Below are 144179 nucleotides of genomic sequence, written 5' to 3' on the forward strand. Positions count from 1 at the left end.
GCCTCCTTTGGCTCCCGATGCCAAAGGCCGTGGGGAAAGGTAACACGCATCCTGTAAAGACCACGTCGTTACACACATCCATAGGGGCCTGACTAAGCCTTAATTCTGGCTTTTCTCAACCTCCGAGTGCCCGAGCTTGCCGCCTCAGTGCTGTTCTCACAGGCTGCCTGGGCAAGCTCCTGGGTTTCGGAAAGCACATGCACCGGTGAGATTTGTCCCACTGCGTGGCTGGGCTGGGGTACGTCAGCACCACGCAGCAGGATCGGTGTTTTCCATGAATCGAGCCACCAGCTCTGCTGGCCGTGGCACTGCTGCCAGGAGCAGCCTGTCACCTGTTATGGAGACTAGCACGGGCGGGTGGAGAGCCCCCACCCTCTTTCTCTCCATCCTTGTTACCTTTCTCATCCTCTTCTTCCCTGCGCTCAGCCCCATCCTCTTGCCTTCTCGATGAGCGTCTCTGGGGCTCCCGGCTCCCTGCCGGTGCTGCCAGCCCTGCCAGCACGCCAGCCATGGGGGAAGGTGGCCACCGGCTTCTTCAGTCTCCCCAGAGGAAGACTTCCTGGTGGAGGGAAGCAGTGAAACGCTGCCTTTTCTTTGGAAAACCCGGTGCCTCCTAAGCGAGGGGACCCACGCAACTAAGGGCAAGGGTGAGATGAACCACTAAGAGAAAAAAAAAAAAAGGAAGAATGTCTTTTCACAGTCCGAAGATGCAAAGTGAAACTATTTTGGTAGATTCATCTCTCCCACGTTGAAAGGCCCAGAGTTTCTCATCTCTGACTTTACTCTGAGGCATGAAATTTCACCCATGACTTGACAAACTATAACATCCACAATGCTTTGTGGCTCCTCAGAAGCCTGCTGCCACCCTGCCAAAGCTCACCTTCAGTGTTTTGCTGGGTTGATATTGCCAAATTACTCCCTTTTTTAGGGTTTTCCTAATTTTGATGCATTTTACTTTGCTAATACTTCTCCCTGGAGCTGAAAACCCAGTGGTGTGGAGCTGGTGTTCTTGTTAGCACACTGACATCTCCATGGCTGGGTACAGGCAGCCAGGGAAGAAAATAACTGGGCCCGCACTAGCAAAGTGTCCCCTTTACCGGCAAGCAGTAATCACCAGCTTTCCCATGAATGCTGAGAAAATTACTAAGCTGCTAATGTAAGGAAGAGCCATTTGCCTTCAGCCTCCTCACAGGGATTCACATAGCTCAGCAGAGCTCAGATCCAGCTTGGCAGCCTGACTTTGGACAGTCTTCATCTATAGCCCACGTAGTGGACATTTAAATTAAGATTGGTTTATGCAGAAGCATTTTAAATGAAGAGAACTGTGTTTAAGCCTGAGCTTATGAAAGCTCAGCCATGTGCTTGGCTTACCAAAGTTAGCTCAAAGGGAGAATAATTCTATATACTACCTTTGAAAAGATGCACTGGTTTTGCTCTATTCTGTTTTAGTAAAAGAATGATCTAGCCACAGAGATGAAGAAAACGGTATATGTTTCAGTCCGGACCGAGCACCTTTCAAAAGGAAATGGTCCATCTCAATGAAGTTGCAGAGGGGTTCAAAGGGGTGGATGACACTCAGTAGTTTGCGTCACACAAGGAAACAACCAAGGATTAAAAATCTATTATTCTAGGATTACTGTATGAATTTTCCTCCTAGCATTATGAAAGGTTTCTGTTTCCCTGTCGACAGATCATCTTCTACAATGTTGTCTAAATACATAGTACCTCATCTACTCACTATTGTCGATCCGTTTGATTCAGGGGAGATAAGAAGATAGGTCAAAAAAAGAGGTAGCAGGTGACTGTACCACCTGTGAAACATTCATGCCTAATATGTTGTTTGCTAGAGTTGATGCTCAGGTACTCAAGATATGTTTCCTGCTTGCTTCTCCTTCTCCCTCAAGACAGTTTCTTCTTTATCGTTTCTATATCATCTTGGTCAGTTTTGGCATTGACGTGTAGGAACACATATATGCTCTGCCCCGCTTCAGGGACAACTAATGTTCCTCTCTCTAGAATGATTTTAAAAAGCCAGGAATGGGGAAGAACAAAAACAAAAGACGAGTTCAATGCTTTGGAGACCTTTTGCCCTGGTATACATGGGAATTAAACTGTGTTTGTCCTCCCCCTACTCTAAAGACAGAGGTAGCATTAATAATGCAGAGCACATCTCTCTTCAAGCTCTCTTGCAGCTTTTAAAACAGAGAGAGCAAATGGCAAACTTAGCTTTCATCTCCTTTTGAAGCTTAAGTTAGGCCTTATTGGTAACAAGTGAAATTAAACTGGTTGTTGCTGTTTAACTTCTCTGTGGTATTTCCTCACATGAATTAGTCATGATCAACTCCACTTGGCAGTTGTCCTTACAAAAAAACAGAACAGAGAGAAGGGTTAAGCACTCCCATACAATTTACCCAATAAATTTGTCATACCCCTTATATAGAGTTGTCCCTCCAGTTCTGCCTGTTGCCTAACATATCTGGCAGTTTGAACAATGTTGGCAATATTTGAGCAATTAGGCATTCCAAGTGGAAAGGTTAATATACCTTACCCTCAAACACAGGGTGTGTTTTGTCTTGTGCCTTCAACCACCCTTGATGAGCATCGATTGCACAACAGCCGCGAAGTAGGAAGGTCTTCTTTCAATTTCAGTATGGCCTAGATTGTTTTGGTTTAGCAAAAGGCCAGTAGTCCAATGGCGAGGACGGGACAAACACACCTTGACTTGAGTGCTATCGAGGCAGACCATGAGGAGGGAACTCCATTGCTGATACCTTCTGATTGTTAAAGCCTTTGGTCAAGCTTTTGGTGCAAAACCAGGCAAAAGATAACCCATAAAAGAAACCCCTCCAATGGAGTAGGACTGGTCAAGGGGATGTGAGATTTGTGGTTTATTTCCCCCTCATTTGGTTGAGCAGCATTGGGATCTCAGTTTCTTTTTTGGCCAGTTCTCGGAGGCAGCGTTTTGTTTGTGGTCCAAGTCTGGCGGGAAGCTCTGGGTAGGAGCAGGTGGGACTGGAGAAGTCCCTCAGCCTTGCGCCGGGTGGGACCTGCAAGACCGCAGTCCACCAGCACAGGGATGAAACCACCTCCCAAGCCAACCAGCCCAGGAGATGACGTCCTCAGCCCAAACCATCGCTGAGGTTGGAGAGCAAGTGCGCAGAGGAGTGCCCCAGGTCGCCGGGAGGCCACCAGCTGCTGGACTAGCTGCCACAGCCCTCCTCTGCCGGCAGCGGGGCACACCCAGCGGCCAGCCTGCCCGCCCTGCCCGGCAGGGATGCTTGGCTGCATAGTCAGGACCTGGCTTAAGTCAGAAAAAAACAAATCTAAGCAGTAGAAAAGGAAGTTTTGCAGGTCACAGCCATCACCGGTGCTGCCCATCCACCATGAGCCTTCATGGGAGGTCCAGAGCGTCGGCGGACAAAGGAGGTCAGGTCCAAGATGCCCAGCTGCCCCTCCCGCGAGACCCAAATGGGTCTGAATGACCCAGCCTGCGCTTGGGTGCTCCTGCAAGGCCCCCCACACCTCACCAGGATCTCTCATGCGGCAGCCCCGTACTAGTAAAAACTGCTGAGAATTGGGCACTCGGCCTCTCCACTTGTGGCTGGTGGTATTTCCCTGGCTGGGTTGATTTTGATGTTCGTAATGAAGCTTTGGCAGAGGAAGAGAGACATGTTGTAACCATTAGCAGACTTCGCATTTAGAATTTATCTCAGAAAAGGACAAAGGATAACTCAGCTCGTTGGGGTTTTTGTGCAAGTTCAGGTCTACACTTTCCATTGTAATACCAGTCCTGGTATTCACCATTGTCTTCCTCTGACCCAGAAAAACTTGATCGTGAAAATAATGTTAGTTAGAAAATAATGGAACTGATAAGTCATTGCAGGCACATGTGTGTCTCATTATACATCAGTTCGGTTTCACTATATATTTTACACTATGTAACATAAATTTCACTATGCGCCACAAGTATTTCAATATGCGATAGTCAGAAAGTGGCAGTTTACACTAAAAGTTTCAGTATGTGGTAGGATATTTCAAATACTATAAATTCTCCTTTTAAATGAAATGCATTGTGTAGATTAGTAAGAAATGCAGTTGTTTTAGTTTACCCAATGTGGTTTTATTTCAGAACAGTATTTAGTACTCTGCTGTTCAATTGCCATGTTTATTTTTATCATACGTATTAATGGATGATTAAGTGAAAATTCATTAAACATACGCCACACAGGACTTGGGCAACCCGAGTTCCGTTTCTTAGATCTTTTATCTCAACTCAATTTACACCGTATTAACAAGCACACTGTATTTATGAAGACTCTATTAACGAACAAAGGCATGAGGCTTGTTATCGGCCTGGGTTTTTTTTAAATGAATTCTCTTTGAGCAAGTAAAATTTGAGGGACCTGAAATCCCCTGTACGGGTGAATTGTTAAAGCAACAAGCAGGCATATCAAGGGTCTGCGCTGAATCGCCATTTACTGCAGATGATCACCGTTTCAGTCGCAACCAGCAGCGAAGGAATCTGCACTGCCAGCGCTGTGCTGCTAATCGTGGCTTAGAATCTGTTGATCAGTTGACCATAAAAGTATCACATTAATCAGGCCTTTTGCTAGCAAACCCCATCCCAGTTGCTGAAAAGGGGTACTCGCTGTGATACTACCACACCAAAAAGCTCTGTCATACAATTAGAGTTACCAGGCCCTCATATTTTCACACATGACGTCCTTCAGCACCAGAGGGTACAGATTACCTTTGAAAGATACTTGCCATGAACCAAGAGCATATAAAAACCAAACATGTGGCTTACTAAAGCCAAGGCACATCTGCAGCAAGAACCATCTCCTGCAACCTGGTCAAAGCTACACTAACGCTTCCAGACTGGTGCAGCAAAGCAATTTCCCCACATCCAGTACCTACCATCAGAAATGCAAAAAGAAGAAAAAACATTAGGCTCAATTTTGGTTATGAGTTCTCCCTCATTCTCGTCTCCTCTAAACACAGGCTACACCAAGAATAGCTCCATGCAAAGTTCTGTTTTATTCGAAAAACAGCCTCAGCGGAAAGCACAGGGCAATGCTGATTTCCAGCCCAAGAGAGAAACATTAGCCAGTTACCTCTGCTCTGGCTTCTGCCCCTCAAGATATAACCACACAGATAATTTTTTAGCAATTTTCAATGGATAATTTCAAATGCTAATAATCTGTACTGAAGTTCAATGTTTAGAAGAACCGGAGGCCTCATCTACCCCCTTGTCAAGGATGACCCTGCACCGGCGTGACTCTGGGCAAGCCACTTATAGTTACAAAGGCCCTGGATTAATTAGCAACTGGGTCTTTTAACGTAACGCCTTGCCCCATCGCAGGCCTAGCAGACCTCACTGGCTCCCTGCCAAGTAGTTCAAGCACCTATTAACCAAGGAAATGGTAAAGAGCTTGGGTTGTATCGTGCTGGATTTCAGCCCAGCGGTTTCAAATCTCCTAACACACAAGAGCAGCTTATCTAGGTTTGGAGGTCAAAGACCTCAGCAAAGCCCTGTTAACAGGTGCACGCTGGCACAAACTCAAATGTTTGGTGGCTCAGATTACAGCGATTCCTTGGTTTCTTATAAGTGGGGCAAAAAGGCCCACCAAAGCGACCAGTGACACACACTGAGTCTGCTTATGCTGATTTATTTGGCAAAACCTATCCCCACGAGTGATAGGTTAGCTCACAGGAGCCAGAACCGAATGCATCCCGTACACAGCTTGGCTACCCTACTCTTCCAAAATTTAAAACCAAGACCCACAGTACTCCTTGTTTGTAGTCTCTACCTACCGTAAGAACAAATGCTGCCCCAGACACATCACAAAGCAAAGGTCATGAGCTGCATCAGATGTTTCCCAGTGACTGGGTTGAAGGAAACGGGAATGTTTGTGTCAGACGTGAGGCATGGGGACGGTCCGGAGAGCAGCAATTACTGCTTTCGTCCCAGACGGGGGCTGGGTGCAATGGGAGCTGCCTTCCCGTGCCCAGCCTGAAACCTTGAGTTTCCCCATGTGCCTCCTCCGAGGCAGCTTGAGAGCAGCCCTGCTGTCTGCCGGAGCGTCCCTGCGCTAGACCGCATAAAACGTGGGCTCATCTCTCCATTCAATAGGATATTTGGGATGAAATAAAGGTAATGTTTTTAGCACTTGTCTGCTTTCCAGCATGACCAAACCTGAGATGTTCCTGTTCCTGTTTAAGAAAAGGAGAGGAGACAACAGTGCAAACTTTCCCATATTCACTTAGTCCTGTGTTAGATCTGGGCTGAGATATGTACAAAGCAATGTATTTATGTCCTAGATTCCACTGTCAATACTGCCAACAAAAGCTAAATTACAATGATTTTCCTGTAGTCAGGTTGCTAGTCCAACAAGTTTTGGAAGGAGGGAAATATATTACACACATCCTCCAAGTCCCCTCCTAAGCACTGTCAGGCTATAATTTTAGCTCACTCTTATTACTGATCATGTATAATTGATGTTGAGCTATCCTTTAGCCGTCATGAAAGTTACATTATCTAAGTTGTTGCATTACTTTCACTAACTCATCTTGTCCAAAGTTTTTAGTATTTCTTGACTGAAAAGCCAGAACAGCAACAAAAGTTCATAAAATATATACCAACTCATTTATCAAATCCAAACCTTTTCATTTGACCCAATTAAGTTTCACTTGTAGGCTAAAACACATGATTTCAGGAAAAGAAATTGCAGTGCAGCTTGCAGTATTTGCTGTTGTGATTTCAGAAGCAGTTGGCATTGGCTCGAAGAGTGCAGTTTCGTGTGTACTAATAACATTTAACAAAGGACTTTTCCATCTTTGCTGACTGAAGAAGTAGGACCATTCGTAGTGTATAATTAAGCTGTTGAGTTTCCGTTGTTTTGAATGTGACCTACCTTTTTTCCTCTTTACTCAGCTATGGCTGAAGCTAGTATCTGTTCATCAAAATCCTTCTGTTTTGAATCAACGTATCTCCGTCTATGCAAATCTAAGAGGGGAAACGCTCACAACGCAGTTCATATTCCTGATAGCTGAAACATTCCCGTGGAACATCTCTGCCACGTTTGTGTTTTATGGACATTTCTCTGAAGTCAATTTCTACAGGTTTTCACACAGAAAATTTTCATCAGCCTCATTCCCTCCAGCTTTAGCAGCAAAACATTATCATCAGCACACAATAGGCAAGAACCTTGCAAAGTGACACCTTAAAGGAAAAAAATTGATAAAAAGGTTGTCTTGGCATGGTGTGAAAATTTTCCACATCAGCAGCTTCCTGCATTCTTTTCCATTGATTTCTTCAAATCAGCCTTTCTTTCTTTTTAAAAAAAGAACAAGTATTGGTGCTTCTTTTAGCTCTGATTCATAACAACTGAAGATTTCAACAACATACCACGGCAAATAGTATTCTGCTGATCTTACGGAAGGAAAAAGACCAGTGAGACCAGACCTTCTCATTCATTCATTGCTGCAAGTCCCTGCCTCTAACCAATGTTCCCTTCAGGACAGGGGGAGCAGCTTTGCTTCGCTGGTAAGATTGCTTGAGAGTTTTGATGGGAAAAAGGCCTTTCCTCGATGTTCGTGCTGTGGCTTTTATAGTGTGAGACATAAAACAACTGCGAAATTCAGCACCTGTTGAATTCCGCCTGTATGGACAGGGAGGCATTTCCCTGTTCTGGAATGGGGGTTTGCAATATTGTTTACAAGGACGGCAAAACCCCCAGCTTTCATTTGCAAAATGCTCCACAAATACAGACGAAAGCCACGAAGGAGACTCAGCAGTCACTTTTGTATCTTAAGCAAGATGGCCAAATGAAAATAAACAGCTGATTTAAAGGAGCACTGTGAGAACTCCTCTGCAGTAGCACAACACATTTTACTTTCTGGACAACTGCAGAAAATGAACAAATTGCTGGTTTAATGCTGGATTTCTATACCTAGATATCTGCTGGTTCCCATTTCCCTCATGGGAACCTATCCTAAGCATAGGATAACACTGAGGATAACACAAATTTCACTCTACTATAAGTAACAGAAAACAGCAGTCAAAAAGAGGGCAGCGCAGGAAGGTGTACTGTAATCAGCACTTGTCTTCTGAGGTTGGCATATCTAATAATTTCTCATGTTTTAATTTTTTAAAATTTTTGAATTTTAACATACTACTATTTCCACAGAGGTGGCAGATCCAAAGACTTGGAGTGGAACAGACCAAATCCAAATAACTTCTTACACGCAGAAGCATCAGAGGATGCTGCAATCCCAGAATGTGTTTAGGAAGCTCAAGAGCTGGGGAAGGTTTCTGCTACATGGGGGTTGTGCCTGACACTGAGGCACAGCCTTTCGAAAGGACATTGCTCAAAAGGCACAAACCAACACTGGTATAAAGGAACCTCACTGGTCTGGACAAACCCCAAATCATTGCAGCTCACGCAAAAACCAAGCCTTAAAAGTAAGAGTACTCTGAATTCATTCTCAACAAGTGCCATCACAGATCAGGTTCACACCTTCCCTGGAAGTTGACATTTGGAATTTACATTTATCCCTCAACTGCTTCATGTGGCAATAATGAAGAACACCAAAATGAAACTCAGGAATCAACCCAGATCCTCTTTGCACTCCAACTAGACATATCCTAAACCCTGGGTGGAGGGAGAGGGAAGCAGCACTGTCTTTTTCTCGTTCAGATAGCAATACCCCAGACCATACTTAAAGCAATTATTTCCATCTGCCACACACAACCTAGAAACCTGAAAATTGCTCTGCTAGTGGAAATCTAATACATCAGTGAGTAACCAGAAGCAACCTACTGCTTTCTTTTGTGAATGGTCACAATGTTCTGGAGATGCCACAAGTGCAGTTCACTGTTGTGCTACACCTGGTAGGATGGATGTTTAGTACTGGTCTCCAGACTGAGTAGTATATCAAGCAGCAGGTGGAAGAGAACAGAAGTACATAAAATGCTGACCCACTGCAGAAATTACTCTTTCCTTTCGGTCTGCATTTGAAAAGTATTAGACTAGTCAATTTTTCCCCTTCTTTTGAGGAAAAGGTGGTAGTGACCCAATTAACTACTTGCAGGAAGATAACTGCTTTGAGATTATGAAGTTCTTTGTGCAAACAGCCACCTTTTGTAATAAAAAGTAATCTCGGGATAAACGTGTAGGACTTCAGCAGGTACAAACATCAATTTAAGTAGTGCAGTTGCCATAGTTCAGCCCATAAAATCCCCAGATATTTAGCCGGTCACTGATGTTGAGACTATTGATCGCTATCAACGAGAGCAGAGATGTTCATCAATGCACCAGCGCTGCCCCTCATTCCTATACATCTGACTTCTAAGCTGCTGCATCCGCGTGTCTGCACCATCCGTCCCACTTTCCAACAGGAGCACAGCGCGGGGTGGGGAGGAGAAGGGAAAGGGAAACTAGCTGTCAGCATCATTTCTGTAGCCATTTAAGCCCTGGCTATTTGTTAAAACAAGGACCAGTCCAGTCTCTTTGTGCAAAACACTCCAGGAAAAGCAAAGTGTTATTATCGGAAGGCACAACTTAACCTTTGAACAGCATGCCAGTTTTCTTCTTAACCATGAATATAGGACTACATAGACCCATCTCTCTGTCTTCCATAGCTTGGTGAATAGCTATGAATGCTGTATCTTGATCAAAAGGACGAGGACAGCTAAGCAGATTCCCAATCATTACAAACTATTGAGAAGTAAGCATGCTAAAGAGGGAAACAGATGACCTTTCTTCAAATGACATGGATGAAGTCTGGTGCCTGGCTCTCTATACCTAGGCAGAGACTCTGGACGCACCCAAATTGTCAGTCACCCAAGCTACATGGCGTGACCAGCCAATCCTCAGCAGTTACGACTCAGTCCCATGCACGGAAGACGCGCTCAGATTGAGAGACCTGGCAAAGAGTGAGTTGCTGGTTTAGCGGGACTAGCAGAATTTTAAATAAAAGATGAGATCACACACTTTTTTTAAGAGAAGAGTCTCAGTAGCAAATGCATAAAGCAAAGCTTTCATGTTTGCTAGAAAAGAGATTTTAACTGATGAAAAATCTGCAATTACTAAACTTGTCACAGTATTCCCCTTGAATTTCTCAATAACTGAGAAGTGGACTGGCTAAAAGCAGACAGGCTAGGCAGCCACTCTCTCATTGTTAAAATAATTGGGATGTCTCAAGATTCTCAATTAAGATAACAAACTAATTCTTGTGGTCTGATCTTGTTGAAATATTTTGGATATTCTCTGCTTTTGACAGTCCAAGGAATTCTATTATTTTGTTTGACACAAGAGGCAAAAACAGTAGATCTGCATAATGAATCCCCACATAATCACCCTCTGAGTCAGATCAAAGAGGAGCTCTGTCTCAGACTGCAATATTCATCCCCCTCTTCTTATTTATTGGGAGCTGCATTTGCCAGACACAATATTTTCCAGAAGGGAAAGTAAGGTCCAGAATCTAAAATACTAGGAACGCCGCTCCCCCTAACCATACGTACTAACCTCAGCCTTATCAAAGCAGTCAAGAAAATCTGAGGGTGCTGCATTGTGTTGGTTCAAATTAAACAAGCCAAGCAAAAGATTTTTCAAATTGTATTTATGAGATGTGAAAAAGTTGCCTTCTACTCTCCAAACCATAGCGCTAAATACCAAAGACACTGTGAAAGGGGCGCCTCTATTATTCAAAAAATATTTGTGTGCTTTTGGTAGATTAATTGCATTTAACATTTTGGTTAAACACACAAACAAGCACAGCTTTTTGTTGTTGCTTCAAATGAAGCCAGAAAGAGAACAAAAGGCATTCAACTGAACCAATTTAGGTTTATAAACATATTAATTTTAAGAGCGCTATGTGTACACTTAAAATGAATTTAAAGCAGTCAACCTTTGCAGTACGATGCCCAGTTTCACTGTATCCAAATACTCCATAAATCCAGATGCAAGTTGTCACAGACACTTCTTTGGAGAGCTTGCGAAGTTAAGAGTCAATGTTTCCTATTAATTAATAATTGTTTTCAGCTGTTTTGGCAAGTGATTAAAACAAAGTGTCTGCCTTTAATGTTACAATGTAAAAGTTTTCTTCTTTAGAGGCCTAAGCGCCAAGCGGGAATTACCTCATTTGCAGGAAGGTGTCATATGTGATTGCCTGGAACATTTGTAAGCAAATAAGATGAACAGATATTGTACCTGCCGGTGCAACGATTTCCATACCGCGTCCATTAAAGTTACCCACCGAGCAGTTTCAGAGGAACATCAGCTGAAATAATTAAAACAATACTTCTCATGTTAATGGAGTACCATGCTATGAAAGAGTCAGCCCATAAAGAAACCGTACGGGCTGTGCATCACTTACCAAACTGTGCATCTTGTGAATTCAATACCACACGCCCTTTAAACTTTGCACTGCAAAGCATGATAGCACCTGTCCTTTCTGAGCTCCAAACCATCACCAAGATATTACCGACAGGCTCGCTCGACGGATCAGCGGATGGTTCAACATAACCGCACTTCTGACCAGCGCCTGCTCCACAGCAGGATTAAACGTGGCTTTGAGAAGGATCTTCTGCCATAAGTAGCCTTCTAAACATTGTCTTTTATTCCCAAACTTCTACCAATTCATTCCCCCCAGTAAAACTGAAATAACAGTTCTCCTGGAAGCCGAATTTCCACATCCCTGCCGAGGAAGGACAGCAGATTTCCCGGCACAAGCTGAGAAACTCTGCTTGCAAAGTGGAAGGTACTGACATTAACAGAAGCAGCAGTAAGATCCCTAGTTATCTTCCCTATCTGAACACCAGACAACTCATTGAGAAACCTTTCTCTTCTGCTGCATCGAGAAGCTTGTGAAGTGATGGGAAGTGCAGGATTTGAGCTCCTCTCTTTCTGGTACATCATGGGAGTTGCTGCTAGGTCCTCCTAGCTCTTGGCTTCTGCCTCTAGTTTTAAAAACTTTCAAGATGTTCTTCGTTTGTTGAGGTATGATTTTTTTTAGACTAAATAGCACGCTTTATCTCTGCAAGGCAATGAATCCAGATAAAGCTGCAGACTGTGCTGAGCAAGCAACAACACAGCTGTGCTCGGGGAGTGTATTAGTAACAGAATTCAGAAGTACCAGACTCAGGTTTAGGTCAGCCCTTATTTTGGGGAGGGAGATTTTTCCACCGGTACAACACCCTTACCACACGATCTGAATGGCAGAGGGATACTTCAGCGCTCCAGGCAAACAGTGACCCAGCAAAACACTCAGCAGAAAGACAGTACAAACAGGAACATTCTCTTGTTCCTGTGATCCTATTTGCCATTGCAAAATAAACTCAAATGATTCTCAATAAATTTCCAGCCACGCCATTCACACTTAATCGTATCTCATTGCACAGTGAAATTAAATAAAAATCCCAGCCACTGATTTGCTTCAAATAATTAGCAGCAGTGCTAGTTAACAAAATGATCCCTGTCCTAAGGTTACTTCAAATCCCTGAAAACCCTGTTTGATATAAATAACAAAATCACTCAGAAGAAATCCTGCAGGTAAAGATGAACGCGCAGATTCAGTCCACAGTAATTATTCATCCTCACGTTCTCCCTCCCTGGCCAGTGCCAGATAAAGCACCCTGCTGCTCTCAGAGACACAAGCAACCTGTTTACCCTGGGACAACAGGAGGTAAAAGTTCCCTATCTCGGGGCAGCTGTGAAAAGCTCACGCCCTTGTTTATCATGTGGCAACTGCGGCACATGCCCATACGTTAAGATGTTAAGGATCTTCTCCTTTATTGATGGTATCCGCATCCATTTCAGCGTAGCACCTCACAACCCATTAGGATCAAAGGAGAACACCTAAATATGTTGCAGTTCATTTCAAGCATATATGATATTAAAGATGAAGAAGCATTTTTATCCCATCCAGACAATACCTTGCAGCAAAGATCTACTTGCTGATGCAACACATGATGCCTTTGATTATTTCAGCATCTTCTAATGATGAAGAATAAACTCCCTTTCAAAAATAAACACATTTTTTTCTTGAACTCTCAAGCCTCCTGATACCATCAAATGGTGTTTTGGAATAGGAGCCGCATGTGGTTTTGAAGCACTGTTAATTGCCTGCAGTGACACAAGCAAGGATTGACTTGGGTGCGGGCAGGGGGAGGGGAGTTGTGCAACAGGCCTCTTCCATACGCCATCACACAATCTCAATTAGGTTTGCTTTTTGGAAGCATAGAGAAAGCTGATTACACAGAGACAGCAAAACAACTGTGAACGAAAGTAGGTATCAGCCTTTATGGATACTTCTGTTTACCTGAGCGCCAATTTTTAAAGAGAATTTAATTTACACCTTATCTTGCTGGAAGCTTGCGTGATTACCCCAGACCAAGTCTCTCTTAGAGGTGTGGCTCAAAAACTTGAAAGACCTAAATTTCAGAGCCCCCTGAAATGATAGTTTAGGAATTAATTGTCATGCCCAGTAGCTATAGTTCACCTGCTTCGTTGTTCAAAGCATGCAACAAAAATGAAGGACTGCATTATGGAAAGTTGTGGCACCTAGTTTGGGGAAGGAGGGAGGGAAGAGTGCGAGCAGGTAGGCTTCAGAGAACTGAAATATTTTCCCCCATGCCCCCAAAGGACACCGAGCCCAACATGATTTATGGAGGCCAGAGAGAATATAACTCCTCCTGTACCTCCTCAAGGAAGCCAATCGCAGCAGAACCCTTGAATGCATTCAAGTTTCAGTAAGAGAGAAAATAAAGACCAAATAGTTCCTCTTATTGGCATATTAATTAAAACCACACAATATATTTCAAGGAAATTGTAAGCTGACCCATTATGATTGTGCCCTCTTACCACTGAAATAATCGAATGCACAACCAGAAATAGTACATCACTAATTTCACTAAAAACTGACATTATGATTTCTTAGCGAAGGACATTCGAGCAATAAATTAAGCTGATTTTTTTTATTGCCATTATGGCTATTGTTCCAGTGATTTCCTCAACAGCTGTCAAGTATAAATTTATACACAATAAAACAAAACTGGGCGGTTTCCATAAGGGAGCAGATCCCCCAAATTGGCAGAGAAACTGCCTGGGTGGTTCAGCAAAAACATGCCTCAGCAGAAAGGTAGAAGTCCTCGTGTGTCTTCCTATCGAAGGTGTCAAGATGTAAAGGGCAGAAAGGGTAATGACTAAAACCGACACGTCCTCTTTCTACTATCTATACAGCCTGATTATGAATATTGACATATTTTTCTACAACTAAACCCAATATAATGAAATCTTATTCTGACTGGAAAATGAAACAGAAAAGGCTTGTGATCAAAACTGGGTTTGGTATTTATTACACATGTCGAAAATGTATTCTGCTGTTCTGTATGAAACGTTCGAAACAGTATAAAGTAAAACTTCCATGAAACAGTAATTTTCATGACACAAAGGTCCTTGAGTGGCTCCATCATCCGTTCCCTGAATAAAAAAGCAATGCCAACGATTCCGTTTTCCACAACACAACGTATTAAAACAGTAACAAGAAGTGCCTGTGCAAACCGTGTCTCCATTTTGTGCAGGACTTCCCAATTCCTTGCAGTTGAACGAGGCCCAGGTCTAGGATCTGCTGCAGAGGAAGAAGCTCTGAAACGATTTTTGTAGATAACTGTAAATAAAGGCCTTCTTAAGCAACGTGCTGAAACAACAAAGTTAAACACACCCTCTCAAGCGTACTGCTCTCTCCAAGGAGAGGCGGCTATGGCAGACGGTGACACCAGAGGCGGCAGACGTTGCGCTTCGCCGGTGAAAGCCAGTGCACCACCGCGCTCAGGGAAAGGACGGAAAGGTGAGAGCTGTAAGATGATGAGTGAACGAGAAACCCATGCGAGATCAAGAATCCAGCTCTGTCATTTCACTCCCCACGAAGTATTTTTCTCTCAAGCCCCACCTTCACTGTTTTTTTAATTCTTCTCGTTTCCCTCTCCCCTCCTCCGCACCTTTCTCTCACTGTTTTCCTACAGGGCTACCCGGTTTGTGGTAACAGCCAGCAGAAACGAACTCACGCCTCAGATGTCGAAGGAGAAGCTGTGCGAGAAGGGTCACGGAGTGCTCCAGAGATCGGGGTTTTAGTCACCCTCACTGCTCAGCCACGGATCGCAAGCCCACAAGGGCGAGACAGGCGCTGGAGGGCGAGGGGCAGGTTCAACCTCATCTCTAGTCAGCTGAGGTCAAGCATTAGCTACAAAAAGAGATGCTGCAAATTAAAGAAGAGTTTGCAAGTAAGGGACAGAACTCGTACGACAAAATGGTCGCAGTGGAAATAGCGAACAAGCCGTACAACTTCCTGGGTCGTGCCGGCGCTTCAGAGCTCGAGGGGCACTCCCACGGCCTGGTCTCTGCCTCCCGTTTGCCTTCTACAGACTTGGATAAACTTCAAAATGAAGGAACACCAGCTTATTTCACTAATTTTGAACTTGGAAAAAATCCAGTGAGGGCGTGTATACATATGACTGATGGAAATCAAACCTCTGAAGTGCAGATTATTTTAATTATAGCTAGAAGAGCATGTAAGGTGCAAGTTTCAGCCAGATAGTTTCCATTCTGATCTTCAGTTCTGTAGCGACAAAAATACTTGTGAGTGCCTCTGTCTAGCTGAAAGAATTACAAGTTGTCTTTTTTATGGCAGTTGGGACATTACTGACCCTAAGCACCAAAATCTCAATATACACAAGGAAAAATTATATACATATGTGAATGAAAGAAGACATCATAGGCCCTCACACGCACACTCTCTCTGCACGCCTTTCAACAAAAGCAGGTGAAGCTTTTGTCAGCGTACAGGGAAAAAAAAAAAAATCCTACAACAGGATTTTGCGTTTACATAGTTAATTACAAAGCGAACAAAAATGCACTGTTTCTCTGCTAGAATTACCTGTGTGTATAAGGACAACTAAAATGGGCAGACAGGGTTGAGGGAGAGGTTTAGTGAACAACACTATCGATTTTTTTTTTCCCCTCCCCCACCACAGCCTGGTTTTCTTTGAAGGAGGACCTAACTTCTAGTAGCTTTTAAGACGTGCATGTGAATTTGCAAGACGCATTTGACAAAGTCTAGCAAGCGATCCTCCAAATTCTGGCAGATGCAAACTATATCACGTATCGGCTTTACCCTTTCCACTGTACAATACTCACGATTACCGTGAACGCTAAGATGAGAATATAATGTGTAGTAGTAACTAGATCACACATTTGTTCCCACAACATATTCATTTTATTGTATCTGTTGACCTATATTAGTGAAATGATGCAAGGATTAAGGCTTTAAACATCTTTCAGTGGAAAGTGCTATTTTAACATCTGACGCATTTTAGCGGTTTCAAGTGCGATAAAGTCAAGCTCTTCCAACCCCCAACCCTAACATGATGTTTGCCTCTCTTTCTACCCTGGGTGGTTTTTATCCATATAAATACTATTAAAACCACGTGGAAAATCATACCTTTAAACTTCATATAATTGCTAGCTATTTCATACATATAAAGACCTGAACTACACAAAACTCCTCTTCATGTACCTGTTTGCATAGCTGTATTTGAAAGAAGTTTTGTATTCTTTTGTGTTCTTTAATCTATTGTTTAGAGAAACTGGTGTTTCATTTCACAGTTAAAAGAACTTAATTACTTGAATCGTGGAGACATGAAAGGGAAGGGAAGGAAAGAAAACATCTCTCTCATTTTAAACTTTTCTTCCACAAGCTAATTTGATAGTATAACTTGAAAGTACAGAAATCTGAAATCTACTTTTGAGCATTTGAAACTTCACATCTTTTTACCTCTCTCTCAGGAGATATTACTCAGGTTTAGCATGACATTTTGAAATGTCACCACCCCTGTCTCAAAACCAGAAGTTTTAACTCAGAATAGACACCTACCTGCTTTAATTCAGAAATCCATTCTATATGTGATGTGATATTCTAAGAACCTCTGTGCATACCCTTTCTCATCTTAAGGAAAGAAAAAAAAAATCACAGGAATCTCTTTCCTGTCCAAATAAGCAGGGACTGCTAAAATCAGTGGCTAAAGTCACTTTCCAAAAGCCTTATTATTCTGATACAGCCACAAATTTTGAATAAAAAATATTTTGGGGGGGGGGGAAATATTTTCCCCTGAAATACACTTTTGCCATGTCAAGAAAATAACATTATTTTCTCAGTTAAGACAGAGTAATTTTGTTTTTGCTGGAAGACTGAAGTTGGAAAAAGTGGTAGTACTTGCCAGAGATCCACTCAAACTTCACACTTCATCCATTTGCAGCACCAGAACAACGGCACTCACGGGAGACGTCACGATCACTAACGCGGTTCTCTTTCTGGCATGATCTGATAATCATCAATGTAATATTAGACTTCTACAAGTATGTACTCAGTTTTAACATCTACATATGGTAGCATATGAATAAATACATTCTGGAAGCTACTGCTAAATTTGCAAGCAAACTAACATGGAGGTTCTTCAGGGAGTTTAAAATCATTACACGTAAAAATGTTCAGTTTGGAAAGTACCTATGAAAGGGATTAATCTATCCTTTTCTTGTCCAGCCCCTTGATTTGGTAAATCATCACTGGCAAGCTGTGACATTTGCTTAAAACATTCTCTAAAGCGAAGAGTCATGTTTTAGACCTAGGACTCTTCTAAGAGTGTGCTAATACACTTGTACAGCCAAGATGCAGATTTTCCTAAATATCGAAACTGAAAAAACGCCAGCTATTGGCAGAGCCATAAACATGGAGTTGTCACTCAGACATCATTCACCATATAAGGAAATTTAAAAAAAAGGCCATAATTATTGTGCAGGATATAAATAATACTGGAAGTAACGATCAAGAGTTTTCATCAGCTGATAGGTATCTGGCTGTCAGAGCAAAACACGCAGGAACACAGAACTGAAAGGACTTTCCCAGTCACTGAGTCCAATGACTGCTATGACAGGCAACTAGCGCTCACCCTTTTCATAACTTAACCTTCACATCGGCTTGCTCCACAGCTCCCGAAACTCTTGGTGGAGAAGTATCTTGGTTTGAAGTAGCTCAATGGTTTTCCTTTCTATACATTTATTAATGGCTAATTCATACTGCATGTTCCTGTACCTGACCTGTCCTTAAGAGTTAATATTTCTTCACATTCCTGCAAGATTTCCCAATCACACCGATATATATTCCCAGCAGTATTTGCATTTCTGCCACTAAGGCAGCACAGTCCCTATACTAGCCCCAATCTATCCTTTCCGCACAGGGGCAGTCAAAACCCCCCCCAATATTCCATGTGAGAACCGCAGCCCCTGCAGCAAACAATTCCCCCCGCCTTTTCTTAATCTTCTGTACCTAATGGGAACCCAGGATTTTACGTGCTTTAGCAGCATAACACACTATTGTGCGAGCTCTACTCATTTCCCAGCAGAAATCCTTCTCCTTAGTTCCTATGCCCACTCTGTATATTCAGTTCAACATCTTTTCCCATTCTCCATTTTTCAGGGTTACCAAGCCTTCAGATGTCAAGTTCACATTCCTCCCAGTAGTGGCAAGGTCATCCGACTTTTTACCAGTACAAATTTATTTTCTTTAGCATGCTCCTATTTTTTTTTTTTTTTTTCAAAGAACTCATGGAAATTAATTTAAAGCTTAAAATAACCAATTTCTAGCTCTTAATGAAAAGGCATTGCCTCGTGTGCTGACTGACAGTGGGCTGAGTGAAAGCCAGTGGTATCAAAGAAATAATTGGAAAATTTACTCTTTCTTCACCGAACACTCAAAAATGGAGGTAGGCATTGCCAAACAACATGAAACAGTGAAGACAGCAACAAGCTCTGTGTTTTGCTCTTTTTTAAACTATAAACTTAAACTTAACTTGCTCGCCAGATACACTTAAATTCCAAATGCGGGGGGGTGGGGAAAGAGAGAGAGAGTGTGTATTTGGCACTTTTGCTTTGAAGCATTGAAATTAATTTAGTGAGCACTATGTTAGATTCTGAACAATTTAGACCAAATCTATTTTTTCCAGAAGTTACACCATTTCAAAGTGAAGAAAAGTATTTAATTAAGCCACAACACACCTTCTGTTGCTATTGTTATTCACACACTAAGTAAAAGAAACTACAAAAATGTGATTTAAATCAGGTAAAGCAAAGACGCCACTTCATTTTTTGTGATGATGTGCTTTTGTTTAGATACAACACCCAAGCAGCTCTTTAAGAAGCTCCTACTTATTAAGTATTAATTAATTTTGTCACTTCATGACAAAGAACCTTATTTAGCTGGAAATAAAGACAGACTCAAACTTTGTTTTATTTTTTAATAAAGTTTGAATAGTTAAAATAATAGGAAAGAGTATGTTTTAAAGCCAAGCTATTTCTTTGTTCCATGCTAGGCCTTAAAAGTTGGATTTACTGGCAAATACGGGCCATGAGAAGAGAGCTGTGTATTTAAAATGCTGGTGTAGAATATATTAAAATAGCCATAGCCAGTGATTTACTCCAGCTTACCTTATAACAAAGGAAACACAGTCTTTACAGTTTTTCAAATATACTGCCTCTTATCCTGATTAATGGAAAAATTATCCCTACAAAAGACTTTTTTTTTTTTAATATGAAGACTCTACAAAATATTTGCTTGGCAGGACTTTGAAATTCTCCAGAATATTTAGATGTGTCTGTCTAAGATAGATTATAAATGCCAATCCAACACTGTAACAAAAAGTCTAAACAGAACTGGAAATTAGAATAACTCAACCAAGTCATCCCACTATAACAATACTGTATTTCAATTCTGCATAAACACCGATCAGCATGGTTTGTTTTGTTTTAAAAATTCTTCGTGACCTGCAGAATACAGCATAGGTTTATTTTGCTATTACTTTTTCCCTTCCATTTCCTTAATGCTATTTCTTCATTTATATTCAAAACACTACCTAAGTTGTCTACTGACTTTTTCTGCCCTTAGGGCTTTTTTTAGCCTCAATTCTATCCTCACCCAAGGATATCCTTCCCCTCTTGCTTCTTGAAGAGGTTTTTCTTTGTTTGATTGATTTTCATTTTCTTCTTTTTCAGATACAGGTAAGTATCCCACCATAAAGGGAGCACAGAAACAAAGCAGAAAGGGAACAGCACTGGGAGTTACCGGGACATTTGCAAGCCAACACTTTGAGTAGGAACTTCAACAGCTACTATTTTTGAAAGAAAAATGTCATGCTTTCTTTATATTTTATAATATTTGACATATTTGATAATATGTCTACTATAAGCATAGTCTTGTGCCACAAACAGCCACAAACTGCAGACAAAGCAATATAGCACACAGTTTGAAGAGTTCAGCGTAACACAAAAAAATGGTAGAGTCCTAGTAGCAGCTACAATGGTAACAAACATTTAGAAACCAAAGTGATCCAATAACCTAAAAATACATCTGCTAAACTAAGGAAAAATCTGTGCAATGAGATTAGAACCTTCCAAATTTCAGACTGATTGCTCAGGGACCACAGTAGAAAACTAAACTCAGATGTAAGGAAGTATTAGCTTGAAAAAGCCTCAGCTTTCCAAAATTCAAAATTGTTAAAAAGCAATACATCTGTTCATCATTCTATGATTTAACTGTTTTCTAGTCTATGGGAATAAACAGCAGGATACAATCGTTTGCAACATCCGTTTACTTTTTTTTTTTAAACTTTTTAAACTAAATTAAGAAAATATTCTTACAGAAAAAAAAAATTTAGATGAGCACAAAGAAACGCCACGACAAATCCTGAGACAAATTATCCTACATCATTGCTAGTCTGTGAAAACTGGTTTGAATAATAAACATACTGGAGTATTCAGTGACAGCATACAAATCAAAAGTATTTGTAAATTATTAAGTTGTGCATGTTTTTAAATGACAAAACATGCTCACGGGTTTACTTTAAAATCTCTCACTGCTTATTATCAAAGTTAAAAGATCATTTGCATACCAATACACATACTGTAAACATGAACTTCTCATTAAGGAAAGATGGGTTTACAGTAATTTGATCTTTTACAAAAAGCTATTGGTAACTGAATCTCTCAGTGTCTAACTTTCTAGAAAATTAAACCAATGTTTCCACTCAAAGTTGAAACACTACCGCTTTAGGAAACAGCCCTGTTTATTTGTTAATCAGAAATACAATCAAGTGGCATATTTCCATTTGCTCTTCGGCTGACAGTTTCAGCTTCATTGTATTTTACAAGAAAACAGCAGACTTGCAGAGGTCCTGTAAATTCTTTCATATCGCAACTGATTTAATTACAGCGGTGAAGAAAAGCAGCGGTGATGCAAAATAAGATCAGCCCAATTGCCCTTATCTGATGATAGGATCTCTCTTCCTGTTTGGCTTGCAGCAGCGAGGACTTCTTGTTTTGTTTCGGTTTTTTGTTGGGTTTTTTTTCTGGTCAGGCTGCCTCTGTCAAGACTGACAGAAGCAAGAAGTTGACATGCCCTTTAATTCCAGCTTGAGAATGATCCTCATACCAATATAGCTGAGTTTCAATCAGTAGGTCGGGGAATGATACTAATGTGGAGAAAATTATCTGGATAGCTCATATGTTCGCTTAGCCACTGTATGGGTGTTTCCAGCATTGGCTCAATTCCATGAATCATCACTTGAGTCTTCTGCTCTCCATCTAATTCACAGAAAAAGAGAAACCACTAGTATACCATTCAAAGTTCACAGAAAGATTAAACATTCACTTATACTTAATTTACGGTAGATTTAATTGGTGTTACAGAGTTTAACATTTAACAGAACGAAAAGCAGGAAATATTGGTTATGAAGAAAGCTGAGATTTCTATCATCTAAAACAGAACCTGTGAATTAAAATGAATTCCAAGAAAAAATTGGGTTAAAATGAAACTTAATGAAAGTGACACTCTTCTTTATTGCAAGTTGCAAGTTTTTTTTCCTACAGTGATCACAACTTGGCGTCAACACAGTTAAGGCATATCCATCTCGCCCGGCTATACGCCATACGCATTTTACACAAACATGCTTAAGATGTTGAGCCTCCTAAAACGTACTAACAAAGTTGTATTCTTAATACTGTGATCTCCTGAAAGAGCTGGACTACATGTCATGTCACATATATAATACACGTAATATTCCTGAAGTAATTTTGTTTTGCTAAGAATAATTTACTTAAGTCTCTAGCAATATTTCAGAGTTACTCAGAAGGCTGAGTTGGCACCAGCTTTTTCTCACTTAGTTTCATCTCTTGGAAAAGCTAAGTTAGCAAATGATTCCCAGTATGACAAGAATATTTTCTAAGAATATTTCAATTCTTTTTATTTATACTTGTCCCGGAGGATGCAAGTACTTTGATCCTTTGATTCAAATGATGGGAACCAGCTAAAGCAACTGACATAACTGTCATGAAATGAACTAAAAAAAAACAAAAAATGAAAATTTATTTCAGAGTCTTGAGATGAGAAGAGCATCTGAAATATGCTCCAAATAATGGTTAGGGGAAAAAAAAAGTAGGCAGTGACCTTTTACTGTTTTTATACCATACTCTGGCATTCTCACATGGACCTACCACAGTGAAATCCACATTCAGTGCTCAAAAATATCACTGCCTTCTCTAACTGGCATTTTATCCCCCCCCCAACCGTCTACATTACAGAACAAACCACCGTGCTGCCCAAGAGTTGCATGGAAGAGAGCAGAACCTAGAAGTGAACGTACCATTACTGGCTCTCTCATTCAGCTCCCCCAGTTGTAGCATAATTCCTATTTTATAACATAGATAAAATCTTATTTGTTTGGTAACCAAAATGATTTGACAGCTTCCCGAAGACGTTTGTATTATAACCAGGTATCTATGCCAGCACAAGCTAAATTAGACTAGGAAGAATCATCCTTGAATATGCTGTTGACTTTATGCTAGTAATAATTCTTCCTGCAGAAGCAGACAGTTATGTTTGCCTAAAATAAAGCACTATACATTAGTTACATGTTAACTACATATGGCATCATATTCTGTACAAATTCTTGATTAAATACATAAAGCTTGATTCTCTAAATGGCATAGTATACACATTATCACACTAAACTAAGCATAAACGATTGATGGTTTCTGGTTTTATTGCAGACAAGTCAGAAGAATGCAGCATGTCATTTCAAAATAAACTTCTGGTATTTCCAACCAAATTTATTGGGCTGAAACATTACCAGTCAGATTGTCAAGAGTATAAACTCCAAAAGAAAAGACCTCAGAAACCAAGTTTTTTACACAGAGAAATTAGGGAACATCTAAATATTTTTAATATTAAAGCAACTCCCAATTATACGTATTTAACACTTGCAAATTAAAATCTATCTATGGTATTCCATAAACTCGCTGCAGAGTTGGTGACATTTATTTACATTTCATAATATTATTTAATCTTCAGAAACAACTAGTTTGCACATACAGACAGATGGCAGAATGCTGTTTCGGCATTAGTACTATGCTAGCCACCTATACACAGCTGACTCAGCAAAAACTTGCACAAAAAATAGATTAAAAGCTTTAGAACTTCAGTAGCATTTTCTTGTCATTGGAGGAAAGGCTTATAAACTTTCTTTGGCTCTTCTTTTACTGTGTGACAGAACATTTTTGGATGTATGCGCATGTGCGTACTAACTTGATGCCTCTTGCCTAAAAATTAAATGCAATTAATCTGGGTGTCCCCATTCCCTGCTCCTACCCAACTTTGTCCCTTTCTCATACAAATCTTTTATTCTGTTCCTCAGCAAACTGAGAAAGTCTCAGAGGTCAATGAAGAATTTACAGTTTAATTAAAGTCTAAATCTCTGCATTAGCATTGTTTGTGCTTTAGTATTATCTCTGACAAAGCATCACTTCTCCTTAATTCCTTTTCCCCTTGAGGCTTGACTAAAGAGATCTTATCTACCAATTCTGTATTTACTGTAGCCTTCTTTCACAAAATCCATTGTTTTTACTTTAGCATTCTTCCCTCCTTTTGTTACTAGGGACCATAAACTCTCACTTAAGTCACATCTACCCAAACTTTCCTCAACTTCCATGTTTTCAGTAACTTCCCCATTTTGAATCACATACAGAGTCTCTCTCCTATAGATGGCTCCCCCGCTTTATGTAGCAAAAAGCTGTCAACAGCAAATACACTAAAAAAATTACTGGAAAATATTTTTGTTTTCTCAACAGCTGTCTAATTCGTATCCACCGTTACCACTGTGATCTGGATTCTGGATGATTTTCTAGCTATTATGAAAGCTTCATCCATCTGCTTTATAGATATAATAGATTTACATAATATTTTTCTTTCCATTGCTGTTCATAGTCTTAAGAGTTCTAGCTTATTTTGTATGCATCTTGACACAGCAAGTGTTGTCCTCTTCCCCACCCTATATTCTATGATAATAAAAAGTCTTTTTAGACTGACAAAATGCATCTATAGAAGTGTACAAGTTGCTAAACACAACATATATTTAAATGACATACAAGATTTAAATGACTTAATTACAAAGAAGATTAATACCATGTCATTAGACCAGACCTATAAAAATTAGGGCAAATAACTCTGCTCATCTGTAGTGCATGGAGTCCAGACCTGATAATATCATTACTGTCAATACCCATTTTACAATATTCAGTAATGTAGTAAAAAAACCCAGGATATGCTCAAATTTTCCAGTCACTTCACTGATTTTTTTTTTTTCCTTTTAAAATCATGGTAGAACTGAGCTACATGTTAGCTATCATGACTTAAAGATGGTTTCTTTTACTTTGTTGCAAATTAATCTCAGGAAGAAGATGAAGTGGAAAGATCAGAAAAATAAAAGCATAGAAATACATGTTTCATAGAAAGTTTTTGTAATGTGTGTACATAGTAACTATTTACTAAAAATCAGAGTATTTTTAAATCACTGAAGTGATGCACCAATTATAACTACTAGTTTTGGCATTTACCAAAAAAAAAAGCCTCAAAACCAACTAAGTCATCTCCTATCAGAGTGGTTGACCCAGGATTAAATGATTTTTCTTTGCTTTTCTTGTGGAAATCCATGAATACAGAAGTGTATATTGTATGTATATATGTATACTACGGTCTCCGAAAGTCACTAGTGGCAAGTGATAAGCACAGATTATAAAGCCTTTTGGTAAAACTTAACAACATTCTGTCTCCAGAAGGCAGATAACTATGCTTACATGTTGTGTACTAAGGCATTTTTGAGACATTTCAGATCACTTAATTTAGACACTAATTCAAAGGCTGCAACACTTAAAGTAGGTACCTGACCCAGGCTAACAAATCATACCATGTAAAGTCAGAAGAGTTTTCCAACTCTGTACAGAAAATGGAGAGAAACAGGCAGCTCTGAACTGAAGGGTTTAAGAAGAAGTCTGCTTCTCTATCATCTCTAAGGTGCCTCAGGGTTCCTGATCAGGAAACCACCTTGATCCAGCCAAAGAAAGTATTGGCAAAGGACTCTCGTTTGCAGATAGGCATCTGCTGGAAGGAAGCAAGAGATAAGGACTCTGTTGAGATGCAACAGCCACTGAGGCCGTGGCTCAAAGCCCTCCTCCACCTGAGGCAGCTGGAGTCCACTCTCCCTCCCTTAAGAAGAATGTCCTAACAACTACCAAATATTTGCTGTTGCTAGTCCCAAGCTTCCTCTAAAAACCCTCAATGTTCAAGAATCAGTGAGACACAGAGAAAGAACAAAGAAGAGAAAATCTGTAGTCTTCAGAGAAGGCAGGAAGATGTGCAATGTCATGGTATCACTTGGTAAGTTCTTCTATTTCCTTTAGCTACGTAAGTTATTGCTTGCAAAGTCAATAGTCAAATCTTAGGAAACAAAAGAAATAAATTAGCTTATTCAGCATCAATTCAGATTGTTGCACATACCTCTGCTGCAATCTAAATACGTTTTTCTCCTGAATTATCTTTTTATTTAGAAAGGAAGAATTAAAGATGGAGGGAAAAGAAAAGATTGGTTTTGAGACAGATTCAAGTGCCTAAAACCAGAATAGTGAGAAGGCACTACTTCTGGCAAAGGTACATATTTCAGGCATTTTTCACTCAGATTAGCACCACAACGCTTACCAATGCTGCAACTACGTACTCCCTTTCACCTACGCAAGATCAGCTTCCCTAGCCAGACTACATCTGTGATGCACCACTTAAAATTCTTTAGTGGGATGAAATACCTCCCTTCTGATTTGTGGCCTCTAGCAATCACCTGTCAGGGCAATTTAACTGGCTTAAATTCTTTCACTGATAGACAACACAAGATATTCAGGATTTAGCGAAAATGTCCCTGGAGTACTTCAATTAGAATCCTCTGTATGCAAGTCCTCTGCATAGCAAGTCCCAGAACCCACCTGTAGTCATCATAATGGACAACGCAGAAACCACAGCTTCTTACTCAGGGCAGCACCACTTACAAAATTGGCTTTAAAACCCCAAAAAAGGAAATAGAACCCTGTGCTTCAAATGGAGCTAACAATGCACTTCTTGCATGATACAAGGCTACAAGACTATATTGCACAAGGATACTAAAAAGTGTAAGGAGTAAATACAACCAAGGAAGTGTCATGCAGTAGCAGCCTTATGAATAACGTAACAGAACTAGTTTCCACCTTTTTCAGCTGTGAAGTGGGCTATAAACGTTTGCTTGCTTATCTTCAGAATACTTTATATGTTCTGGATTAGCCGATACTAAAGGTATTCCCGACGATAGGTTATACCACACTGTTCAAAAACTCATCTTGGGTCAGCATTACAAGGAGCAGAGTTCTCCTTTTGTGACTGTGGTGCAGCTGCTTTCCTTTCCACATCTCCTGCTCCTTGGATTACCAGGCAGGAGAACAGGCCTTTAGGGGCACGTACCTTGAAGCAGCCAGAGCACTCTTTGACCACGTGTGCTCAGCAACTGGTGCCTCGGACATCTCTGAATCTGAAGAGACACACCAACATCTTCACCGGGAAGATTTTCATCTACGTATTTAGGATCTCTTAAGAAATGACTTACAGATATATAGCTTTCGGTAACGTGCTTCACCTGTAGATGCAACCACTAGAGTTCATTACTGACAGATATTGCTGATGCAATTTTTAAAGTCTAAAACCAAAGCTGGGTGGGGCTAAGTCCCTGGCAAGCAAAGGTGAAAATTTCCTTCTTGAAAGCTAGACTTCTGGTCTAGCACAGAGGATCGCATATGAAACTATGTGCAATTATTTACAAAAGACTACACTACATTAGCAAGCAAATTCAAAGACTATATTCTAACCTGTAACCACAGGTGGTAAGAACTAACTGGACAGTGGTTGAAGTTGTCCTTCCCCTCTCTAAGCACCTCAGGTTGGATATTCTAGGACATACAGAGAAGAGACAGCCCCAGACAAGCCTCACGGTCTGAAGAAGTACTCCAGTGACTTCTGCACCAGTAGTAGAATATAAATAAACAAGCACTTGATGAATGTATTTCACTTTTCGCACTTTTAAGTAGGTAGCATCTCTAAAAAAACCCCAAACCTCAATATCGTTTGTAATGGTTCAATTTGATACAGGGATCTCTCAACTGCTAGCACCGAAACTGATGAATAGCATCTAGCTCTTCAACAGCAACCTCTCCACAACTGAAAACAGCTCCAACGTCTGATATTAAAATTGACAATGATTGGATACCATTTACAACAAAACAAGCTTCACAATTATTTTCATTGCGTATGCTACAAAAATCACATGTGCTCATAAAACATCCATAAACTTAAAAAAATTAAGCTAAGGGGTATTTATGAACATTTTTACATCACTTTTGTAATACTTACTTTAGCCAGATACCATATCTTTTTTAATTTATGGCAAAATATTTCTTGCTCAGTAAGCAAGCGTAGCTACAGAATGAATTCAACCCATCTATAAATCAAATATTCACGCTTTGCTTTTCTTAAGTATCTTTTTTAAAAAAAATTAGAAGTTAAAACGTATTATTTCAGACTCTTCCATTCATAAACTCAAATCTAACTAGAACATTTCTGCAATCAGTTTCTGGCACATGTATGTATAATAACGACCAAAGTACAGAAATATCGCGAGATGTTCAGATTCCACAGTAATGACAACCTCTCTATAAAGGTCTCAAATAGAAAAACAAACTTGTATTTAAACAAATCTTCCCTACTCAGCTGAGTACCAACAGTGCTCAATACCTATGCAATTTTATGGCAAGTGCATACAAAAAAAGTTGAGCTTGGTCTAATCTCTTGGCCAAATGATCACTTGCTTTTTGAATGAACTCAGAACAAGTACTTCAGACAGCGAGCAGTTAAGTTCTCTTTACTGATGCAAAATATTTTATATTTAAGAAATGATAGCTTCAAAGTCTAAGGTTACTACACATTCTATTGAGCAGGGGTTTTTTTAGTTAAAATTTTATAAATAGGAATAAAATCCTAGTATGAGTTTTCAGAAACTTCACACTATTCTATTTCAGCCATCATATCCTAGGCTTTCCTTACTTTTCTGTGAATTCCATCCTATTGCAAAAAGGGCCCTGCTAGTCACAGTAGTAGGCTCCATTGCCAGACGTGACTCATTTTCCATAGTGATCCTAAAATACCTTTCACCTCGCTTTAATTGTACATAAACTACCAAAATCCTTACTCCTTTCCTCTCCCCTAATTTGGAATAATTATCAGTTTAAACAGAAACACAGATGATATATTGGGTCACAACCAGCAAGAAATGCTGTTCAGTATCCTCTGACGAAGAGCAAGAAAACACAAAAAATTCTGCAAAGCCGACTCTAAAACAGCCTAGCCACAACAAAAGGTTCCCTGACCTCAAAAATTTAGAGGCCAATGTATGACACGAAAGCACAGGATTGGCTTTTCCTTCCTGCCTACGTATCATGCCAGCCCTGGGGAAAGCCACTGATGCTGATTTTAGGTGAAGAACTCGCACACAGAAATACATGGTCAAGGCATCATTCAGAACAAGTCTTTTTCCTCAAAATGATTCTGTATCTGGAATAAACATTGTTCCAAACACAAGATGTGGTTTGGAGAATAAAAACTTCAGTTCCTGGATATAATCCAACTGCCCAATATGAATATAAACAAACAATCAGGTAGATGTGGTTAACTGGCAGCAACAAGAGAATATCTCAGTTTAACCATTGGTAGCAACATGAGTTCAATTGCTCAAACTGAAGGTCACAGTTTTCCTAAATATATGTTCTCAGCTCTGGATATCCTTGATATCTACACAGATATCCCAGAGAGCTTTTAACTACGGCAAGTTCCTGGCCTCAAAGACAACTAATGGTAAATAAAATCCATAACTTTGTATTTTGTTTAAAAATCTCTTTTGAAAGGAATGTTAATTTTTAATAGGTTTACTGAACGACTCCTTATAGATAACAGAACAAGAGTGCTCAACCTATCTTTTCTAACTCATTATTTTGATTTTTAAAATTCTTCTCCAAAAGAAACAATTCAAAACATCAGCCTCTCTCCATCCTCGAGTGTTTTGTCATTCATATTAAGTGGCTCAATTTCACCCTGGCAGCACCTTAATGTCATCTTACCAGAGCCCCTCATAAGAACTACTACTTCTTAGTCCAAAATGCTATGATAGAACTAGACCTGTATCAACCTCAGTGAACTCTGTTCTCGCAGAGTACTTGACTACAAAAGCCTAACTCCTGGCAAGATATCTCAAGTATTCATCCATTGCGACACTGTCATGAAGTCCATATTCACTGATTTAGCTTTAATTACTGCTATATTTCTTTGCATGGTTTTGACACAGGCCAGTTGGCTGATCTCTACATGATCTTCTCGTGGCATAAACATCTCCTACTTGAGTTCAGACATTTGTGACGTAAAGGAGAGAAAAAAAAGTTTCTTTATCACAGTTCTTAGTATGATTAGATTCCCTGGATTATATTCCAGCACAATCCTAGCTTTCTCTATCCCCAAAATGAAAGTAGGTGAATATACAACATTATCATCTACATTAAGTATCATTAAATACTGAGATCAAATCAAATACTTGGCGTCACCCCTATTCTTCATTTTCTTTTCCATACAATTTTTCCTCTCTCGTTATTTCCTGTAATCTTCTACCTCCAGACTATTCTCAGGTTAGATAGCCACATTTCTGAAACATAACAAAAAATTAAACTAATCACCACAAGCAAAAGTTTATTACACTTTGGAGCAGCTTATGAGAAAAACTTAGGTTACACTTCTAATCTCATAGCAGCCAGAAAGGATATAAACAAGCTAGAAAACTTTTTTCTATTCCATTAAAATAGTTTTTAGAGAAAGTGAATTTGGCCTCAAACATCAGTAAGTCCAGGTTGCCTGAGCAGACTATTTTTAACAATTAAATGCAGTCCAAAACAGTTAATACTAACAGTAATGCTATCTAAGACAACCAAGGGTATTTTTCCTTCTGTAAAAGAGTTAATGCAGCTCAGTGGAAAAGCAGATAGAGGATGGAAATGAAAGCTTTACATAACTAAACTTTGTCTTTTTTTTTTTTTTAAATTCTTATTCTTGTATATTTAACAGCAGCTTTTTAACGGGGTTGTGGTAATAAATCTCAAACTAATTTATGACAGAACCCTAAAATACTTTTCTTAAACATCTAACATTTTAGTAGTTAAAAGGTTTTAGAAGACCTTACGACGACTGAGCCTGAGATGCTTCCCAAACACCTAGCTTCAGGCAGAAAAAAAGAAAAAAAAAAAAGAATTTTTATAACATGAAACTCCCAGGAAGTATTCTTATACCCCTTCTTTCTTAGCATCAGTGCCTTAGCCTCAGCGCTGAACCAGCAATAAACCTATGCTAATTTATGAAAGACTGGGATTAGCAATTGAAGCTCATAAAGCAATTTTCTGCAATACGTTTTAAGTTTGGCTATGCATATGTGAACAAAGTGGCAAAGTTCAATGCAAATCATGCTGCTGTTCCATGTAACAAGCAAACACGTGATACGTTTATATATACAAGGAACAGGCAAGGTGCACGTTAAAAGATAAGCACTTGAATGTATGACAAATTGAGCTCAACTCATCCATGATATGTTTTCCATTGTTGAGGGAGAGCTAAATCAATTTTAGGAGTTGCGTAGCTTTTTTAAACAGTAGGCATCTTGACTTACAATAAGTTAACCCTTTCATGCACCACGCCCTTAATTAGACTTGAGGTTTCCCTTCCCTCTAAACTGTGTACAACTGACCTTCAGAAATTAAGACTTTCTCAGTATACCAGCTAGGGAGCTAAATGTGATCAATATGGTTCTTGAAAAAAATGAAACATTTGATAAAGATTTTTCTCTATAAAGATTGGTATAAAACAAACCAATTTGCTGTAAAAGACCTCTTATTGCTAATAGTTCGTGAGAACTTTTATAATGTCATTGTTTTCAAAATACTGTTATGCCAAAGAATTAAATAGCAAATTCTCTATACAATAATGTTATATATTCCGTATGCATATGCACATTCATACACTTTTAAAGGTTTTTAATGGCATTCTTGAACTTTCAACCTCTATTTTACTTCATTTTCAAGTTACTATAATTCACATCATGCCTGCAAATATTCTTCGATTCTAATGGCCGTCCATCTTTTATAATGAACTTTTCAGCTAATCAAATGGTGAACTATTCCTAGCAAGGCAAAGCAAAGAAGGATTACTGTTGCTGCAAAATCACTGTCAATACAGAAAAGACCAACACGTTTACTTGTTTTCATCAAGCCATAATGCTAATTATTAGTTTATCTGCCCAGTTTAATAAATCAAATTCAAAAGTGGACATTCGGACATAATACCAGTTTTCAGGCAAATGTTTTAAAATTGTAAAGTGATATATGCAGATCAAAGGCTTAATGGTTGCTATTTCATGTTTTGTACCTTCCCCCATTTAACTGGAGAAAAATAAACTGGTTTTGCCTTTTTTTAAATGCTACTTCCAGCAATATTATTATGATATTTAACAAAGTACACAACTTCGTAAGCAAACTATACATGAAAATGGAGATGAGCTATTCAATTAACCCCAAAGTATGGGCAGTTTTGTTCCATGTCTGACAAATTCTTCAACCTCTGCTAAGCTGATCAGTAAAAACTCAGCTAATTGAATCCATCGATGTGAAAAACCACAGGCTCAAGTCTGTACTGCATACATCAAGCTGAAGGATTTCTGCTTCAGCCATGGCGGTAATAGTCAGTGGGGTCAGGTCAAAGAGGGTTAAAGTGAGCCAGGATATAGCCAAAGGAATACATCAAACACTGATTTTAAAAGGGCAATTAATCTTAGACAGAAATGCTTCCTGGGGAATGAGATCTCAATCTTAAGAGCACACTACATGATGTAGCAGTAAAAATGTACATATACAAGCTTAGAGAGCTTTCATCCTGTGATCACAAACAGAAGGGCAGTGCTGTTTATCAGAGAAATACAAACCCTTGCTAAAATACTTACATTAGCTTCTTCCGGGCCCTTACTCATTGAAAAATAAATTCTTTAATGAGCAGGCAATAGAGTTTGCATACATGAAATATCTTTTTCTGTACATGTACTGTAAGTTCTTTTGAACAGCTAGTAGATTAAAGTATTTAGAGATCTCTACCACGGTAGAATTAAAGAATTTAGTTTTGAAAAATTCAGGGAAGAGTGGATAAAGGAGTAATAGAATACCTGAAGGGCTCTTTACGCTGAACAGTAACTTTAAAAAAAAAAAAAAAAACAACACCCTCCCCACAAAACAGCTACCTGTTAAGATTTGAATTTTCATCAAAAGTTCATTTTAATTTTTCCATTCCAAAATATCAAGAAAGTTAGCTTCAAAGCTGATAGATTACCATATAATCTTTATTTTTAAAGTTTGACTAGTAATTTAAGTTTTTTTTATTATTTTAGAGTTCTGAAAGTATTTTTCCACTTTACAGCAGTAAAGTAGATCCATAAAATTTATAACACATACAGCATTTGCAAACAGAATTTGCTAAGTTAGTATTATTAATTAGTTAGCAATATTAGTAGGAATCATTAGTTATGTCGACAAAACACTGCAGGTACATAGCTCTGAAATGAGTTACAGCTAATTTTGCTGCTTTAGTTTGCAATTTTAAAGAGAGCTGGCTTTGCAACCACCCTTCCATCTGAGGATACTGATCCCCAGCATCACAAGTGGCAGAATAGCATCTATTTGTGATTCTGGGCCATACATCTGGCTTCTTTGCTTAAATTGCCAGCAAGTAACAGTTTGCATTAAGATACTGGACTTAGTGAAGTTTCCCAAAGTGTAGACACCCGCTGCATTTTGCCATTGTAAGTGTGGTGAAAGGGAATCAGGAAAAAGGGCAAGGAGCACAAGAGGCATTCAAATCTTCAATGACTATAGCACCTCTGTGCACGTGCCAAGCCACTGCATAAGACTTTGGCTTTGACATAAGGAGAAGTTTTACCTTTATTTTCTTACAAATATTCTCCAAATTGCTACAGGTGCCAAATAAGATAGAAAGTAAAATTTATCCACTGAATGTGAAGTTATCAAAATCTCTGATTAAAAATGAGACATTCAAGAAGGGGACACCTACTATTAATAAGTGTTGCTGAATCCTTAGAGAAGAGTGTTGGACACAGTAAATAGTGTTTATTAGTGGATTACTCTGCTTTACATTATTGGTAAGGCTGCTACTTTTCTCCTAATTATTTTTTGTAGGTCCTTTAGTTTTGCAGGTTCTCTTCTTTTTAACCCTGTAAGATATTTATCTCCTCGGAAAATCAGGTTATACCTATATGCATCAAGGCAGACTAGAACATGACTGCAAGAGAGAAGCAAGGAAGACGGGAATGATTTTACTCAGCCTCCCCCTCCCCAAAGATACACTACATATACCTAATTTAAAGGTATAGATGTAGCTCATAAAATGGATCAGAACCCACTCTCTGGACCTCAGAGCAAGTGCCAGAGAACAGCTTATGCCTATTCAGCTAAATTATCTCCCCCTCCATATTGCTTACTGAGAATAGTCCCCAGACTAATCTATGAACACTGCTCAAATTTTCTGGGAGAGTATTAATTGGCCTAGACCCTAGACCAAAATTATGCCAGAGAACTGCTAATAGTCATACAGCACAAACAACACATGTTCTAGTCCTCTTTTGTTTACTAGTATAAATAAAAACACTGACACCACAATGTCTAAATCTGGTTGTGCACTGCAGTGTCCTAGTTGAGAACTTCATGTTGCAAGTCTTCACAGAGGTTTACTGCTGTCTCCTGAAAGCTTTGGTAGACCCACTGAAGTATCCAGTTACACTTGCACCGGTTACAGCACTAAAGGCAGCAGTGATTATACAGCATATGGATGTTAACAGGATGACGACTCCTACTGAAAAAAAAAAAGAATTTTGGAGCATTCTCACATTTTCTACAAAACTAACCGTAAAAGATACGCTGTAAGTCTATATACTTTGTGTACTTTAGCTGTTGCTGACGTGCTTGTTTCTGTGAGCAGAGATATATGAGAAACTAAAAGAAAGGTTTGTTTTGGTTTTTTTCTGGGAAGTTTTTGATGGCTCAGTCATCCTGAATGACCTCTGTGATCTCCTTGGGGTGAGACAGACTGATTTAGATCAGGATTAAAAAAAGACCAATTCTTAACTCTGCTACTGACCTCAGTGTGACCAGGTGCAAGCCACATCACCCCTCTGTGCCTCTAACTTCTCCTTCCTTTTTGTCTCTTTCCACTCATCTTTTGTCTAAGTGATAAATTCTATGGGAACACACTGCAATGTCCATACAGTGCATAAAGAACCTGAGGTCTCCTCCTAAAACACAAAAAATATTCCTTTTAAAACTGAAAATTCACCACAACCAAAATATTTTGTCAAGATGCTTTGATTCCAGCAGTTTTCCTAAAATTCATATGCATGGCAGATTACTGACAGAAAACTTGCCCAATTTCTAGTAATTTTCCACAATCTTTTCTTGACTACCTAGATTTTCAGATCCATGGCATTCCATCAGGGATTTGGGGGTAGGATGCTAATGCTCCCAGGAAGTGCAGCTCTAGTGCAGCCTGTGAACCAGACTGCTCTAGGATGAAAAATCCCACCTCTCTTCTGCAGAGAATTTTAGAAGTGCTGGCTTGTGATTTCCAAACAGAATAAGCTAAATTTTGAAAAAGTTATTTTGCTCTGTGGAGGATTTTACTTTCTTCATTTCATACTACTACTGTTAATAACAGACTTTAAAAACTTTGTTGTGCCTGAATAAAGTCATTGGCCTTCTGACAAATGTAAAGAGAATAGTCTGGAGTCTGATACTAATAAAACTTATTGGGTGGCCGACAGAACAAATTTAGCTGAAGCTGAACAAATTTCCAAAGGCTTATCCGAGAAACAGGATTATTCCCCTATTTGCTGTACCTCTTCCTACATTTTACCCTTTTGAATGTGCATGCATGTGCCTGCCCAGAAACCACTTCTAAGTCACAAAGAAAAAGCACATTACTCTTGTGATATTAGGGAAGTTGCTGGATGGAAGAGGAAAGACTAGACTAGAATATTTCAGCTGGAAGGGACCTGCAATGATCATCTAGTCCAACTGCCTGACCAATTCAGGGCTGACCAAAAGTTAAAACGTGTTAAGGGCATTGTCCAAATGCCTCTTAAACACTGACAGGCTTGGGGCATCGATCACCTCTCCAGGAAGCCTGTTCCAGTGTTTGACCACCTTCTTGGTGAAGAAATGCTTCCTAATGTCCAGTTTAAACCTCCCTTGTCGCAGCTTTGAACCATTCCCATGTGTCCTATCACTAAGTACCAGGGAGAAGAGCTCAGCACCTCCCTCTCCACTTCCCCTCCTCAGGAAGCTGTAGAGAGCAATGAGGTCACCCCTCAGCCTCCTTTTCTCCAAACTAGACAAGCCCGAAGTCCTTAGCCGCTCCTCTAGGACATTACTTCTAGCTCTTTCACCAGCTTTGTGCCCTCCTCTGGACACATTCAAGGACCTTCACATCCTTCTTAAATTGTAGGGCCCAGAACTGCACACAGTACTCAAGGAGAGGCCGCACCGACACTGAATACAGTGGGATAATCGCCTCGTTTAACTGGCTCGTTATGCTGGGTTTGATGCGCCACAGGATGCGGTTTGTCCTCCTGGCTGCCAGGGCACGCTGCTGGCTCCTATTGAGCCTGCTGTCAGCCAGCGCCCCCAGATCCCTTTCTGCAGGGCTGCTCTCCAGCCACTCCTCTCCTAGCCTACACTTGTGCCTGGTGTTACTCCATCCTAGGTACAGAGTTTTGGCATTTGGACTTGCTAAATTTCATCCCATTTGCCACTAGGAAAGGGGCATAGGGCTCACAAGCTACCAAATAGATAATGCTTGGATATTCGATTGAGGTAAAGTTGAAGCAATACTTCAAACCAAGTTATGCTTGCTGTTTCCTGAGAAATTCTATGCAGAAAGATCACAACCAGCCCCAAATCCCCACGTTTTTTCTTTTCTTTTGAGAGCAAGCAAGCCAGAACATTCTGCATACACAGAAGCCCTCTCTGATTATGCAAAAAGCTTGTTTAGAAATGAAGATTGCTAACAAGAAGCCATATAAACAGCGCAGCTGCCACACTATTAACTCTCAGATTATTTGTGCCTTTCTATGTAGTCATGACAAATTAATTCTATATTAATTAATTCCATAGTCATGACTATTAATTCTATAATCTCAAGCCAACCTCTGGACTTCCACCCCTTTTGATCAAAAAGAACTACTAAATCAAAAGGCATGCAATTTTACCACAGAAAAAAAATAATCTTTCCACTTCGACTTTTTAAAAAAAAAAAAGCAACTAGGGCAGGTAGCATGTGTGGGTGTAAAAAAAAAAAAAATCAAAAAGTCAGAAGTCAGACAGATGAAAGGCAGATGCAGAAGGATAATCCAAGCAGATGGCCTGGTTAGGAAAAGATAACAGGCACAAATAATGACTCACACCAGAAAGGAGATGTACACAATGACCTCCTCTAACATGGAGAATACCATTGAGTCAAGGACACAAGGAGGGTGGAATAGCTTAAGTAGCGGTCTGAAGTTCAGTTCTGACCTGCAAGATGACTCTCACAGAAGAGGAGACAGTGGACTAGAATTCGTATCACTGGTGAGCGTTTAATCATCTTTTAGTATGCCTGCACACTACAAGACCTCTAACCCTTCGCAATACTGTCATATCTATGTGGGATGAAAGTGTGGCTAATAAACTGCCTAACACTGACCAGGGCTAGTTATATTTCTAAATTTAGGTGGCCTGGAAAAGTATTTCAACAATGTACCTCCACAGCACTGAAAAGCAGAGACCAGCCTGCAGAGAGGACAAGCAGTCAGACGTAATAGCTAGACATGGGGAGCAAAAGCTTCCTAAGTTTGCTCACCACCAGAGCAGCAAGGACTGCAATGGTGCTGTGCTGCTCCTCTCCTTGCTGTGCAGCTCCATGGTGAGCCCAAGTCCAGCTAATTCTGACTTCAGACAGAGCAAGCCCAGTTATATTTCATGTCAATCCAAAGATATTCACACTGCATACATTTACCTCCTATTGCACTATTTGTCACTTGCATCAAAATTAGGAGCCTACATGGCAAATCTAATCTAAATTCAATTTTCTGTTTGACTAATTTACTGGAAGTCAAAGCTTAGAAAACGGAGGGAGAACAAAAACAATTAATATGTAGTCTCTCATACAATATACATTAAAAAAAGCTGAGAGTTAATTGAAAACAGTTGATCCCTAATTTTACAAAATCATTCAGTACAGCAAGTCTTAAGAGAAAAATCCTGGAAGTCTTTTTGATCCTTGTTTTATTTCTGAAAGAACTAATGACACTGCTGTAGAAAGAGGTCAGTTCACACAGCTTTTCTGAATGAACAACAATGCTGTGAAAACTGGGATTGATTGATAGCCTACTGTTTGCGTCATTATGCCCAAATGTTTACCATTTGAGTCTTCAAGGAAGCATGAGACAAAAATCAAAACAAGTTTTATGAAGACTTCAACAACACTGGCAAATTAAAATTGTATCCAGAATTGTTTAGACATGATAGCAGTAGAAGACGACTGTTTCCTTCTGCATTAGACAATTTTTATCTTTGCATTATGCACAATGTCTTAAATTTCTGGTGTGGAAGAGGAAAGAAGTCTTTCCCTCCCCCAGAACAACTCTGTTTTCTATCATTTTAACCCTTTGCCTCTTCAAAGCATTCTGTTGAACTCAACACTCTTTCCTCTTGCAGTTGTTGCTCTGTAGTTATGTAAGATCATACTGTGTTCATCCCCTTCTCCTAATAAGATGAGTCACCATTTCTAAATGAACTGTTTACAACATTAGGATGTTCTTTTACAGGAACCTCATAAATGTCTACAAAACACATTCTTTTTTTTTTTTTAATTGCTGTGAATTATTCACATGGGTTTTTTTTAATTTTATAAATTCTGAAGTTCAGAACTGATATCACTACTTCTGGAAACAAAGGCCCCTTAATTGGCAACAGGAACACCTATCATCAGGTGCACAAAACCGTAGGGAAATGCAGCATGACCTCTCTAGCAGCAACAGATAACAATTTTATTTATCTGTCATAAAGAACATTGTTGCTGTAAGCAGGTAGCCTAATCTACATAATCTCAGTAAGACAGAGGTTATTAGACAGTAGGGAAAAATAGCCATGGTGCTATCTCCTTCAGGGACAGATAATTAACTTTGTTATTCAGCAGTTTGGGGAAGAATACCCATAAGTAATGTGTTCTACCATATCAGCTATGTGACCTTATGCTATATTTGCAGGCAACAACATGTTCTTAACATCTACTCTTCCTTACCTGCATACAAACTATAACTATGCAGTCTAAGAGACCACAGACAATATCAAGCTTCATCTTAGCCTGTTCCTCCAGAATACACTAGATCTTCTCACAAATAGTAATAATTCTCAAGTTATTTAAAAGACCGCCTAATTTTCTGGAACTGGAATTACTACTGACAATTCCACTTCATCACATACGAACTGTCCAACTGAAGGATCCACTTTTGTCTGTGCATCCGCAAGCATAGGAAAAAAGATCAGACGACGAGTTTACAAGCTGTAGCATGAATAATCAGATTCTAACCCTGGAGTCCTCATGAATGGGTGTTTCATATTAAAATAAAGACGACATCTGTCATGAGCTTAGATTCAAAACTACATTATGCACAGGCTATGTTAAGTAAAACGAGGACTTTGGGCTGTTGGCTGGAAAGGATCTTTGTACAATTTCAGGAGTGTAAAATGGTGAACGACAAGGGTGACACTGGACAATTTTATTCTGGACTTCCCTGAGTAACCAGGATGTTAGTCTTCTTGGAGGACATCTGTGTCCTCAGACAACCTCTGAAAACCGAGAGATCTAAACTGGGAAATAGAAGAATGTTGATAGAGAAACACGGTCTCTAGGTATCTAAATATTTCAGATTTTCATATCCAATGGTACAAAAAAATTGTTGGAGAACTCAAGGAAACCGAAGTATAAACAATGGAACACCACAGGACAAAAGGATGGAAAGCAGGAAGAAAGAACTAAAGCAGAAGTGACAATGGCTAACTACTTCCCTGAAGATCTTGTTCTATTTCTATTAGGAAATCAGTTAAGGTTTGAAAAACTACAAAAATAGTTATACAAGTTATGGTGAGCTTAGTCAAACAAGTAGAAGAGCCAATTTTAAAGGATGCAAAAGCAGATATTAAAAGAGTAACAAAGAACAGCACGAGTTATGCATGACTAGAATAGAGGTACTAAAGGAACATGATGCAGGAAAAAGAAAGGAAACAGCAGTAGAGCCACTGACATGAAAGAAAATAAGATTGGTCAATACAAGTTGAAAAAAGAACTGAAAAACAAGTGCTGCTCTTCCATGATGCTGGGATCAAGATCAGAAATAATTAAACATTGCCCAAAACCTGAATGCCCAAAACCAGCTTGCCTTGGTTTTAAGTATGAAGAGCTAGGGAGAAACAGATGTAAAAACAAAACCAAGCACACCCCCGCCTCCCCCACTCCCCCCAGGTTATGATCACAACTGAGAACTAAACACAGTTTAAATGCTTAAATGGCAGAACTTGCAAAGTTTTACTTTAAAAGACTGAAAACTGAAATGAAATTGCACTTCTTTAAGTAGGGATTCCCAATAACTCTAGGAGGTTAGGAATAGTCATGAATAGCAAGCTAAGTATTATCTATACAACCACAGAACTCCCAAGTTCGATTTCAATTGTATGCAGCCTTTAGACAAATTTAAGGAAATAATAATTATGGAAATATAGCAAATAAAAAATGTACTAATACACAGCATAAGTTTACCCATAATAAAATTTCAGACTGAGGTGTCTTTCTTTCATTTATGAACTGCTGGGTAACTGATAAGTTTCAATTTATTATTGCAATAACTAAAAAACAAATAATAATATGCCTTAAAGAGAGATTACAGTAGGCTGCAATACAGAGGAAGTGATTACTGGATTAGTTTGTGTTTGAGAATATTAATTTTAATATTTATTAAACATGACAAGTAGGACTTCACTGCTTCACTCAACACAGGAGGATCAGAACAAAGAAAAAAAATTGAAACAAATTAAATACATCAATATTAAATGCAAGTTGATGCACTTTCTGTGATGACTTGGTCTTACTATTTCTGTTGCCACATAACCACAACCGCTGCCTGTGAAGCAGCTAAATAGGCACCAACGAAAAAGAAAAACTACTTGGCTAATGAGAAAATATCTCATTTAACACATTTGCTGTCTAAATACTCATTTAGACAGATAATTAGAAAGGGTTATATTAGATCAGTTCTAACTTAGTCTTCCAGAAGAAAGTACTGTACAGTACTGCAGTAGGAGTACTGTAAGGTGAAAAAAGAGCATCTTCTCTGGAGGTTCTCTCAACCTTGTATTATTCTTAAAGATGTTTGCTACTTATAAAGGTAGCTATTCTCCTTGTTGTTCTAGAGGAACAAGGTATCCTTTACAGTCAGGATAATTAAATGTAATTGCCAGAAGTTTTAAGAACTACACTGGCTTCTTAGTGCTTGTTCTAATTTGAAGTAGTGCTTTTCTTCACACTTTCTGATCATTACTAGTAATTTATAAATTGCTTGATATGCGTTTTGACAAATGGGTTCCAAACTGCTACACTCTCTGCAACAACTCCACTGCGGTGATTAAGGACAAAAAAAGATCAAGGTAACGCTCCTTGCAGTCGGAAGAGTTAAAGGATAGGCTCTAAGTAGAAGTCACTCTTTCCTTTGGTCTAACAATGCCCGTGACAAAAAGCCTTTAACTTTTATCCATAAGTTTTCCTCTGATGAACAGTTTAAGAAGATGAAACTATGTAGCAATCCAGAAAGGTGAGCGCTGTACAGCATTCAGTAAGTAGGATAATATATACAGAATTGAATAAAGGACCAGTTTGAGGAGAGACAGGGAAGTATGGGTTGGGATAATAACTGCTCAAATTTTTATTTTTTAGAGCATTTCAACAAACAATAAAAGCCTTGAATGAATAGTTTCATAAGCTAATTTAAATAAAACGCAGTATCTAAACAGTTACCGACAGTCTGTAACAGTCCAAAGTAATATTGGCACAATATTTTACAAAGATGATTTTCAATATCGGTGTTTTAATGTCACTATTCAACCTGTTCTACTTCTGACAATGTTCTTTACATCGTGTTTTCAACAGTTGGTAATCAACATATATATTCAATCCACATATATATAAATACATTTTTTCATTGAAATATTTTTTCTCAGCACAGTTAAAAGAGAGACTTAATTATATCCATGTTTCCTAAAGCAAAGGCATATAGACACTGTGGGTGGTTCTTGAAACCCTTCCCTCCCTCTTCTTGTGGTGGTCCCTCAGTATCTGGCAGCAGGAACAGCTCACATATATGACTGCAAATGCTGAGTCTGAAAATCATATATTCTCTGTGTTCCCACGGCACAAAGCTCAGTTACGGATGTCAGCATAGACAAGCAATCACCACAATTACCATGAAGCTTCCAGTTGAATGAAAAGTCATTGGGAAGGAGAAAACCATAGAGGAAAAAGGAAGAAAAAAAGTTCAGATGGAGAAAAACAGAAAGAAAGAGAAGCTCATATTGATTGTGTTGCACTGACAAAAAGATACAGCTAATGTCACCAATGCATTAATTCACTAAAGAGGAGGCTTAAAAAAGTGTCTTGGAAAAATATCTAAATTACTTTTTGAAAACAAGAGAGAAAAAGGTTGAAAACAACTTGCTTCACCAATATCTATTACGTCCTTAAGCATATATTTGATAAGATATTACTTTTTTCCTTTGTTCAGAAAAATTAAGTAGATCTAAACTTCGATAACACTGAATAAAGTATGAAAATCCAGAGATGGAAAAGAGTTTGCCGTAATTTTCCAACATTATTTTAATGCCTTGACCAGAATAAATATAAATTGTAGATTAAGACGAAACATATAAGTTTACAAGAACAAAAATTAGAAGACACCAAAAAAAGTCCAAAGAGGATAATTTTTAATATCATGAAATTCAAACAGTTTTGACCACAAGCTATTTTTCCTTTAGAAACTGTTTCATCAAGATTTTCCTGTGGAAAGAGACTGTATTATCATCATTTTATAGATCACATACTGAAGTCAAAAAGACATTATGGTCAGAAGTACCCATTTTTTGGAGGGTGGGAGAGAAGAAGAGTAATGAGAGGCCTAGAACTTGACTTCAAAGAGTGCCTAGTGTTTGCACACTCAAAACCCCAGAGCTCTCACTGATTCCAAGTACAAGCAAGGAAGCTGTTCAGCAGAACACTCGCACTGATCACTGGATTTTTCTTGTGCTTCTCTCTATAAAATGGGTGGTTTTGTAACATTCAGCTGGCCTAGCATCACATATGAATAAACTCCCTAAGGGAGAAAGAACTGAATTCAATTCCCAAAGGCAGTATCCAGCTGCCTAAATTATAATACTTCCTGAAGTACATTCATTCCCCATCCATCATTTCAACAATCAGGACAATGATTTTTCACTACACAGCCCTGACACTAAAGCATGCCCAGACTGTGCAGGAAGACAAAAGTCTCACAGAAAACAAAGGGAGATGAGAGGTGGAGAGTGATTATAAGCTGTATAATGATCAGTGTGCACGTGTATGGAAATTAAGATTGTACAGGCAGTCTACAACTCTGACACCTCCTAAATTTCAAGTATTCAACTTCAAATGGATACAACTACTTCAGAAGAAAAACATTTATGCATCGTTTCCCAGGCTTCCAAAAAATGATTGCAAATTAAATTCTCATATGCCCATAAAATGGATAGAAACAGATCTACAATCTCCTCTGCATTTTGAACTGATGGAGCATCCATTGACAGAGGAAGCTTGTTAAACTCTTGGTGAACTAGCATCAGAGTGAAAATGAGTTGACTGAGTGTGTTTCATGAAGACTTCAGCAGCACAGACGTGCTGAGGTTCTGTAGTCTCAGGAATATAGTCCACTTGCTGGAAAAGGGAGAAGTATGTCCTCATTATGGCTGCTAACATTTTTATAGGCAAAACTCAAAAGTGGCACTATGCAGTCTGGTGAGTTAGTGGGGTTTTTTTTAATAGCTCAAAGCTGTATTAGAGCATGAACACTTAATATGGTGCACATTACATTTGAATAGTGAATAAGATGAGTGGATTAAGCCAAGCAAGAGAATAATCAAAGTTCACTTATTAGCTAAGTTGAATCATCAGTGAACAGAGTATGATGAACTGAAGCAGTCAAGCCTAAACCAGTGCTGCCCTTCACACCTCCTAAGTGCACTGACCTTACCTGTGCATGTTGCTCAGCAGTAAGAATCACTGCTGTCATGGGCATCCATCTTTCCAGGTCATTTTCCATAAGTCTGATCCTTTCTCTATCATCCCTCCATTTTGTCCTAGTTCTGCTTCTTCCTGATCTATCTCCTAGGTCTGTTTTTCTTTCCATGTTGCCATGCTTAATTTCCTACTTTGTATTCCTGTCTGGGGTGCAGCCTACTTGTACAGCAAACCCTGAACAAGTTCTCCCCAGCCCCTTATCTGACTATCTCCAACTCCACCTAACCACCTATCCACCTGCATCTTCTCATTCCACCAGCGCAAACTGCCCTTCTTTTCAATTTTTGACTCAATTTGTTTCTCCAAATGGGTCTCCAGACCATCCAAATCACTTCACCAGCAGCAGTTCCACTCCCATTCTTTCACAGATGCCTTGCACAATCTCAGTGTATGATCCACATACAATATGCTTCTTTTTCTCCCTCATCCTTTTATCATCTCCTATCCCACTTACTCTGTCCAGGTGTTCACAGTTATTATGTCAGTTTTTGGCTTTTGCCCCAATCTCTTTCATCCTGCCACATTGCTTATAGTCGCTCTCCCCATCACATTTAATGACTCCCAGATCTGTCATTTTCTTCCAAATTACTTGTTCAGTCAGTCCGCCTCCCCCTCCACTGGCTCTGTGCATCAGTCTACACCCGTATCTCCTCAAGAGTTCACATTATTTTCTGCATTTAGCTCAGACAGCTTTCCTTCTGTTACCTACCAGAAGAGGAGGAGAACACTCAGAATATAAGAGGAACAATTGAACAACACAACAATACAAAGCTGCATTACAGGAGAAATTCTGCTGAATCCTAGATAGCTCACACCCATGTGAGGGATCAAATTTATTAAACTCTAAGTTTGCAACTTGCTCAATAGAATCTTAAGGATCAAAACTAGGCCAAATTTACGCAGATTTATACAGGAACAGACAAGTGTATTCCAATACAAGTAAACCCTTTCGCCAAATTTCAAATCGCTCCTCCTAAGGTTAAGGATAGTACCTATTTTATTTTCTTTACTTCCAAGTAATCACCATTTTTTGCCCCCATTGAGTAAACAGTATAGGTTTTTTTTTTTTTTAGCCTGTAACAAAAATGAAGCAAGTAATTAGCACACCACATCTCTATTCTGCTATTAAAGGTTGGCGCATTTGTTGACATCTGAAAAGAAGGCCTACTAACGGGAAGTATCAAGTCACTAGTACTCAGATAAAATTACATTACATTCACACTTTTAATAAAGGCAGTAACTAGCACATTCCCCATCTGCAGCTTTAGCAAATCCACATAAAAATTATCATCAGTTATATCCTGGAATAACTTTTGCATAAATGCTTTTTGAGTTTCTTTCATTTAATTTGTGCTCTTGACTGCCTTCCAAGTCAAAATGCATCATCCTTCTTACTCTTGTTTTTTTAAATTCACTTTGTACCTTTTCACTAGTGTCTGTAGGATCCTCACACTTAAGTACTTAAAGATGGTTAAACTTGCTTGTGCTAACATTCAAGTATCTATTTGTGTCTCGTTTTATCTTTTGGACAGTTAGTTGAAAGCATTACTTAAAATTATGCTCTGAAATTTATAGTAGCTTTAGGAAAAATGGACACATGGCTAGCAACATTCATATTTTTCTTACATTTTGTTATTTTTGGAAATTGTTCCCATGTGTTAGCAAGTATTAAACAGGGGTAAAAAAATACTTTGATTTCAGTCGATCTTTTCTAAGATCACCACACTTAAGAAATCCATGACAACAATTTTGAATTATACAACTTTGTGTACAACAACGTCTTACAGATTTTTACACTGATTTCAAATTTAGTGCTTTGCTGTCAAAAAGGTACTGATACTACACCAATAAATTCTGTGCCAAGATTTTCTCTAGAATATCAGACGTTTCCCAAAACAAATTGCAACTGAAAAAAAAAAGTTACCCATTTACAGGCACTGGTAAGACAACAGCAAGAACAAGACGAAAAACATTTCACATTAAATAATTTTGATCTTAATTTGTAACTTTTACATTTATTCCATCTAAAAAGTATATCAGAGTTCCAATAGTTTTAATCTTTGAGGCTAAAATAACATCCAGAAATGCTTATTTTTCTGAATAAGTGCTGATCAACAAATGCTATTGTATGAAATGATATAATGCTACATAAACTAATTGATATCTTGTCACACAATGCTACTTAGTAACCATATATAAACTATTACATACTTATAACAATCTCTTTCTTTTCTGGTACATTTTCAAAGGTTGCGCTTCAACAGAGAAAAAAGTATTCTGAAAACATTTTCAATTTCTATCAGTTTTGGAGTTTTACATATGAAAAGTTTATGCAATATAAAATTAAAGGTAACAAAACTTCTGTTGATGTTGCTTTAAGAGTATTTTTTAAAAATGCAGAAAATAACATGTGAATGTTTTTATTAAGAACAGCATGATGGCAACGGAGTACACGAATTTTAAAATAAAACTTCCAGAGATTAATTTTTCAGGGGCTCAATCTTATCCTCTTCAAACACTGCAGGTGATGTATAACGGGCACACTAAAGGGCCAGGAAGGAGTGAAATCTGAAACTCTGGTACTGAGACATAGTTCTACCTCCAAAATCCCCATATTAAAAAAACCCCAAACAATAAATCAACAGAAAAAATTATCTTATTTCTACAGTACCTTCAGGGGCGATAGCACTAGGACACACATCTTTTAGCAGATCTCCCAAAGTATGCAACTGTCCTCCTGAAGCAATTGGTCGAAATAGCTTCTGTATAAAAGGTCGCTCTGTTGTTGCCTGTTTTAATAACAAAATTGGCAAAAACAACAATTTAAGGACCGTGTAAATATGTAGTATTACTATTTGAGACAGGCAGAAGATAGGACAGAACAAGAGATTGCAGCAGAAGAAACATCTGGTATTTCCATTTCTTGCCCCCCTCCCCCCCCCCTTGCATTCCATTCGTATCATGAAATGCAGGGGAGTTTTTGTTTGTTAGCAATCCAAAGTAAATTGACACTCCAGGAAACTGTGAAGATAATTTATAAACAGTGTCATGGATATAAAAGTGTTAATTTTTTTTTTTGTAAGTAAAAAAAAAACACTTCTATTGCTGCAATAGTCTATCTTCTTCCTTTTAGAAACACATTAAGCACTTTCAATGGCAAACAGGTACTAGCTCAAGCCAGGTGAATTTTTTCCAGTAGATTTTATGTTGAAAAATTCAAAGTATTTCAGCCGCAAGAAACAGAGTACAATTAAAAAAAAAAAAAAGAAAAAAAGTATTGCGCTTTGACAGACAACCTAGAGTCTTCTGCCTACTTAAGGAATTAGTCAGATGTAAAGAACATATATGCCCCACTTCTGCTGCAGATATGCACAGGAATTCAGAATGATTTCAACTATGGGTCCTGTTAGATCTTGCACATCATTATAATTCCTTTTGGAGACAAAAAAAGTAAATCGACTGGCAGTAACTACTGCAAGTCACTGTCCACAACACAGGCAATACAACTGCCAATGCTGCAGAAGCAGCAAAATAGCTTATGGGACCTACAGATGCACTTATTTAAGGTTATGTTAAGGTAATCCCCTTCTTTGAGTATCTGTATAAGCAACCCCAGGGTCACTAAGCATCTGATATTGAAAGGACAGGAGAAGTTTTTTTTTCCTGACATCCTGACCTGTCTCCCCAAACTGGGCATCTGAGCCAGAAAACAGAAGTTAAAAACCTCATATTCAACCAACCACAAAATTTCAATCAAGCTCTAAATTGTTGCTGACAAATTTCTGCTAGCAGCTAACTCCAGAAAGCAGCTGATGTGGCCTGCATTATGGGTGATTGGGTTCCAGTAAATTACACTTTCATCACATACTATCTTAACTGGAAAAAGCAATACAAACCACTGCCCCTTCCAAATCTAGTTTCCTACTGCTCAGAAAGTAGTTCCTGTCCTACTACGGTAATTAAAAAATAGAAACAAAACAACACAACTCAACATCAAGTATTTTATCTCCTGGTGGAGTTTTTGGAAAAAGAAAAAACAAAAAACCAAGTATAGTAAAAAAATGTGAAAGTTAAAAATTAATTTTGAAAGAAGTTACAATGTGGTCTCTGTCACCTACCTACATGAAAAGCCACAAGCAGTAGATTAACCATGACAACTTAATTGTCATGTCTCTGAAACTGCAGGGCAAGAAATCTTTTTGTAGGAGCGGTACACTACCTCAGAGTAATTCCAGGGCAGTACAGTGCAGAACTGTTGACACACAGCTACTTGTTATTTCTTGCCAACAGTTTCTAAAAATGGAAAAACAGTCTTTTTCCAGTTTTTCTTATGAAGACTGATCAGGAGCAGCTAACTAGCTGCTGTAGTCAATTCTCTATGTCCTCAGGGTAGCAGAATGTGGATACAAACAGTGCTAACGAAATGTCTGAACATTTGAAAAATGATGGGAGGCACACAGCCAGCAGGATCCACCTCAGACAGATCCACACTTGAGAAGTGAACTCTGGCAGATTACATTGAAGAAGTGTACCTCCAAAACATTAAAACAAAACAAAAACCAAAAAAGACAAAACCCCTTAAAACAATTTTCTATCAAGTTTATTTTACAAAAATAAACAATTATTCACAGAAGTCTAATCACAGCTCCCAAGTGCTTACCATCTGAAGTAGCAGAAGTGGAAATAAACACCAGAAGGAGGATGCAGGCAAAGGTGGTTATCATCAATAGACTTTTAAGATAAGAATTTCCCAAGTGCATTATTTGTTAATAAATTACAATCAATTTTTTTCCTAGTTATCATAATTTAATGCCAAGATGGAAAAGACGAAGATGCATTTTCTAAAAATCTCCCACATAGCTGCTGACTGCTGCAAAGCAGTATCCTCAGCTGCTATCATGAAACATTATAGAAAATTAATTCAATTTTATATTCTAAGTGTTGAGCAATACAGATGTGGTAATGTAAATAAAAATCACTGGTCTCCATCAATGTTAAAATGACAAAAGTAACTGCACGCTGTTTATACAAAGATTGTGGTTCACAAATATAATCCTACAGGCAGAGTATTACCCCAACATGCTTACACTTCTTCCCTCCTATGCAGCAGATGCTTTATGCATTAAACGAGTAAAAAGAAAAGTCCCATCCTAGAATCTAGAATGTTTATAGGATAATTTTTCAAAGTATCTTAGTCATACAGGAGCATAAATCATTTTAGAAAAATCTTACCATCACCCCTTTTGAAGTGTGGTAGCTAGTAACATAAGCCCAACTTGACTACAGCTTTCTACTCTAGTATTCACTACGACAACAGATGAAGGAACAGCCAACATGAGTAACTGCTTACATAATGTTGTGTTTTGTACAATATTTGCTTAATCAATCATGCAAAACAGTACTATCTGTAATCTAACCCAAAGACATCACTGCATAGCTGTTAACTGATCATGATTTTAAATAATCTACATCAGGCCTGTATTTGTACAGTACCCATCATTTTTTCCTACTAAGATTATCACAGCTTCAACAGAATATAGCGGTTTTTAAATTATTTTATTTAACAGTTTAGCCCCAACGCAGCTGTAAGCTGTTCAAAAGACACTGGATGCATTTGCAGGATACAACAGGTGAGAGTCAGTCAGTAATTGCTGATGACAGATCTATAAAGGAAATGCCTTCAAGTATATGAGCATATGAAGACAATCACCTGGCCCAAAATTTGCAGTGCATTTTACACTGACCATGTCCACCATTTAGTATCAAATCATCAAATTTTTATGAAAGCAAATATTCAGTTCAAAGTTAATATATTTTCTAGAAAGTTGGACTTACTCATTGGCACTGAAATTTCTCATTCTTCTATACTACTATGTAGCACCACAAATCTTGTGCTTTGCAGAACAAATGAAGAGTTTACTCTTTTTAAAGAAAGTTTAAACGGTAACAGTGAAAATAAAATTATACTACAGTGAGAAAAAATAGATTAAAATTACCTATTAAAATTATTCAGGTATACTAGCATTAAGAAGAGTTATAGGTGAGGGAAAGTTTTAAGAGGCCCTTTAAGGCAGCATAAAGCCTCACAGGATCAGAGACAAGCTATATAGTTACATATTATGCTAGCAATTATAACTCTTTTTCTTCCCTATCATCCTGCCAAAAAAAGAGTAGTCAGCTTGCCTGGTCCTTTTCAGAATCAACAGAACATCAAACACTGCATGAAATCCACAATTTAATTGGTCAGATATTTTATACAGGATGCATCTTAAAATGAAAAACATAACTCATGAACTGCTGGGTTTTAATCTGGAAAAATCAGAGTTAGCAGTATTTCCATCTAGAGGAAGGGATTTGGATTTTCTGCCTAAACACTCTGTTGCTACTCTAACAGTATTCAAACAAACAAAAGTTACCATACATATTGAACCCACAAAATAAAAAAAGAATTCCTTACAATTCCCATATGTGCATAAGCTGGCAGCCTGAAACCGTAAAACTTGAGACTTCCCTACATACTCCATCATATTTTCAGTAACTTGTCAAGTTCATAGTCTGTGCTGTTTTGTAATGAACCACTTTACACTAAAAAAACCTCTCATAATTTAAATTTATCATTTTGTTTAATCTGATTTAAACTCAACCAAGAAGCTTTAAAAGTAATAAGAGTTTGCATAATGATTTAAGTTATTTTATATAAAAAGGAAAGTACAGGAAAATTAACTACTCCCTGAAAATAAAATTAATTATATACATTTTATTAAATATTTACTCAAAAGTACATTTTCCATGTATTTTCTAAGATGTCTTCTGCTTTGTAGAAATGTTTTCAATTAAAAATCTCAATGCACAATGAAAAAGTGACTAATTGAAAAGATGACGAATTGCTGTAGTCACAGAACCATCACAATACCATGTCTGTCCGAAAGCAAGATACTGCAAAGCCCCATCTGAAATACTGCTCTTTCACTGGTGCTGAAACGCAGTTTTTCTGCTCGTATTTCTGGGTGTGTATCTTTGGCTTCTTCTTGCTTAATATTAGACCAGAATCACCAAGTACTTCATTGTGGAAAAGGCACAAGCAATGCTTCTGTTTTGGGTTTGGTTTTGTTTGGGTTTTTTTTTTAGAAAAAAAGACTCCACTCACTGGAAACTAGACAGGCAGGTTATCAGACTGAAAGATTAAATGAAGGTGGCAGGTAAGATGGAAAATCACCAATAAACTCAGGCAAAAAAGAACTTATGTCAGAATGAGAAAGAACTATTTCTGGGTGCATAGAAAAAGCAAGTTCTGAGGACTCAGCCTAAGGTGGCCTTCCTGAACTTGCCTACCTCTTGTCCCAAGTTTTACGATTTTAATAATGTTATCTACAATGGCTTCAACTGCTGCATATTTTGACTTTCATTCAGAAACTAGTCACATATTAAGAGGGGTTACTCGGCTCTTAAGATCATTTCATATATCCTGATACCTGCAGAATAAGGCCAATAAAAACATTTGACTGGCTTCTGGAAAAAATCACCAATGAATAAAAAATACCACATCAGAGAAAGCTTTTACATACGTAAAGAGCTAATATTAGATGGCCAAAACAAGCCAGCAAGGCAGTCTATGCAACAAATAGCATCAGTGATACAGGAGGGAGAAGAATATTTGAATAGCAGAGCAAACATTGACTATCATCATCTAGAAAACAAATAGGTGACTATACAGTAAAGAATCTAAGAGTAGATTTAGTTCAACTCACGTTCATTATTCTGCATTATTGGGATGCCGGCAGGCTGCATAAGCTGATGATCACAGCAGATAATAAAATGCTTTATAAGCAAAATTGTGTGTACGTAGACCTCTAATTCTTCCCCCACCATCCAGTGCTGCTGTTCTAAGCTTCGTATCTCCAATCATGCTCTTTCGTAAACAAAAGCAAAACTAAAACCCAACCATTTGCTTTTGCAATGGCCAGTGTAATTCAAATAGATTAAATCAATTTTATAAGTTAAATTAAATGCTGCAAAATATTTCTGTACAAATAACTGGCCAATATCTATAGCAGTCCTTTTTTTGCACTTTCCTGCATATTTCTTGTTCATACAACCTATTTAATATTTTGAAGTATTAATTTATGTTCCACCTATCAAGACATCTTAAGTTTATACTAGGACAACAGAAGAATCTAGTGTGATACTCACATCCTAATTAACTCCACAAAGAGTAGAGGTGATCATGTAGCTAAAAATATCCATACTGCTTAACTGATACTTTTAAGTGATTCCTATGTCATCATTCAATTAATAAAAGCTTACAAAAAGATCTAGGCAAACACATATTGAAGGAAATACTACTCCAGGCACAAACTTGTGATGTTAAACTTCAAATTCCCCCTTTCACTTTCATTTGTAATCTCGAATTAAAAAACACAGGAGACACTGCATTACTTAAACTGATTTGTTCTCCTATGGACCAATCTTATTTTTAACTTCTGTTTTTAATCTTAAAATATTTCCCTATTCACAATTGCTGCTACTTCCCAGCATACCTTCGTTTATGCTTCTAAATAAATACATTCTGAGAGATTTGTGTGTCAGCTGGAGTCTCCGTATTTTACTTCAAAAAATATTTCAAAAAATTATTATACTTTTACTTCTTCATTGATTATTTTATAAGCAATCACTTCGTGCTTCAGTCAGGATAACCTTGAAACAGTATTTTCAAAGTGTCCTAAGAAATAATACACTTATACACTCTAAGGCTAGAGATTCAAGTTACAGCATAACTCGAAATCCATTATTGAAATGCCAAAACACAACATCAAGGTAACTTCATTTTCACTACTGAATTGTAGTATAGTACACCTATGCATAAACACTACATTCCAGTAAGCTAGCCGCAAAAATACAGATTTTTTTAAAAAATTATGTAAAATAATCCATGTTGGTTACTTACAAATAAATTGTGTCCACTTCCCGAATAATTCAATAAAAGGTCATTTATTCATTTCAACACAAATGAAAGAAGCCTTTTCTGAACAAGCTGCCATTACTCAAAGAGCAGTTTGAGAAGCAGAAGGAAAAAACCAGATTCCTCTCTGATACAAGACATATTTAAAGCAAAAAACTGTTTGATTCTTACATCTTCACTAGAGGTTTGGGGGGGAAAAAAAAAAGGAAGTGATATGTTTCTTTCCACTTCACATCTTGTATGATAGTAACTATTTTTGAGTCCTGTTTGCTATGTCAGAAGAACTGTAATACTTATATATTATTATCCAAAGACAACACTTTTTGACTTTGGCTTTTAAAAATCTCAGTGTAAGATACAGACATCTTACATCCCAAAATACATCTATTAAAGCAACTCAAAGCAAGTTACCTGCCAGAAGCAAAATGCAAGATCACTTAAATGAAAATTCTGATACAAATGGATCGCTAAAACAGAGGAGACTTCCCCTGGACTCTGAAACTATTATCACAAAGATTTCCAAAGAAGAAAAATCATTTTAGTCACCATATATCTTTCTTAAATTATACACAGTTTAACTTGTGTTTTACCAAGATGAATGTGATAAAGCCAAACATGAAATAAATGTTTATATCCAGTGTCCTCAGACAATTGGAATTACAATACAAGAGAGAAAATACAATGTTAATATATTGACCAACTAAAAAAAAAAAAAAAAAAGAAATCTAACGTGAGAATGCTAGTTTAATAAATGCCTCTAAAAGATCCCTGGATCACTTTTTCTTATTAGTCCAGTATTTTTTCTGTGCTGCAAGGAACTTTGATCACTGTCCTTAAAATAATTTTATTATTCATCACAGACTTGCTCCAAGCTGTAGTTATAAAATTCAATTAACAGGTGTCGTGGTAACAGCAAAGCTGACTTCTGGAAAAACAGAAATTTAAGTAAACTGCTCAGACTATTCATATTGGTTTATTAAATCTTAAGAAGTTATCTGAATTTCTGCATTAAAAAGTATTAATTACCCCCCTCATTTCCTTAAGTGATTATTTTACTTCAACGTATCAAAGTCAATGCTAACAGTCCACAGACTGGGGGGAAGAAAAAAAAAAAGAGTGGACAGAATTTGTAATTCTGTTATTAAACCATTTTAACTGACTTTTATTTCTGTTCCCTCCAAAGATTCTGTAGGAGCTCGTAAGCTGCCAGAATGCAAGGAGTTTCAAGAAAAGCTGTTCTCTCACCTTTTATGCCCACGGGTTTACAATGAAACAATTCCAGTATGAAAACCAACAAAGATTTTCAGAGAAAGATGGGCTCAAGTTTATACCTTTCTTTTTGGTTTATTTTGTGAGAAGGATGCAAAGTAACTATTTCGTAATTGCTCCAACGCCCAAGACGGCAACACTCTTGACTAATACTTTAAAGGTCTATTTGCAAATCACTGCTTTCTGATGACAACAGACACACAAAAGGGAGGAAATTCAAATGCTGATAATATTTATTCTACTAGAATACTGAAACAAGGTATTTCTACAAGCTTGTCCCACTTAACAAAAAAAATAATAAATGTAAAACCATCTTATTTCTACATGAAGCCTAATTTACAGCCGCAGCACAAGGTTGTCTCTGCCACTCTAGAGCACAGCATTTCATGCTATGGGGAACGTTCCAGTGACAAAATGAGAGGTTACCTTCAGGAAATTCGATGCTCAATGAGGATCAAAATGAAACACGCTAAAATACCTTTTTTATTTTTATCTATTTATTTTTTTAAAAAGAACATGGTTCCCTTATTTTAAGTAATCTACTTAGAAACACTGGTTACACTGCTGCCAGCATACATCATTTATCCTTGCCAATTTCTTTGCTAGAAGGAACATACCATTCTCTTCGAAAGCATATTAGTGCAGTTGGGACCAAAGAAACTCTCTCAACAGTAGACCTCACAAACTGATTACTCAGATTTAACCTTTATTTTTATACTTTTACAGAGACTCAGCTAAAAATTAGTAACTGCTCTCCTCCATTTCCCGTGGCTAGCCTTCATTTGAAATATTAAAACATAGGTTGTAAGAGGCATCCACAGAGCCCCAGTAAAACAAACTAAATGAAAGTTATAACTCTCTTCCTCTGCATTTCAAGCAACAACTCCCTCCTCAAATCAAATCCCACCACAAGCAGTCCTATATGAAGGACAACTGGCTAAAATTAAACTCTAAGAAATATATATATACACTGAAAGAAGCTTCAAAAGAGCTCGCTCTTCCTCAATCATCTATTAAAAACCTATAAACTTCATCTCTTTTGTAAGGTAGCAAGTGCACCCTTGATTTTCTGTTCAACAAGCTAGAGTACACTCATACAGACACACAAAAAGGAAATGATCGCTTGTTTTATCCATTTGAAATCTGTCACCTTTCAAATTTCATTAGTATTTTTTGAGCTTCTATTACGAGAGGCATAGAATACGACAACATGATTTGTCTTTATCCTGTAATCATTGCTCTTCTCCCCTCCTTCAAATCTCCCAAGTTATAGAGGGCTTCTCCCAGACAACCCATTGCTTTATTGTATACATTTGATGATGCTTCTATTTCACTTACTCTCCAAGTTGTTCGGACTGGAACAATGTTCCAAGAAAAATAAAAGACTATTTCTAGTATTTCTTTAATTAGTCTCTGCAAACTTCATCTAATAGATGCTCTAGTTATGATTTTGTGTGCTTTGAATGAGCCTGGCACTGCTTTTGTTAGCATTCAGAATTTTGAACTGCTTACCTAAACAGTGATGTGACATTGCAGAGAATAAGGTATGTCACATTACAAAACAGAAGTAATTAAAATTTTTTGAATAAAAGAACTAAGTAATGGTTTTATATGTCCAATATGTACAAAAACCATAAGACGAAAAGAAGGAGTATAAACATGCTCAACACACCTATCTAGAATTACCGGAAAAATTGACTCACTGACAGGATGTGATGTGGGTTGCAGGACTAGCTGTAAAGTCAACATATAGAATAAATCAAATTACTTGTTTCTCCTATGATACATTTTAAATTACTCTAATAAATTACATATTTTCAGTGGCTGTAAAAGTTACAATATATACCTGATTACAACCTATAGAAAAAAATGCATCCTTTCACTTTTTCTTGAGTTTGTATTAGGATTTCTGCAGTTACATGATGAGAAGGAAGCTTTGGTTTCCTCATGAAGTTACAAGTCTTTATGGTGATGAACAGGAACTTTATACTCCCTAATATTTTTAAGAGGCATGCAACCAAAAACAAACACACACAAAAAGATGAAACAAATGGGCTACACATTCTCTGAACAACTGAATTTGCATTATTTAACCTCAGGTGAATTGTACGGATCCTAGAAGCAGAAGAAAGTCAACACTCAAGAGAGTGATAACACACAGAACAGACAGCAGGCAACAGTCAGAAGGCCAGAAATAACAGAGACTAAATAGAAGAAACAGTTCAAAGAGACAGTCTGTTGAGCACTGAGAAGACAAAGACATCTACAACATAAGCATGGCCTTGAAGTATTAAATTTCCTTCCCAGAAGAGGATTTGTATTTGCAATTGGTAAAATATCAACATATCTGAAGAGTCTGTGACAACAAATCGATAGTGCTTTTCACAGCTGCAGTGTCTTACGTGCATACGCAGACCTAAGCCGCACATAAAAGTAAGCAATTGAGTACTGACCAGCTATGAAGCAAACAACTTTAGAAATGGATTTACATCCACAAAAGCAAACATTACATTGTTTGCTTAAGAGCAATGAATAGTACAACACTTCATACAACACTTTCAATCTACTTAAAAGCATTAAAACCAATAATTCTCCTTAGTTTTCTACAATAATGATTAACTAGAAGAAACTCGTATAGTCAAGGATAGCAAAATTTCAGAAATTTATGTTTGTTAATTCATAACGTATTCCTAGAGTATGGTGTTATATCCCACTTCCTCAGAGGTTTGTCCCATTCCACATTTACCTGTGTACAGTTTGCTTTCAAGTCTTCTGGAAAATGCAAATAGAAGTCTTGGTACTATATTCTTTAATCCCCAATTTTGTGCGAAAGTTAACCTGCTTTATTTACCTATTTTGCTTAAAAATAAGTAAAGGAAAAGTAAGATGGCATACCGATATTGACAAATCAAAACAGGTACTGCTGTGACTTTCATCTATGCAGAGTTAACTTTTTGCATCATCATCATAGGCTAGGCTTTGTTCTAGTTTAATTCCTAAGCAATAGGCACTGCATACGCTGCACAGCCACCGAAATAACCCTCAAAGATTACATTCTTCATCCCTCTGAAGAAAAAATTCCGTATCTGCTTTTCCCCTTTTTCTGAATGCAAAGCAGTTCACCAACTGGGTGTTTTGGTGTTGGTTTTTTTTTTTTTTTTTTTGCTATTATGTCAAAGTACGAGAGCCAATCTCGGAGAAATACAGCTCCGGATTGCAAGTTTCAGGTAGCAAAAATCCCTCTTGCTACAAAATAAGAACCTGACCACATAACAAAATATGTAGTGAAAGTGGCAAATCAGTTTGTGTTGACTAAACCAAGTGAAACAGAGAAGTAAAATGATCAGCTTTAATGATCAAAAGAAAGCATATATACTATAGCAATATACTAAAAAGCACTGCATTTAAATTACAAGATCTAACAGTAACTCTACACAGACCTAATTCAACTGAATTACTTCTTCATTCATTGTCTTCACCCCAGCTTCTCAACACATTCATATTCTTAAGAATTAACACTCAAGGTTGAAGTGAAAGCGCAATTATTTTTTTTAATTGCACGCATATATTAACTTTCACAAGAAATTTAGGATTATATATAAATATATAAGAGCACTACCTTAATAAAACAGTTTAGGGAAATAGAGCCACAGGAATTCAAACCTCATGGTTTAAATTCAAGTTTATGTAAATGTTCATGCTGCAAATTTATTTATATCCAAGTTCATTACCATAAGACAATTCAGAGAAAAGATGACAAATTAGAGTTTTATACAAAAATAATTTGCTAAAAAAGCAAGTACCAATTCGTGATTAGGGAGTGCATAAGACATTTGGTAAGATTAAAGCATTTTCAAATTAGGAACAGACAATTTTTTTTTTCCCCACCAAAAGTGTTCATTATTTCATTGTAACTCAAAATGTATTTTGCCTTATCTTTTGCTAACAAAAAAGAAACCTATATAACTGTTTACATGAAGTTAATTTATTAACGACTGAGATGCTACTGGCTTTTGATACACCTAGATTTTTGTAAGATCTAAGAGTATCTCACAAGATAAAAAAAGGATTTAAAACAAAATAATACTCAGTTTTCCCCAATATGCAGAATCTAGTATATTCCTAAATTGTTTTAAACTAGTTATAATGTGATTCAGAACCTCAACAAACTATTTTTCATACAAACAAAACTACTTTATTCTTTGTATACAAGCTACATCTACATTCAACTCAGAAGGATTACTGTAGCTCCTATCGACAAGCCTGAGCTAGCTTAAAACTATGCAGCTTGGTAACAGTTCAACCATGGCTCAGAGAAGCTACCCAAATCGAGGTTTTACAGCCCCATCTCTTCTGCGCCTCCTTCCCTGAGCACCATGCAACTTTTACAATAGCTTTGAACTAGGCAGATTGACAGTTTCACAGATAACTTGGGCATATTTATGTAAACTTTAGTCACATCTCTGACAACAAACAGTTTATAATCCCGGAATTTTTCTTTTAAACTCTGATTGTCAGCCCCCATCCTGTACTGAGATTCTTAAAGTCACAAGGCTGATCTTGCACATGGGTTCCTTAAGTCTTTTAAAATAACTGCATGGACATTCCTTAATACAAAACATGGGAAAAAAGTCACCTTTAACAGCGTTGGTTTGAGGTAGCCCATTTCATTTTGCACTTAGATGGAACAGAAAAGCTTATGCAATTATGGAACCTCAACTGTGGTGACAGTGACCTTCAACTCAAGGTGACAACTTGTCAAATTGCTATTACTTTCAGCACAGAACTAAGCAATCAAGTTCAGAAAACAAGTGTTCATAGCAACTTCTGGATCATGCTGCCCATATGCAACACTTGATAGAAGGTTTTTTTTTTCCCCCTATAATGAAGCACTAGGAAAAAGTATTTGCCTACCAAAGCTTTTAAACTTTCTCATTCATAGAGCTTTGATTTTGAAGTAATTTAAAACTGGTGAAAGTGTGCTAGTGTTTCTTCAGTGCTGAACCATCGTTATTAGAATAAGTCATTCTGTGTACTCGATGATAAATTAGAGTCCATTTTTTTCTTTTCAGCACAGAAATTCAGCTGAGCACAGCTCTGTTACACAAATCAACCATAATTTCACATTATTTTCCTATTCACTCAAACTTCCTCTTTGTAAAAGGAAGGTTTTAAGAAATAAATTGATCGATTTTCAGCAGGTCCTTTATGAAAATGTCATTTTTAATAAATAAGAAAAAGTTAAATGAGGTATTACACACAGGTCTATTCAAGAGCATTTTGCACTAGCCAACAAGACGCTGGAACTTGCTGTGTTGTGTTGCCCTCTTCAGGCCGACAGCACTTACATTTTCTAGTTCTCTTGCTTGAGGAGTTATTGCATTTCAACTTCTTTCATAAAAATTTTCAGATTTGCAGTTTCAAATAGCAGCTAACTTTACCTCTATCTCACCAGTGCTTGAAGTATTTTTGATCTGAAATCCTATAGAAATAAACTTTACTTTTGGCCTCTATGTCTCCCTAACTTTAATACTAATCTTGAGGATTATCAAAATATCAGCTAGTGTTTGAAAAGGTGACTAAAAAAACAACTTCAGCACTGGTAAGCAAGCCTCATGACAAGAGGCTTAAAGAGCTCAATTGATTCAGCTTACCAAAGAAAACTGAAGCTGCTGAAATCACTCTGTAAGTGAACTTGGAGGTTAGAAAGTCAGATGACTTTAAAGTGGTGTAAGGCAAAAAAAAAAAAATCTAGAAATTGGAGTTGAAGTCAGACAAATTTAGCCTTGAAATGTAATGGAGACTTTTCACCCAAAACAAAAAAAGATTTTAATAACCTACTAGCATAAAAGAATGGATTCATTATTATTTGAAAACTTTACAGGTGGACCCGGTATCTTTCCAAACAATCTGTTTTGATCAGTTTTTGAGTAGTTGTCATAACATGGCACAAATTGTGATGCTGATTTGCATACTTGTAATGGGTTTTGCAATTGATTATCTGATGTCTGCCAATTAATGTGGAAATATGAATAAAACAGTCTTCCATTGCTTGGGAAAGGGCCATGCTTGGGCTTCTGATTCATTTATTGAGCCAGATATTAATAATGTCTTAGAATATTTCATTTCCCCCTCCCACCTTGCTATTTTTAGAGGACGGTCATGGTAGACATTTACATCTATTTAGACATCTCAGTACCGCAACTTTGACAGAAAGAGTGAAGTGTTGGATTTATCCGATGTATTATTAAGTATGGAGAATTTCACTCACATTACTAAAGCAGATAAACATCATAATTTGTGACTGTACGATTTAATCACAACATCTTAAGGGACTTACGATAGGAAAAACCTGTTCAAAGCTAAGGCCTACTATGTAATTAGGCAATAAAATTAATAACCTAATCAAAACCCTTAGAAAATAGAGGCAAAGGAAATGCTCATTCCAGTACCATGGCATGTCCCAGTATCCAAATAAAGGAACAAGCAAACAATCCCAGATCATCCCCTTTTGGGCTGGCAAACACACAACAGCCAGCCTGCCTTAAGCCAAGTGCGACTCTAGAAAAGCTCAGAACAACTTGTCATGAATAGTTTTAATGCATTTTCTTTCACATACTTTTGTAATTTTATTCTCAAGAATGAAATGCTATTTACAACTTTAAATCCTATATACTCATAGGGCAGACTCCAGAGGAGAGGAGGAAGGTTGACAGGGAGAGAGCAAGCAAGAGCAAGTGGGTGAGCTTGACTCGGGGAGAGAGCAAGATACCAAAACTCAGGGATGAGTGCCAACTAAGTGCACAACAACTGAGACTCAGAGTGCTCCCATCTGCAGCGTAAGACAGCAGACAGTAGTTCATCAGGGTAGTCTCTATCAGCAAATAGAGACTCTCCGGTGCCTGACTAATATGCCTGGAGCCAAAGACTGATGAAAACTTCCTGCCATCTATCAGCCATATAGTTTGTTCAATTAAAAAGTGCAAAACCAGCTGGCCTTATAAATGGGGGGAAAAAGTCCTCAAGCCAAACTAGCGCTAGTACAAGAAAAGTAACACTCTTAAATGCATAATATACTCAAAACATTACTATTATTTTCTCTCTTGCTATTAAAGAAAAAGTGAAAAAAGCACTCTACTCAACAGTACTACTACCAGACAAAAAGGCAAAAAAATTTCGTGCAACTGTCAACTGAAGACACAGCAGCTTACACCTCTGAAGTGATGAAGTGGGGCACCTTTTTTTTTTTGGACACATGTAAGTAAAAGTGTCACAAAAATATAATCACTATTTTCAAACTGTCTCTGGCAGAAAAAGTTTCCATCTATGTCAAAGGCTCATCTGGTGCATACGACACAGTTTAGACTTGGAGACTTTATTACCACAGCTGGTAATAAAGTCTCCAAGATCTCTTAGCTAACTTTTAAAATTGCAAAAGAGTTGATCCCTAGTGATACTCAGTCTTTTTCTTCATCTTCTATAGCAGTGACAGGATTCTGGTCCAATCTTAGCTGCTACACTTAAAAGAAGAGGTGCTGGACAAGGGCTTTTAGAATTACATGTGGTTAGTTTAGTTCTGACTTACCCAAACATGACGTTTGTATTTTTGCTATCTCTTTCTCCCCCACACACCATCAGATTTGGATGCCACACGAGGTATGATTCATATTATTCTTTAGAAATGCATCTTAATAGACAAGCTTTACAATTGAAAGAGCCTTTGAGTTTTGAAAATATCAGGCCTTCAGTGAAAAGCATGTCAGATCACTTTATTGCATGCATTTTTTCCGCAGCAACTTTTCCCACTCACATTTAATTGTTGCCAAGACTGATTTTTCTTACTTGATATCATAATCTAGTACATTTCTTTGAAGGAAAAAAATTCAACCACCTCATACTGCCAAAATACAATCTAGGCAGTTCCGTTCACAGAATTTCCTTCTAATAATTTTGGGGTAATGGAAGGTACAGAGACTAAGAGGAGGAGCTCTCCCCACTGAAGGCAATGCCTAGTAATTTCCTGCCATCCACCTGTATAGCCTTAAGTATCTACAAAAACACTACGTGAAAACACATAGGGAATAAACATCCACTGTAATACAAACCCAGGCTAAATTGGCTTTCAGGTATTTATGTAGGGATATGCAAGCAACCAATTAGAATGCAAAGCTGACTTCTACCAGCACTAATGGAAATTAAATGCAGTCGGGGTAGGGGTTATATACATATTAAGAATACTTTTGAATGAGTTACTTAAGCATATGCAAATCTGTCACTAAGTCCTGTAAAATTATGTTAAAACTCCAGGAATTAACTCCTTGCTCTGAATCAAATTATAATCTCACCCTTCCTAACACTTTCTGAAAATTCCTTTAAATACATAGACTTTTATGATGAGCAGTAATCAGTACACAAACCAACAAAACCACACAAAAAAGCTAGAAACACCTGCATCCACTTTTTTAAAAAGAGGAACATTACTGAAAATATTTAGAAATATTAAGAGCAGCATTACTGAAAACAACATACACCAACCTTCTCAAAGACTGTGTCAGCATCATCTTTATTTATGTTTGGTCTTCTATTCTTAGTTAGATATTTTGGGTTTAAACTACAGCAAGTTTTCAATTGAAAACATAATGAGAATCAAGATAAGTACTACTGGCTAAAGGGATAGATATTACTGAATTAGATTTTTTTTTTTTTTTAAAAAAAAGAAAAGCTTTACTAGCATGAAATCATGTGATAGCACAGAAAACTTCCCTCATGGCTTAGAGGTCTGTACCTTATTCAGACAGCAAAACCTCCATTTCGCAAATCCATTTATGTGATTTCTATGAAAAGAATTTTAAAAAACCCACCTATCGGAGAACAAAAACAACTTAGTTTACCAACCAAACAAAACGCTGCGAGTGAACTACTTTTCCTGATACATACTTCTTGATACTTACACAAACCTTGCCATCTGCTATGATCTCTGACAAAATAACTGACTTCCGTTCTCAATCTAAGGTTTCACTATGACGGTAGATGTCTTATATCTAACATTAAAAGTTATTTCAATCCCATTGCAAGATTGTATAGATTTGTATGGTCATTAAAACCTGTTATAAAGTAGTATCAGACTATTCAGTACTATGAATAAAGGACTTTTTTTGATAGTTACAGGTGCAAAACTTAATGTAAATAGATGAAAATGTTTCAAAGACAAAACAGAGCAGAACTGTTTAATTTATGGAGAGGCTACATGAATTCTGTATAAGCTTTTAACCATACTTAACTCCAAACTTCATCATGACTTTAATGCTATAAAAACTAAGGGGACATGGAAAAATTGTAAGGATTCTAAGGAATACGTCTCCAAATAAACTGCTGAAAAAATAGAGCACTGGTGTATTAAAACAGAAAAAATATTCAAAGCTAGTTTTGGATTGTAAAGTACACAATTAGAAGACAAAGGTAAGAACTAGATGCAAGACCTATGCTACTACTTTCACCTTATAATGCCAACAAGAAAAGAAGCCTACACGGTGGTTGAGGGAAAAGTGTTGCTCCTGAAATGTTTTACTTGGACCTTTCAGAAGGCATTTTGCATCCAAAGCAGTCTTCATAGTTAGCAGTTATTTTTAATTACAGAATTAGCTGTTTTTTTTTTTAAAAAACCCAAACAAACATAATCTATACCAGCCTTAGCACATTCTCGAGTACTTACAACATAATGAATGGTAATTACCTATTAGAATAAATGCAGTCTATTTTTGTCTTTGCTAATTCACACAACTCAAGGGTTCAGCAAAGATGAGCATACAAAGTTTTACCATAATGTTAGAAAAGGGAATGTATAATTCTGCAAACAGATTATGGTATATGACACCTCAGTGGAAGAGTTTGGTAAAAGTGGTTTTATTTCATTGTCTCCTACCTGATAAATTCTAAATGGGATGTATCGAAATCCATTATCTTCTGGAGGATACTCCATGAGTTTTCGATTTATTGCCCAAAACTGCTCAAATTTATCTGTGAAGGTAAAATTAGATTTTGTTAATATTAATAACATATATTCTTTTTCAGCTAGAAGAGGTAAATGTTCCACGACTGGAACAACATGCAAACTTTTCTTACAGGAGTTTGACCTGTATGAGTTTATTTTCCTCACATTTCTCTTCCCTATTTAGCCTGAAGCCAAAAAGTAAGTCGTCTGCATTCTCCTATGAAAACAGTGATGTGGCAACTTACCGAACTGAAAGAGAAAGCAACTTGAATTCCTATCGTATCTCCCACTGTTAGGGAAATATTGTGCCACAAATTATGAACTTCATTAACTCAATTAACAGTGCCCATTTCTCCACTCCTTGCTGCTACTGGTCCACACTGTCTCACAGTTTGTAAAAACACCTAATAGCTCTTAACTAGATGAACAATAGGTGTAAAGTATAGAGAAACTAAAGCAGTAGAAAAACTTCTTGAGGGGTTTACATTTGGATATGTAAATCTTAAAATAAACTGCAACAATGTATGATATAATCAGAAAATATACCACCAGTTTCATGATACAACCTGAAAATAAAAGTTTGTTTGAAACACATTTTGGTTTAGTAAAGTAGCCCGAGGCAGCACACCATTTCATCCTGTTCAGACATTACAAGAACTGAATAGTTTATTGTGCTTAAAATGTATTAAGGACAGCATAGGTCTAGAGCAGTAAAGGCTTTTTATATATGCAAAGCAATTATTCAAATCAAGCGAACAACCAATACCAGAAGTGACAGAAAGGAACATGAAGAGCTAAGATGAATAAACCTGCCGCTAGCCTTACTGGAGAAGGCAGCTTTAGAAGGAGAAGAGCAAGGGATACATTTCCTTATAGGCCCTAACTCTCCAAGTCACCAAACACAGCGGATGTTTCTTCAGAAGGAACACAGAGGCTCCAATTTTCCCTCCTCGGCACAATGTTCAGCCGAGTCCCAGGGAGCCTGGCAGTATAACCGCTACAGAATTCAGCCCCCCTGAAGCAAGGTAAAATTCAGAAATCTTCCCGCTTCCAAAACTGCTGATAACAATTAAAGCAATTGCAGAAAATTAAGAGAGTCTGAGATTTGCTTCACTACAGCATACAGCACAGATGCCTGTCAGTGCGCTAAAAGACACAGTTAAGACATATTGCAGGGTTTATAACACGTTGCTTTTCCTGACTGGACGTGACACAAGGCAGGAATTTCCAAGAAACCATAAACAAACTCCTGCCAGGTGATCTGTAGGAGCATTTCCTGATACTTATTTCAGGAAGTACTTCCACACCCTTGTTTCCTGATTAGCAGCAAGCGCTTCTTGACAAGCCCTTACCTGAGCTGCAGTCAGCAGCACCACGCAGGCACCTGCCCGAAGGAGCTGCCTGGACGCAGGGCGCTAGCCCACAGCCGGGCACTAGCCCACAGCCGGGCACTAGCCCACAGCCGGGCACTAGCCCACAGCCGGGCACTAGCCCACAGCTCACCAGCTGGGAAGCTCGGCAGGTGGCAGCGGCAGTGAGGACCCTGGAGCTGACTGCACCCAAGCAAGCCTGCGTTTGGGAACCCCAGCCTACAGAGTCAGAGGTTTAGTCTTACAATGTCTGACACAAAGAACGACTGCATCCTCCTCACAAACTCGGTCAGTGGGAAGGGGAAGATTTAGCATGCTTTCCTCTTCCTTGGAGACAGCGTTGAGAATGCCTTACTGCTTTCCCTGCAGATTGTGTGGACAGGCATCCTACAGTAGGCATTAATCAATTTATACTTCAACTACCACGCCTGACTATAAACTCAGTTGATAAAACTATTAATTATGATGACACACAAAAAAACCCAATCAAGACCTACTTAAGCTAGTGAGCTTCAGCAGACTCTTAAATAAGGAATCTACATATTTGGAGACATCTTACCTGAACAAAAATAAAACAAACATTAATTTAATTTACTTGCTTAATGCTCATATTACAGTAACGAGGAAAGTTGGGTAAACAGCTTACTGTCTTCAAAATTTAATAGAGACGAGCAACATCTTACGGATCAGAAGAACAAGAAATTCTGAACAAGTAACAGACTTATGGTAGGAGCTTAAGTATATTGTCCTTTGTGGCATATATGGCAAACAAGTGAATCTCTGAAGGACAAAAAAGTTTAACAGAGGTAATGTACAGTTAACTCACTTCTGTTCTTCATTCCAGCTTCCTAACCTCCCAGAAATCATGCAGGTAATCTTATTTAAGGGAGGTAAATTTACAAATTTATACTTCTCAGATTATTCTCTGAACACTCAGACAATGCTCAAGACAATCTATTGTTCTATCAATACGTTTAAATTTCTAATAGTTTCTGTAGTTTCTAAATATAACAGCAATAAATCAGCAACAGTTGAATGATGAACTTGTTGCATTTTGTAATCACGTATCTTCTGTCAATCCATCTGATACCCCAAGGAATGAAAAACTTTCTAGTAAATTAGCTAGACATAATGGAGTCAGACATCTTAAGACACATCTCCAGCGGGTGCAAAGCACTGTCTGAAAACATCTAAGCTAATTCATCCTCATAATCTTATATTGCTGTCCTCCAAGCATCCTTCCATGGATACAATATTTTTACTACAGGAAACTGAGCTGGATGTAAGAAAATTAACAAAAATTTTTAAAGCAAGCAGCAGAAAAAGGCTATCCAGTTTGCATATTGATATATGTGACCCGGCAAGAGCTTTTATTAGCACCGGGAGGATTGGCTCAATGCCAGAATCCTAAAGCTCCAAAATATAAAATCCAAAAATAACTGCTTTCGCAGAACCCTTAAAACTCAAAGCTTAAAACAAACAAACAAAAAACCCAACACCACCCAACACTCCCCCCGCAATCCGCTTGAAAATATAAGCGAAAGAATTCATCATTCTCCATTGTTCTGTGTCACTACCTCCTATTTATGCAAAACAGACTTAAGGAAGCTATTAATGCTACGACGAGCTATAAGAACTAATTAGCGCTTTGGCTAGACAGGACTTAAAGACAGAAGGTGCTGAACGGAAGTTTGACAATCAAAACAAAACTGAGTTTTCATCAAGCCAGTAAACAAGGAACAGTTCTCCACCTATCAGCAAAAGCACTTTACACACTCATCTCCCTCCCTCGTGAAAAGCTTATGCAGTCTACATGATATCTAAACTCCCCTAACAGTCAAATCTGATTACTTTTGTTTTCCACAATCCATCTGTTTTTAAGAAAGTGCTTGACTGATGTGTTAAAGAGTTTCTGTATTAGCAAAAGCCAGTACTTGCGAAAGGCAGATGTTCATATCTGAATAACAATATTTAAATTAATGGCAATAAGATTCAAACAGAAGCAGCATTAGTGACAGTATAAAAGTTTTGGATGACTCTACTAATCATATTTGTTAAAGAGAGGATTTACATAACTTTGCCTGAAGTGAAATATTAGAACTTTTCTCCCTATATTTTATGTCAAAGATCAGAAAGTTAATAACCAAATAATGGAGGAGAGATCCAGTTGAAAAATCTATTAGCTAAGTCACTTATATTTATAAATATTCATTTATTAGAAACGCAGTCACTGCATGCCCAAACACCAGACAGACATTATTAGCCTTCAGTACTACAGAGATGCACAGACTCTAAAGACAGCTTTGAAAATACGTTTTTACATATATAGAAATAGTAAGAGTTGGCAAAATTACAAGGACTTGATGTCATCCACAACAATAATCTCAGTACACAAATTAATTAAGCAACAAATTAAACATCAAACATAAATTAACAAATAGAGCGTGCCACATTATCCATTTAATGCTCAGAAATCTATCACTGAAATTGTTCATGCTTTTAAACCATCCTTTAAAACAGTTTAAAAAAAAGATTGTTACATGGAAACACTTGGAGAATTGTCGTTTCCTCCATTAAGCAAGACTGGAGATCCTTTAGCAATCACTGAAATTAATCCAGATTTGTAACTGTTACATCAAAAAGTTGTTAGTAACTCCAGTCATAGCTTGTTCTTAATAGACAGTAACTGCTGAACCTTTTAATATTATGCAGTTTTAACTAAGGATTAGTCCAGGCTGAAATTTTCAAGGCTGGGCCTCTTTCCCAGGCTGAGACCTGGGGGCAATGTTCTTCAGACAACCAGAAAAATTAGTTTCATTCGTGCTAGTGTCTTACAGTCATTCTCTGAAACTCAAGCGCTGTCACGCTTCAAACAACTTGAAATTTCGCATGGATGTTGATGTTAGATGTGTCTCTTCCACCCACCTCACTCTACGAAAATGGTAACCAGGATGGATGCGCCTGAGAGGGTCAACGGCACTGCTCAAGTGCTTGCAATCAACGTGTGCATTTCAATGCAGCATAGCTTTAAATCAGCATACACAAAGAATATGGCCAATTATCACAGAACGAGAAAATACATCTACAAGTAACTTGCAGTAAGACACACTGGTCACAGCGTATGGCCAGTTAAAATGGAGCTCCCACTGTAGAACATTGGGCAAAGCAACTAAATAGACCCACCCTAATCTTTAAACTTATCAACAGAAATATCTTAGTAATAAGGAATTATTTTGTTTCTGTATTTGACGCTGATGCAACTGCTATCATAGTACTGACTCCAGAATTGGATATATTTCAAGACGACTGTGGAGAGGGTTTAAATAACAGAAAGAATTAATGCAAAAACAAGGGAAAGATAGTTTAAATTCAGAAAGAAAATGGTAATTCATGGCTTCCATCTTCCAGTATCTTTTTAGAAAGTCAAAAAAGTGAACAAACAGGTGTAGCCCTCAGGGTAGCATATACGCACGATTTTTTTGTCTGGACTATTTATGGTTTCTTATTAAAGCCATCTAGTTGTACAAATTTAGGAAAAAAAGCTTGGAATTGAATTGTATCTCTAGCTCTATGCAAGCAATACCAATTTACAGCTTGCATAAAAATGTTTCCAATCCTTGAGTTTAAAAAAACACAAAACTTTTGCCTATTCTCAGTGGTTCACCACTGTCTAATAACCATATGAACCATAGAAGTGATGCACAGTTAGAAGTACTTGGACATAGCATTAACTAAAAGACCGAAGACTCTCCAACTGATGTATCAGAACCACAGAGAAACTTTAGATTGGAAGTGCCTTTGGTGGGCAAGCTTTGGAATAAGAGCTCCTGCCCAAAAAAAAGATCTGTCTGCACAAAGTTAAATGAGTTTGCTCAAGCTCTTTCCCAGTCAAGTTCTGACCATCTCCACGGGTTTCCACTCAACCACTTTCACTCCCCCCGCCCTAATATCCCATCAGACTTCCTCCTGCCGCAACTTGTAACCGTTTTCTTTTGTAATTGCCCAGCTCCACTGCCAATGGAGCCATGTCTGAGAGGAGTCTGACTCCATCTGCGCTACAAGCCTTCCTTTTAGGTAGTGGAAAGCACCTCTTAGATCCATCTTCAGCCTCCTCGTCTTCAGGCTTAAACAAGGCAGTTCCCCCACTCTCTTCCAATACAGCATATGCTCCAGCCCCTAAGCATCGTAGCAGCACTCTGCTGGACTCTCTTCTGTTTGCCCACATTTCTTTTGTCCTGGTGTCCCAAAGAGGACACAGCATTCCCAGCGCAGCTTTACAAGCGCTGAGCCGAGGAGAAGAATTACTCACCATCTGGCTATATCCTGGGGGGGGCACAAGGGCTAAAGTAGCTCCCTGGTTAATCTTCATTTCTGCAACACCACATGACAGACTTTTCATCCAGCTTGTTGTTTACCATTGCCCACTGCCACAAAGCTGCTTCCCAGTCAGTCCCTAGCCTGCCCCGATGTGTGGGTTTTTTCCTGTCCCTGGTGCAGGACTTTGCACTTGCGTCCGTGGGCTCCAGGAGGCTCCCGCTTGCCGACTGCTCCAGCTCGTCACAGTCCCTCTGAATGGCAGATCTGCCCTCCCGTCTATCAACCGCTCCCACTAACTTTTTTTTATAGTCATAAAAAAACTCACTAAGGGTTTAATCCGTCACATACATATAATCAAATAAACTCTACTGTACAGAGAGCTACAGCTGCAAGTCAAGGATACAAAGTGTATTTTCTTAACATTAAAGCAAGTATATTTTATACTGACTCGTGCTCTAACAAGCATTGTGTTTAACTGTACAGCCAGAAAAGAGTCGTCTCAAAATTTAGTATCAGTTCTACCTCCACATTGTTTCCAAGACAACTAAGACTCTATGTGCATACATAGTTCTGCTGACCGGTGAGCAATTTTAACCAATTTCACAACAAGTTAAATTTTGTGCAGTATGCCTCAAGCATGAAGCAGCTTTGTTGATGACAGATAAATATTTTAAACACTTCAAAACTAACTGTACCATGCTATTCAGAAACAGTATTTACAGCTGGTTACCCTCAATTCTCAGCTATTTAAAGACCTGTCTCTAAATGACTTTAGGCCCTCTAAACTCATTGTTCTTATTCTTGTACAATAAAACCACAGATAATTATGATTACCAAGGACTTCAGGAAGACTCCGATACATATTTAACTCTTGCTGACTACTACAGTTCCGTGCGAGTCTTTTTGAGAACACAGTTTGAAATACTGGCATGGCATCATTAAAACATAAGAATTTTTCTTTCCTATTTTACACATTGCCACCATCCACAGTTAAAATATTCTTGCTGTTAAACGCTTACGTTACTTGGGTATTTTGACAGATCATGGTATATAACACCAATCCACAACTGCAGAGGGCACACAAATTTACTAGTCTTTTCAGACTATCTTCAGGCACAAGTAACTATCAGATATGGAGAGACAGGACCTCAGAACTGTTTTGACTTCATATAAGTGACAGAAGCTAGCTACATGAAATATGTGGAAATATTCTTCACGTCACAAATAGCAAAGTAATAACATTCAACATGAACGTACATATCTGAAGCATTCATAATTTTGCCTTGTAATTACAAAATCGATCATTACCTGAAATATCTCTGCCGCATGATGTGCCCGTTAATCTTACATACCCTCCAAATTTGCATTCACAAAAGCACAGGAAAGCAGGAGAGACTGTAAAATTTGAAAGTAAAAAACAAATAGGCTTTACTTGGCCTGTCCATGCTAAGACAGACATGGAATCACCGCAAAAGTAAACACCATGCTAACTACCTCATGTACTAATAATAGTCAAGTACAGTGGTATGGGCCTCAAGGTTAGCTACCTAGGTCTGTCACTCCCTTTTTAGTACTATTACCGTGTAAATGAATTAATTCAATTCAACTCTGCTTGCCTGTACGCACTATAACAAATTTCCAACAGCAGTGTTTACAACCAGAGAACAACTAGGAGAAACTTCCTTATGTATAGTTAGCTGTAAATTCTAGTTCAAAAAATATTAATTCATAAGCCACACTATAAATTGAGCTATGGATGCAACCCAAGAAAAAAAGGGGTGATCCTTCCCCTAATACCGTACAGTTAGGTTTGAGATTGGTGTATTTAACACATTTACTTTTATGCTGTAACTTATCCATTAGTTTTCATAGCAAAGTAGTGTGCTGAAGATAAAGGAATAAAAGCATATTGCTTAAGTTTTGCAGGTTAATGGGACATTTTGAAAACTGTATGACAAAGCAGCATTTTACTCTTCAGATTATCAATCAGATCCAAAAAGGCCTTTCCCCCCATTTTTTTTTTTAATGTACACAAGGGAGCCATACCTTACCAACATTCTTTTCACTTATTAAACGTACTCACGAAACAGAAGTTTCACTTTAAGTACGCTGTTTCCTTAACACCACCTCCCTTCATTTCTAGGTCATCAATTTATCTGGAAAAAGTTCAGGGGAAGAAAATCATCAAGATGAACTACTTTCTTTCCTTTATTCAAATATGAACATGTATACACCCTACCAAATTTAAGCTTTCTGTGTAGCCTAAAAGCAGGTGATCTCAGTAAGTATTGTCACTTAAGCTAAAAAGAAAGCTCTGATGACTATTAAACAAAAATGTGTAATCCATTTTTGAAACACATAACCCACAGGTTATGTGGGAATAGAGCAGCAAGGCTTGTTACAGACTTCCCTGAGTACGTCAAAGGGAAAAGGACTCCTGACAATTTTACCCATCCTCCAGTTTTCTGCTCCAAGTCTAGACGGCCTGGGTATTTTAATACCATCTTTGCCTCTGATTATGCTCTGTTTATATACATGAAAATAGAGCAGCATATCTCCATATAACTCTCTAACCTACTTTGCTTTCCCTGTACCATGCTTTTTCTAAAACACAGCTTTTCTTAAAAGTTAAGGAACCTTTATATTAATGCCTCTGTCAAATCCAGGAGTTTATTAGCAGAAAGTAACTTAGAAGCATTTCAAATTGCAAAGCAAAATACCCTCAACAACTAAAGAAAGTTAATTTTAAAAATGAAGTCTGTTTTTTAGAGATAGTTTGCTTTGAAATTTAGTTAGACTTTACACGTCTTTCAGGAAATGACGTATTTTGAGGGGGAGGGGAGAAAGGAAAGCAGGAGGCAGTAAAAAAATAAAGGTTCTGCATCACTTACACCTAAGTAAAATATGTTTAGAGAAACACAGTCAAAGATTCACTCAATCTGAATCCAAGTCTGTCAAATATCTGAAAAAACTACAGAAGACGGGAACAGTGAAGGTAGAGAATCAGCTTATTTGTAGATCGGGTTGAAGACAAAAGGCACACCTGCTTCAGTAGGAAGTCTGGAAGATGGCTATATTTCTGCAGAAATGGTAATGTTCCAGGAGGAAGAGAGTCAAAATGAGGACAAAAACGAAGCCCTTGAAACTGCAACAGGTATATAAATTTCAAACTCTCCAATATATATGAATAGACTACATAGTTGGCAGATTACCTGTGCCAAAGATGCAGAGACCTGCAAGCTTGCTCCCTCAGAGTTTAATGATTTTCATTAGACACATAGACGTCAAACACAAGATGGTGAAAACACTAGAAAGCATCTCCTCTGTCTACCTCTCTCTAGACAACCTCCCCTCACGGTGGAGCATTGCGAGTGCTGGGTTACCTTTTTCTTTGCTCCTTTCCTGCTTGCGTGCCGTTCATGCCTGCCTTTGAGACCCACTGACTCTCACTGGCCTCACAAACACAGCAGCTCTGCTCTGCCGCCTTGTTGAGAGCGGAGCAGAGAAAGCCAAGGGGGGAAATTCAGGCTGCCATCAATTCCCCATCTTCACACTGTGACAAAGGGCAGCTATGCAAGTAGGCACCAGGCCAGCACAGAAGAGTAACGAGGCAACAGCCAGATTCGGGGGGATGGCAGTTTAGAACCATGATACTGCACCCATACGGGTGGAGCCTTAGTTTAGTCATTTGTGCAGAAAGGGTAACAAGCCAGTAAACACTGCAGAACTAACACTGAAGTCTAGGTCACAATCCATTACCAGAAAAAACCCACAATCAATCAAACCCCAAACAAAAGCACCAACAACCAAAAAAAATCCCTGGGAAGGCCTGCTCTGATGCATCTGATTCATTCTGCAGGTCCAGCCTGTCTGAACCTAGCCCCAGCTCAGCACCAAAACAGCTCTGGGCTATTTGAATCTGTCTACACTGCACCCTCCAGGTTCCACAATATCAGCAACCCCAATGTTTGGTGTATGCCAGAATAAGCAGGTATTGACACTAATTACAGAAAACTTGATGCATTTCCAGAAATTTTCAACCACTAGCCCAAGAAGGTAATGACTTTTTTTTTTTAATCCTCTTTTAAACAATACACTCATTTTCAAAGCTCAAAAGAATCATTTAGTGTTTCTTCAAAGTTAACCAAATCTCTACAGATAGAACATGGCAAGATATTACCATTTTGGTAGCGATACAGGGAAGAAGAATAAAAGATGGCTTTGTGATTTAAAAACTAGTGGCTTGTTCATTTGTTCTCCTGTTAAATTCCTGAAGATTTTCTAAGTACATATTGCCTAACTAAAGTTTCAAATGACCAGGTGGGATCGGAGATTTGTTCAGCTACCAAAGCATGCTCATCATCTCGGACTGAGGTAAAGAACGGCTTTGCTCCCACCAGTTCTCTACAAAGAGGAGAAACATACATATCAAACCTGAGTGGGCCACATGTAAAGGGCCACAGCGCAAAGGAGGTGCTGATAATGTATGACACTATTTCTTTTTGGCTGCTCAAACATTTCTAAACAGGAATGTGATAGCCCAGAAAAAACACGACTTCGGCCCCTCAAAACCACAGGACTGGTTTAGATATGATTTAGAAAGAAATGCAAGAAAACACAGGCCTGATTCTGTCAGTAAGACAAGAAAGAGATCACAAGCATTAAAAGAGAAAATATTGCATATTCTGAATGTTTGCAGGATTTTTCTCCTTTAATAAGAACACTTCAATGTGGCCACTTAACTTTTGGTAAGCCCTACAGTATGAACAAGCATTACATTCTTTTTCCATAATACCTTCAGTAAAATAATGACTTCATTATATTTTATAATATATAAAGAAGCCTTAAAAATGGCCATGAGTTTTTACTGTTTATTTCCCCACTCATGTATCAAAAATACCAAGTCTAGTCTTCACCGGTTAAAAAGGATGCCTGTGAAAATGTCAGGGTATGGTTGCTTATGTCTCTCCACAACTGATGAAAAGCAGCTGTGTTGAATCTAAAACCCCTCCTTTATCAGAACCATTATATACTGAAGTTATAGATATTAATTCTTTGAACCATGCAGAAAATATAGCTCTCCCCCTAAAAACAGTTGAGATTTCATTTGATCCTGAGTCATCACTAGGCCCACAGGGTCTTAATGTTTCAAAGCTGAAAGCCTTTATTTTTCCACACAAAAGGCAAGAAGAAAAAAACCACCCACTAGAAAATCCTCTTTATCCATGATAAAAATGGCCATAACACTATTAAAGCAAGAACAGTAGTAACATTTTCCATCAATTCTGACCAAAGAATTTTAACAATTCTTTCAAAGGAACAGAGGTCAGTATAGCTATATAGCCTGCCTCTATCACTTCCCTACCAGTCAGACATCCATGACACTGGTCAAAATTAGAGCAACACAGCTGTACCTGTCCCAAAGAAGTGTTCTAGCTAAGAAATATCTGGTTTATGGACAAAAATTGGCTAACTGAAGTCTGAAGAACAAGCAAAACCACAGCACAAGCAATAGACAGAAAAGTATGTTTATCTTCCTGATTTGGTAGCAGATTAACACAAAACCAGAAATGGTGGGAGGAGGGATGTAAAGGTTGTTATGAATACCTACCAGCTGTTACCAGCACAAGATTTTGCCACAAATTCACTATTACAGCTCTTCCCCTAAAACTGAAAAGTTTCTCATGCGACCTGCTCAAGTACTTCCTTCTTAGCAGAAAGATTTATACCAAATTACACTTGTAATTGGCAGTTACATTTCTCCAAACAAGCAAAATTGGATTTTTTTTCCAAAAATGTAAGTTTAATACATATCCTGTAAGTATTTCTATCACTTGTTAAACAAATAACACTTCCTATATTTAAGAACTGAAGAAAATTGTTTGAAGTTTCACAGAAAAAAAAGACTGCAGATGTAGCATTACTTACAAGCCAGTTATCACAAGTGCTACTTTCTTTTCTTTTTTGTGGTCATTCATTCTGTTTCACAAAGAGGTTTAAAATTATTACATCTCAAACGAAAGCCTATAAAAACATACTGAAAAATACAACATGCTTAAAAAGAGTTTTCTTGGTTTCACAAGCTTTTCTTGTTTCTCTTTTATGAAGAGCTGAGAAATTAAAATTAGCATTTGAAAGTATTCAAAAGATTGTTTAAACTTCTCATTCAGGTGTCAGATTCCACAGGTGCGATTTCTCATTAAGCACAGTGAAACCTTGAAATCAACCTTGCTAGGCAACCTCTGTTCTTAACATTATAAAGCAAACCAGAAAAATTCTGGTTTCCCTACAATTGAAGATACTCTTTGACAAATAATCAATTAAAAGATAGAGCCTAAGATGAGCACAGAAAGAACACACTGCATATCTGTTCTCTTACCTTACATATTGAAGGTATCGAAGTTCCACAACTTCTGGTTAAGAAAAGAACCTTAACTCATACTATTTCATTGCGTAGTCAACTCTTCTGCCATTATTATACTCATATTATAACTCATTATACTCATAACTCATGTTAGAGGTCCTTTCAAAAGCATTAATAAAAAGAGCACATAAAGTGCACTGCTGGGAACACTTGAGCACTGGGACTAAGTGACAGGATTTCTTTTTGCAATAAAGCTAATAATTCTTGAAATAGAAAACAAAATTATGCTGGCACAGCATTTTGCTTCTCTCAAACTAAACTGTTTGCAAGACAAACGCTATTACAGCAGAATACTTTTTTCATAGAATTATTAAAATTGCAGTTTAAATTGACCTGTAACAATGTAAGCTTTAGGGAACATCTGTTTTTACACCAATTCTGGCTTCCAGTGGACCAGAACTCTTTATTTACTGCTAATTCACAAAAGTGAATATATTATCAGTCAGTTTGCTGGCTAATATCTATACAAAACAGAATCTCTCAAGAACGACTTTGAATTGAACCAAATAAAGTGCAATTTCTTACCTGATAAATTTTGCAGGTATGTACTGCATCCCTCAAGATCTTACCACTCAAATGGCAAATCAAGATGATACCTCAATTTCTAACTCTCCCCCAGTTAAATAAAAAAAACAGAAACCACAGTTTCTAATAAGCACTCAACCTTCAAAATTATTACAGGAATACCTTTAACGTGAAAGGCAGTACCACTAAACAATAAAAAAATTAGTAAACCCACATACATTACATACATTAAATACATACATTAAATACATACATTAAATACATACATTAAATACATACATTAAACCCAAACTAATTTGGAACCTCACTGTCTAAAGCAAACACATGCCTCAAGTCTTCTTGCATTTATAGCTTCTCCTGTTTCATTTAATTTTCCTTACAAACATACGGGAAGATGTTAATTCTAAGTGTTTAGTATTTTGTATCTCAACATAGAATAAACATCTTCATGATTACAGCTTCCGTAAAATAAATTTACCAGTAATAATATAATGACAGCTTCAGGAGATGAGGAAAATGCATTGAAAGTGACATTACCACCCATTCCAGATAGCAGTTTCTGAAATACTTAGAAAACTTTTCAACTTACAGGGCTTTAAGAACTATGATAAGAAAGGGGAAACACTAATACGAAAAGAAGTTTTATTTTGCACTGCAATATAGATTCACGCCATCTGTGCAAAGTAAGAATACTAATTATTTTAGAACATCCATTCCAAATTATTTTGCTGACTTTTTCAAGTCAATACTTATCTATGCAGAAATCTTTTTGAAAGCCACAGTAATATCAGCAATAAAAAAAAATATTAAATTTGGCAGAGGGAAAAGTAAAATTATTAATCTACTGGGCAACTTTTTTGAAAGTTTACCTGTATTATTTATCAGTGACAATCCTTAAGCATAAACTAGAGGAGACAACCTTTTTTACTTTACAGTCCAAGATAGTTAATACTGAACAACACTTACACCCCAGGTAACTCCCAAATAGAGACCATCAGTTGCACAAAAGTACAGTAGACAGTATTTATCTATTTATTTTGTTTTGTTGCTAGTTTTGGTTTGTTAAAACAGAGTCATGACCCAACTGAGTTCCTTGAATAACTCAAGCCACATTTGAATTATCACATAAATGGTGACTTTTTTTTAAAAAAAAAAAAAGATCTTTTCTGTGAATTAGACTGAAATTCTGCAGAACAATTACATTTTATATCCCGTACCATGACTAAAATTTGAAGAAATTATTTATTAGCATGCTAGACCTGAATATAATTAATACTTGATGCATTGTATTTACCATTCTGTAATCCCATCCACAGTTGCTTATGATCCTTTTTTTGCATCTCATTGATGACTTGACTTTTGTGCTTTAAAGCATCTGCTTCTTTTATACAAGCCATAAAATGAGCTTCAATCACATCCTTAGAATGGCAGTGTAGAAGATCCTTTTCTGGAAAATTCTACAAAGAGAAAAGATAAATCAAGAGAAATAAATGCATCACACGCCCCAGAAGATGAAGAATAAATGATAATTTTAATCATGTTTACATTTATACAAAAGAAGCACACTGGAATCTCCTATTTATGGAAGAAGGTAACAACCATTCTCTCACTCTGCTGACAAGCGTGAAACATTTCAGGAAAAATAAAAGTTGAACAATTTTCTGTAAAACCAGAAATTACTCTAAATCACCCAACGTCAACTTGATAAATATATTTAAATCCATCAGTGGATGTAGTTAGGCCCTAACATCCAAAACTCAGGAAATCAAGAGTTATAACATGTTTTCAAGCAAATGTTCAATTCTCTGGCAACGAACATGAGAAAAGGGGGAGAAGTAAGTGACAAGCACCCAATTCCTATTGGCTCTCAATGGCAGTCAACTCATTTCTATGCAGGCCTTTGAAAAATGTTTCCTCCAAGTATCATCATCCGCATATATGAACTGTAGCATATATGAACTATAGCATACATGCCACTTAGAAACATTTTTCCTTAGAGATACTGGAAATCCTTGTCAGCTCCAACTTTACCTAATACATGTGCCTATTGCTAGCCTGTGTGACTTGATTTCATACCCCTTTTATTTGGCTAGAGTTGGCGCACTGCATTCAGCATTGCGGATGCACAGTTACCACTCCTCAGGTAACTTTTGTCTCCTCAGTAAATGACAACTACCTTTCCTAATTCATTTCTTAAGGAATTATAGTAGTAAATCTCGTTCAGGTACAAAAAAGATTTCTTTGAAAATTAACTAAGCAGAAGTTCAGCATTGTAAAGGTATACAGTTAGAGTAATTCCTCTAATTTTTCTTTTATCAACACTTAGTATCACTTGCCATTTTACAATAGTACAAACACTCAGTATCACAAATTTATTGTCTTTAGTTTTCAAAGGTTTAAAAACCCATTATGTTTTATCCTCTCCTTATTCATCTTTTCATAGTTGCTTACGACCATGCTGAACAGTGCAAACCCCCAGAGCCAAACTAGAGTGGCATCATTTATACTCCCCTTCATAACAAGAGCTTGCTATGTATTTTTATACTTTAATTCTCATCTGTTATTCCACAAGAGGACCCTTCCTCTTAACCCATTACAAACTGGCTGTTGAGGGACTGTCAAAATTATTTTGGAAATACAAGCACATATAACAGGATATTTTTCAAAGGCTTTTACAACATAGCTAACATGTCACAGTAGGAGCAACACAATGCTGGAAAAATCCACACCTTCCCTCCTCCACATAAAACCAGGAAAAATAGTGAAGATTGCTTCAAACTACAAGAACTCAAAATATCCAAGAACCACTAACAGTTGGCAGTATGAAAGGGAGTTGAGGATTGCCTTACCTGGAGGAAATTCTGAGGACAAGAATGATAGTTCCCTCCTTGTTAGGTTATTGAAAAGAGTTGGAAATTAAATAATGGAATTTCGTATTGTGATTCCTCCTTATGACAGTGAACCTAGACTCTGGAAACTGTGGATCAAAAGGATGAGTATCTTCCAAAAACAGAAGTATAAAGGGAAGAGAAGACTGCTAATATATTTTCCGCCAAAGCATACACAGTTTGGTGTTGAAATCACAGAGGGAATGCTATTGTTACTTAGGACCGATGTAGGTAGAGCTGACTAGAAATCTAAGGACAGAGATAAAGCTTGTTTCTCATACGAGGATGGCCAAGTATAACGACATTAAAGAGGACAGAACAGAAAGGAAAGTTCTCCTTCTAGGACAGACCTCGCTCCCTTTCTCCCCTACAAAGCTGAGTGTCTCAGCATAATTGGGCCCCAGATGAATGGAACACATTACTGGGATTGTTACTCGCCAGCTGACATCCGTAGAGGCCTGTGAAATACTTTTAGGAGTTTAACGTACTTGCTCAAATAAAAAAAAAGTAAAGTCTGGTAACCAATCCAGAAGAAAAGAACAGTCAGAAACAGCATACTTCAAGATCAAAAAAGTTCTTTACATGCAAGAATTCAAAGTGAGACACTGGCATCCCTCAGAAAAAGATGAAGCAGTGGAATGTACCTAATGCTGAGTAATTAGGAATCTAGAAACTGACTTTCACAGTTAAAAGCTGAAGTTTTAGCTAAGTTTATGAAAACAACAGTTTTGTTACAACAACTGTTTTCTTACACATATGTTGAAATATACTGAACTGCAGGGTCTTGTTTCGGATATTCCTGTCTTTCTCCCGGTAGGCATCTCCCTGCTGATTTTCTTCCAAAGAATTTCAAATTACAGGGAATGTCACCCCCTGGGGATGTGTTCCAGACAACATACACAGTGTGGTCTGCAGAACAGCAAGGAGATCTTCAAAATTGGTCAGAGCTAGCTAAGCTAGTAGAAAGAATCTAGCCACAATAGTACAAAGGTGTGGCATGATTCATTTTCCCAGCTTCTAAGGTATAACACTGTGGAAGACTTGGAAAACACTCCTACAATCTCAATGCTGTCGATTCTTTTCTTTAGAAGAAAAATACTGGCACATTTCTATGCAGTACTGTGAATAGAAGCTGAAAAACCTAAACATGAAAGTGATAATTAGAAAACAGCTCTGCTGCCTCTACAGGAGGCATATGAAACAGTTTCACCCACATGAGACTATTAACAGAAAACATAGCATCCCCACTGATTTATAAATTAAGCCACAGAACAATAAGTTTCCTCCAAGTATCATCATCCGCATATATGAACTATAGCATACATGCCACTTAGAAACATTTTTCCTTAGAGATACTGGAAATCTCTGTCAGCTCCAACTTTACCTAATACATGTGCCTATTGCTAGCCTGTGTGACTTGATTGTCTGCATACATAACACAGGAGGACAATTACAAGTATCTGTCAACTTTCAAACTTCTGCTGAACAGAAATACGCTTTTTTCATGGTTTTAACTTTATACAAAGAAAACTGATGGGGGGAGGGGGAAGTTAAAAACCACTCTTTACAGATGTTCGAGATATCTGTTGTTGACTGCATGCTTTGGTAAAAGAAAAGAGAAAGCCATTACAGCAAAAGTTAAACCCCAGAAAAATCTAATACTGTTCAATTAAGCCAAATAAAAATTATGGCTCTTTGAAGAATAACTACACACAAATGAAAAGAATAATCCAGGCAGGAATCCCACACCTAAATTATTTAGCTATAAGAAACTGTCTCCAATATTTTGACGGACTTTGATATATTTCAGTCATGTTTTGACTTTAAGGATTAAGAAGGGTTTATTTAAATAAACTTTCATATTACATCAAAAACAGGAAGAGAGATTAAGCAGGTGCTTAATCCAAGGTGTTATATTTTTAAAAACTAAATTACATCAGCTTTTAAAATAATACTTCTCTAGCAGTAAATTTTTTCTGCTGATCTTTAATGTACACCTTTGAGACAAATTTAAATTAGCTGATCTTTTGGCAAGCAGCAATATAAGGATATTAAAGTCAGTTTACATTACTACATGAAATTGAAAAGCACTGTGGTGCTGCAATTTATTTCTCAAGATGGCTCTACTTTGGGATGGCAACATCCATACACTACCACTGTAAATCTCCCAGAGCTCTCAGAACGTGTAACAATTAAATCATGATTTATGAAACTAGACGCCCTACAGTTTCTTCAAAACACACTGGAAGTTTCTTCATCCCAGCTCTCTCCGACATGTATCAGACAGAAGTGTAGCAATTACAATGTTTTCAAAAACATCCCAAACTTCACACTCATTCAGTCAGTCATTTTAAAAGTTTCAACATGTGGAAATACGAATCATAAGAATGTATGATTTCAGTGCACACTTCCAAAAAGAATCAGACTACTCCTGTTAGCAAGACCTTTCCTAAAACACCTTCAAGAGAAGAATTGTTCATCTCAAATCTCACACACTAAAGTCAAGCCTATTAACCTAGTGTTTTCCTTTGGATCAGTTTTCCTATTGTATTGTTTCTTTTACAATGGAGAAATTAAAGTTTCAAAGTCAAATACCATGATTTCTAGTTGTGATTTTGACTTCAAAACCTACCTGGGATTATCTTCTCAATGCATTTCAGAGTACAAAAGAATCCTGCACCAAAGCTAACCCTGTGCAAGCACTCTTCTGAGCAAAGATCAGTAGTGCTATGAAGTCATACCTAATGGTTTTACAATGCGTAATCAAAATAATGTCTCTCCTGTGACTAAGCTGTCACAAGACCAAACTCATTTCACTCACTTCTCTAAAGGGGACCCACATGAAGTATAATAGCATTTCCTGACTTCAAGGATTTCTACACTATCTCATATCCATCCTCATGTGCCTAAAAGGATGAGCACTTCCCAATCATCAGTCAACTCAAGCTGACTGAATTAAAAACACTGTAGAAAGTTCTTCCCTTATATCCACTCAATTCACTGCCATAGTCTCATAACTTATCTTGAAAAACAATTTTGGATTTTCAGATTGTAATTGAATAATTTTCAAAGGAAAGTCATTTGAAAGCTCATACAATCCCATGGAGAACAGTTGTAGATTTACAGAAAACTTTAGATGATTCCTGAAGAATAAGCACTCTCCCCTTCAAGTCATACTATTCACTTATTTATAAAATAATTGTGAAACCTTTCCCTAGCTTCCAAATTTCATGTAATCCCACACTCACTTGCTCTTAACTAAAGGTGTATTTCAATTTTACCTTGAAATGCACTGTGATGCTCCAAGGAAGGGCTGTATTTGATGCATGGAGATCAAACAGCAAACCAATTGGGTAATGCCTAAAAATTAAGAGATATTAAATGAACATAAAAGCTGTGCATTTAATTCTACATACAACAGTTAACATACCTGCATTTACATGAAAAAAACAAAAAATCGACTCCCACAATTAACATTCATTATTCCTTAGCTCAGAAAAGTTATACAGGCAGGTATAAATGACTGAGTTTCTGGCAGAATCAAGTCTGGCATTTACATGTTCAATATCTAAACCAGCGGTCTCCAAGCTGTGCCCACAAAACAGTGCTAATTTTGCAACAGCATAAGTGGCCTACAGCTGCCCTGTGGAATCCTTCAAAACAGTATTTTTAGTTAAAAAGCTTGATAATAGTAGGAATAGCTGGTCTGACAGAAAAGTACGCATGCTTTCAGATATTTAAATGCCATGGGTTTATACCACATTGACCCTTAACATCTCTTCCCTCTCCTACCTGCCTGATGTCAATTGCAGAGAATAAGTGACAAAATAACTTATCTGTAAAAGGGCTGAAAGAGGATAGATCAAGATGAACTCTATATCTTTACTATCAAATTAAGAAGAATAGAAAGGGAGGGAAAAAAAGATTAATTGGAGTTTTGTGTTTCAGTGGTATTCTGGATTAAAGGAGTTACACAAAGAAGCTGCTTCCTCCAAACATTCACTTCTGTCTTACAGCTTTGTCTCCGTTAAATTCATCAGAAGATACAGCCTCCAGCAATCTAAGGAATATATATCACATACACAAAACTTCCACAGGCACTCTAAAAACGTCTTTCTGCAATTTTCTCACAAGCAGACACTGGCAAGATTTTCGATAAAATTTTTTTTTTTTGCATTCAGCATGCTAATCTCCATTCTCTTATTTTTCAAAAATCTTAACTAAAAGAGCCTTAATAGCTTTTCATCCTACAAAGAGATAAACACACACTTAACTGTAAACTCGGTAGCTTCACTGAATTAAATGGGACTGATCACAGGACGCAGAGCCAAGCACGTACATAAGTTTTGAAAGTCCAGAGAGCAATAACCGAGAGCATTGCTCTAAAGGCACCTGTGCCAAGCCAATTTCCTGACCTGCTAAACTCTCACACAACAGTGCTTTAGCACCCTCTACGGGTGAGCTAACCCCAGAGCTAAGGCAAACTTACTGCAACAGCAAAATAAAAACCAAACCAAAACAGTACTGCAATTCTTGAACTTACCTATTGCATGTGTAACTTCTTAAAAGAAAGAATAGGGGGAAATATCAAGAAAGGATCTAGAACTGTGTTTTCCTGACAAAGGGAATAAAGAATATAGATAATGCATATCCAGATTAATCCCGATTCACTGCTAATGCTCAAGTTTTTACCACTAAGACTTTTTACTACTAACTGCCAATCATATCTTGAGTACTTCAACAGGGATTCAGTAAGAGTTCCATAAGAGAGTGGTTTTCCAGGTACACTAAGTAATAAAAATCAGATTTCCCTTGATAATTAGATGAACACAAACAATGACATTCAGTTACTTTCAATTTAACAACAAAATAGATAGCTACCAAAAAAAAAAAGCATCAGTTCTTGACCTTCCTCTATATTTTCTACCCAGTTTAGATTAGAAGATGAAGTTCATGTACTCAAGCTTTCTTCAGTAAAATCCTTGTGCTCTCCACAATTGTTAGATGGTTTTTATTTTGAAAGAAGCCAGCCCTAAATTCATTTTGTTCCATAGCAGAACACATGAGATTAATGAAGACAGTAGACCATGAGAGAAATCGTTTTCTATTCAGAAGTGCGGCCTTCCGTTAAGAATAAAGCTCACAACAGGAGTGAAGTAATCCTGAGAGATAAGACATGTCCTGCTTCAAATTCCAGTTCTCACACACTGGCATTTAATCTGAAGCCAATAGAAGCCTTAAGTAATGCCTGTACATAATGCTGTGTTTCACTTATTTTTGAGATACAGTTACAAGCCTTTTTTAACAGTCTGGAAACAATAGCACTCCATATAACAATACTAAAGCTATTCTTTTTACTTCCCTCATAATAAAACCTGGTTTCTTAACCAGGACAGAGAATTGAGGGAGGCACAAAGAGAGCAGTTGAGAAGAAAAGAGGACTTGCCAATCTGCACATGGAATAAAAAAACCCCAACATTACCTCACTCCATTCTCAAGTGTGTATCTACCTTGTGCTATGAGCCAGTATTCCCTCATTAAAGACCTTGCTTCCAGTGGTACTGCTGCAATGCTGTTTCTGAACTTCTATTTGAAAAATAGGCATTGCAATTAAAGAAATACACAAATGCTCTCTAGAACCTACAATAACCAGGAGAATTAAGAAAAAAAAAAAATTTAAAAACCCAAGAAAGCCTTTAAAGATTTGCCCCCCAAAAAAAGAAAACAGAAAACAAACAGAACAACAGCTAAGGGAAACATCCAGCCCAGAAAGGTTTAATTTTGAAAAAGTATTATTGGATTGTTGAAATCAAACTGTTCTTAACTAGAGTGGGAGCCAAGGACAGTGCAGAACTTTCTCAGAGGAAATAATGGGAAAAATATCAAAGAGCAAATGTCTAAGAGACCACAAATCTTTTTTTACAAGTTGCTAGAATAATGATTGGTTCTGGAAAGTCTTCAACCTATAGAAGAATAACAGCACCTTGACTTCCAGCCACTGTCAATTTATTACTGCTTTTATTATTATTATACAGAAGGTTGTTTCAGAGTGAGAGACAAGTCCTGGAAAACACTACGTTAAGTACTTAAAATCCTTTCGAAAGTGACAGATGGACAGTAAGGAAAATTAATTACTCCTTTTCTAACAATTCCTTTCTGAACCCAGGACAGAAAGTGACAGCATGAGTTGGTAGGTTGTTTTCAGACCAGAATAATTTACTGTGGTAATTCAGTAAGACATGTCACATGAACTGATAAATCCAGGACAAAAAAATCTTATGCTCCAGAACTGTCTTACCTTTAGTATTCAGTAGGAAATAAATTTTTCTTAGATCTTTTAAGCAACCGCTAACATTTTCAAACAATATGGCAACTATGCCTGATCAAATGGTGCTTTGACCTTTTGTCTTCCACCGATTCCTGATAAGGAAGGGTCAAGCATCCATCCAGTTGGTACTAGAGAGACACCTATGCAACTAGGGCTAGAGTACAACCCACAGAAAGGGGACAAACTCTGCTGAAGGCCATGTGCAAGTGTTCAAATAGGATAATAACAAACTATAGAGTGTCGTCCCCTAGCACCTGCTGAAGAAACCATCCCTGGCCCATCAGAGGCCTTCACTCGGGCAGAGCTCCTGAGAGAGGATGCAGCTCTCCAAGTCTCAAGCTGCCAGGAGAGCTTGGGACCTCTCCTGAGAGGAAATGTCCTTGCCTAGAAGAGGTGTGTGTTAGCGGAGGAGCCACGTCACCAAGTTAAGGAGCTGCAGGAGGTCAGTGGGCTGCACAGCATCAGGGAAGATAAAAGCAGACTGATGGCTTCTTCACTGAGACCTTGCAGAGATGAGAGCCTGAACTCCCAGCTGCACAGAAAAAGGATCTGCAGTCATTGGAGTGGTGAATGGAGACTTGCAAGATGGGAAAGACCAGTGTCTTGCGACCTCTGGCAAGAGAAGGCAGGCTCCTTTTCTACCTGCAGTCAGTTCCTCAATGGCAGTCAAGGGGTTCGAAGTTCTGAGCAAGCATCAGAACAGCCTGAACAGCACAACCACACCAAGAGGAAGCAGTCATAGCAGTAGCAGACTCCCTCCTACAGGGGATAGAGCCCTCCCCCATCTGCCAATCTCACCTGCTACCTGCGGAGGTTTGCTGCTTGTTAAGAAGTTGCAGACAGACTGGCAAGGTTTGTCCTGCGCTTGGATTATTAGCCCTTGCTGTTCAACCACATGGGCACAAATTGTAAGGACTACGAGGGAACCCTTGAGTGTATCAAGAGTGACTATACAGCTCCAGGGGCAAGATGGCATCTCCACAATTTCGCCACTGAAGGAGAAAGGCTCAGAAAGGCGTGAATGCTGGTCAATAACTGCAGCTCAATAACTGGTTGTGCAGCTGGTGTGACAACATGGACTTGGCTTTTACAGCCACAGGACACTCTTTGGGGATAAAGGACTGCTAGGGAGAGATGGAACCCACGTAAGGGGGGCAAAAGCACCTTTGCCTTCAGGTTGGCCATCCTGGTGAGGAGAGCTTTAGATCATAAACAGGGCTGTGAATACCCACAGACAAGTAGAAATTAATGAACATGGGTGGAAAGCAAGTGGTGAAAGGTGACAGCTACAAGGGAGATCTCAAAATGATAAGAGGGTAGAAGAGAGTCTACCACAAGTGTATGTACATAAATGCACACAGCTTGGGAAACAAGCAGGAGAAACTAGAGCTCCACATGCAGTGACATAACTGTGACAGTGTTGGGCTACCTGAGATATGGTGAGACAGCCTGTACAACTGGAATGCTGTTACAACTGGAATGCTGTTGTGGATGGATGGACGCAAGCTGCTCGGGAGAAACAGGCAGGGCAGATGAGGGAAGAGAGTTGTCTTCCATGTGAGGGAGCAGCTTAGATGTATGAAACTTAATGGGACAGACAACAGGTTGGTTGAGATCTTGTGGTTCAGGATCAGAGGAGACTAGTAACAGCAACATCATAGTGAGTTTGTTACAGATCATGCAATCCAGGCAAGGAAGTAGATGAAGTCTAAAAAACTAAAGAGGTTTCTGCATTACAGACCCTGGCTCTTGTTAATCTCTGACATCTGCTGGAAAGCAACATGATGTTGCTTGTAGTCAAGATTTGACTACTTGCAAGTAGTCAAGATTTCTTGGTACAGACATTGGGTGGACCAGAGCTGACCCGCAGCTGAATCTATTAGTTACAAGACAAAATAGTTCTGGATGTGATAATGAGTGGCAGCTTTGGCTGTAGTGACTGAAATGGCAGAGTTCAAGATCCTGGAGAGACTGATAAAGGAGAGTAAGCAGAATACAGACCTTAGATTTCACTCGCCACTTCTTCCTGGTGTCCCTGCACAGTTCAGGCTCAGTCACCTCAGACGCATCATTGGACAGAGCTTTCAGTCCCTCACCTGCAGCCAGAGCACTGAACCTATCCTGTAGTTACAGAAATGCAGGTGGAGAAGGAGCCTTCCTCCTATTGCCAGAAGCCACAAGCTTCCAGCCCCTCCGTATCTTAGGAGAGTATTTTCCAATCCAACAATCACAGATTCTGCCTGCATCTCCTTCAATGTAATTGTAGGTTTAGGCTCCTGTAGCTGCAGGGTCTTTGAGAATATTTGATCCATTTCCTCTTGTAGTCTCTCATGCTGCAGAGTCTGATGACCTCTTCCTTAACTTGGTGACACAGACCTTCCCCCAGCACACACCTCCTGCAGGCAAGGAGACCATCTTCCCCTGCCCCAACAACCTCAGTGGGAGGCCCCAGGCCCCTGTAACTCCAGACCTGGAGAGCTTCATCTTCCTTTAGGAGCCTGGCCTGAGTGCTGCAGACCATGAAGATGAAACTCTGTTTCAGACTTCCTCCAAGATCTCACTGGAAAACAGAAGAGCTGCAGCTGAAAAGACACTACATTGCAACCAGGTATGAAACCGCACAGTCTGTAAGCAATATGACCTCACAGTGCAAAGTAAATAATTAGAATAAGCAATATTATTAGCGAGTTCTATTTGATTCTGAATGCAGAAGTTATATTTTAAAAGATTAAGCATTAATGCTCACTATTCTTTCTCTACAAACTACTAGCACAATCTAATTCTCAGTTCTGGTATTTGGGGGTTCCCTGGAACAAGCTTCAGCTATTTAGAGGATTACCACTCTCCTAAAATAATGGTTTGCAGATAGCATTTTCCTTAGAAAAGCAATTCCACTGAAATCAGTGGAGCTGTTCCTGGCAGAATATGGTTAGATTTTCTGAAAGATCAGAGCCTTGATTAAGAGATTCATTTTCACTATTCATTTTCATTTCAATGTTCAATGAGTTTACTAACTCTTCACTTAATTTTAAGATATTTTTACTCTATACCTATATTCTATAATTTATTTTTTTTAAAAAATTCTAGTTTAAACATCATGGTATTTGAAAACTTAAAGAAAATACAGATCTATTTTTGGTTGCAGTAAAAAGCCTCTCTTTCCTTTCTTGTTACAACTTCAGTGAAAACTTATAAAGTTTCCTCCCATTATCTACCTAAGATTATGAACACACTGGGACAAAGTTGGTACCTTGCTGTTCATTTAGATGGTATCCATGACTCAGGGTCACTATGGCACACCAAGAAACCAATTGTTGTTAAATTCCAGATAATTTAAATAGATGTCTAAAACTGGTTTTGCCAGCCAGTTTTGAAAAAGTGAAAAAAGCTAGTTTTTATGCTTTTCTATTTACACATTTTCAAGGTTTACACTAGGTTGGTCTCAAAGAAAGGAAAGACTAGAAGAGATCTACTGCATCACCAAGTCTAAAGGGACTCCGTGATGTGATGCTTGCTAATCACAAGACAATCCAGGTTCAAGAAGCTATAACAGTCACTGGTTCTTCCCTATTATGATACAGGAAATAAAAAGAGATCCAAAATCTCTTCAGCATTCAAAATACTAAATACTTTCTGGAGAGCTGATGCTATCTATACAGAGCTAGCAAACATTGCAGCTCTGAAAGTGTTTTCTTTAAAACTCTTTATGCCAGAAATAGAAAGAAACAAAATCTGATGAACAGTATTTATGAAAACTAAGTAAACGAAATAATGTCAGCCTGATTCCCCAACCTCTCAGGGGAAAAAAAAAAAAAAAAAAAGATACTTTTAATAGGCCATATGACACAACAAAAATAGAATCACCAGCAATTAGTTCAATAAAGTTGAACTAACTGAATTCAACAAGAGCCTGTGCATCAATATTAGATTATCTGTTTTACAGTGCAAGCACATATCACACCAGTGAAAGGTGAAAGTTACACACGTTTTATTATTTTTAAGCATATATCCTGTTTGCATTCAGATTCCAGAAATGGTATTTCCTATCTGTGTTATTAGGCATCTTTTAAGGTAGAATAAGCTAAACAAAGATTTATTTGGTGATTCTACTGCAAGAAACGGTAAAGCCAAGAACATAGGCATTTCATATTACAGTAACAACTAGAACAAAAGCAATAGGTGCAGCACAACCTCTGCCTTATACATATAGTAAGTACATGCAGAATAATCAAAAATATGTTCAACATTAAACCTTCTTCTGTTTTTCCCAAACAACATGCTTTTCTTACCCTCTTCTTCTTTTGCCATCTTTGAAACCCAATGGAGTGATTAGTTTAGGAAAAGTACTGACACTGTGTTGAACTTGGTAACTCTTTACATGATAAATTGAGTAAAGGTACAAAGTTAAATAAACTCACCATTTCAGTGGTGTACCTTCATATTCAAACCATATTTCACTACCTTCTTCTTGTCTCATAACTTTCTGAAAGTGTTTCTTCACTTTGTCCGTTACCAGTGTCAAGTAGCTTATCCTTGGCAAAAGCAACTGAAAGAAAAAAATTATAGAAGCTTTAAGCATACATAAAATTTACTAAATTAATAAAAATCTGTAACAAGTATGCATTTTCATAACCAAAATTCAGTCAGCATTCTTTTTTCCCCCCCTTTAAGGTAAGATGTCTTTTAAACATTTTACTTATTAATGGTCAATGAAAGGCTATAAAATTATGTACTCAGAAGATGCAGAACAGCAGTATCCAATACACTAACACAAAAAAATTAGTAAAAAAATAAGTCCTTGATTCTTTTGATGTAGTGGGAGGGAAAAGAGTGGAATTTAATTTCTGCTTTTCTGTATTTAAGCAGGCCAAAGAATGAAGTTTTTAACCTTTTTCATATGAACAGATAGGAACATGTTCTAATTTCTTATTGAATATAACGAGCAACTGTGTATATCAGATACTGTGTGGGGCAGCTATTATTTCAAAATGGAAATTCCCACAAAATTTAAGAAAAAAAAAAAAAGAATGAAAACTAGCTGCCGAAGGGTTTGGTTTCCAAGTGCTTTTTGTATTTCCAATAGCTGGCAATTTCCACTTTCTTTGCACTGGGTTTGCCAATTCAACATGTTAGTCAAGACTACTATGATTCTTCCACTATTCAACCTTTGCCCAGCTACGAAAATCAGAAAGAAAACTGTTATATTTTATCAGTTGAAACAAGACACCTTCTTACAGCTTTCTGGTATACTATCTTTTTTTCTTAAGTGTAATGTTATGCACAATCCAAAACCAAATGCTGTGTTATTTTTATTTGCAACCCCCCCCTCCTTTTTTTTTTTTTAAACTCTCATGCCTAATAAGAGTGGTTAAGCAGACTGCATCAATCAGTGTACTGACTGGTGACTGTATAGCACATTTCCTTAAGATGAATCAGTCCATAAGCTTTAACGAACCATGCCTTTCAGTATTCCAATGAGGAGAGATTAACCTCCCTGTAAAATAACATTTAGCTTTGGAGCAGACATTTTAAATGAATCTTATTCATCCTGTAAAGTTATTTTCATTTCCTAATTATTAATAAAATAGATGGGTCTAAGGAATATACAGAAATAAATTATATTTTGCATATTTAGAGAAAGAGAAACGTTTTCCAGTGTTCCTCATGACCAGTATTATTTCTTAAAAGTTTCTTTATAGTGTATGGATAATGCTAGGCCTTAAGTGAATGTCTATGGTACAGACATCCCAAACTATGTAAAGATATATTTTGCCTGACAGAAAACTTGATCTTTGCCACAACATTCTTCCAGAATCTCTCCAACAATTAGACCACATTTTGATATATAAATTAGATAATATTTTCGCCATGATACTAGAATTTATTTATAAATATCAGATTCACAAAGAAGAAGTATGGAGAGTAAATCAAGAGTAAGTTCTTATGAAAGAGAATGGATTTGTCTTTTAGATAATGCTGTGTTAGGTTACTGATCTGCATACATCTGTGAAACTGCTAAATTTTAGGATTATATAAAACTACAAAAGATCAAGACTCACCACTATCACAGTCATCAAGTCAGTTAACACTTGATCTTTTATGTACCATATGGTTTTCGTTTTCCATCTGTTGCTCTTAATACCATGATCATATTGTTTCTACCTTCTTTCATTAGGTAATTCAGCTAGGTAATTAAACACAACCTTCAGTTTTAAAAGGTGAACGATCTCAATAAATTCAATGAAGTCATGTACACACTCAATGACTTGAATGACAATATAATCTTATCCTTTATTAATCTAATTCCACATCTACACTGATTGTTCTTGAGGCACTTGAGGCTATTCCAATCAAACCCAAATATTTTTGGTAATAATTTCATTTTATTTCTGTGTCATATTTACAGTTAAATTAATGCTGATACATTCTGATACGAGATGCATTTGGATTGCTACAAAAGCGAATTTTCAGCATCCTGCATGTGGCACAATGCAGGAATTGATAAATATAGTAAAGCATTATTGATTGCAAGAATGTTTGACATAACCCTTTAAACTGCATAATTAACTTCCTTTGTAAAATATTTTACTTCAGTTTGTAGTGTGGAGAACTGAAGAACATTGTAGTAGTGAAGAACAATGCAGTTTCTATTTCAACACAATTAGAGATGACAGACAATAACGAAACAGCATTTAACTGAATTTAACAGAATGTGGCCAGCACTCCCAATGGGCCTCTTTGGAGTACAAAACCCAACAGTTAATCAGGTTAACAGGGACTGCCTGTTTTTCAGAGATGCTGAGCATTTGCAGCATCTACCAAACTCTTTTTTCGGTCTTCCCCTTCCATGGGAGACATGAAACGATCCAATTCTATCTCTTTTCTAGCTTTACTTATCCTAGAGATTTACAAGTATACTAAAGCTGTTAAGTGAGACCTTTAAAAGCATAGTTTAAAGACATTTTCATTTTGTTACCCATTTTAATATCCTAGTTGTCTACACTCAGTGAAAGACACCAGTTGACACAAAACATTTTTACTCCAAAAATCCTGTAATTTTTAAATGCTATCACTGAGCATTTCCAATGCTGGGCTTTAGTCAATCTCTCTGACAGGAGAATCATGTTAATTGTTTTAATAGAGGCCTGTCGTGGTTTAACCCCAGCCAGCAAAAATAAACCCCACGCAGCCACTCGCTCACCCCCGCCTCCGGTGGGATGGGGGAGAGAATCGGGAGGGCACAAGTAGGAAAGCTCCCAGCTTGAGATAAAAACAGTTTAATAGTTGAAATAAAACAAAGTAGAACAGCAAGAATAACAATGAGAACAACAACAATAAACAGAATACACAAAGCAGGCGATGCACAACGCAACTGCTCACCGACCGCGTGTCATGAACGGGGGGCCAAGTAGATGTTCATGACCTATTGGGATCAGACTGACCATTGCAACAGTAATGAAGACAAGACAAACAAATCGCTCAGTACTAACAATTAAAAAAATACCATTTGAGAACATGACAAAACCCAAAACTAAAATTCATATTTATATCTGAATTTTTAAGTCAATGGCCATACCCAATGTAATAATTTAATCCTTTTAAAATAAACAGGTACTAGTTCTTGATTAAAAACGAGACACAACAATAATCAGCTGCTTTTGATATGATTTCTAGCCCTTTGAAAGAAATTGTGAAAAACATGCACACAATTAATATATGCTCAGCTTAAACCAAAGCAGCTATACAAAACTGACGGGGGGGTGGGGGGGGTGCAAGCAAGTAAAATTAGGAGTTCTCCTCATTAAATTAAGAAAACAAAAGTAAATCTCCAAATACATTACCAGGCAGAGTAAATCCTAGTAGGCTAGAACACGCCATCCCCCAAATCACACAAACCGCAACACCTTACTTTTGCATATTGCGTATTGCTACAGTATTTAATCACAGTACCCAGGAATGCTTTCTGTAGAGGTTAAATGAAATGCAAGGAACTCCTAATGCCTAAGTAAATGCTTGCAATATATCTTTGTGTAAAAAGACTACCTCTCCAGCTATCTCCACAGGTTTTGTTGCAGAGCAAAACATCATTTTATATGCAAAACAGATTATAAACCAGAAAAAATCTAGATTTAACAGGAACTGGACTGGTCTGATCACCAACGCATCCAGGATGAAGAAACAAAGCATCCTAACATGGCATGGCTTCACATTGCTCACTGTTACAGACAACCCTAATAAAACAACCCTTCTTACACTGAGGAAGCTTAAAGAGTGGCCCAGGAAAGGCTAGTCCCTTGGGCAGTATATCATTCTAAGGACTGCCTTCTGCTGTAATTTTGCTCTTTACACCTGACAAATCTCAGCCAATGAGTACTCTGCTTCCCATACACATTTTATTTCTAACTCTTGTTTGCGCCAAGAGACACGGTACACCATTTTAAAATAAAAATCATAACAATTTTAGGACTAGGGAAAAATCAGATAGTTCAGCAACAAAGATAGTTCAACTCGCTGTTCCTAATTATGCTTCCACTCCAAACACAAGCATCTGTAGGAAACACTCCAAAGAAACTGACGTACCCGTTCCCAGTGTAACTCTGCAGAAACCTACCTGGCTTGACTACAGGAAGAAACAGGACAGTGTTTTACCTGAGCTGCTTAGTCTTGATGTCACGACTCTTCCCAAAAGATAGACAAGCTCGTTTTAAATTAGCTCTGCTAGCCCCACGCAGTGCCACAATGCGCTACACGGATGCATCACTCCTGTGCAGTGTTAATACATCTAACAGACAAGGGTCTCCTGCCACACCACTCACAACAAACTGAAATCCATCACGCAGATTCTGGGTTGTTTTCCTAACCCCTCACCCTCCAGGTCTATGGCTTCCTCCATCTTCATAAAGCAAGTTCCTCAGAGCAGAAGCTTTTTTCGCCCCTCTTAACATAACAACGCCAGTATTTCCTTCCCATGCAGCCTTCCCATTTATGGAAGGCAGTCTGGAATACAGAGGTTATATCTATATTAACAAGTACTGAGGTGTGATAAAAGGAGACGTATAAAGCTGAACAGCTGGTGTCAAGGGCTGAGAATACTTTACATATACTTTTTTTACTCCAATTTTGGGGGTTTTGATGTTTTTTTACTTCAGTTTAGCTCCAGTTTGATCCCATACACTAAATGCCCATTAGCAGCTGAAGCACATCTTCTGCTTCAGCTTCACGTGAAAGTGATTCAGCTTGTGGGCTATAAGACTGCTGTGTGATGCAAACCTGGGCACAGTAAGTGGAAAGGATGAAGACTTGCTTCAAAAATGCACTCCAGTTCTGAACAAAAACATTAACGCAGATGCACTCTGAAACCATGAGAACTAAACAATGTTTGAAACATTGATTGCTGTTCTACCTTTTACTATTACAAATCCTTGGTCCCTTCAAGAAGCAAAGCTCTATTATCGGCTCCAACATGACCTGAAAAAGGAAGAAGCTAAAATTTTAGAATTGTGATCTGTGAATAGCCACATTTTGCAGAAATAGAGAATTAAGCCTTGAGAATTTTTGTGCACACTTTAAGCAGAGTAAATAAAAGAAACCCTACCAGCTTAAAACTATCTCCTTGGCTTAGAAAGTTGGCCATATCATGAAGATAACATGGTTACAGCGTTTCCATGCTGATGTTAAACAGATCAAGACTGCATGTGTCTCTACTTAAACTCATACCTTTCATGTAACTCTTACACAATATATACATATTTATTTTAAATCACATTTATATATAAAAATCTATAGAATTTAAAGTCTGAGACTTTTAGATAGCTCAAATGCATTTGGCAATAGGTCAACCGCATGAAGTAAAAGTGCTTCTGTTTTACCAGTGGTGAAACTAAAGTGTAGAAAGATGAGCACTATCATCACTGAACGAAAAGCATTAATGCTTTATTAGGGTTCAAAAATCCACTGAACACATGTAAATCAGAAACTGATAACATAAAGACGCTATTAAACACAGAAGAAAAAAAATATTTCTATCCAGTAATATTTTCAAAAAGAGAAGAATGGGATATGACAAGCTTTAAGGATTTCAGAATCATGTGAAAACTCATAGTACAAGATTTTCCTCCCACAGACTTGTTACATTTCAAATTTAAGTTTCACTGAATCAGCTAACGTTCTCTATCAATCAAATGACTATCAGGTGCTGAAAGGATGAAAACTGCTGAGCACACTATAAATAAATACCACACGATTATAGAAAGCCCTTCCAGTTTACAACTCAAATACATCCATCTCACCCTCATTTTTATCAACAGCTAGCAAGCCAGTTCAGGCACTGTACTGTTAAGACATTGTAGCTGCTTTTCCTACATCTGAGCTAGATCTCTCATGGTTGCTAGCATTTAAAGAAAAGAAAACGAGCAGAAGTCGTCCACGAGCAGAAATACTAGAGCCAGTGTTCGTTATGAGTTTGTGTTACACACAGTTTGTGTGACTGGTCTTAGTGTTTAAGATTGCACAAAGCTCTGACTGAAGTTATTTCTGTAGCAAGGTAACATACAAGTTCTCTCTCTTCTTCTGGTCCCTATCCAAGAACATACAAACTGACCAAAAGTACACACAGAGCCTCCTCCTTTTAGCTAATTACTTGTTGACTTTTTCATAATTTTTTTTAAGATCTTCGTTATCTGTGATAAGTTTATCTCACTGGTGAAACAAAGTTTTAAAGTTTTGAACCTGCTGTAAAGACAGGTGAATCACACAGAGTGGTCATACACTTTACTTTCAGAACATACCAGGAATAAGAAGAAAAAAGTTGTTTTTGTTTTTTTTTTCTCACAACATGTAGTAACACACATGATGAGAATGAAGAAAACAAACATAACTATGGCATTGGACTATCTGTGACTACCTTCGTTATACTCACATAGTAAGGTTCAGCTTCCCTTTCAGTTATCTCATCCTGATACAGAGTGAAACAGGTTGGTATTCGTCCAAACCACACATCTCGAAGTACATCTTTGTCATCTGTCATTCTTCCAATGGACAGCGAGGCACATGTAGATCAGTTTGTTTCTTCAGCTAGGACTGTAACCCCGCTCCCCCCAAAAGAAACAAGTCAGCACGACTCCAAATAAAATACATCTTGTTAAAGGTTCTCCCGTAACTACGTGCGACCAACGCTGCCACCGCCGCATTAAACGCACCGGTGTGCACAAAGGACGGGGTGAGTTCGGGCCTCCGAGTTAACACTTTCCCAGCCACAAACACACGCTGGGTGTAAACGAGCATTTTCTAAACCTGCGTCACGCCCCAGCCGCAGGGGCAAAGGGACCTTTCCCGTTACCGCCCGGCAGTCACCCCGCAGCTCCCACGCCCCCCCCCCGAGCCCCGGCTTTTCCGCGGGCGAGCGGCCCCGGTCCCACGGGCAGCCAGCAGAGCCGGTGTCCCCAGACGAGCCGGAGGACGGGCGGCGGCGGGGACGACGAAGCGAGCAGGTCCCTCGCCGGCGGGGCCGCGGGCCGGCCCGGGGAGGTCACCGAGGCCCCAGGACGGGTCCCAGCATCGCCCACAGCCGCGCTGAGACCCGGGGGCGCCCCGCCGGCCCCGCTGGCTCAATGCCCGCCAGCGGGTTCGGGGCGGCGGCCGCCCTCGGCGCCCACAGCAGCGGCCCAGCCTGGCCCGGCCCGGCCAGGCCCGGCGGGGTCCCCCTCCCTGCCAGGCGGCCGCCCGAGGTGAATCAGCAGCGCACGGCGCCGCAGCGCTCCGCTGCACGGGGCCGGACCGAGGAGCGCTACGGCGGCGGCCCCCAGCGTGCTCTCCCCGGGCAACGGCAAGGCCGGGGGGCGGGCCGCAGCGGCCCCGCCCCAGCCCCAGCCCGCCGGGGGCGAGCGGCGTCCCCCGGGAGGAGGGCCCGCCCCGGGCAGCCCCGCGAGGGGGCGGGGGCGGGTGCGGGAGAGGGGACAGCCGTTACCTCAGTCGCGACCCGCGCCACCTGCCCGCCCGCCCGCCGGGGGTGCGGCGCGCCAGGCAGGAACTGAGCCGCGGCCCCGCCCCCGCCTCGGCCGCGCCCCCGCCCCGCCCCCAGGCGCACGCGCTGTCCGCCGCGCGGCTTCCGCCCGGCTCCCGCTGGGCAAGCTCCGGCGCCGGAAGCCGGAAGCGGGGCGGAGGGTGGGGGCGGAGTAGGACCGGCGCGGGGGCAGCCCGCGGGAGGGGCGTGGCGGGGGCGTGGCGGGTCTCTGGGCGGGAAGGAGGCGGAGGCGGGGTCGCAGGGCGGCTTGTGGCGGGGGCCCTGACGCCAGCCCGGCGGCTGCCCCGGGCGCCGCGGTGGGAAAGAGTCGGTCCCGCAGCCGCCCCCCTGCGAGGAGGCGGCCGGCCGTGCTCCCCCAGGTGCGCTGTTGGAGCTGCAGCGTCAGGGCCGGAGGCGGGGGGGCGTCGCTGGGCTGTAGCTGTGAGCGGGCCCGGGCCGGCTCCTGAGGCGTCAGCGGAGTCGCTCAGCGACAGGCCGCGCCTCCGCCAGCGCGCAGGAGGCCGCGAAGCTCAGTGCTGGAAGTTTTGGGTGCTCACGGGTTGAAATGCTGTTCTGAGGGTTTTGAGCACCATCGAACCGCTTAAGCTCTCCGTTCTCTCTTACCCCATTGTTCTCCTTTCCTGTGCTTTATGTAGTAATTTTACACACCGTGATTTTACGCCATGATCACAGGAGGGTGAGGAGTACGTGCTGCCACCAGGGACATCTCTTGCATACCAAAGCATCATTCTGGATCAGTTTTAATCGGCCCAGTGGGTGCAAGTTCACAGTGAATTCCATCTCTGCATTTTAAAGAACATCTCCTGCAATTCTGTCGCTCTGCAAATCCCCATCTCGATGTCCTACAGCTTCGGTAGGAGTAAACAGGAAGGACAGCACTTTCCAGGTGGGAGGGAACATCGTAATTCCAAGGAAGATCTGTATCGTAGCTTCCTTGCTAGTATGTGTCTCACGCCAGCAGCTGTCAAAGCTGCGTTCTTCTGTGGCAAGACGTACAACCGTACCAAATGTATTACAACTGGTATTTTGGCAGTTAACATTTGAAAGACAACTGATAAAATGTGTTTTTACCTGATGTGGATGGCACACACTGCAATTTCAGTAGTGCGATGTTCTTGCTATGCTGGCTTTTGGCCACCAGATGTCATGCAGTGGTCACTGCTGCTGAAGGTGTCTTAAGGAATTCAAGAACTAACTACAGTTATTACTGAGCTTTTGTGGATTTTATCCAAAGACTGGCATTTTAATTATTTTGTATGTTGCTGATTCAACTGTGTGATTTGGGGAGTTTTAGTATTTTTTCAGTCATCTGAAAGATTAGGGAAGTCTGAAGAGCTTGTTTTATTTTTTCCAGTTTAAATAAGCTTGTCGTGATCACCTTTTTTTGATAAAACATAATATTCTGGACACAAGCCCTGTTATAAATTGTTATAAAAAAAAAACTTTTTTTTGTTAATGCTCTATAAGCAGAAAGTTTAGCTATGGCACTTCTGTGATTTAGGACGTACGCAGTGAAAATTTCCCTATCTGCTCTCGAAGGGTTTTTGTGACGCATTAATTCAAAAAACAGGCAAACTGGTTTAAACCTGGAGTAAACGTCATCTTTGGTATGCTCTACCCCAAAGCACAGGAAAAGATGGCGCACAGCACGTGCTATATTGCAAAAGCTTCAGGCTCTCAAGTGACCAGTTCCCTTACGCTCCTAAATATAGGCAACTTACACTTGCCTTGGGTGCACGTATTGGACAGCACCTCTAAAGGGCATGCTAACGCTGAGGTGATGGAAGGGGAGGGGTTCCTCCAGAAGCATTCCCTGTGCACTCACAACAGTTTAACTAGTGTGGATGGTGTGGAAATGACTGGCTTGCAGACCTGGAATGGCAGAAACTTCTGGATGCAGAAGGACGCTTCCATGGAGACCTGCGCAGAACTGATCCCACAATTACAAAGGCATCCAACCCACAAGCACTGGTCATCGCTACAGGCTTCTCTATGGATTTCTGCAAGGAACCCCCTTAATGCTGTTACAGGTCCGTTGAAACCGGTCTGGTGAGGATGCATTGACTAGTGGAGCTGCTGTGAGCTGCCAGCACCACTGCAAAAAAAAAAAGTACTTTGCCCTGGTTACAAGATCTACAAGCTTTCAGAAAGCTTTGCACATATGGATTTCCCTACAGAAAATCAAGGAGAACTACATGTTTATTCTTTGCCCTTTCCACCTATGAGTTCCTCAGAGGTCTTCTATAGGAAAGTGTTGTTTCAGTAGCGCTGAAGGGTTTGACTGATCATTGTAGCGGCATCACTAAAGATAATGCCAGCTTGTATTGAAAAGAAAATGGCCCAGAAACATCCACTGGCACAACTGCTCCCTCCCTCATTTTTTCTCATGAGCAGGAGGAAGTCTGCCAGCACTGCTATTAGCCGTAATACTGATAGTGTGTATGATACTGAGGATGTGACCCATTCTTGACGCTGCCTGTGCTTACCTCCTGAGTTCTTACTTAACCTCTGCTGCTACAGCTCTTGAAGCACACCATTGGCCAGCTGGACTGTGTAATCAGCATTCTGTTGATTACTAATGACAACTACCAAACAGATTAAACATTTACTTTTGCATTATTCTTTCATGTATAGTATAAGGAACATAGGCACCTGACTCAGGCATATGGATTCCACTCCATACACTGAAAATTGAGCACCAAGTCGAGTGCCCAAGTCTTTTGCTGGATCTAGATACAAGATGCTAAGTAGAGAATAAAACACAGCAAGTTAAAAAGTGAGATAGCTTGCTATTTAGAGTATCTTCCTATTTAAACATCCTAGCAAACTGCTGATGTAGTTACCAGACACAGATGCAGCAAGATACATTGTAAAATCTGTGTGAGATTATAAAGACAATAGTTCTATAGGCAAATGGGGCTCTGCTACTGAGATGAACTTGGTTGTAGATAAATACATGAGATAGTAACTACCGAACAAATAAAGTAAATCTGAAGTGAATGCCAACTTTGCTATTAATATGACTATAAATAATGAATCTGAATCCAAACATTAAAAATAATTGCTAGGATGGAATGTTAAAACAGCTACAATAAAAAAGGAATTACCTCCTTTGGCAGATTGTTTTCCACATTGTTATCTAATGCTTCAAGTTGCATTATCCCTTGGCAGAATGGACCAGTCTAAATTGGAAGAGGAAGAGCTTAACAAACATATTTCCAATTCCAAAGATCCTCAAGCAGTATTGCCCCGTTTCAAACGTCATCATCAAACACACAGTGAGTCATTGCCTAATGGCACCCAAATCAAAACACCTGTTAGTGAGTACATATGGAATGTGAAGATGCTTGTAAAGAACAAGATTATAATTAAAGATGCATTAATTCTAACAGAAATAAGAGAAATGGAGCAGATGGTTTACATATTTGTGGGCAGTTCTGTTTTTGTGTAATGGTAGTGGAGATGAAGATTTGTAAACAGAATCACTGTATAATTTAGGTTGGAAAGAACCTTCGGAGTCCTTTCCTGACCTGTAGGCCAACACCCCTTCTCAAAGCAGGAGTAGCTACAAAGTTAGATCATGTTGGTGAAGGCAAATAATGCCAACATTTGGTTGCTGAAAAGTTACCTGAAATAAAATGTGTGAAATAGTATTTCCCTGTATATTTTGCTATAACTGGGATAACTGATGTTCATTGCTTTGATCACACGGAATGAATTTAATGCTGCTTTCATAGAACTGGTATTTTATGGCACCTACATATACACAAAGTAAGGATCATTCATATGTTTAACAAAGAACTCTGACAGGTGGACAAAAAATTCCTTTTATTCAGGCCTGGCTCCTTTTTGTGTAAGATCCTGACTCCTTTAAATCAATGGCAAAACACACAAAGATATGTGGAACTTAACTTATTCCAGTGTTGCTTTATTAGGAACTGATCAGCAATCACTACTGATGTTATCCCTTCATTTCCCTAACAGCTTTCAATAGAAAGCAAAACATATTTTGTTTTAATTTCTTAGCTATTGTCTTTTGAGTATGTAAACAAAACCAGATTGTGAGCATCATTAATGTACACCTTTTAACATGCAACAATGAGTAAGAGTCAAATGAAACTCATAATGCTGCTATTTATATCTAGCTAAATAGTTCATTGTTGCCTACTCCCAGTGAAGAATTAATTTGATTAATTACATGAGAAGCTGATTCATTCATCTGAGAACTGTCTGGAAATATTACAAGATACAAGTACCACGTCTGATGGCACTTAATGTTTTCCAGATACAATTTTAATTTATATGTTTGTGGAAGCAAAAAATCACTCTTACCTGGATATATTTCTCCTTTCATGCACTCTTCACCTACTAATATTTGCCTTCTATAATAGGTGAATAGGTTTGGAAATATTCTAGACTGTTTTTAAACTCTTTCTTGTCTAAATAACTGAAGCGTGCTGGCTGACAGCTGTCCTAGTTTTCCCTCACCATAGATAACTGTTTTACGTTGCTGATTTCCTATTTTAATTATAACTTAAAATTCCTAGCTCATATTTCAGACTATCAAAAGAATCTTTTATTGCTAAAACAAGTGACTGGACATTAGGGACTCCTAGTTCTAAGTCTGCTGCTTATTACTCATCTTGAACAAAATTTCCTCTGTTTGCTACTTTGTCGTAGCCCCATTAAGACATCTTGGTCTTAGCGAGGAGGGAGGGAAATACCATTTTTAAAAATTTCACAATATGTATGTATGGAGATTTCTTATGAACACAAATCAGATCATAAGCTTTCTTTTGTAGTATATTAGTAGTGCCAACAGCCATTTGTTCTCTTAGCTAGATTTTCACCCCTCTGCATGTTAACTAAGTAATACTTACTCTGTCAAGAATTGTCACTTATCGAAGAGGAGTGCCTGGTATTCAAAAGGCAGTAGGACGATGATTTTCGGTGATTCCCATTTTTTCTGTTGGCAATACTGAAAGAAAGGTTAATGGCTTTGTCAGTACTATCTCAGTATGTGACAGGATTGGCTCCATCTATGTTTGATACATAAATTTAGCTGTTTACGACCAAGGATCACCACTAACTTAGTGCTGAATCATAGCATGGCCAGGAAGTAAAACAAAAATATAAGGAGGATAATATAATAATCCTGTGCTGTTTTTATTTTCAGGCAAGAAGACGTTTCACCCTTAATCTGAATGGAAACCTCCTGTTAATGCTGTTGGGATGTCAGCTTCTGAGACAAGGGCAGTCCAGTCCTCGGCAGCGGAAGACACTAAGGACCCTTGCGTCACCTGGTACTCAGGAACTCCCAGAACTGAAACCAGCATTAACTGCCGTTTATCCACAAGTAATCTTCTATACCTTGGTAAGAAGACTTCTTGCTGGACAGCTTTTTATTAAAATCCTTTCAAAAAGGATTTAATTCCTTTTCTATGTTACATTGCATAATTGCAAGCATCTGAGTTAGACACGGTCATCCACAGATACTCATTACAACCTAGTCTGTTGGCTAACTTATGAAACCAGACATACTATTGCAATAAAGTATCAAATATCATAAGGGTTCATGAATAACAGAGTGCTAAGTGTGGCACGGGTATAGCAGGCCAGATTCCCTGCCCATACAAGTCACCACGGCTTCAGAAAAGTGATTTGCTATTCTCAGGAAACCTGTGTATCTATTACATCTGACCTAGACCATGGTTTCTTTCTTAGCTTTCTGAAAGGAAATACTTCTGATCTATAATAAAATACAGGATTTCTCTATTCCAGACAAAATTGGTTTTGTGGTATGACTGGATGATCTTCAGCAGTTTTACCCAGGGAAAGAATTTTTCTCAGTGATTCCACTGAGAATTCACTCTGATTATTTCGTAGTAATAAAGTCTTGATAACACCAGTTCTGAAGCTCTGATATCTTTGTTTCTGCATTAATGAAGTGTGTTAAGGAGGTTTAAATTTACAAAGACTTTTTAGTGAATTTAAAATCAATATTGGATGTGAGTTCTTCTGGTTTTTATCTTTGTTGTATTTGTACAACAATTGTTACATGAGCTCGTTGTTAAATCACTCTGATTTCTCAGGAAAAAAAGTAAGCATACGATGCATATAAAATCGGAGGATGGATGTTAGCGTTGATGGGGAAAAAAGTAAAAATCCTAAAGTCTTTCTGATTCCATAAGAAGTATAATTACCAGTGGCCTCACCAGTGCTGAGTTGGGGGGAAACAATCACTTCCCTTGACTTACTGGCCACACTGTGTCTAAGTAGCCCAGTATATGCTCAGCCTTCACTGCAGCATGGGAGCTTGCATTTGCCTCTGTTGAACTCTGTGATTTTTCCACTGGCTCATTCCTCTCGTTTGCTGTGATTGCTATGAATGGCAGCTCAGGCCTCCAGCATATCAACTGCTCACCCCCACAGTTTGTATCATCCAAAACCCCAACAAGTATGTGTCCCATATTGTCATCCAGGTCAATGATAAAAATGTTAAATGGCACTGGCCATTGGCGTATTGACGCTGGAGGAACACCACTAGTAACCAGCCACTCTATCACTCTCCGCAGCTGGACGGGGGAGAGAAAATATAATGAAAGGCTTGAAAGTCAAGATAAGGACAGGGAGAGATCACTCACCAATTACCATCACGGGCGAAACAGACTCGACTTGGGGAAAATTAATTTAATTTATTGCCAATCAAAATCAGAGTAGGATAATGAGAAATAAAAACTAAATCTTAAAACAACTTTCTCCCACTGCTCTCTTCTTCCCGGGCTTAACTCTACTCCCAAATTCTCTACCTCCTGCCCCCAGCAGCACAGGGGGGCAGGGAATGGGGGTTGCAGTCAGTTCATCACACCTTGTCTCTGCCGCTCCTTCCTCCTCGTGGGGAGGACTCCTCACACTCTTCCTCTGCTCCAGCATGAGCTGAGGAGCTGAGGAGACGGTCCTCCGTGAACTTCTCCAATATGAGTCCTTCCCACGGGCTGCAGTTCTTCATGAACTGCTCCAGTGTGGGTCCCTTCCATGGGGTGCAGTCGTTCAGGAACAGACTGCTGCAGCGTAGGTCCCCCACGGGTCCACAAGTCCTGCCAGCAAAACTGCTGCAGCGCGGGCTTCCCATGGGGTCACAGCCTCCTTTGGGCGCATCCACTTGCTCCGGTGTGGGGTCCTCCACGGGCTGCACGTGGATATCTGCTCCACCATGGACCTCCATGGGCTGCAGAGGGACAGCCTGCCTCACCATGGTCTTCACCATGGGCTGCAGGGCAATCTCTGCTCCGGCGCCTGGAGCACCTCCTCCCCCTCCTTCTCCACTGACCTTGGTGTTTGCAGAGTTGTTGCTCCCACATATTCTCATCCTTTCTTCTGACTGCTGCTAGTGTTGTGCAGGTTTTCTTCCCCCTTCTTAAATATGTTATCACAGAGGCACTACCACCGTCACTGACTGGCTTGGCCTTAGCCAATGGTGGTTCAGTCTTGGAGACAGCTGGCATTGGCTCTATCGAACATAGGGGAAGCTTCTAGCAGTTTCTCACAGAAGCCATCCCTGAGGACCCCGCGCTCTCAAAACCTTGCCATGCAAACCGAATACAACCTTGAACCATTAACGACTACTTTCTGAGCCCAGAAGTCCAGCCAGTTTTTCACCCACCTTGCAGTCTACTCGTCTAGTCCACATCTCCTCAGTTTAGCTACCAGGATACTATGAAAGACTGTGTTGAAAGTCTTGCTTCAGATAAGCTATGTCTGTAACTCTCCTTTCAACCATAGAGCCAGCCATTTCATCATAGAAGGCAATCAGGTTGGTCAAGGATGATTTAACCTTGATAAATCTCTGCTGGCTTATTCCAGTTACCCTTCTGTCCTTCATGTGCCTGAAATGGGGATGACTTGTTCCTTAATTTTCCCAGGAGCTGACCAGGTTGTAGGTCTTCCTTCCTGGCTTTTTAAAATATTGATGTAACATTTGCCTTTTACCAGCAACTGGGGAGTTCCCCCAGTTGCCACAGCCTTTCAAAGATGATAAAGAGGAGCCTCACAAAGACATCAGCCATCTCAACTTCCGTGGATGCATCTCATCTGGTCCCATGTCCAGAATTATTCAAATTCTCCCTAACTTGATCCTCCTGTATGGTGGGTAGTACCTCATTCCCCCCAGTTTGCTACTAGGCACAGAGACCTGGCCTTGCCAGTAAAAAACAAGGCAAAGGCGGCATTAAGTACTTCAGCCTTTTCTACATAGTTTGTCACTAGGTCCTTTCTAACTTGCCTGCACTATTTAGCAGCGAGCTTACATTTTCCTTCACCTTCCTTTCAAGGCTGCTTACCTGTAGAAGCCCTTCTGTTGCCCTCTGCATTCCTTGGTGGTTTCAACCCCAGCCATGTGTGGGTTTTCTAATTTGACTCTTGCATGCCTGGGTGATGCTGCTAAATTTCCTGGTAGCCTGTCCCTGCTTCCACTTTCTGCATACTTCCTTTCTGTGTCTGAGCTCAGCTAGAAATTCCCTCTTCAGCCAGCCTGGCCTCCTGCCATGTCTGCCCATCTTCTTGTGCAATCACGATGGGCCATTCTTGTGCTTCAAGGAGATTTTATTTGAAGATCAGTTCTAATGGGATCTTTTTCTTTCTTGGCTCCCCAGGGATTCCTGCCTACCTGTTCCCTGACCAAGCTGACGTCCACTCTCCTGAAGTCCAGGTCTTTACTCTGCTACATACCTTCCTCGCTTCCCTTAGCATCTTAAATTCAACCTGTTTCTCCACTTCTTTTTGGGCTTTGATCTCCATACTCTGATGAACCCCCTTAAAAGCCTTTCTCTAAATAGATTAGCAAGTTGGGAAAGATGCTCTTGCCTCTCTTTCTCATGCTGGTGCCATCACTCCCCACCAGTCCTTGCTCCCAGAAGACGATCCATGGGCATAGAAGCCAAAGGCCCTGCCTGTGACACCAGCCACACTGGCTTTGATCTGCAAGATACATCCTCTCCTACCGAGCCCATTTCCTTGACTGGTAGAATCAAAAAGGAACACCACCTCTGCCCCTTTACCATAGCTTAGAGCACAGCAGGCATCTTTGATCTGCTCAAGGTCTCTTTTGGCAGCAGCACTTGTGGCCAGATGGGTAAGCAGAAATAGATAGTAATAGTCCAAAGACCCCATCAATCCTTCTGTGGTGTCCCACGTCGGGGCCCAGGACAAGCAATCAGCTTCCCGACAGCAGGTCTGACCTGCAGGTGGATGCTCTGGCCCCTAGAGAAGGGGATTTCAGCCACTCTTACCCATTACTTATGGTTCCAGCCAGTTTGGGATTTTCGTTGGATACCCCAGGAATTCCCCATGAAATTCTCTAATTTTAGCTATCACCCAAACCTTTCTATCCCACGTAAATTTTACTGTCTCGCTACATATCATAACTCATCAATAAATATTTTAAGTAAGAACAATCTTATTAGAGATGTTTAAGGAAGTCCATTGCTTGTTTCATTTCATATTGATTCTTCTGACTCCCTGTTGGTCTACACCAGCTCTTTTTTCTCTCAACCCGTAAGTATATAGTTTCCTTGATAACTTATTGGGAAGGGCATGGTTATAAAGACTGGATAAATTTCAGCTTACTCATTCTTCTTCATCTACTTTCTTGTAGACCAGGTAGTAGATAACTCCCTAATTATTGTTTATTGATGGTGGAAATTCACTGACCTGCATTCTCACAGTCACTCTCTGTGCTTGTTTTAAATATTACATCCTTATTCTCTGTGATCGCAACTGATTATCATGGGAAAAGCAAATGCTGACAAACAGCTCTGCCACTTCATGCTTCTACTCCCTGGGACTTCCGATAACTGGTTTGCTTCATCAGGCTGTTTCAACACCTCCTCTTTTGGATAACTTTCCCTGGGACAGTGCAAGGTTTAGATTCATCTGAGAAGAGGACAGAGCTGATGGCTGCACAGAGCGGTGCCGGCTGATGGATTTCACAGGGTCTTCACACAGACAAAAGGGCTTTGTAATATACAGGAGACAGAGGAAGAAGTGACTGGTAAACATAACTATGAACAGACAGTTTCAATTTCCTGGTAATGCTCCTGTATTATCTGCAGATATATAGGAACAGTTATGCTTTTAATTACATCTGGTCAGCTTAATATTTAATTGCAGATTCTTTAGGACCTAACTAGGTTACAGAAGACTGGATAGCTCTTGAATTTGTCACAGGACACTCATATCCCATAGCAATTTAATCAGCTGTGCTTACGCTTCAGTCTTTAGCTTTTTGGTTTTAGACTGTAAATTGCTGAAGATAGAGACTTGCCTTCCTGCATACTTGTACGTTTCTCAGCTCATCTGTTAGTCAGTATAAATAATAACAAACAACTGATAATTATGTATTTAATTTCCAGGGCTGCTGATTAAGTAATATACTTGGAATCTCTATAAAATAATTAATTTTAAATTTCGTGATAGTTTCTGCCTCCCTTCTTAAAAACTGAAAGAGAAGGATCCTATCCTAACTTAAGCCGTGCTGGCTGATAGATTTCTATGAGAATATGATGAAAATACAATAAAATGGCATTTCTGATTTAGTCAAACTTAAATTAAAAATTATTCTCTAAGGTGACAGGTTTCCAAATTAATTTCAACCTAGAGAATAATTAAAATTTAGATCAGGATGCAAAATAAGAACATAAGATATAGCTTAGCTTTTGGGCAACCATAAAAGTGTATCAGTACTATGCACACTAACTAGTGGAAAACTGGAAAGCAAGAGAAACATAAAGCCATAAAATATTAACCTGGAAATATACACATTTCAGCAAAGCTATACCTACTCGGGGAAACATAAGCACATCTTGATATTAAGCAGTAAATTAACAATTTGCCAATATTATATTCCTAATACCTCATTACTATGTTAATTTTGGTATTTTTTAATTGAATTGGTTTATGGTCTTATTAGTATACCTTTAACTTGTGATTATAGGAGAACGGAGTGCTAGAATTAACATTCTTTTTTTTTAAAAATCAAACTCCAGAGGAGCCTGGAGCCCCTGATGCACAGAGCAGCATGATGCCCTCCTGAGAAATAGGATCTCTCACCTCCCACTCAGTTTCTATCAGTCTCCAGAACCACCAAGATGGGAAAGAAAATTTGCCACAATGTGGAATATTCTTCCCTCTGAGTAGGATCCACAGCATTTGTTTCAGTCTAGTTATAGAGTCTGTTTTCTCATAGCTATTTTATCTTCCCCTGTTACAGCTTCAGGAAGGAAAAACCTACTTATTGAAAAACCTCAGATACCAAACAAATGCCATAGTGAACCAATGTTGACATTAAGGGAGCTGGTATGAAAAACATAGCATATACACCATGTCTTACAGATTTTAGTATTCAGATTGAGACCAGGCACAGAATCTTTATGTCAACTCTTTATGCAAACTGGCAAGTCCAAAGATTGAAAGCTTTGAAGAAACTATGAGATGAAAAATGTACAGAGGAAACATTCATCTTTTACAGGGGGGCAGAAGAACACAATACTTGGATATTCAGAGCAAGACTGAAGTGGGTTGTAGGTGTTGTCTTGGCTTTGTACTTCACTGCACTTCAATGAAAGGTAGTTATCATTAAGAGAAAAGTAACATCAGATTGTCATTAACAGAATGAGAAAAGTACTTAGCAGGTAACAGAGAAGGAAACCCCTAAAAGAAATGTTTTCTGTGGGACGGGTTTTTTTTCTGTGAACTGATTGGAGAAGGAATGAAAACTACTACCACTTTGTATAAGCAAGAATAAAAGTGATGTCCTACACTGGGAACTCCTGAACATTTCATAACTGAAATCTATTTGGCTATCTGCCTGGAGTCATGGGCTGCACCTAGCTGGCATTAAAATCAAACAGAGCACTCTCACTGTTAGCATCACGATGGGAGTATTATGTGGAGGTAGTAACTAATGCAGAAGTAGTTCACGTCTACATTAAAAAAAATAGGATGGCTGTGGATAGCACTGTAAAATTCTGTGTTATAGTTAAAGATCACATGCTACACCTTGGCCACGTGTGGGACACTTTTAATGGGTAAGCACTGAGGTTATACAACCCCATGAACTACATAAATGACTTATTTTGTTTCCTTCCCTTGAACTGTAGGACTCTAATGCAAAAGCCTCTTTAAAGGCCCAAAGGTGGGTTGCAGGACTCTGAGTAGCTGACAGGAGGTGTGTGGGTAGCAGGGGGGGCTGTATGACACCTTCCATCTATGTGAATATATATGCGACTCAAAGGCTCAGATATATTGCTTGTATTTTACAGCAACAGTAAGAATAAGAAACCATGCTAAAATTGAATTGAATAATTGAATATGCTAATTTCCCATCACAAATTCTATCCACTCCTATCTGCTGTGGACTACTCAGCTTAAGGAATGAAAATCTTACTTAGAGTATCAATGGGTTTGGCGGAACTATCCATGAATAACCGGATTACAAATTAAGCCAAAGCTATCAGAAGAATGAAGGTGAAATCTTGACCCTGACAAGGGTCACATGTGTTTTTGACTTGATCTGATCAGTAACTAGCACCTAAGAGGTGGACACTGCATGCTTTCCACAGAGGTACCAGTTCACAGATGGAGTTAAATGCCAAAGATCCCAAACTGGACCATGATGGGAACCAGACACCTCGAGATGAGACCAAAAGCACCCAACATACAAAGCTAAGGTACTGTCTGAAGTAATCATGCAGTGTGTACAAGTAAGAAGAAACTCAGAGCATGAGGTGATGTAAATTCATCCCCACTCCAAAATGTGCCTCAGAGCCTGAAGTGCCTCCACCTACTTCAGCTCCAGCACCTGCGTGCTCACCTCTGTATCTCCCCAGGCAATCCAGCCGTACGGCCGCCAGACAGACCAGGGTAAGTCATGGCAACTGGCATACCAATAATATTGACTAAGTGAAGATTGCCCTTTGAGCCTGATTGATGTTTTGCCCCACCTACCAGGTACGTAAGGCAATCCCACAAATTCTTCTTGGCTTCCAAATTCACTTCTTGGTTGAAGCTGAAATCCCTAGCTCTTGCTTCCAGATTCCTTAGTCCTAGTCTCATTCTATCTCTGCGTGCTATTTTTCCAAAGTCCTTCCCTGTGACACGGACTTGCTGACCTTTACGGGGTTTGCCCTGCTATTTGTTTTAAGGGTCTCTTGGCTTCTCTGGCTTCCTACCTATTGCTGTGGCTGCAATTCTGGCTGGGATGTTCCTGAGCTAATTTAGTTCCTAGCCTTGGCTTTCCCTGGTCATAATATTTAGTTGCATTTTCCATTTTTGATTTCAGGCTGTCTTTAACCACCAGGAATGATCACCCACATCCCGCCATGTCTGATAATTTACTGAGGACATGTATTTATGCCTTTTTTTCAAGGCACGGAGTGGGACTCGCTCCTCCTCTTTTCAGGTGTAGCCAGGGAACCTCTAGTTTTGTTGGGCCAGAAGAAAACATTAGTGGTGATACGACTGTGAGGTAGAATGTCCCCTTGTAAGTAGGATATTCCTGAATTAAGGCTACCATTTCCATCACTATTTCTACATCATAGCTTGAACTTTTGGAAAAACATGGAAGCCAGTAGAGCATTTTGTACAGAGCCTGCTATTACTATGTGTATTAAACAAGACCCAAATATGCCAACCACAGGCCAGGCAATACCTAATTTTTAGCTCCTTGTCAGACTTAGGCAAGAAGCAGGCACCCAACACTTAGTCCTGTGAAGACTGAGGCAGTTCTGGGCATGTGGAGAGGTGAATCCCTAAGTACCTGGGGCACTTTCAAGACAAACAGGGAGGCACCCCTGGAATTTAGGTGCCCGTAGGGTTAGGTGTCAAATGAATGTGGGATTTCAGGACCGTGGTTTGGATCTTACGTGTTTTATGTGGGACACAGGCAGGATTTTGGCCCCTGCCTACTTTATTGCTCTTTTATCACCAGCTGCAAAGTGTGGGAATCCAAACCACTCTTCATATATTCTGACAGTGAATTACCTGAATCTCAAATGTTCCCTTGCATGTACTGTTTTTGGAGGAAATTTCAAACCTCTATTGTATTCGAAAAGAAGGTAAAATATTTGGTGACAAAGTTGATGATAGTCCATTCCTATTTTTCTATAATTTGCTTATGGGCTTTGGATTGTTTTTTTCACGTATATTGTTCCATATATTGGAACAGTTTTATATTAGCAGAGTGTCTCTGTTTTGAAACAATAAAAAGGGAGGATCAATGATTTGAATAAATAGTGTTATCTCAACCTGTTTGTTACTTAGTTTCTGTAACAGCTTCACAGATTTTGAGTCTATATTTGTCTGATTCTCATTTTAATTCCAAAATGAGCATGTTTCTGGGGTTTTTTGTAAATCTCACATACAGTGTGCCGTCAAGCTAGGTGGATATTGAATACGATAAAGTCTAATCTAGATACCCAATCATCTTCTTTTTCACCATGTTGGAATGAAACCAAACAGGAGAAGGATAATTTGTTGCATAATATCTTTCTATGATATGAGTTACTATGAACTGTTGCAAAACTGTGTTGGTTCAGATAAAAGCTAGACTGACTTGTTCTGTTGCATGTGTCAGGACTGCTGACATAAACATGACCATCATTTAAAGTTTCCTAAATGACTGGCTAATTCTAACTAATTTCTATCTTAACTTATGGTCTTAAAAATGCCTTTCCAGAAAGAAGAGGTCCAAATCTTCTAAATAAGCCTCAGAACAAGTACTGCTTCAAGTACTGAGCCTCCACAAATCTGTTTGGGTCAACATCACGTGTTGTTCTGATATTGCCATATTTAACACCCAGACTTTAGTTTCGGCTGAAGTTTGAACAAGTATTATCAACCAAATCCCCTTCGCCTACTTTTGTGTATCAGGATATTGTAGTATACGTTAGCACTGAAGCACAAATGCTGGATACCTCAAAGCTGATGTCGCATGCTTATGTCTTGTGTGTCACTCCCGAGAGATGCCTAGCTCTGCACGTTTTCTAGGTACTCTATGATGCTAATGCTAATCCAGACCCTGCCAAGATAATCTAGAAGGATTTGAAAAGATGCACGCCTTGCATTTCTCCTTTTTTTTCTGTTCTGTGATTTAAACTGTATGTTTTCAGGCCATACATGTCTTTTTTTGGTGTGGAATGAAGTAGCACAGGTCTGCTGAACATACCCTCAGCCATCGGCCTGCCGAGAACGGTGGGTACCTAGTGGGTACCGTGGCACAGAGAGGAGAGACCGGGACTGCAGTGGCCCAGACTCCTTTCTCCCCAGTGCTGTTTAGGTGAAGTGGCTCACCAACACCAATTTATTCACCTTTGCTCCGGCACAACAGAATACCGATTATAACTGAGACCGAGATGGAAATGTAGGACACATACTTAGTAATATATTTATCTGGCTTCTTCAATGGTGAATGTAATAAAATGCCATGGTTATGCCCATTGTGGATCTCTAGTCAAGGAAATAGAAAGGAGTAATTTTAGTAATTAGAGGTATAGCTATTTGGATCTATACAGTGTTTAGCCAGTGTCCAAAAATCCTATCCAGATATAGGAAACAGGACCTCCTGCTTCGTTCCTAGCCATCTGTCAAGGACAGCATGCTACCTGCCATCAGGTCTCCTGTCTCTGTCCTTGGAGATACTGAAACCCACTGGACACGGTCCTGAGTAACCTGCTCTTGCTGACCCTGCTTGAGCAGGGGGCCTGCACTAGGCAACCTTCAGAGGTCCCTTCCCACCTCAAGTATTCTGTGATTCTATGATTTCCATGCTTATATAAATTGCTTTACTGAAACAGACATTTTTTTTCTCGATCCCTTATGCATTTCCTGAGGGTACAACGGCCTACCTTTCCAGTTCTGCCCAATTTTGTCATGACACTTATTTAATTTTGGGAAAAATCACTTTCTTCGTAGGTTAATCTGTTTATTTAATCACTAGCCAAGTAAATTACACACCACTCAGGAAAATAACTGAATTTGTCCCCCAAACAGGTGTACATATTGCTCTGGGTAAAACAGTACTATAGGTGGGGCTGAGCTGCTCAGGCAAACCCCTTCTGTATTTTGTCTTCCCCTGCCTTGCTCACATCCTTGTCCTCCTGCGATAAAAACCCCAGCATTAATTTATGACCATCTCAATTTATGTAGTATTTGTCAATTATCAGCTGATTATGTTTCATAGCAGTGAATTTAAAGTTTTTCCAGCATACAGACTTCCAACATTTTTATTGTCTCATGTTAGCATTTTTAGCAGACAATTATAACCTCCATGTCCCATCACTAGCAAGCAAGATTGGAACAAAAAAAAGACCCTAAAAGCTCCTTACACCAGCCAAGTGCATGCTTCTCAGCTACAATTTAGGACAGATGGTATCCGTCAGCACGGAACAGTAAGTCTCCTAAGGAAAGATGGAGAAGACCTCAGGGTCATCTAAGAGAAGATTCCTAAATGGGAATTCCCCCACATGGGACCCCCATGTCCTGGCAGGGGCTGGTCACGATACGACCTGACCCGATCCTTCCCGTTGCAAGCCAGCAGAGGTGCATGCCCCAGCCTGACCCTTCCCGCGGGAACGGCTCTGCCTCCCCACGAAACCACTCGCTCGGCCCTCCTCGGCGGAGTAACGAACCGGCAGGACGGTTAGAGCCAATTTATTCCCAGGGAGAGGGATAAGCGGCTAATTAATTAATGTCGCGGGCACGGGGACAGAAAGTAGCGCTGCAGGGTTTGGGGTGTGCTGGCTCCTGAGGAGCCCCCTCGGCTCCCCGGGAGGGCTGCGGCGGGGAGCCCGAGGGGGTCCGGGAGGGCCGGGGGGAGACGCGGGGCCCCCGGCGCTGCCCGCGGGCGCGCAGCCTTTCCTGCGACTTGCACAAGTGTCCGGGGCGCGGGGCACACCTGAGGGTTAGCAGAAAACAACAACAAGATAATGGCCCCTAATGCGCACCCTGGGCACGGATCACACGCCGGCCGCTCCCTTCCTGTGCGACCGGCGGGGAGCCTGCCGCGGCGCGGCTCCCTCGGCGGGGAGGGACCGACGCGGCCGGCGGTGGGCAGGGAGGGAGGGAGGGAGGGAATCGCCTTATTAAACCCATACACCGAGGCGGGCGGCTGCCACCGCCGCCCCGTCCATGCCCGCGGAGAGCCCGAAACTGCAGGGAGCGCCGCGCTGCGAGCAGCTCCCGCCGGCCGCGCCGCGCTCCCCCCGCTGCCGCTCCTGCCCCGGCTGCCGGCGGGAGGGCTCCGCCGCCGCGCACAGCCCCGCGGAGCCCGGCATGGCGCGGCGCGGCCGCTTCCAGCGCCTCTTCGGCCGCAGCGAGTCGGAGGACTCGGAGCCCGAGGGGGCGGCCGCCCCCCCCCGCCGCCGCCCCGCCGTCGCCGCCGCGCCCAAGCGGCGCTCCGCGTTCCCCCACTGGCGCCCGAAGAGAAAGGAGCAGCACCCCCGGGGGGGCGGCGCTGCCGCTCCCGCCTGGACCCCGCCGCCCGCCTCACCCCTCGGCTCCCCGGCCCCGCGGTAAGCGCGACCCCCGCGGGCGGCGGCGGGGGGCGGGAGAACGGGCGGCGGGGGGGCCCGGTGGGAGCCGCGATGCCTGGGGCCGGCGGGCAGGGCACGTCTGGAGGCCAGGGTTTTTTTTCCTTCCGAGGAGGGAAGCGGGTGTCCCGCAGCCGCCTCCACGTCCAGCGTTTGCCTCAGCCTTCTGGCGGAGCGGCGCCTAAGCCGTGTTGACAAACAGCAGCGCCTGTGTGAATAAGTAACAGTCACCCTGTGCCCGAAGCAGAGGGAGGCTTCCCGGCCCAAAACAGCCTCCCGCAGTGTGGCTGGCGTGTGGGAATAGCTTTTACTCTTCTGTAACAGTGGGCTCGGTCTGCGCTCCCTTTTCCTGGTCGTGGTGAAGGAGGGAGGGAAGGGAGAAGGGCTTGACACCGCTTTTCTGCAGCACTCCCCGTAGCTGTTGCTCCCTAGCGTGGTTCGAAGTGTCCCATGAGTAATGACCATCTAATGCACGCTGGCTCGTAAGTCCTTGAGGACATAGCCATTACCCGGGGGCTGTTGACAGCCTGTGGCCGCAGCATGGGGAAGCTCAGTGAGACTGCGGGGTGGCCGAGCAGTAGAGCCTTTCGACGTGAAGGTAATTCACAGCAGCATATGGTGAACTTGGGGTTACATCAGGAATTGGTTTGGTTAATATTGCTCTGATTTGAACAGCAATACTGCTCTGATTTGAACGGGCAACGAGATGATGTCAGTGCTACCTGAATTTAAAAAAAAAAGTCATAAGTTACTGGTCTCTCAGGTGTTTGGTACTGACTGAGAAATCTGTAAGTTACAGAAGGGGTGGTTCTGTGTGTTTTTATATATATATAAAAGTTATACAGAAAATGCTAGTACTTGCCTAAAAAAAGACATCATGTAGATGGGTAGACTTGACTAACTGTAGTCTAATGATGCATGCGTTTGGTATTGAAATGTGTTATTGAAAACTAAACGCCGACATCTTTCATAAAAGAAAAAAAAGTGAGCTTATGTTTACATATGTGTAGGAAAAAAAAATGAAGTCTGCTTTTCAGAACTTTTAAACCAGGAAATGATTTAAAAGAGACTTTTAAAAGAAACCTTTTAAACTCGCAGTGCTGTTGAGTGGCCAAGCACAGGGTGATGCTGCAGGTGACCTCAACCACGAACAGACCCTCTTCTGCCTTCCAAAAGCCAGATAAACCAGAAGGGGATCATAGTGTAGCTCAGGTTGGAAGGGAGCCCCAAGCATGGTTGGCTCTGAGTTCAGACCCAGGTTACTCAGGACTGCGTCCAGTTGAGTTTTGAAATCTTCCAAGAACTGAGAGTGCACAACTTCCGTGGGCAAGCTGCATCAGTGCCTACATGCCAGAAGGTTTCTCCTGGTACAAGGTTGGAGCATCTCTTCTTTCAATTTATGGCCTCTTCTGCTCCTGCCATGCACCACTGAAGAGCCTCTTGGCTCTTCCTGGTGACCCTCGCATGCATATTGGCAGGCAGATGCTGGGTCCTCTCCGAGGTCACCTCTTCCCTGGGCTGAACCATCCGTGCTCCCCCATCCCCTTCTCTCAGGGCAAGTGCTCCTGAGCATCTTGGGACCCTATGCTCAACTTGCCCCAGTTTATCAACATCTGTTTTGTGTTGAGGAGGCCCAAAACTGAACAGAGTATATAGATGTGGCCAAATGAATGGCGAGAAAAGGGGGATAAGTCTTTAATCCTGGTGTGTGTTCCTTTTTCTTCCAGATATCTTGCTAGGTCTACGCTGCCAAACCAAAACAGAAATGCTGTATGGGATTTGGGGTTCAATTCTTACACCTGAAAAAATTGGAGGATGTTTTTGCTGCATAAATTTGTTATCGAGATCTGTGCCTAAAATATAAGTGAAGTCTAATAATTGCAAGGCTTCTGAAACGATGGGGTTGTAACTCCTGTTACAAAATACTAGTTTTCTTGCTTTTTGGTCAGGGAACCAATCCTTCTACTATTGATAACAGGTTGGGCTTGTGCTTCAGCACATGGAAATACACGTGTATGTCACCATCATTAACTGCTGTCGGTTATCTTCAGAGAGCACAAACTTCTCCTGTTTGTGTAGCTTTCTACCACCCTTGTTTTAAAAAAATGAAATAAACGAAGTCTTTAATACACAGCCAAAACCACTCAATGTATTTTTTTAATATGTTGAAGATTATGGTAGCATTTTTCAAAAGACATTGTTTGAAGTATTTTATTTTTATTACATGAATGGTAGGCTGTAATGCATGGTTGCAAGAATGCTGTATAGGCCAAATAAAAGTATACTTTTAACAGTGATGATTTTGAAAATTTGAGATGCTTAATAAATGGCTGTGGCTTTTGCTATGAGAGAGGCATGGTTTGGCAAGTAACTACCATGACAGCTGGCAGTTTGAAGACACCTGTTTATATGATACTCCAGTTTAAAAATTACCTGATGAGTGGTTTTGCTATTCTTGTGTTATTTTTTCAGGTAGCCAATATTTTCCTTGCTGTTAGTTACTTATCTTGAAGAGCAGTAGCCAATCTGGCATAAAAAAATCTTACCATAAAAACCAAACTAGCAGCCCAGCTCCTTTAGACTTGAGGCTACAAGTGTGCGTTCTCCTGCCTCAATGAAGTTTGTGTTGTACTGCCTTTGTTCATGGGTGTCTGGGGTTAAACCAGGGAAGCCAGATGAACTCCTCTGGTCTCTTTTTCCAGCAAAAGCTTGTAGAGTCTCTTTCCCGGAGATAATAGCTACAAATTGGAGCCTCTACGCAGAAGAAGGTGCAGTGAAAGAGGAGAATGAAAAAGAATGACAGTTGTCACCATGCCATAGAAAACTGCACCACATTAAGAAACCAATTTTTACTTGATCCCTTGGAAGTCATGTCCCTACAAAGTTGTCATGTCTTGGACATTGAATGATCTCCACCCAAGCACAACTTTAAAAATGAAGATAATGACTTGGATTTGAACTTTGAAGAAGGAAGTTGACTACAGGAGGACAAAGAAAATTGTATATCTTTGGGGTGTGATTGTTTAGCAGTCTTTCTTACAATGTGTGCTACTCTATGAATCTGGAGCTTTTGGTATTTGATGATCAAGACCAGACAAGTTACTTCAGACCAGTTATGAGTTCGCTAACACATAAATGACAGTAGCTAGATTCTTGCCCAAAATGTGTCAATGTAATCATGATGAAAAAAGAGGACATTTTTGCTGTTTATTACTACCTCAGTTTCAAGAAACACTGATAATTTGGTGTTGGCCTTGGTATTGAGCACACTAGGACTGCTACCATCAGCAACACCCCTTGTTTTTACTAATTTCCTCTCCCCCAATTAAATTTAACGCAGCTCGTCTTCATCAACATACTAAATACATGAAGGCAAAGAAACCTATGTGACTGTTATTCTACAATGATTTGGCAGGGAAAGAAAAATGAATGAGGGTTCAGTAATAGCATAAAAATAAGCAAAGGGAAACGGCATTAGGCTACATCCAAGGAAAGTTAGACTGTGGAATAATTATACCTTATCTCAGAGAGGAACACACACATTCAGGAGATATGTTGAATGTGAAGAAATGTTGTGTTGCGAGTGGAGAAAGTGGCGGTGAGAGCGAGAGCTGATATCTCTTCCCTACTTTCATATTAGGAGACGTTAGGAGACATTAGGAGAAATTTCTTTACTGAAAGAGTGGTCAGGCCTTGGAACAGGCTGCCCAGGGAAGTGGTGGAGTCACCATCCCTGGAAGTATTTAAAAGACGTGTAGATGAGGCCCTTAGGGACATGGTGTAGTGGGCATGGTGTGTTGGGTTGACGGTTGGACACGATGATCTTAGAGGTCTTTTCCAACCTGTATGATTCTATGATTCTATGATTCTATGATTCTATATTCTTTGAGTTACTCTTCTTTGACTTCTGTATTAGAAGGGGTGAAGGAACCGTGCTTCACAGCCCGCATTTTACAGAAAGATGAAGAACAAATGTTTCACCCTGTGAAAAACAGAGCTTATAATAACACAGAACATTAGTAGCTTGATTGATTGACAAGAACAAAATGTAGAAAACTGTCATACAGTCAGCTGTGTTAAATAGTAAAATACAAACGCTCAATTCAATGTACTTTATGTGTGTAACTTCACATTTGTGCGTCATCTTGTTGAAAGAAAAAGTGGAATCGTTCACCTGTGTTCTTTGCAAGATTGAATGTGGATGTCTACAAGTGTTCCTGGTTGCACTTATTTTATGGGAGGCGGAAATGGAAAAGGGTAGTTACGTTTGCAGTATAATTCTTTGTACTCTGTAATGTAAGCATTGCCTTAGGAATAAAGATTTATTAGTTTAATTGTTTTATAGAGGGAAGAAGTTTCTCTTAAACTATCATGATCAAATAATTAAATGCAAAACGTTTTTTGCTCAAATTTTGTCTATACTGTGACCTAATGAGGAAATCAGTGCTTATTAAAAAAAAATGTTTCTAGAAAGACACTAAGATAAGAGGGATGGCATGCTAAAACATTCACTTACTTTGTTTGCATTCTTAAGAGGTAAAAAATACCGTCCTGTGAAAACCTACATAATGACATCTGTGCCATGAAAGTAGTAGTCTGTCTCTCCTGCATGAGTTTAACATCAGCTGCTCTTTCTGTGTTGCTGATTTTGCCGGTTTGGTGGCTGCGAAAACACCAGTATGAAGAGTGCTCTCCTTTTCATTTTGTCCTTTTAAAAATCAAATGACAGTCTAAAATCTGAACCGGTAAGACTGCTGATGCCTTCCTGATCAGCCTGCTTGGATGTCAGTGGAAGGGTACATCCTGGTAGAGAAGGGTGAGATCTCATTCCTGACTTCTGTGGTGCAGAAGAATTGCTGACTTTCTTTATTCATGGTTTTTCCCTGAAATTAGAAAAAACGATCTTAAAAATTAAAGTGAGTCAATGGACTCATGTCATTCACAGTCAAGGAATTTTTCTGTATTTTTTTGGGTGCTTCTACCTTTGTTGCATGTTTATTTTGGAGAGATGGTGTACCCTACTGTATTCAGGTGAATCTGATCTGTAGTAGTGCTGAGTCCCATTGAGGTGATAGGAGTTCTGTACTGAGTAGTTAAACGTCTGTTAAAACAAAGTGTGTTGTGAAAAAGCAGGTTCTAGCTTACTCAAACTAGGTGCCAGTCTTTACACCTTTAGTTTTAGTGTGTCAGATCCACGCTTTGAAATGGTGATAAATAAAAATACAAAGGTGTTTTGAGAAATTATTATTATAAAACACCATTATGGAAACCACCCAGGAAGGTGCACAAACAAAAAGTTCATATTGAATGCAGGTACATACAGTTGGCACTTAATAATACATGAACTGCCAAAAACAATGTTAAATATTGAATGCATACCAATTCAGTGAGTACCAGTTGCCTAAAAGTGAAAACATCAGTTTTCACTCTCTGCTTTTTCTTAACACTGCTATCTCTTGTCCCTTACTTTTCTCCTTGTCACGTTCCCTTGTTCCTACAACTCTCTGTCCCATCTTTCCCTCCCTTTTCATCCTCTCAAGATTTGCATCAAGCAGTTCAGCCTTCATTCTCTAGTGGGTTCCAGCGTGCATGGACAAACAGAAGAGTGGTGCTTTATTGTGCCTGTGATGGCCTCAGGGCATAGGCAGGACAACATTTGTAGATAGAAAGTAATACCTGTTATTGAAACGGTGAATATAATTAGTTTGGGATCCATATCCTCTAATTTCAGATATCTACATCTGAACTAGTTATTCCCTTTATAATCAAGGAGGGCAAATAGGCACGTCTGGTGTGCAATTCATCTCACCCTAAGGTGAGTGTCTAAAACAGGCTAAATTAATTGCATCTTAGAAGTGCCAGTTTTTCCTCATTGACTTTAAAAGCTGCCTGAAGGTGACGCCTCCAACATCTGAATTTGATCAGCTGAATTCCATCTGTGTTACCTGATAAGGTGGAGTCCCCAGGCTGATACTTCCATGCAGGAGATGCTACAGTGCAAAGTCAAACAGTCATGAGCTTCAAAAACAATGTTCTGATTTTTCATGTGCAACTTTAAGGCACCTTCTTTGTTTACAAGCAATCTCCTTTTAAAGACTCATTTTCTGCAGAATCTCTGTGTTATTCAGTTGACTGTGGTTAAGAGTTTTCAAGTTTCTTTAGGGAACTGGGGTTGATCCCTACTTCTGCTGTGTTTCCTAGGAAAGCTGGGCAAGTCATGGGAAAGTCGTGGAAAACAAACCTTTCACAGATGATTACAGAAAGAGAACAGGGGAAGCAGGAGAAAGGGGAGAGGAGACCTAGGGTTTGCAGAATTTTAGCCAAAATGGCAATGCTTAGGAAAGTTAGAGGCTGCTGGAAATGGAATCTTATAATGGGAAAGTTGGGGAACTGTTAACACTAGGCAGTTCTTCATTTAGCAGCTTGCATTTTAAAATAGAATAAAAACACGAGGACCTGTTCTATAATCAGAGGTTCCTGTGCAAGGGGAAAAAACCCTTCTTCAGCTTTCAAAACAGACAGAAAAAAGTCATCAATGGTTGGCGTGCATGTAATGTATCTGATAATAGTGTATCTTTGTATATACTATTTTATATTAGTCACTTCTTAAACCTAGCAAACTTTCTGCTCTACAGTTTGCCTTCTCACGCATGTTTGTTCATGCAGCCACATACTGTGAGGTAACACAATCTATCATCATCAAATATTTCATCATTCGGTGCTCCCTCAAGACAAGAAGGGAAAGACAGGCAAAGACTGATCAATATAAGGGATTAATTGTCTCCTTTGGTGCCCTCTGCAAAACCCCCCGTAGTATTAATTTAAAGAAAATGAATTATCATCTTCCATATTATCATCCATATCCTTCATTCCCAAGTGTGCAGAAGTACTGTCATTTTTCATTAGCCTCATTGTGGAACTGTACTTGGAAATTCTGAAATCAAAATGAAAGAATATAAGTTGGATACAATAGTACTTTTTGCTATGTGAATACTTTATTCATCTAGAATTTACATTTATAAAGTCAACCAAAAAACAGACATGTTTGATGATCTCCAAATCCCGTGTTTCAAGTAGAGCCCGACACCAGAAGCACAACTGCTATTTTGACAAAAATAATCTGTTTTTCCTCAATAAGGATACCTTACGTTAATTACAGTGCTCCTTCTACCATTAGAGTCATTCCATAAGTACTTTAAGAACTGTCGGCAGGCAGAGGGGCCACAGCGCATCCTTTAAGCAACTTTTTTATAGTTGCTATTTCCTCTTTGTAAGCTACTGTTATATTGCCTCTAGAGTATTTTGAACTGTCGCTGGTGCCACAGCTGTGGTGCTGCTGTTGAGGCAAGGCTGTAGGTCAGGAATGTTGTCCGATGCCATTCAAATCAGTGAGGATCAGTGCCCAAGCTCACAGAGCTTGATCAGGCTATAAACAGCTGAGCAGAAAACATTTAAGTTGCATGGCCTGGTGGAAACCATCATTTTCCATTTGTCCCTTCTTCTGTGGCCAGGTGCAGGTGCCACAACACAGTCTCTCAGGGCTCATGTAAAGTCACAGATGTCTTCTAATTAATGCTAAGAAAGTGGGAGAGAACCTCTAATACCAGTGGACTTGTGAGGAGAGGCTGCTTTTTAGGAAGTGAGGAGGTTGTATGTTTTTTCCTGGCAGGAAACTAGCAGAATGCTCTCCTCATTATACAATAGATACAATGAGGTTGATTTAGGTTGGAAGAAACCTCTGGAGCTCATTTTGGCCAACACCCCACTGAAAGCAGAGCCAACTGCGACGTTAGATCCTGCCCTGAAGTTAGATTGGGTTGCTCAGGTCTTTGTCTAGTCAAGTGTTGAATATCTGCATGGATAGAGACTGCACAACTTCTCTGTGAAGACTGTGAAAATTTGTCCTCGGGTCTAATCAGAATTTCTCACACTGCAGCTTGTATCCCTCTCCTCTTGGTCTGTCCCTGTGCATCTCCGAGGAGAGGTTGGCTCCTGTTAGGTAGCCAGTTTCTACTTTTCCAGATGCTCCTTGTACCTCATACCCCAGCACCTAAGCATCTTGGTGGCCCTCCTCTGTACTCATGCCATTTTGTACACTTTTCTTGTACTGGAGATGTACAGGTAGGCTTCAATGTCACAAGGGCACACTCCTGATAATGTCTGGTAGTAGAATAACGTGAAAAGTAGGGACTTGCAGAGACTCGGCACTGAGAAGTACAAGGTAATTCCAAGTGTCATGGTGAACCAACCTCTGGATATTTGGGGGGAGTGTCTATAGTTTCTTATTCTTTGACTTCCAGAAGGTTTTACTGATCTGTTTGTTTTGTTTCCATAATTTTAATTCCTTGAAACCACCAGTTGGGATTTCACGATGGACATTCCACAACAGCCAGGAGGTACTCTGTGACTAGCAGCACTGACATGTTTTCCTACCCTTGGCTGGGAATCCTGTGCCATTTATGAATCATTCAGTGAGTAACCAGTAATTCTTGTGACAGAACGTATATTTAGAATTTTGGGACAGTATAAGCACATTTGGCATAAAACCAAACCATATGATTACTAGTAAGAGTCTATAACATTATAGTGCCATCTCTGTTTTCAAGGAGAGTGTTTTGATGATTCACCCATGATTACCAATTTGCAGATAAAGTACAAATAATTCATACTCCATGGTGTAGGGAGGACACCTGTAGATACATTCTGAAACTTACCTGTTCTCTGCTTTTGAAGCATCTTCGTGACCTCCCTTAGCTATGTGCAAAAGCTGAAGCGTAGGGGAGAAAATAGGAATGGAAATGAAAGGGTATCATCTGCCTTACGTTCTTTCTATTTGAAGAATATTTGTGTACTTGGCGAAGAGGAAGAAATTGTGGAGTTTGTTTTTTCTAAATACATGTGACAGTAACACTGTAGATAATTTAGTGGAACTGCTGAAATGGCAGCCCGCATGTTACCTTTGGTGTTAGCTCTGCATTCTTACCTGTGCAGGTCACAAGAAGAGGTATAGATTTATGCATGTTCAGTCTTCCTGGGTTAGAAGTCGTCTAGGAGCAAGGTACCTTCTGTATGGAAGCAACATAGATGGGCATAGCATAGACACAGATAGCTTACACTATTGATCGTTGAGGCTGATTGATTGGTTTTTTACAGCACTGAGAATAAGCTCACGTATTCAGCCTGAAAGGACAAATGTGCAGACGCAGCACCTAACTAACGTAGTGACATGGCTTGCAAACTAGAACTGCTTTTTACCTGGCTGATTTAAACTTGGACACATTGAACACAGACGTCTGCCTCACTCCACCGTGTAGACATATTCTGAGTTAACCTCGTGGGATTCTTCTGATTTGAGGCTGGATTCCTTAACTTATTCAATGGGAGGCAACCTTGTCTGTCTTCAGTTTAGGCAATAAGAAATCTTTTTCTCACACCTTTTGTCTGTGTCATTAGTTTACTGAGTAATCTCTCCCGGGCTGCAGTGGCTTGGGTTGTGTGTTTATCAAATGCCTAGAATAATGGAATCTGATTTTGACTATGGCCTCTATATGCAAATAGTAAAGAACAGCACAAAAGACCAAAAAAAAGTTGGCACCTTTCAAAAGCTCTGAATGAATACATATCATTTGCAATTTCAGAGTGGAACTCATCAGGCTTTCTAGTCCTTGTGTAATTTAAAGGGTGTGTATGAGGTGAAGAATTAGAAAAGAGGCTGAGAGGCCTATAAACATTCCAGAGCGGTGTATTTTAAATACAATATAGGTGACAGTCCTGCAGGTGATAAGTCTATTCATGTGAAATTGGCTGGTTCCTGATGAATAGCTCCATACCCATTTCTGTCATATTTGTCGGAAATTGAGCATAGCCAGGGCTTCAGGGAGGCTCTTCTGTATTTGGGATGAAACCTGCTGATGTTTTCAGGAAAATGCTCATCTTTGAAGTTCTAACAAATCTGAATTATGGAGGTTTCTGTCCTCTCTGTCAGTAGAGTAGAAATCCAAAGGCAGCCAGAGTTGTACTGTTTTTCGTGTGAGTGTGTCTCATTGTTAGCACTATCTTATGCCACGTATCTTTGGCTTCGAGCGACTGGTAATTGAACTAACCAGTTCTTTAATAAGATCTAGATGATATCTTCCTTGCTTGGGACAAATAGAAATCTTTACTATATACAGCCTTTGAGGTAAGGTAGAGCCAATAGTTTTAACACAGGATTTTTAGTGTTTTATAAGAGATAAATTTATGAGTAAGCTAAATTCTGTGAGAGATGTTTCATGTTTTCACTATAATTCACTACGAAAGGAAAAAAATGGGTAGAGATATGACAGTACTCTCTCCTGGCTCGTTACAGTTAATAAAATGAACAAAAAAAAATCTGAAGCCTAAGTGCTGCTTTTTCTGTCAAGATACCTGACTTCTCATCTAGACTTTCAAGAAGTATTTGTTAGCGCAAGCATACTATGTTTGGATCAAAGCATAGTTTAGCAAATGTTTAACTTTTACAAACTTAAGTTCAAAACAAATAAGAGTCTCATCCTGAACAACTTTTACATGTGTGTCAGTGTGCTAAGAATGTCTTATAATGGAAAAAAAGTAGAAAATCAGCACGTACATCATATTGTAACTTTTTGGCAGAAGTAAATCTAGTCAAATGACAAGTTCTAGTCTTTTTTATTAAGCAGAAAGTCCCTTTTTTCTATAAATACTAAATACAATGTGGTAGTAAGATTTCTAATTTGAAAACACGAGCAAAAAGTGGCCTCTGTTATAAATGTTTACTAGTATGTGAAACTCTGTAGTAATTTAGACCTGAGTATTTTTACGAACGCTCTGCATCCCAAACGAACCTTCTTTGAATGGGATATCTCTCTCTTCTTCCCACTTCACAGTACAGTGCTCGGAAGCTGTGCCCTGAGCCCGTCAGGAGCCGGCAGGCTGCTGGGGCTGGAAGGATGTCCCACTAGCTGCCAAACCAGTGGGGCAGCATTGGAGGGAATAATAATAGTTCAGGGCTTACGCGGCGGTATTCGAGTGATGATTACGCCTTCCAGGGGTGCTCGCTGGGGCTGCTGAGGAGGAATTGGACAGGAAGTAGCTGACAAAAACTTGGCAACTTTAAATTCTCAAATTCTGTGTCTCACTGAGCTCCAGCAAGTTCAAATATTGAGCACAACGGTATTTTTGATGACATTGTAGTGTTGCCTGATTTAATCAGATTTTTGTGATGGGTATTTATGTTTTAATATTCTGGCAAGTTTCTTTTAAAACTACGAAATACAAGTAGTCCATGAGGGGTGTTTTATTGCTGTTGGGAAGGTGTCTAAATCACTTCTCACTGCTGCTTGCCTGTTTTCTTTGTCTAGTTTGTCATCCTAGGTTTATTTAGCAGTTGTTTTCTTTGGAATTGTTTTAATTTTTTTTGGTTATTTTACCAAATATGACTAGGGTGATTCCTTAATAGTGTAACAGGTGTAAGTGACTAACTTGCTATACTCTACAGTTTTGTTTTGCTTGGTTTTGTTAGGTTTCAGAAGAAAAAGAAACCTCTGTATACCTGTTTGGACATGTTTGATCTCTTCTAAGTTAGATCAGAGTTATTTGCCTATCTTTGGCGTATTTCCTTGGTGTAATTCTGTTAAAGAATGTTCCCCCCCATGCTGTTTTCTGCAGAAGTAGTGCTTTTCCTGCATCCACCTTAAAACAAGTCCTTTATGCTCTGAAGACTCCGCATTTTGATCATTTGTTTCTTCGTGGTTCATAAGATTTATCAAAGTCCAGAAATTCTCTATTCCCACTGTTCTTTATTACGGTCCGTGGAATTTCTTCTCTTCCAATGATGAATTGGATATGCTTTTTCAGTTGAAGTTGAACCCTCTGGTCATTACCCTGGGACAGCTGCCAAACCAATGAGCTATTATCATGTATTAATTTCTTCCCACAGTGAGAGGTATCAGTTCTGACTTTGTTCCACAGAACGTAAGAGTTGATAGAGTTTAATATTTATTTCCTCGTTGTGCCTCTCTGTAACAAAGACAGGTGGATTTCACTGTCATCAGTAATACTGCTTATTTTTTTACCAACATGGAATTCCTTCAGTTCTTCTTCTGGACATAATATTCCCCAGGTTGTCCACCATCTGATCTGTTTCTCTCACAATTCTGAAATATAATTTTATCTACTTCCAGAGGACTCACCAATTTACAGCTTATATTGCAGCATAGGTGTAGAGTAGATTTATTGGATGTAAATGAATAATATATAAATTCCTTTTATATGCAACACGTAATACTTGTTCTCATTCTAACGTATACATTTTGGTTTATTGACTGCGTTTTCTTACTAGCAGGATGTCCATTGAAGATGATTGTAAATAAATTTTGCTGCTGATGACAAATTAGGTGTTCATGTCATCTAATGAAGCAGGCGTGACCAGCCACGTGTTGGCAGTAGCAGGCCGTGGTGTGCGTGAAATACACGTGCTTACTTTTTTTCCTTTCAAAAGCAATCAGGGTGTGATTCTCCAAGGGTAGATTTTGTTGTTTCACGATGGGGTATTCCATCTAGTGGTTGAGTCATTTCTACCTTTGAAAAGAGTTTTGAACCCTCTTCCAAGTAGCGCCTTACTCAGTTGTGGGAAGAACACACGCAGGTGCCTTTACCTCTCCAGTCACGTTTTCCCTATTTCTGAGGCAGTACAACATCCAGCTCTCCTTTTGAACTCTCTGTGGGCATATTCATGTCTCTCAGTAAATTGTAGTATTGTTGTAGTGTTAGTGTATCACTTTGCTTTAAAAAACTTTATATGATGGTCTGGATGCCACTCATAAAACTAAAAAATTCCCACACTGAATTACTTCTTAATACTAAACTTTATTTTATGATGTAAAGAGTGTCAGGGGAAACAGCTGTGAAATAAAGGATATTGACTGTCATGAAATTAAATACTAAGTGAATACTGAAATGTGGACAGACTTACTTGATTTAGCATTTCTTATATCTTCTCTGGGTTGCCCTTGCTTGCCTCTCCTTTCCTTGTAATTTTAGCCTGTGAACACCGAGACTTTGGAGAGTCTTTTGATTATTCTGTTTTCTGAACTTTAGGGTCAGGTTTTTACAGATGTTAGAAATTGGTCTAAAAGAGAGAAACAGTTGCCAGGAGTGGCTCCTCAGAAAGAGGGTTTGGCAGAATCTTTTATTTCTCCGCATGTGTATTCTAAATTGACTTGTTTGATTTTGAGCAATAGTCCTCACTCGTGTGCAGGTGTGGATGTGTGTGTGGTTACTGTGCTCAAGCATAAGGACTTTCTAATCTAGCAGTATCTGTAGGTATCCTTAGATCTGCTGCTGCGACTTTTGCTTCATATCAGAGGAATAGAGGGCTAAACGTCTTCATGTGTTTCAGTCACTCCTCAGCCTTAGTGCAAGCTTCTTGTTCTTGGGGAGCTTTTAACTTCAGTTTTCAATAGTTTTTATAAGCCTGGGTCCATTGGTTTAGGTCCCTCGTCACAGATTTCACAGAACTGAAGGGCACATGAACAAGCTAGGCAGTGATCAGGGGCATCTGGAGGTGTAGCGAGCACCTCCCAAAACTGGAAGCGTGAATATTTTCCCGTGGTGGTCATGGAGCTTCTGATGCTGGTGACCTGCTTCCAAAGTGCCTGGGTGAGGAACGGGTGCTGTGGTACTGCCGGTGCCTTCTGCTTCTCTCCCAGGGCTGGATCACAGGCAAATGACAATAAAGAAACAGTTTGGACACTGATCCTCCCTATGGCATCTGGTTATCTGATCCATTCAGTACCAGAGCTGGCACAACCCAAGGTGCCAGGTTATATTTGACAGAGAACCCAGGATACGTCAGGGCATCTGAGCAGCAGGTAACACTGACTAATGCTCCAGGACTTGAAACTGCGTGGCTGACGGCATTCAGTTCACATGATGTCCCTGCTGCCTTTGGCACCAAGGCTATCACTGTGGAGGAAGGGTGTTGCCTTTCTCTGTGACTCCTTGCCATTTGCAGGAATCTAGGAGGATGTGATGGTAAATAGTCTCTGTCTTTGCCAATGTGAGTGGGTCCTGGAAAAAAAAGATGATTTCTGAGACAGTCTAAGGGTGCAGAGTGTTTGTGGTGGACAGGGTGGCCCAGTGAGGGACCCTTCGGCCCTGCATCTGCTCAGGAGCAGCTCCCAGGGCAAGAAGATGTTTGTAAGACAGTGAATGAGTTCACAGGTGTTGGAGAACCTGTTCCCAGCTCATCCTCTCAAGATGAAGTGATTGCCTGTAGATGAGCACCCTACAAGTGAAAAGATTTCACAGAGCTAAGGTCTAAGATGTGATGGACTGGCAACATATCACCACATCAAAGAGCCAGTATTGTAGGAAGGTCAGCAAACAGCCTTGGGAACAGTGTCTGTGCCTGTAAACAAGTGACCTCTGGATAATGGATTTGCCAAACTGACCAAGGCTGCCGGGGCTCTGGAAGTAGCACCGCCGGCATGGTTAAAAACTGTATTTATCTTAGTTAAGCATTCCAAAGGACAGTTTTACAGTTTCACATTCATAAAATACTACACGGTTTCTCAGGGCATCCAGATTTGATGGTATATTCAGCAAAACAGTCCTTGAAGTCTCCCTTCAGGAGAGACTTCCCCCCTCTGAGTTGACTGATTATTCCTTTGTAATTATTCACGTGTGTGCCTGTGGACAATCGCAAACAGAGGAAAGGATTTTTTTACAATGTGTTATTTAGCTTACCTGAAGATACGTTGTCCATAAGCACCTTCTGCAACCACTCTCTCTACAGTTAAGGCAACCTGGGCTCGCATGCTCATGAGCGAACTGAAATTTTGGGCATGCTTTGCCCTTTATGACACTGGTGCAGAGAACATTAAGCTACATACGAAGAACATCAAATGCATAGCTACTGCTACAAAAAGCTCATCAGGTCTGAGTATTTGTGGTGGGTTGACCCAGCAGTCCCTCGCTCACTCCCCCCGCCAGTGGGATGTGGGAGAGAACTGGAAAAGCAAAAGCAAGAAAATCTCACGGGTCAAGATAAGGATAGTTTAACAAGCGAAGGAGAAGGAAAAAAAAGCAGCACAATCACTCACTCACCAACTCCCACCAGCAGACTGATGCCCAGCCAGTCTCTGAGCAGTGGCTACTTTGGAAAGACACACCCCAGCACACATGCACATGGTTTTTATTGCTGCGCATGACGTTACATGGTATGGAATATCCCTTTGGTCTGTTTGGGTCAGCTGTTCCCTCCCAGCCTACTTGCTGGGGGGACAACGTGGAAAATGGATAAAGCCTTGGCGCTGTGCAAGCACTGTTCAGCAATAGCTAAAACATTGGTGTGTTATCAATGCTGGTTTTGGTCATAGTTCTAAACCACAGCATCATACGGGATGCTATCAAGAAAATTAACTCCATCCCAGCCAGATCCAGTACACGCTCTTAGGTGCTTATCCATAGTTAGTGATTTATTGTCCACTGACGTATTTATTATATAAGTTTGTGGATTGTCTTACTAAAGTCATGACTGGACTGAAAGGTTGGTGGAAGAACCATGGTAGTTAGATGTGTGATGAGTTTTACACACATACATACTCTGGAAGACTGAGAAAAATAAAATAGCTGTGACTTGAAGATCAGAAGGGTCTGTATGAAATAACCCAAGTTACTACTACCTTACTAAAGAAAAGGTGAAAATATACTAATCTCTTCTTTATAAAGATGATAAACAATATTGTTTTATATATGTTTAAAACCCACACACAATCTTTAATGAAAGAATCACCAAATTATTCAAGGAAATTCAAGGCCCATTTTTTTTTAAAAGGAAGAATAAATGACATTGCATTTTGACAGCTCTTAAAATGAATTGCCTGGGGTGCCCATGAGGTCAAATGCTGCAGCTTAGTTTTAGAAAAGTCCTGGCTAATTTTTACAAATTAAAACATTTGTAGTTAGTAGGCTTACATAAGAAAAAATAAATCCTAGACTCAGAGCTTAATAAGATTGCCTAGGGAACACAGGAAAGACTATTTTTGCCCAGTATTTACTCTGTTGCATAATTAGAGGAAAATTTTCCCCACTTTATTTACAAAATAAAGTAAATATGATCTTTTTAATGCTTTAATGAAAGGCAGGTTTGCACATCTAACATTATTTCACACACTAACTTCTTCTTGTGTATCTTTTCTTTGTTCCTTGTAGACTCTGTAGACTTTTTTTTTTTTGAAGACTTCATGTTGAACTTATCTGGTTGTGTTTGTTAATCCATGTAAACACGAATTTGAACACAAATCCATGTCCAAACAAACAACTGGACATACTGTACCACAATGTGACATTCCCTGCTGTCCTACATCATTACTTAGCTAGTAATGAAGTGCTATCATTGACACATCTGTTATCCTGGAGGTTACTAGAAATGCCATCAGGTTTGGGTGATTGTCACTGTTGTCCCGTGATCTTGATTCAAAAGACCACAGAGGTACATATGTTGTGTATACCTTGGATGACTCCCAGGAGCTTGCTCACATCCTATCAGTTGGCTTTGATGTTCACACCTGCTGTTACCTGGTGTTGATGCCTCCCGCCACAAGTCTTCCCTGTCAGATGTTGGGTCTTGGTGGCGATAAATCTGGTGAAGCAGCTGCTGTCCTGAAACTGTTATGATAATTGCAGATGTTTCAGCATAATTGTGTCTCCTCCCTTCCCAGTTATTGGCCGTACCCACTTTTTGGGAGAGGACCTACCACAGTGAGACTCTGAAGATTCTCAGCATAATTGCAGTGCAAATAATACTAGATTTTACTTCTTATGCCCTCTTTTTTGTCTTTAATATGGTTTACCTGTTGATTACATTGCTTTGGTTAATATTTGGGTCTGAGTTTTTACATGGCGCCTACATAGCATGTATGCAACAGAAAATAACAAATTGCAAAAGCTTGAATCAATACAGACAATTTTTTAATGTTTATACAAATTCATTTTTCCTAAAACTACTTTTCGTTTCCTCCAAGAGTAAGAAATACATGGTTAAAAAAATGGCTTGAGGAGACCTTCTTCTATTAATTGTTAAAGAAGTCCTTACTCTCCTTTCTTTTTCCTTTTTTAAGGTACCTTTCTCATCTCTCATATTTTCAGAAGTGTTTTACTTCTTCCACTCTGATTTCTGTATGTCTCATATGCCTGGAACAGTCTCATTATTTTCATCTGCTCAATAATCTTTCGTCTCCCTAGGTCCCTTTACAAATGTGCTTATTTTGGTTAGCTTTCCACCCCTCCTTTTATGCTGCTCCACTGTCCTTTAATCTAGCCCAAATTACAATTTAATAATGAAGGTGAGGGTTGAGGAAGAGAGGTGGTTCTGGTTTCAAAAGTTAGCTGTATAACAAAACCCTTCAGTCATCTTGCATCTTCTGTTATTGCGGTCTATGGTTCAGTCTGCTCAGGCTTTTCAGGCTGCTTGTTTGTTTTCTTGTGCTTGTGCACAGAGTGCGCAGAAATACCACTGTGTACAGCTTACAAAAACAAAGGGGAACTGAAGCTTTTCTTTATTGAAAACTGCGCGCCTTTTTACTAGGGATGAGCAGAACTTTTTAACAGAAATAGTTTTCTAAGTCTCTGCCAAGGTTTCTATAGCAAGACTACTTTTTGAGCCAACCCCTGAACATTTGCCTAATAGAGCATTAAAAAGGAATGACTAAGGACATAGAATTAAGCTAAAAACAGCACAGGGTGTAACATAATCAGTTTGGTTTGCCCCTTCCTGTATTTATCTACTAGTTGAAGGCTTCCGTCTTTTCTTCTGCATCACTGACACTAACTACTTTTATTGATTTGTATTATGCCAGTTAACATAGGTGTTTGGTTATACTGGTACCTTGGCTGTACCTTTTATTTTAGGAGACTGACATTTTAACATACTCAGTGGCTTGTGATCAAACATCAATACTGAGAGGATGAAAAGGGATTTGGGGTAATACTTAAATTATACAGACTTGTGTGGTAAGAAAATAAACTTTTAATGAACGAGCTGGTTTGGTAGTGAGATGGGTGTGTAAAATGAAAGTTGTTAATTCTTGATTTTTGTGCTGAAATTTGTAAAGCTTGATTAGTGTTTATTGCCTCCATTTTCATTAGTCTTGTGACACATCTTTAAGGGAGGAGGGTATTAGGCATGCTTGTGTAAGTTATTTTGTACAGCTGGACTTACCCCAGAGATCATTGCCTGGGAACGATAGGGTCTTGCTTACAGGTCCAGCCACTGTTGTTCTGAAGTTCCTAAAAATGTTACTGCACGTGTTAATTAGTAAGACCTGAGCTACTAAAATGATGTTGAACTAGCTTTAATTAGTGAAACCAAGACCTCAGTGTCCTCTTGTTTCTGTAACTCCTGTTTTTCCCCATTAATTAATGGAACCATTAATAGAAAATGATATGTTTCATTTACTTTTTTATGTGAAAGATTTGTAATTAACAGGCTTACAGAGCCGGCTACAACCCGGCTACAGTGTTGCCTTCTGATGGAAACATAGTTCAGATCAAGTCTTTTAGTAAGGTCATTTCTTTACAATGCTTCAGCAAAATCATGCCGTTTTATTTTTACATCTATAATTTAGCAATTTACAACATTTAAACTATGATTGATCTTGAAAATAAACTTCAAGTATTTAGCAATTATTTGTCATCCTTGGTTGCCTCTTTCTGATCCTTGGCTTCTTTGAAGTGAGTATTATATTCTCATACGAAGACAGAAAAAATACAGTTCTGCATTATGGGTAATGAATACCTCTTGACTGAGATTTCAGAGTCTCTATCTTTGCAGGAAGAAACTTTGCAGCCCTAAAGGTCTGCTGCCAGCTTAACTTATTTTCAAATGTGCATTTACATTTACTGTGCACAGCAGCCTAGAGCAGGCTTTCAGAACGCTTGAAGGTCTGAGTTTGGAGACCGAGTCCAAAGATTTTGACATTGTCACTTGTTTCACTGTGTCTGTAATACAACACGAGCACAACCGCTTGCTTTCTTTTCCCATGCATAACCCATTCTAGTAACAGAGTGTTGATTACTTTAGTTGTTTACTCTTGCTCTTTTTTGGAGATTACTTAGGGTTTTGAAAAGGAATCTCTGCTCCTTTAGTCGGGAGAAAGTTTTTTGAGGGGTTTTATGTTATACTTTGAAAAATCATCAAGACAAAATACTCTGCAATCTAAAACCTAGTACCAAAAATGTTTTGCCCCCAAATCCTGAGGATTTATCTGTGGGAGATTCTAATTTCTTTGTCCCTTACGAAGGAGTTGCCCCATCTGGGTCACAAATGACAAGATAAATGCCTTGTTAAACTGGTTCTAGCCCTTAGAGGGTTGAAAGTAGGCAAATGCAGAAATTAAAATAGAAGGTTTTAGCAGGTAACTACAGAGTTGCTGGCAGATGACTCTGTAGTAAGCTATTGTAAATAGGACATCCTAGATGACTTAAGTCAGTCTTTGAACTGGCTCCAGAACGACTTGTATTTCATGTGTAAAGTCCGAGACTCATAATGCATTTGTACCAAATGATGCTTTAGGATAAAGTTTAATGTGTGAACCTTTTTAAAATTAAAATGTGATTGAAATTGTAGTAGAATTATTTTGTGTGATTTGAGATGTTTACTTAATTACTCTTTGTACTCAACTGTCAATTAGATGTCTTGCCTAAGACCCAGATGGAGGCTGAGCTACCTAAACTACTGAGATAGTAGGATGGTATAAACTCCTTTGGCTCCAAAGGAGCACCAGAAAACTTCGTATGTGGTGCTTTTGTGTCTTTGTTTGTTTTTAAATGGTCGCGTGATCTTTTTAAGATGAGAAGCTTTCAGGAGTGTACACACTTTATGAAAGTACATAAAGCATCAGAAACACTGAGATAGTATGCATGCACACTTGAACAATATAGTTTGTCACTTAGTGCCTTACCAAAATAATTCATTTCTTGATGACCAAGAACTGAAGCATGACACTTACTGAGACACGAAAATTACTTGCTTCAGCAAACAGCATGGAGGTTGCTCCTGCTAGGTACAGGCCAGGTCAGGTAGACATGGTAAGAATATGTGATGCTATAGCTGCAGGCTAGTGAGAGCAAGTTCACTCACTTAAGTTTTCAGCTTCAAACACAACCATAGTAATCTTATAATTTTCTAGATGACATCTTTAATCAAAGATAAGGAGGACTATCTAAATTTGCTTGTCACGTGGAGAGGGAGCTTTCGTTAATAACAGACTTGACCCAATCAGAAGAGTAGGTGTGGCTGAAAGTTAACGCTTATGGTGGACAAATCAAACTTGTTTTCACTCAGAAGTGCATGTGCGTTGAGATTAGCCACCTCTGCTCTGGCTATCTGTTTGTTAAATCTAAGAGACAAGATAGAGGTGTGGCCGCAGATCAGTGCAAGAGATACAAATAAAGAGTTTGTCTTAACCAGCTTCCTCAAAGTTAAAAACTTACTTAGTTTTTTCTTAGGATTTTTCTCTTAATGCAATGATCTCATGATAGGAGCACATTATTTTTACTCATTACAAAGAGTCTCTGCCTGCTTTCCTGTGTTCAGAACTGCTTGGCAGTCTCCATCCCAGACATTTAATATAATTAACTTGAAGGTGTTTCCTGCTCAGGAGGTATTTAAGCAGCCTAGGATGAACAAGCATTGAGGCTGGAGGATGAGCTGTTCATAACCAACGGTTGAAGGCCTTGTGGTTTAGTAATCCAGAAGAGAGCTGTTAATGAGCAAAGTGGAAGCAGCATTAAGTAAGTGTACTGAATTGTAACAAAATGCTCATAATTTTAAATAACAAAGCCTTAGACAAAATTAACTGGGCTGTCAGTGTCCCAGTTAAAAAATTATTCTCTCTAGTTTGTCTGCCCCTCCTTTCTCAAGATCCTCTCATGTTCATCTTTCATTTCCCCCTCTCTTCCATTTTTTACATCCTTTCTTTTACCTTCCTTCACTGCCTGCAAGATCACTTTTGATAACTGTGGAAAAGAGAAGGAGGTGAAAGAGGGGAGTGATAAATGGGTTTGACAAGAGGCAAAAATACTGTCAGGAGACAACTTCTCGTTCCTCCAAAGGTGAAGCAAAACAAACTCTGAAAGTGAAGCCCATGGTCTTTTGGCTCTGTAGAGTTAAGATGCAGAGGTGGAGGTAGGCTGCCTTGCAGGACGAATCCTGAAGTCTGCTGCTACTTGCTCTATGAGTTAGTCCTTCCTAAAAAGCCAATATGACTTCAGAGAGGCACTTCATAGTGTAAATCGATGTTGTGATGTCTGTTTGAGCTGGCAGAAAGCCTGTCCTCTGTGGAGGTATGAAGAAGGCCCATCTACATCCATGTGTGTAATTTGATGTGTGCAACTTTTGACAGTTTAAATATCTGTATTCATTGCTCTCCAAAGAATATAAGAATGAAGAGCGCTGATGACAATCTGTAGGGCTACAGCATGTACTGTGAAATGGAATCTCGTGTTGGTGCTATGCTTAGTTTGTGACAAAACCACTTTTTACGCTGCACCCGAGACTGCAGTTGATACATACTGCTTGTGAGTCGCCTTTTCACCTTCTCCATTGTTCTTCTGGCTTAATGCTTCCTAAGATTTCCCTGAACAACTTTTTCTGCTGGACTCGTGACTTGAAAAGCCATAGGAAGTAGGAAAATAGGTTTTTCAAAGTTGTAGCTTGAAATATGTCTGTGTTAGAGCATTTTTAGTGTTTTTTTTTCTCATAAACACGAAGATTGTTTGCTCTACGACAAGGGCAACGAAGCTGGTGAAGGGCCTGGAGCACAAGTCTTATGAGGAGCGGCTGAGGGAACTGGGACTGTTTAGCCTGGAGAAGAGGAGGCTGAGGGGAGACCTCATCGCGCTCTACAACTACCTGAAAGGAGGTTGTAGCGAGGTGGGTGTTGGTCTCTTCTGCCAAGTAACTAGCAATAGGACGAGAGGAAATGGCCTCAAGTTGCGCCAAGGGAGGTTTAGATTAGGAAAAATTTCTTTACTGAAAGAGTGGTCAGGCCTTGGAACAGGCTGCCCAGGGAAGTGGTTGAGTCACCATCCCTGGAAGTATTTAAAAGACGTGTAGATGAGGCCCTTAGGGACATGGTTTAGTAGGCATGGTGGTGTTGAGTTGATGGTTGGACTTGATGATCTTAGAGATCTTTTCCAACCTTCATGATTCTATGATTCTATGACAACCATGGACCTGGCCTGTTGAACACATTTATAAATAGTGATTGAGTATTGATATCCTATTACTTTAAGACATGATTCAAACTTCACTCAGTTGGTCCATATAGAAATATGCAGGGGATTTGAATGAGAGTAATCAGTGGTTTCTTAAACCAAAATAGTAAAATGTTAGGATTTATAATAAAATCTTTGCAGGTGCATGTTTTTAGGCAAATGAGAAAATCCATATTAATATCTTTTGCAATGAAGTTATCATTATTTGAAACCTGAAATTATACAGCCCATTATTAAGTCTGGAGGCAACAAAACATCTCACATTACATGAGCTGACTTATCTAAGTATAACTTCATGTTTTCCTATTACTTCTTACTGAATATATAATTTAATTCAGTTTTCCATTCCTGGCATCAAAAACAGTTGCTCAACTGTTGTAATAAGTTGTTCTTCCCTTCTACTTAAAGTCTCAGTAAAATTTTAATGGCCAATTTTCAAAGCTAAATTTCCAAGTCTAGTGCCTCTATAGTGCCACTTTTTAAAAAATATATTTGCTTTTTTCTGTAGCGTGTTTGAAACTGTTTTATAGGTTTCCTAGGTATTTAGGTTGTTGATACGCAGAAATGACAGAATAAACTCTTATATTAATGCCATTTGTAATCACAAATCCCCAGTGAATATCAGCCACTGTGTCATTTTCTGAGCAAAAGGTGGCTCAGTGCTTTGTTGCCAAAAGTCCGAGTTTCAGTTAGGCTTAGCATAATTGATGCGAATGTAAAATGGCTGGTACCACACTAGTTGGTTGTCTTTGTTCTAGACAGTGGGCTAATTTAGCTCATGAAATCAACTCATTTTAGGCGAGTTCCTTTGCTATAATTGCAGGGTGTGGTTTATGAAGATTTTGATGAATAGATAAATTGATGAGTTTATGCAGCACCAGCCAAACCTCCCAAGTCCTGTGTGCATGTCATTCATTTGGCCTGTTCCTCATTCTCTCGGGCTGTGCTGCTGGGTGTTCAACCCCTGCGTACCGCTCAGCTCATAGGACCTGCCCGGGGGTCGCCTCGCCGGCCCGATGGGTGCAGGAGAGGCTGGAGCATTAGGCTGTTGAAAGGCTGTGTAATCTTCTGGGACCTCATGCCGAAAGGGACCTTCCTGTAAGCTGCGGTCCCCAGCCGCAGTCTGGCGCTGTGGTCATTTCTGTATAACAAGATGTGGCCCTGCCACAGACCTAGTGTTAAGGTGTGTTTAGCTAGTGCATCCCTCCCTGCTGCCTCTGTACCCGTCCTGCATGGGCTTTCCCACATTTGGCCAGTGGGAACTTAAGAGGCCTGTTTTGGTCTATGCAAACCTGTTTCATCCCTTCTTGTGGGCAGAAACTTTTTTCCTAAGAATTAAAGACTTTCCTACTCGCTGCTGGAGTTGCGCTGTATTTAGAGATGCCCAAATGAATTGGACTTTTTCAAAGTGGAACTTTAGTCTAGGGCAGATTACTAGATGCTCACAACAAACTTTAAAGAGCAAAGAGCACAAACTTGCTAAATTTTTTCCAACTATCACTTTGAACCAAATGCTAATACTCACATAAAAGAGCAGGGGGGAAAATGTTGCAAGTGTGAGTCTGCATGTTCAGAAGTATTTTCATGTCCCTGAATTTGTAACCACCTTTCTGTATCTCTCGATGTAGCTACAGAAAGTAGCAAAATTATGCGGTAACATGATATTTCTGTTCATCAAGTCATGGTGAGTCAATATGAACAAAGGAAGAAAAGCATCCTGTGTTTAAAGAAATGAGTGATGCTGGCTTTCTGTCTCCTCAGTCAAACAGCTTCATCTGGTTCTTTGAGCTTCTTACTATATAAAATGAGATATTACCTTTGTTAGGTAAGTCAATGTGATGATTATTGTTTATGCAATGCTTTAAAGCTAGGCCAGAATATAAATATCAAGATTAGCTTTACACTCAGTGAGATAGTCCAGTGCAGCATAGTTACAAATGATCTCTGGGGGCGAGGATGTTACTAGTGTGCACTTGTTCATTGCCCACCAAAACTGGAATTTGACTTTGCTTGGGCTCGCTGGATGCTACTGCAATGTCAGACATGATTGATTTTATATTACTACAAAACAACAAAGTTCATTATTTATCTCCTCTGTCACATCTGTCAATTAAATGTCAGATGTTGTCAAAAGTTGCCAATACTTACACATCAAAGAATCAGGTTTCCACTGACAGGTTTCTTTATACAGCTTCATTTTTCCCAAAAATTAGGAGTAGAAAAATTACGGTGGAAGATTTCAGGAATATTTTGCAAAGTCAATTTTTAGTAATAAACTTCAGCTGTCTCCCAAACATGGCTGCATACGCGGAGCTGATGTAATGTGAACACTTGGCTGTGGGAGGAATGGAGTGGTTATCATAGGCAACACGGGTTTGTTGGGGCACATCTGGCATGTATGTAGAGGTGCCACCCAGTGGCCAGATGGCAATAATGAGTTTTTCTGACTAATTAAAAAAAAAAACACAAAAAACCCCCCATGGTGAAAGGACAGCATCTTACAATATTTTTTAAAATAATTTTTTTTTTTTTAGACTTCACGATGAGCACATAAACAAAAGGGAGTTCAGTTTCTTGGAAAGTAGTAACTGGCAAGGTTTGTTAATGGTCTTCAAATGACAGAATAAAAAAGAGCTTCAGTTATTCAAAGAGTCTCCAAGTAATCAAATGACAAAATCTGTTCCTCCTCTGAAACCAGGTGTTTGAAAGTGTATCGGTATACACGGTTCAAGTGTTTTTGTACCAAACCAAGGTGCTGTTTTTGTACCAAACCAAGGTGCTATTTTTGTTGGTTTTGTTAGATTGTGGGTTTTTTTCCTGTGCAAACAAGAGCTAGAAGTACAACTAAAGAGAAATGATTGTGGTAGGTGTAAACTGATGCTGTTAAGCTGCATCTCCTCATAGCAACATTAATATAGAATGATAATCTGGTTCGTAGATATAAAAAGGGAAAAAGTGGAGTTGCTGGGAAGATATTTATGATGCCAGGAAGATACAAAATTAAATCTATTACAGTGATTAAATTCCTTAATTGAGATTATCAGGAGGAAAAAGAGTGAAACGGTGATGAGCATCTGGTACACGCTGATGTAGATCAAGCTTACACTACTATTCATGAAGGTTTTAACTAGCTGTATAATGGCTGGGCTTCTGGTGCAGCTAAAAGCATTATTCACGAAGTTTCCAGATTATCTACGAGATAACCTTGTAATTCAAATGCAGCTATTCTCAGCCTCAAGTGTCTGTATTTGGTTTATTTCCCAATTAATAGAGGTGCTAAATAAGTTAACTTTAAACATAATGAATAATTGCAATAATTTCTATGACAGTGGGGCTTTTTGATTTTGCAAAATGGAAAAGGGTCGCTTGGAATAAGAAACCAGAAGCTGCTTGGATTCACTGTATTGAAGATTTGGCTACAGAGCAACACTGGGTATCTGTGTTAGGACTCGGGAAAACATATTTTGAAGGACTAATGACTGTAGTATTTCCAACTGCATGCTTTCTGAAGTGCAAGAAAGCCCAAAGCTTGAAACCATTTCATCTCATGAGCAGTTGCTCAGAGCTTCAACGAACTGCCAAATGCAAACAAATACATTTAATAACCTGAAATTAATATATTGTACTGGGAAGGCAGTAGGGCTGAAAAAACAAATACATGCAGTGGACAACAAGTACGACAAGTTTGTGGTGTTACAGTGGCTCAGAAAAAGCTCTGTGCAGTCTTTGTGTGTGCAAATGTATCGTGGAACAAAGAGACGAGGCAGCAGACCTGCACTTCATGATTTTTGGTGTGACTAGAACAGGAACATTGTGTCCCACTCTGGATGCATCTTTGCCGGAGAGATGTTGTCAGAAGGAAAGAGAGGAGAACACCGGAATTCCTTTACAAGAGGAAAGATTATGCTAAATAATGGCTGAGAGATACAGCTGAAGCCTGCAAATATTTAAATGGTGTGAATTTGCCAAACAAAGAAAGGAATTATTTAGGCTGACATGGTAAGGCGCAGTGGAATAACTATAACAAAGGGTACTTTTAGGTGAGGTATTAACCCTGTTATTAAGATGTATGACAAAACACTTCGAAGTAAGCCAGTAGGAATACATCTGCCCTGACAAGATGTGACCTAAGGTAGTTTAAACAGACTTTTCTATCTCTAGGATCTAGAAAGGTGGAGGCAGAAAAGTAAAACTTGATTCACCTGTGAATCTGAAGCCTGGCCATTAGATGGCAGGGTGCTGGCACAAGAGGGTGTGTGCCTCCCCGCCACTTCTTGTTGCCATGCCCCAGGAGGAGCTCAGAGCCACTCATCAGTCTCAGGGCCCGGGAGAAGTTTGAGATGGTCAGTTTTCCTATAAAAATCACACACACCCCCCCTGTCACTCCCGTGGTAGAAAGCTGTGTCCCAAGCACATGTCTCTTCAAGGACGCGTCCGTCTGCTCTGGCTCTTCACTCCTTGAAACCTGCGTGGGTAGGTAGGTAGGTACAAGAGGTACCTTTAGTTACCCCAGTGTAACAAACCGCTTTGTATAGGGGCTGAAGTCGGTTTGGGTCTGAAGAATGCTCTAATGAAGGGAAGAGAAGCAGCTCTTTGCTTCTATAACCGGGAATACAGTAATGGGACTGCTGAGGCAGCGGGAAGAGGTGATGTCAATGCGGTACGTAGCTTGCTGCAGAGTGTTCAGGAAGTCCACATACTGGTTTTGTGGAAGAAATGACAGAAGGCATAACAAGCAGTAGCTTTGTATGGAAAACTTCAGCCCAGAGCAGGCTGTTTGAAATGCTCAAAATATATTAAGACTGTAACTACAGCAACTCAAATAATGTGCAATAAAAAAAAACTTGTTTAAAATAGAGTCCACACTGCTGAAGGATCTGCCCCAGGGAGCGATCCTTTTATATGCACCCACACCTCTCAAGATTACACGCCTCTAGAGTGAACTGGCTGTGTTTGTGCTGCCTAACACTTGACCTGGGCCCGATGCCCCCATGGCTCTAAGACCATAATTATATTCTTGTGGCTTCAGTTCAAAGTGTCTGAGGTAATGTGAGGGCTGCTTTGCTGCCTGCAAGACTGGTGTTTTTATAGCATTATGCCAAAGGTATGCTGCATGCTGTGGGGTGTGGTGTGGGGCATACAGGGGGTGTCTGAGGGCAGGAGGAGCCAAAGCTGGTATAGTCCCATCCTTGCTCTGCCGTCCGTAGGGCAGTCCGTCCACAGAGATGCGCCTTGGCTTTTCCTCAGAAGGAAGTAGTTGGTTTCCTCCAGAGGAGAGTCCAAGCACAAAGTGATGCACGTGCAGTATGGCTGACAAGGGGACCAGGACCAGGGAATGAACCAGGGAGGTAAATTATTTGACGGCGTAGGTGCACCCGTCATAGTCATGAGCACCTAGGTCGTGGGCGAGTCGGGGAAAAGCCCTTTACTGCTCTTAATGTTGTTCTATGTTTTGCAGTAAATCTTTAGCACAGACACTTGCTGATCAAATTGGTACTTGGTCCCAGGGAAAAATTTAAGTGCTGATACAGCATGGGAGGGGGGAGACTGGGCAGAGGATCTGAATAAACAAACAACATGTCTTTCCGTTTTAATCAAGTTGCTCTTGCTCATACATGCTCTCTCTTCTTTAAAACATGATCTCATCCTGTGTAAAAGTGTTGATTGAAAATGGGAATTAATGCAAGAACCATCTACTGGGTACAGACTGAAGGCTGTTCTACAAAAATAGCAGACTGTAGATGGATATCAAGGCTGAATATGATGGATTATGAGGGAAGTCATGGCTGTAAAATTATAAGGATGCTGGTTTAGTAGTCATTATTAGTTCAAAATGTATGGCAATCTCCTCTTTTCTTCTTTTTCTTTGTAAGTTGTTTGCTTATTGGTCCTATCTTAGTGTTTTCATATATTTTTGTCTTCAAAATGATTTGTAGTTGTCATGATATTTTAAGAAAATTAATATCTTAAGATGGTTAATAGGGTAGCATTGTGTCACTACTAGGGACTCAGGCACGGACAGGTACACGCCATGGAGCCGAGGTGTGTGGTCTGCAGCATAAAGAGAGCACTCCCCAGTTTAATTCCTATCTGATGATTTCCTTTTCCAGTCAGTAGTTCTGCTGTGAACTAATGTCCTTGTATTGGTAAAGAGAAGATGCATGTACCTACAAAGGTTCTCCTTCCTCCTTTTAGTGCCTCATGCTCTCTTCAAAAGCT

The 144179-nt window shown here is 39.4% G+C and overlaps 1 protein-coding gene across 13 annotated transcripts; it reads right to left on the reverse strand.

The window, feature by feature from the left end:
- Positions 1–17145: 17145 nt before the first annotated feature.
- Positions 17146–98140, reverse strand: ATG5 (autophagy related 5). 13 transcript variants are annotated; one of them, XM_075145585.1, is made up of 9 exons: positions 98041–98120; positions 96994–97154; positions 90494–90621; positions 83029–83107; positions 78154–78316; positions 64155–64249; positions 46676–46793; positions 22748–22792; positions 17146–21689 (listed from the first exon to the last, which is right to left on the reverse strand). In XM_075145585.1, the coding sequence occupies exons 2-9, from the start codon at positions 97099–97101 to the stop codon at positions 21553–21555; spliced, it is 873 nt and encodes a 290-aa protein (XP_075001686.1). In that variant the 5' UTR covers positions 97102–97154; positions 98041–98120; the 3' UTR covers positions 17146–21552. The 13 variants fall into 13 exon arrangements, 12 of the variants coding, with proteins under 12 accessions (XP_075001686.1, XP_075001687.1, XP_075001688.1 ...); XM_075145586.1 differs by having other exon boundaries at positions 96994–97165; positions 98041–98111; XM_075145587.1 differs by lacking the exon at positions 98041–98120 and adding an exon at positions 97274–97533.
- Positions 98141–144179: the final 46039 nt, after the last annotated feature.

This window comes from Calonectris borealis, chromosome 3, assembly GCF_964195595.1.
Source record: "Calonectris borealis chromosome 3, bCalBor7.hap1.2, whole genome shotgun sequence".
NCBI classification, from domain to species: Eukaryota; Metazoa; Chordata; class Aves; order Procellariiformes; family Procellariidae; genus Calonectris; species Calonectris borealis.

Excerpts from the sequence above, each read along its gene's own strand:
- ATG5 (XM_075145585.1), bottom strand. The coding sequence starts at position 97,101 with ATGACAGATGACAAAGATGTACTTCGAGATGTGTGGTTTGGACGAATA. Across the intron at positions 83,108-90,493 it reads GAAGGTACACCACTGAAATG|GCATTACCCAATTGGTTTGC; the intron begins GTGAGTTTATTT and ends CTTAATTTTTAG. Across the intron at positions 21,690-22,747 it reads GAATGAGAGAGCCAGTAATG|ATGGAGAGCAGAAGACTCAA; the intron begins GTACGTTCACTT and ends TCTGTGAATTAG.